The sequence below is a fragment of the Quercus lobata genome, chromosome 3 (genome assembly GCF_001633185.2).
Source record: "Quercus lobata isolate SW786 chromosome 3, ValleyOak3.0 Primary Assembly, whole genome shotgun sequence".
Taxonomy (NCBI): domain Eukaryota; kingdom Viridiplantae; phylum Streptophyta; class Magnoliopsida; order Fagales; family Fagaceae; genus Quercus; species Quercus lobata.
Window position 1 is genome coordinate 56,549,572 of NC_044906.1, and position 144,179 is coordinate 56,693,750.

The 144,179-nt window shown below is 35.2% G+C and overlaps 4 protein-coding genes and 1 pseudogene across 7 annotated transcripts; 2 read left to right on the forward strand and 3 right to left on the reverse strand.

Annotated features, from left to right (window-relative positions):
* The first annotated feature begins 19,932 nt into the window (after positions 1–19,932).
* Positions 19,933–28,223, forward strand: LOC115982392 (protein GLE1-like). 3 transcript variants are annotated; one of them, XM_031104976.1, is made up of 15 exons: positions 19,933–20,096; positions 20,277–20,444; positions 21,050–21,178; positions 21,400–21,514; positions 21,831–21,979; positions 22,395–22,566; positions 23,051–23,255; positions 23,369–23,478; positions 23,714–23,784; positions 24,465–24,546; positions 25,290–25,364; positions 26,273–26,356; positions 27,337–27,468; positions 27,643–27,765; positions 27,855–28,223. In XM_031104976.1, coding segments are annotated over exons 1-15 (1,884 nt in total). In that variant the 5' UTR covers positions 19,933–20,094; the 3' UTR covers positions 28,122–28,223. The 3 variants fall into 3 exon arrangements, with proteins under 3 accessions (XP_030960836.1, XP_030960837.1, XP_030960838.1); XM_031104977.1 differs by having other exon boundaries at positions 21,403–21,514; XM_031104978.1 differs by lacking the exon at positions 27,855–28,223 and having other exon boundaries at positions 27,647–27,759.
* A 2,201-nt stretch (positions 28,224–30,424) lies between these two features.
* Positions 30,425–37,259, reverse strand: LOC115982395 (E3 ubiquitin-protein ligase RGLG5-like). The gene is made up of 11 exons (XM_031104980.1): positions 36,402–37,259; positions 33,470–33,554; positions 33,256–33,396; positions 33,047–33,160; positions 32,830–32,927; positions 32,510–32,589; positions 32,304–32,409; positions 32,080–32,207; positions 31,739–31,982; positions 31,517–31,573; positions 30,425–31,391 (listed from the first exon to the last, which is right to left on the reverse strand). The coding sequence occupies exons 1-11, from the start codon at positions 36,687–36,689 to the stop codon at positions 31,311–31,313; spliced, it is 1,422 nt and encodes a 473-aa protein (XP_030960840.1). The 5' UTR covers positions 36,690–37,259; the 3' UTR covers positions 30,425–31,310.
* Positions 37,260–63,288: 26,029 nt separating this feature from the next.
* LOC115982396 (paramyosin) lies at positions 63,289–70,267 on the forward strand. 2 transcript variants are annotated; one of them, XM_031104982.1, is made up of 6 exons: positions 63,289–63,385; positions 63,519–64,980; positions 65,077–65,153; positions 65,328–65,439; positions 65,995–66,111; positions 69,759–70,267. In XM_031104982.1, the coding sequence occupies exons 2-6, from the start codon at positions 63,604–63,606 to the stop codon at positions 70,110–70,112; spliced, it is 2,037 nt and encodes a 678-aa protein (XP_030960842.1). In that variant the 5' UTR covers positions 63,289–63,385; positions 63,519–63,603; the 3' UTR covers positions 70,113–70,267. The 2 variants fall into 2 exon arrangements, with proteins under 2 accessions (XP_030960842.1, XP_030960841.1); XM_031104981.1 differs by lacking the exon at positions 63,289–63,385 and having other exon boundaries at positions 63,392–64,980.
* A 25,458-nt stretch (positions 70,268–95,725) lies between these two features.
* Positions 95,726–98,192, reverse strand: LOC115981118 (annotated as a pseudogene).
* Positions 98,193–122,441: 24,249 nt separating this feature from the next.
* On the reverse strand, positions 122,442–124,080 carry LOC115982720 (cytochrome P450 71B34-like). Its single transcript, XM_031105413.1, has 2 exons — positions 123,169–124,080; positions 122,442–123,056 (listed from the first exon to the last, which is right to left on the reverse strand). The coding sequence occupies exons 1-2, from the start codon at positions 124,078–124,080 to the stop codon at positions 122,442–122,444; spliced, it is 1,527 nt and encodes a 508-aa protein (XP_030961273.1).
* Between the last annotated feature and the right edge of the window lie 20,099 nt (positions 124,081–144,179).

A 144,179-nucleotide genomic window follows, 5' to 3' on the forward strand; every position in this document is an offset into this window, starting at 1 on the left:
TCAAATGTTTTTAATACAAACTACATCTTGAAATATTCAAGTACCTTTGCATGATCAAAATAAGCTTCAAGTTATACATGTTAGTGGTTACTCAATGTGGATAGAGGATGTTCCATCACACTTTCATAATGTATTGATGGGCGACTTTGGCTAATTTTTTTTAATAAAATTTCATAGTATTCATTCTCCAAAAAAAAAAAAAATGTTCTTGATACAAACTACACCTTAAAATATTCAAGTACCTTTGCATGATCAAAATAAACTTCTAGATCAAGGATCCAATTTATGAAGTATTCTTTATATGATACCCCCATCAATGAATAGAATATCACTAAAATTATGATTTTACAGGCTGATTGGTTGGGTACAAGAATAGTCTTTGGCACGTATATCCTAACATCATCACAGTCACTTTTGGCTTTAAAACCAAGAACAATGAGAATATCATGAATCTCATGAAGCCACAGGTCATCAACTCCTCATGAGCTTGATTGCTTGAATCTTTGTCATGAAGGCTTGCATCCCATGTTCACTATCAATAGGGTGGTTGCTTTTACTGTTACTTTTGTCACACATTCATAGTATTATTTAGAAACATAATAAATTTGAATTAAGTATTTTTTATATTTTCATAGTAGACATGCAAATTCATGTATCTAATTTAGGAAAAAAAATAATAAAAAGACTAAATTAGCTTCTGTAAGGACTCAAAAGAGAAGCCCAGGCCCACTTAGAGTAGTGGCTCCTAGTTGTTCAAGCCTAATACAATAAATTTATAAGAGAGTGGACTTCCGAATCAACTACAATGCTAAGGGAATTATAAGCTTAGGGACAATAGGACTAAAGAGATTAATATGAACGAAAGAAGACCAATTCAGTATAAATTCTTCCTCGGGCAAGTCTGAGAATGGATTTCTCTTTAACAGTCAAGGCTGATATTTTTACAATATGATCCTTAGTTCTCTTTTTGTCTTTTCTCTTGTAGAATGTTCATCCCCTTTTTCAGAGGGGTTCCTTTCCTTATATAGCCCTTTTCATTGCATCTCAGCCCTCTATCTGTACATCTCAGGGGAATAATTTAGATGCTTGTCCCATTAGGACCCTTTTGGAGGTGGTAGAGAGAGATATGAGTTGTGGAGTCACTGTTCGGGTGTCTTTTCCTCATAAATGCGGCAGGTTCAATTAGTGCAAAGTATTAAATGTGGAGGTGGTAGCCACCTTTCCAGATATTTGCCCCTTCCGTTGCTTACACGACTATGTTGTCTTCCCTAGAGCTTTACTTTCTAGTGCAAGGAGTTACATAAGGTACTCACAAGGTGCATTCGCTCCTCGGGATCCTCGGTCAACGAGCTAATTAGCCTTTTTTCCTTGGACCTTTTTATTATCAGTTTTAGTCCAGTTTCAAGTGATCTTAATGTCTTCCCTCCTCGATCTTGGTCTACATGTCAGACTTGAGTAAACACATATTGTAGGTCTTTAATCATCCTCGGATACGGCCCATGGCCTTATAATGTCCTCAGATCATTTGCTCCCACAATAGCCCTTCAAAACTCCATTCTTCCCATTTCAGGGAAGGTGGGGTTTTGATAACGCTCTACGGGTCTTGCACGTTTTGGGAGTGTTCCCACATGGTGGTGTCTCTTCGCTTGCTCTACACACGTCCTTGACACTTCGGCGTTTGCAACACTCCATTTAATGCCCAGTACGACACTGTGTCCCCCACGTTCTACAGCGTGATGAAGATCCAACGGCTGCGATCTCTTATGGTGTTTCGAGCGAGAAATTTCCTATTTATCTCCTCTCCCTATATAAGGGGTGTGAGGGGACCATCTTTCCCATTTTTCCCATCTTTCTAAACCTTCAAAGAAGCGGTCTAAGGTGCCCCACTCCCTATTTTTGTAAGTATCTTTTAGCTTACATATAGTTTTTAGGGTATTTCCCTTCCTCGTCTCATGGTTTTTACTTCCATTTTCATTTTCCATAAAGATGGGTAGGTTTGCTAGTTTAGTTGATACACCCAAGGGTAGGGAGTCTTTTAAGGCCAAGTATAATATTTCGACCAGGGTGACAATAGAACATTGTCTTTTAGGGGAATGGTATACCATGAGGCCAAAAGGGGCTTTGGTCATACTCATGATTGCTTTTATAGAATGTAGGATGCAAATTCCTATGGGTAGAGTGAAAAGGGATTTTTTTTTATTTCCCATAGGCTTTGCCCAACCCAATGTTCGCTCAACTTATTTAGGATTCTAGGTAATGTAAATGTGTTAAACCGTAATATAGGGGCTAATCTTACCCATCATGACGTCAATTGGGTATATAACTGTCAACATAGCAAAGATACGAGGTACTAATTTAAGACTAGGGTTCTCTCAATGAGGCTGATTTCCTACATTCTTGAATCCAACAACAACCTAGATCAAGATTTTCTGATCATCTCGGGTGAATGGCATGATGGTTTACATTGTCCAACACAAGACAGGAAGTTAGGTGGGGTGTTCATAGGCTTGAGTAAATTGTCTTTACCTCTAGATAGTAGAGCTCTATCTCGCTCACCTTTTTTTTAATCTTCTCTTCCTTTTTTTCTTTTTTTCTTTTTTGCATACATGTTTTTTCTTCCTCTTTTTTGTAAGAACATGTACTTCTCGTCTTCTGTTGACTCTAGATCTCTTACTATTTTTTTTTATTGCAGATAAGCAATTTATTGCTCCCAATTTTAACTTAGTGAATTGTAAGGACCTCAATAGGATACTGCAATCTGAGATCTTCCTTTACAAGGACAAACAATTGCGTGTTGCCCATGTTATCCTCAGGTACACCCCCATTTCCTCTAGTTTCCAGTCTCCTAAGCATGTAATCAAGGCTAAGGATCCTCGATTGCTTCAAATCAACGTTGCTATTCCCGGGTTTCTCGCTAGTCCCCCCCCCTCCTGGAAGGAACTCACAATGTTGCTCTAACTGATCAATAGATAGTTGAAATCCTTCAAGCCGAGAAGGAGGTTATTCCATTGAAAGAAGAGCAAGAAGAACCTGCCCAAGAGCCAGAACTTGTAGACTTAGAAGAGGACTTTAGCGTGTTTGATCGGCCCGAATTTGCTGAATCTTCAGGTGCTAGTTCAAGGTGCCAACCTGCTATTCAAGTAAGTAGTGATTAGGAAACTACCGACATCATTAACGCTATGGTACTGCAAAGGAAGAACACAAGCCTACTAGCTCTACTGGAGTCCCACGTAGGGGGGACTATGTTTGAGGTGAATGTTAATCCTCGTCCACCCACTCCTCTTCCATCACAGGCTTCCCTTGTTGAGCCTCTAGAAAAGAAAAGGAAGAGGGACAAGAAGGCTGGGAAGGAGATGTCCAAGGAGGGCAAGATTCAGCCTTCCAAGGATTAGGAACCTCTAAAGGGGGCAAAGATTGCTAAAGGGCAGCAGAAAAGGAGCTCTACCGAAGGTTCTGGTGCTAAGGTAGCACCAGACTGCCACCCTAAGGTTCCTACCTAGAACCCACCATTGGAGCTAAATGGAGCCCCTCTGCCTGTTGACTCCTCCATGAGGGATTTTTAATAAGGGAAAGCTAGCTATGTGGCCAATTCCTTGGAGAAGCCTCTGCTCCTTCCTCAGGACATGGCAGACTTGAGGAGATTGAAGAAGTATGAGGTCTTCTTGACCTTAAAAAGAGATCTTGCCATGGCAAGTGTTCAACATTACCTTCCCTTTTGTCCTTTCGTAAACATTTTTCTTCTTTTTTTTTTTTTAACTAATTTAACTTCTTATTTTGTTTTGCTTACTCAAGCAGTCCAGACTGCTCATGTGGCTGAAGAGTGGATTGATCATGCTCACTCTAAGCTGAAAGATAAAAAGGCTTGTTGGGTTTTAGCTATGAAGAACTTGGCAGTTGCTGAAAAGAAAAACAAGGATCTTACTCTCAAGCTAACTGAAGTTGAGAGGGAAAGGAAGAGTGCGGAGGCTGCTCTAGCAGAGGTTGAGAAATAGGCCAAGGAGTAGCACCAGTACCTTTGAAAGGCTGAGGAGCAATTGGCCATTGCTCGTGAACAAATTGAGGCCTAGTAGAAGGAATTGGAGGGCAAGGAAAAGGCTGTTGCCAAGGCCAAGCAGATCGGGTATGATGTGGGTGTTAAAGAGACAGAAGCGACTCAGAAGGCTTAAGTTACCGAGGTCTACCACGGTTACTACCTCCAGGTTTGGAATGAGGCCTTGAATCTTGCCAGGGTGGATGCTGCTTTCGAGTTGAGGGACCTCGAGAAGGTTTTTTATCCTCTAGCCTTGAAGGAAGTTACTCCTAACACCATTAAGGTAGCAAGTACTGCTCCTACGGCTCCCCAACCCATTGAGAAGACAGTTGCTATGGTTTCTCTGCCTGCTGACAAGTCAATTGTTTCGACATCCCAGACTGCAGCCAAACCAGCCACCTCAACTTCCCAACCTGCTAAAGAGAGTGAACAGGAACAAGATGACACCAACCCTAAGACTGTTTCCTAGAAAGGAAGCTTTCTTTCCCTCATCTTTCTTTTTTTCTTTTTGTTCTTCTCCTCTGAGCAAGAGTAGAGTAGGCTTTTTTTTTTTTTTTTGGTACTTAGTAATTTTCTAACATCAATTAATGAAAGTTCAATTTCGACCAGTTTATGTGCTCAATTGAGTTCCCCCCCCCCCTTTTTTTTGTCTTATCATTTCTTATTGGTCACAAATATAATTGTGCGTTTTTAACTTCTTCTTTTTTTATTTATTACAACATAGCCACTTTTGGATATTTAGCTTATTCCACCAAGGACAACCGTTTAACCGAGGAGCCTTCAAAAGCCGAGGCCACATCAGGCACTCAACCATATTACATAACGAGGGTAGCACTTACCTATTTCAAAAAGAATCATTTTATCCCAAGCACTTGACACGAGGAACCAAACATTGCTGAGGTTCTGGCTTGCATTAGCTAATTAAGAAGCATTAATTTACTTAAGGCATGTGTTCCGAAGAATCAAACATAGCGAAGGTACTGTTTAACACTTAATATAAAAAAAAAAAGTATTAATTTACCCAAGGCATGTGGTTCGAGGAACCGAACATGGTCGAGATTCTATTTAACATTTAACCAAATAAAAAAGTATTAATTTACCCAAGGCATGCGGTCCGAGGAATCGAACATGGCCAAGATTCTGTTTAACACTTAACCAAATTAAAAAGTATTAATTTACCCAAGACATGCGGTCTGAGGAGCTGAACATGGTCGAGGTTCTGTTTAACACTTAACCAAATAAAAAAGTATTAATTTACCCAAGGTATGCGGTCTGAGGATCTGAACATGGTCGAGGTTTTGTTTAACACTTAACCAAATAAAAAAGCAATAATTTACCCAAAGCAATAATTTACCCAAAGCATACAGTCCGAGGATCTGAACATGGCCGAGGTTTTGTTTAACACTTAACCAAATAAAAAAGTATTAATTTACCCAAAGCATGCGGTCCAAGGAACCGAACATGGCTAAGCTTCTGTTTAATACTTAACTAAATAAAAAAAGTATTAATTTACATGGGTACCAAGTAGGGAAAGAAATTAATAATCACAAAAAGAGCAAATGATGACTTTAAAGCCTTTCATTAATAGTAATATCTTCAAAGATTATCTACATTTCACAGGCATGGTACAACATTTTCATCTAAATCCTCCAAGTAGTAAGTCCTTATTCTAGCTACTGAAGTGACACGATAAGGTCCTTCCTAGTTAGGCCCCAATTTTCCCCATGATGGGTTTTTTACAATACCCACCTCTTTCCTCAAGACCAAATCACCAGGCGCCAGTGGTCTTGTTCTGGTTCCCTTGTCATATCCCTGCTTGAACTTTTGCTGATAATGGGCTAGTTGGACCATGGCCACCTCTTCTCTTTCCTCAGCTAGGTTTAGGCTTGCCAAGAGTATCCGATCATTTTCATCATTATCAAATTGACTCGTCCTCAACGTCAGGAATCCAGTCTCAAGAGGGATGACTGCCTTAAAGCCATTCGTCATTGAGAATGGAGTCTCCTCCATTGATCTTCTGGGTGTGGTGCGGACGTCCATAATATGTGTTGCAGCTTATCCACTCGTTTCCCCTTTGCTTCATCTAGCCTTTTCTTTAGTCCATTAATTATGACATTGTTGACAACCTCAGCCTGCCTGTTCCCTTGTGGATAGGTTGAGGTGGAGTATCTGTTCTTGATGTCCAACTCACTGTAATACCTCATGAACCTCTTACTGTCAAACTAAAGTTTGTTGTTTGAAATTGGCGTATAAGGAACTCCGGACCTAGTGACAATGTTCTTCTAGATGAAGCTCTTTACGTCTAAGTCCTTGATATTGGAGAGGGGTTCATCCTCAACTCACTTCGTCAAGTAGCTAGTTCCAACAAGGAGCCATCTTTAGTTTCCCATTATCCTTGGGAACAGCCTAACTATGTTTAAGCCTTACTATGCAAACGGCCAAGAACTGGAAAGGAGGTTCAAGGCTCCTCTTAGTTGATGGATGTTCGAAGCATACCTCTGATATTGGTCACACTTTCTGATATAATCTTGGGCCACTTTTTGCATACTAGGCCACCAGTACCCTTGGGTGAGAGATATATGCGACAGGGACCTTCCTCTTGTATGACAACCAAAAATTCCTTCATGGAGTTCTTCCAGTAGTGGCTCCATTGCCTTGGGTTGAACATAAAGTAGATATGGCGAAAATGAGCGTTTGTACAATTTCTACTCCTCGGAGAGCCAGTATCGTGGTGCCTTTCTTCAGATCTTCTTGACCTTACTCCTGTCCTCGGGCAATGTTCCATCTCTTAAGAATGAGACCAATGGGTCCATCCAACTCGGACCAACTTGTATGCTGTGTACCCCAACTATGGCTTGATCATGACAACTAGGAGTCACTAAATCCTCAACGATTATGACTCGAGGGAGGCCTTGCCCTAAAGAGGTGGCCAAAGTGGCCAACGAGTCAGCGTGAGAGTTCTTGCTTCTAGGAACTTGCTTTATGCAGAAAGCTTCAAAGCTGGATTGCAATTGCCTAATTTGGCTAAGATACCCCTGCATCCGTTGGTCTCTAGCCTTAAAATCGCCATTGATTTGCCCTACTACTAGTCTCGAATCTGAGAAGATCTCCACGACTTTACCTCTTAGTCTATTTACCATTTTCATTCCGGCCAGCAAGGCGTCATACTCCGTCTCATTATTCGTGACTAGAAAGTCTAATCTTAAAGATTTTTCCATGGTTATCTTCTCAGGTGATACTAGAACGATCCCAACACCAGATCCTTTCTAATTAGTTTCCCCATCAGCATATATCTCCCATGATGGGGGGCAAGGAGTGGAAATTACCAAAACTTCCGGGTCTGACATCTTTCTCTCCTCAGTTTATGTCTCCTTGATTCCCTCGGTGAACTCTGCAGCCAAATTCGCTAATACTTGCCCCTTTATAACTGTACGAGGTAAGTATTTAATATTAAATGCTTCCAACATTGTCCCTCATTTAGCTATTCTCCCCATATAGTCTGATCTATGCAATAGTGCTTGCAAGGGGTGCTAAGTGAGGACCACGACAGTGTGTGCCTAAAAGTAATAGAGAAACTTCCTTGTGGCATGTATGATAGCCAAAATTGCCTTCTCAAGGGGTAAATAACGGGTTACTGCCTCCTGGAGAGATTTACTAACATAATAAACTGGCTTTTGCATGCCAACATCCATTTTGACCAGGACTAGGCTTACTGCATGATTAGTAACCGTTATATAAGCATACAGGACCTCTTCCTTCTCAAGCCTGGAGAGAATAGGAGAGTGTGACAAATACTGCTTCAATTCTTCAAAAACAACGCTACATTCCTAGGTCCACTCAAAATTTATCCATTTATGAAAGAGCCGGAAGAAAGACCTACATCGATCAACCAACCGAGATATAAATATGCTCAAGACAGCAGTCATTCCTATCAACTTCTATACCTCTTTGGGGTTTTGAGGTGAGTGTAGGTCATTTATGGCTTTAATTTGATCGAGGTTAACTTCTATTCCCCGATAAGTAATCATATATCCTAAGAACTTGCCAAAACTAACACCAAAGGAACACTTTGAAGCGTTGAGGCATAGCTTGTGTTTTCTAAGTATTGAGAACACACTTCCCAAACCATTTAAGTACTCTAATACCTGCTTACTCTTCACAACCATGTCATCAATATACGCCTCGACATTCTACCCCAGTTGAGATTCAAACATCCTCGTCACCATTCTTTGATAGGTTGATCCTGCATTCTTTAGGCCGAAAGTCATTACTCGGTAATGGTAGTTCCCAGTAGGGGTCAAGAAAGCTGTCTTTTCTTGGTCAGACAAGGCTAATGGTATTTGATGATAGCCTTGAAAGGCATCTAAAAAACTCATCCAGGATGACCGACCGTCGCATCTACCAACTAGTCGATTCGAGGAACTGGGAAAGGGTCTTTGGGATAAGCTTTGTTCAAATCAATGAAATCCACATGAACCCTCCAATTTCCCAACTTCTTCTTCACCACTATTGTGTTAGCTAGCCATTCGAGACAAAATGCCTCCTTGATTACCCCAGCTCACTTGAGCTTGTTCACCTCTTCTTTTATTGCCTCAACATGCTTTTTAAAAGAGTGCTAAGGTGGTTGCCTCTTGGGTACGGCTACCGAATTCACATTTAGATGATGACATATGAAATTTGGATTTACTCCGGGCGCCCTATATGCACTCCATGCAAATACATCTATATTCTCCCTTAAGAACCTTAAAAGTTCTTTTTTAGCAAGGGGCAGTTAAGTCCCCACCTGAAAATATTTATCCTCGTCTGACTCAATGATTACTTTCTCCAACTCTTCACACGATAGACCCCTTTCTTCAGTCTCGTGTAGGTCTTCAAACTCTATTAATTGCTATGGGACCTCTTTTAGGCCAAGGGAAATCCTATCTACTAATTGGTGCCTAATAGTAGCCACCAAACATTGTCTGGCCATCGTCTGACTTCCCACCAGTTCCCCAACTCACCCTTCAATGGGATACTTAACCTTCATATGCAAAGTTAAAGATACTGTTCCTATAGCATGGAGCCAATGCCTTGCTAGAATGGCTGTGTAGGGAGAGTAAGCATCAACCATGATGAATTCCACATCAACCACTTCATCTCCCGTCTGCATGGGTAGCTTAATCAACCCCCTAAAAGTCATTGTTCTTCCGTCAAATCCCACCAAAAGGAAATTATACTTGCTTAGGTCCTCAGGCTTCAAGTTCAACCCCTTGTACAAATCCGGGTACATAATTTCAGCTTCACTTCCTTGATCCACCAATACCTTCTTCACATCATATCCTCCAATGCGGAGGGTCATTAATAAGGCATCATTATGGGACTGAAAAGTTCCAATCTTATCTTCATCTGAGAAGCCCAGGGTTGGCCATATTTTTGCTTTGACCCTCTTGGATTCTCAGACTTCTCGAGGTCTGGCCTCGATGCTATGGACATGATTAAAGAGGAGGGACCTACATCCCGAATCGGGGTGGCAAAGATGACATTGATAGTCCTTAATGATGGTTGAAAAACAGCTTCTCTTTGGTATCCTTGTTCGGCTTGACTTCCCTGCCTGGAAGGCTGATGCATGAACTACTTTAACTTCCCTGCCTTGACCAACTGCTCTAAATGGTAACGTAGGGTTCTGCCTTGGCAAAGATGACATTAATAGTCCTTAATGATGGTCGAGAAACAGCTTCTCTTTGGTATCCTTGTCCAGCTTGACTTTCCTACCCGAAAGGCTGGTGCATGAACTGCTTTAACTTCCCTGCATTAACCAACTGCTCCAAATGGTCACATAGGGTTCTGCAATCCTCGATGGTATGTCCCAAGTCTTAGTGGTATTGGCAATAGAGACTTTGATTGTGCTTGGATGGGTCCCCTCCCATTTTAATAGGTCATTTGAAATAAGGCTCATTCTTTATCTTTTCAAGGATCCAATATACCAGCTCCTTGAATACCAAGCTGACCACTTGGGCATTAGCTCGCAAGGGCTAATTGATGAAGTCTCTCTTAGGTTGATTATGGCCGCTCCCATCAAGTCAAGGATCTTTCCTTTCAGGAGGGAAGATTTTGGTCTTTCCCGTTCCTTGCACCTGATCCTCCTAGACCCGCTTATGCTCATTAATATGATCCATGAGTTAGCACATACTCTAATCGGGCTTCATGGTTAATGACTTTTCCAAGTCATGGTTCATGGGAAGCCCCACCTTGAAAGTTCTTATGGCCACATCCTCAAAATTTTCATCTATCTCATTAAAAGTTTCCCAATATATGTCAAATTAGGTTTTCAAGGTCTTTCATTCTCTCAATGCCATGGACAACAAGGAATCCAAAGGCCTGGGAACTTTGCTGCATGTCACAAATCTAGCACCAAAAGCTCTAGTCAACTCCTCGTAAGAGCTTATTGAACCCTCTTCCAACCCATCGAAGCATCTCATGGCAACAAGCCCGAGGCTGAAGGGAAATACTTTGCGTATAAGGGCCTCATTTCTAAAGTGAATGGTCATTCTCTAGGTGAAGTAACTCACATGCTCAACGAGATCAGTCCTTCCATTATAAATGGTAAAGGTCGATTGGGCAAAGCGGTGTGGGAGCTTGGCCCTATCAATTCTGCGCATTAAAGGTGACCTGGAAATTTGACGCAAAACTTACTCATCAAGTCATTCCCCATATTCCTAGGGGGTGAGCTTTTACTTCTTCTCCTACTCTGTCTTTCCTCCTTATCTAAATGTGAGGATACAGTGAAGGACTCACTAAGAGGAGTCCTTTACCTCTGTCTGTAGCTGCAGTCTTCTAAATCAAATCTCGAGCTTGATGGGGGCGTTCTGTGTCCCCTAACATGCACCCTGCGGCACAGCTTCTTACGCAAGTGGTCAATCTCTAACCTGAGATTTCGTGTCTTTTGGTCATGGGAAATATGACTTCCAAGCCTTGACTGACTTCTACTAGTATGGTCTGTGTAGTCCATTTCAACCCAGACACTAGGAGTTCAATTAGCCTCTAGATCTCTCCTTCACTCCAAGCTGACAAAATGGTCAACGCGCTGCGAACCAACAGACTCCTCCCTATTTTGCCTGGAATTTTTCGTTTATTTATTTTTACAAGGAAAGCCTGAATAATGAAGATTTCAAGTGATTCCCACAAACAGTGCCAATTGTAAGGACTCAAAAGAGAAGCTCATGCCCATTTAGAGTAGTGGCTTCTAGTTGTTCAAGCCCAAAACAATAAATTTGTAAAAGAATGGACTTCTGAATCAACTGCAATGCTAAGGGAATTATAAGCTTAGGGACAATAGGACTAAAGAGATTAATATGAACGAAAGAAGCACCAATTCAGTATAAATTCTTCCTAGGCCAAGTTCGAGGATGGATTTCTCATTAACAATCAAGGTTGATATTTTTACAATATGATCCTTAGTTCTCTCTCTATCTTTCTCTTGTAGAATGTTCATCCCCTTTTTCAGAGGGGTTCCTTTCCTTGTATAGCTCCTTTCATTGCATCTTAGTCCTCCATCTGTACGTCTTAGGGGAATAATTTGGATGCTTATCCCATCAGGACCCTTCTAGAGGTGATAGAGAGAGTTGTGAGCTGTGAAGTCATTGTTCAGGTGTCTTTTCCTCATAAATGTGATCAGTTCAGTTGGTGCAAAGCATTAAATGTGGAGGTGGCAACCACCTTCCCATATACTTCCCCCTTCCATTGCTTGCACGACTTTGTTGTCCTCCCTAGAGCTTTACTTTCTCGTGCAAGGAGTTATATAAGGTACTCCTGAGGTGCATTTACTCCTCGAGATCCTTGGTCGACGGGCCAGTTAGCCTTCTTTCCTAGGACCTTGTATTCTCAGTTTTAGTCTAGTTTCGAGTGATCTTGATGTCTTCCCTCCTTGGTCTTGGTCCATGTGTCAAACTTGAGTTAACACATATTGTGGACCTTTGATCATCCTCGGACAGGGCCCATGGCCTTAGAATGTCCTCGGATCATTTGCTCCCACAGCTTCTATGCAAATGTTTTTTTTTAAAAAGAAAAAAAGAAAATGATAGTCAGTGGTGAGAGGATTTAAACCTTGAACCTTGTAGGGAATTAACCCGAATTCCCAACCTGTGAGAAACAAAAAAAATAGAGAGAACACACACCAAAAAAAAACAATAACACGAACAAGACAGTATTTACGTGGTTTGTTAATTTGCCTTCATCCATGGAGTTGCAGGGATTTCACTATTATCAGGGAAGAAGAAAAAATACAAGATGCGGCTACAATTACTTTTTTTTTTTTTCTCTCACCCTCAAGAATGCGGCAACAACAACCTACAATCTTAAAAACCCTAATCAAGGCAAAGTCGGTTTATATATATGAAATGCGCCCAAAAAATTTTTCCCGGGGGCAACGCCAACTTGGGCCTGTCGGCCCAAGCCTCCGCTCCATGGACTAAGCCTCAGTAAATCTCCCATTAAAAACCACGCAATATTATTCGAGTTGGGTTGAGTCGTCAAACTGGATCAAACAAAACTAGGCTTCACAAAGCCCAACAGAATCTCTTCATAGAAATGCTTGAAGATATGCAATGTGAGGATGGTGTGGAAGACATCTTACAATTAAATAATGGGGTTTTCACACAAAGGTAATCGTAAAACTTCACTCAAAAGCGTGGATAACTTTAAAGGAGGGTGTGAGGCAAGTCATACTACACACAACACAACACGATCTCTTAAACAATGCGAAACAATTAACCATTTTATTAGATCCTTTAAATTAAAAAAGTAATGATACATATTCAATAATTTTCATACTATTTTTCGAGAAATTCTATATCCATAACATTCACAACAAATCCTCAATGATAGGTTATTATTGGCTTTTAGTGGTGGACAAAAAAATCAATTTAATTCAAAATAGAAACAATAATAACTTACCACCTATAATTTATTGTAAAAATATTGTGATGTAGCCACTATTTTAAAAACCGAACCAGACCGACCGATTCAATTGGTCGAACTGGACATGGAATCGATCCAATAAAAACCAAGAAAACTAGCAAAAAATTGGTCAAGAACTGGTCCATTTTTTGGTTCTTTGATGATTTTTAAAACTATGGATGTAACAATTTCAAAAATCACTAGGTGCACCCGGTTTTTAAAACAATGGATGTAGCAATTTTTAAAACCATTTTTTGGTTCTTTGACAATTCATAGCAATTTCAAAAAAAAAAAAGGCTAAGTGAGTTTATGATTATCTATACTATTATTTAATAGACTTCCCCTATTTGGACTGAACTTTTTTTTTTTTTTGTTTCAAAATACCCCTACAGGCTACCGCCTACGTTTAAGTCACTGTAAAAATATATCTCTAACTCTTACCAAAAATATTTTATACAAAATAAGATTACTCTCTCACTAACTACTTCATCAAAGCAACTATAGGTTTACTTTTTCTTTTTTCTTTTTTTAAATAGAAAACAAGTTAAACAAAAATAAATAAATAAATAACAACCCCACGTTGTTTTTTTTTTTGTTTTTTTTTTTTAATTCCTTTCCAAAAAAAAAAAAAAACCTTTACCAAAAAATAGGATATCCTAGTACTAAATTGTTTGAGTAAGGGTAAGTTTGGTTTAGTTTTTTGAAAAAAGTGTTTTTTCGAAAAAGTAGAGTATCCAAAAAGTGCATAATGAAAAAGTGTTTTTTCAAAAAGTTTAGTGTTTAGTAAAAACTGTTAAAAAATGCTTTTTGAAAAAGCTGAATGTTTGGCTAGCACTTATAAAAGTGGCAATTTAAGGGATAAATTACCAAAAATGACAATGTATATATAAGGGAATTTATTTCATACTTAAATCAACTACTTCATATGCTTACTAAATAATAATAATAATAATAATATTGGTATTATTTTAATAATGTTTAGGCAATTTTTCTTTTTTAGTATTATAATTATTTGTTATTACCATTAATGACTTCTTATCAATATTAATTAAATCTAAATAATTTTCATCATTATGAAGCACAAAATGAAAATGTAAAAAGATGATAAAATACACACCAATAATCCAAGTTTAAATTGTACTACATAAAAATATAAAAAGATATAAAATACGTACCAATAACCCAAGTTTAAATTGTACAACATAAAAATGTAAAAAGATGATAAAATACATACCAATAACCCAAGTTTAAATTATACTACATGATATTATAAAAAAAATTTAAAAATTTAAAAAAAAAAAAAAAAAGACAACTACTAATTATTATCCCCCCCCCCAAAATGGAATTAGCAATGGAATCACGAAGAACCACCATCGCAGGGTTTGTTAAAGATCCTAAGTTCTGCTCATAACTGCTACCTGCTTCACTATTATGTTCTCTTCTAGAAATTGAATCTCGATTGGCGTTTATGAAACCCCTATCACCTATCATTTAGTCTAACAAAATTATGAAGAGCCATAATAGCAGATACAATAAATATTTGGATATAGAATGAAAAAGATAGTATGTTTCTGATAATTCTCCATTTATTCTTCCACACATCAAAAGTGCGCTCAATCACACATCGAAGAGATGAGTGAACATGATTAAATTTTTCATGTCTAGTTCTAGGGCTTCCACCTCTCCTTCGAAATTCCTGAAGATGGTAAGATAGCCCCTTGTATGGTGCCAAATAGCCTTTCATCATTGGGTATCCAAAGTCAACTACATAATATTTCCCTAGAAAAAAAAAAATTCAATTGTATTAACACACACACACAATATGTCATTATAATGAACAATTGGTTAATTGTATTAACACACACAATATGTCATTATAATGAACAATTGATTAACCAATTACAAACTTGGTGGTGGGTGCGAAAAGTTGTTACTTTGTTTACAAATAGTATCAAGAAAAATAGAGGTGTCGTGTGCTACACCTTCCCATCCAGGCAAAACAAATGTGAATAACATATCAAAGTCACATGCAGCCATCACATTTTGGGTTGGATATCCCTTTCTTCCATAGTATGGAATGGACTTCTCAGTGGGTACAACCGCTATAACATGTGTGCCATCAATCACACCAATGCAATCCTAATAAAAACATTAATAGTTTTCAGTTCCACATGCATTGTATTATCTTATAGACAATAGCACTTATTCAAATATACAATAGTACACATACTTGGAAATATGGCCAATAAATTGGATGGTCTTGTAATTGGGTTGGAATTTCACTAAAAGTTGGATCCGAAAGCTTTACATATGCAGCTGCAAAGCGAGCGCCCAATAGAGTGATCATCTTCTCAAAATGTCTACTTATGGTTTCACCCAAATGTTGAAATATTTCTTGAACTATTCGGTTACATGTTCTATGACCAAGTATCAATAAACAAATTACCACCAACTCTTCTAACCTTATATTCCTTGAATGTTGAAGTCCATAGTTATGTTGTAAAACTTGACACAAATTATGAAACACCTCATTTTTCATTCTAAACATGTTGTAACACAATTTCTCATTATCTTCCATACAACATCTTACCCAAGCCCATCATATTTGTTCAGTATCATAACAAGGAGTCTTATTAATGTACTTATTAAAATATGTCACAACTGCTTCACATGTAACTGCCACAAGCTAGTAAAACTCTTCATCAGAATCATCGTTACTATCATCATCATCAGAATCACTTTCACTGTTATCATCACTATCACTACTCTCACCATCATCATCATCATTGCTATCATCATCATTATTATTGTCAGCATTGTTATAATTGCCATCATTCAAGTCACCACCATCATGATCATCACAGTAATTTCTGTAATCCCCATCCATTAATAGTTCCATATAATAGCCACTCTCATAAATACCATTATAATCATCCATATTGGTTTAGTCTATACAACAAGGAAACAAATAATCAACCATTGCTAATACTACTTTAATATAAATCAACATAATAATCAACAAAGTAACAAAAGGCAACAATGGGACCAAGTATAAGTTACTCTATAGATGCAGACTTCATGAGTCTTAAGCAATCAAAATAAATTTGTTTAGGCAGCCCAGTATAAGTTACTCTATATTCACATTCACATTGTAGATAGATGATATCTTAACTATATATTATTGTAATACCAATATGCCATATAGGCGTTTTCTGTACATCAAACAATTCAGAACATCAAGTATGTAACCAACCACTTGACTGGAAACACGTTGCATACCAAGACAATTCAAAACATCAAGTACATAACACTTAAATGAAAATTTCAAATGTGTTTACATTACACATATATTAGTCCAAAGCTAATACTAAATATTACATAACTTAGTTTAAAGTTAATACAACATAGCTAATACAACATAAAGCTAATATTAGTTCTAAGCTAATACAACATAAAGTTAATATTAGTCCTAAGCTAATATAGAGTACCACATAAGGTTGGTCACTTCTTTAACATCCAAATCATTCCTTGTAGCCACTCCAGCCGTGCCTCTAGCTCCTTGAAAGTTAGGAACATCTCCCTACGTGACTTCTTCAGTAAGACATAAGAAGCTTGAATCACAAACGTACTTTCCACTCCAGGAAGTGCTCTCACAATCTCCATGACATTATCAATTGAACTTGGTAACTCTCGAGAAGTACCTTCAGACTTATTCTGACATACATTTATTAATTGACTAATACGATTGTCCAACATTACAGCTCTTCCTCTCTTCTTCTTTTTCTTCTGTGAAGGTATTGATTCACTAGTTTACTTTTGTCCTAAACTACGTGATTGACTAGTATGTCCTTGTTGTAAACTATCAATGTCTAAACTCATGTCACATTGATTATCCTTAAATTCAAAGCTACTAGATGAATCACCAGCACCCTCCTGTGGCATTTTTGGAGGGAGTGTATTTGAAGAAGGGGTCCATGCAGCTACTCCAATTGTTGCAACATCCCTAAACATTCTATTAAGTTGTTGTAGATTCTGTGGACCTTTCTCTCAAAATTTTGTAGCTTTGGGTAATTCCTACAAAATGTAATTGTCATTTCACTCATATTACAATAATATTAAAAAAAAAAAAAAAAAAAAAAAAAAAAAAAAAACTATCTCCAACTAACTACATATTAATAAAATACTCAACTCACCTTCAACTTCCGTCCCACCAATCATCACTAGCATCAATCGTTCCCTTCATTGCATACCAATCTAAACCTGTGTCAAGATTCTTCAATTTTTCCCACACTTTCCAATCACCTTTTAATACATCCCACCTACTTTTTAATTGGTCCTCATCATAGTTTAGACTGGTCTCATCACAAAACTTGGTCACCAAATTGATCCAACCTTTGGTACTAAAGGAAGCACCTTTTGTTCTATTCCCAACTTCAATCTATTCCACACAAAGGTTACAAAAAGTCATTGTCCACTTTGGATTATCCCATAATGCTCTAGCCTTTTTTGCCTCGGGGTTGAAAGTGGTGTTTTTACCCATCTATAGAGTTAAGCAACCATAAGAAATACAAAAAATAAAATTCATAATATTCCAATCTAGTGAACTAGTTACAAACATGATCTAATGTTAGAAGTGTGTAGGTGTATATATGCGTGGGGTGCTGATGGGGAGTGCATGTGGTGCTGCATGGTGAGGTGCTGCAGGGTGTGCGTGGGCTGCTGATGTAGGGTGTGTTTGCTGTTGATGGGGCATGCGTGTGCACTCCCCATCAGCACCCCACGCACATATACACCTACACACTCCTAACATTAAGATGTGACACACTAACATGTATTTGCATCCTCAATATAAAAACATATAGGCTTCATGGCACATCTTTGACATATATTCGAATTGCAGAATTTCATAATGCCACTCACAATGCTCTGTTTGTTTCACTGAAAAACCTTCTGTAAAGATAGTTTTCCACATTTTCTAGTGTTTGGTAGCACACAAAAAATTGGTCAACAGAAAACTAGCTTTAGTCAACGAAAAATCTTAATAAAAATAAGACTTATTTTCTATAGGTTGCTTTCCAAATTTTTTTTTTGGAAAACAAGCTCTTTTTCACAGTAAGCTCTCTCACTTTTTCTCTCTTCCCTTTACTTTTTCTCTCCTCACATCTTCCCTATCATTAATTTTGGTCTCTCCTCTTCCATAGATCTCTCTCTCTCTTCCCCTTTATAACACAGTTCTCTGATTATTTTTTTTCCACTCAATGATTTGTCAATAGTTTCGACTTGCAAAGGAGAACAAATTTGCAATGGTAATTATTTCATTCCTCTCTACCAAAATCTCAATTCTTTGCTTTGAATTTCAAGCTTGATTTTATTTTTTCTTTAAGAAATTTTCAGTTTGATGGATTCCAAGTAGAAGTTACTTCTTTTTCGCACATAAAAGTGCAAAAGAAAAATAATAATAATAAAAATAAATAAATAAGAAGAAGAAAGAATGAATAAAGTAAAATACGAAAATTTTAAACATGGTGCTTATATGGCTCTAAATTGATTTTACATAGGATGATCTTTACTATAAATTAATAATATTTTTATGAATGATAATTGTTTAGGAAAATTGCATTTGTCAGCAGATACATTATGCAAATACTATGTAGTGATGATATATTATACAGATACATTATGTAAATACATAATTTAGAGTAATATTGAAAACTTGTGGTTGACTATAATAGACAATTAGTGTACTAGCAAAAAGAGTAAACAATTAAAAGTTATTGTTATTTGTACTTATTAAAGATATATTTCCCTATCAATTAATTAATTATATATATATATATATAGACAAATGGTTGGTATATATGTATATGTGTGTGTGTGTGTGTGTGTGTGTGTGTGTACGTATGTATGTATATACGTACGTACATTATTGTTCATATATATGAGCAAGATGAATGGTAGAGATCATGAAAATTTGACAACTAATTTTGATTGTATCTATTGTCAAAATTTTAGTATGAAAACCAAATTCATTCTTGGTTTTTTATTTATTTATATTGATTATATTAGTTGGTTTACATAATACACATGTTTTAAATTATATAATAAATATATAAAAAAAATTGTATACCAAACACTAGAAAACATTCTCAAGGTCATTTTCAAGGTCATTACCAAACATCAGAAAATGAGATAGTTTTTTAGAAAATGCTCTTTGGAAAATGAACTATTTTCCAGAAAACATTAATGCTGAAACAAACAGAACGAGAATGAATGAGAGTGAGTTTTTAAATTTTGTTTTCTAAGTCACACAGATTGATGACGTGGAGTTATTTTAGAACCGTTAGATTGAATGGAAGGTTAGGATTTGAGGTATTGCACCTCGTGCAATATCCTAGGTATTGCATGGGATATGAATCCCAAAGTAAGAGAGATTTTTCTTTCCACAAGAGCAACTAGCAAAGGTTCCAAACCTTAAGGCTTAAGTTACTTAGTCAGTAAGTCCATTCGCGGGTATGGCAAAGCAAGGAAAGCGGCTAGAAAGACAAAGAGCTAATCATTACTAGCCTCCATAATATTTTTATAATATTTTTACAACAAATTACAGGTGGTTAATTGTTATTAGTTCAAATTTGAACCTAACACTAAAATTACTTTTTTACCTCAATAATAACAACCAGTAACAATCTGCCACTTTAAATTTGTTGTGAAAATATTGAAAAAATGTTGTACACACCTCATTTCTCAATAATAATAACAAAAAGAGAAATGATATGAAATAAAGAGAGATACTATGTTTACCACATTTTTTCAACAAATTACAAATGGTTAGTTGTTATTGGTTCAAATTTGAAACTAATACTAAAATTTTTTTTTTTGCCCCAATAATAATAATCAATAACAACCTGCCACTTAAGATTTGTTATAAAAATATTGTAGGTGCATTATTTCTCTGAAATAAAACCCCAAAATCCCTAAATCAACGGCTCTATCTATCGTCCTCTTCCATTGAATACGAAATCCAGTGCACCCGATAATATATTCTTCACTACCATATCACTCTGCGAACTCTTCAATTTCGGATTCATTCACCGTGAATCCCTCCTGCTCCTTCAGGTTTTCAAATAACAATAATGTAAGTTTTAAGCTTTCTTCTCTTTCGCTCTGCTTAGCAGAACCCTCAAATTCAAATGTAAAATCTCTGAATTTCAAACAATTTTCATTGCGTAAAACTAAGATTACAATTCGATTTTAGGCTTCTCTCGTTGTTCTAATTAATGGGTTTTTTTTTTTTTTTTTTTGGGTATACAATTAGGGGTGTAATAAAGTTGGAACCTCGTTGTCCCCAAAGGATTGATGGAATGGCAATCGACCCTGAACCCCATTGGAAGTTTGATGCTTTATTATCAGAACTTAATTCATTGGAAACAAAGCTCAGTTCCACTACTAATGTTCCTGCGCCTTTCACAAAATCGACGCCAAGGTATCACAATTTTTCAATGCTTTCTGTATGTAACTGTACTTGGGTATTTGTGTAATGCCAAGAGATATTCAATTTCAAGGGTCTTTTCACTTTTTGGATTAGATGGTTTTTTGTATTTGGTGCTGTTCAAGTATAATTTGAAATTGAATTCTGTGTATAACTGTACTTGGGTAATTGTGTAATGCCAATAGATATTCAATTCAAGGGTGTTTCAATTTTTGGATTAGATGGTTTCTGTATTTCGAGCTGTTCAAGTATAATTTAAGAAGCACTAGTGTGTACTGTCTGAACTAATCTGCATTTTAGGAAAATGGGTTCTTTTTATTGATGCTTATAGATTTGTGACTAATGCAACTCATTTGTGATTGTTTTGCTTGTCTGAGTATGTTTTAATTCAAGGGTCTTTCACTTTTTGTATTTGACGGTTTCTGTATTTCGTGCCATTCAAGTATAATTTAAGAAGCACTAGTGTGTACTGTCTGAACTAATCTGCATTTTATGGGTTCTTTTTATTGATGCTTATATACTTGTGACTAATGCAACTCATTTGTGATTTTTTTTTCATCTTCAACTCTGTTTATATATTTCTCCAATGGGAAGAGCAGTGGTAAAAGTTGTAAGCCTTTTATAATGCGTGTGTTTGAGGATGAGATTGACGATACTGACAGCGAAGGTGAGGAGGATCATAGTTCGGTGGCTGCAACACGGTTCAATTGCGATGCAATTTATTTGAGGTGCTAACTTCTTCTTCTTGTTTTCCTTTTAACATGGGAAAATTTGTTTGACGATATAAGATGTTCTTTTATGGGATTTTATTTGGTTGGAAATCTTTTCTTCTTTTTTCTTTTTTTGATTAATTACACATGATGCATTCAGATGGGAGGAGTTGATATATTTTTTCTGCTAATAAAATATTCAATGATGGTGTTCATTTATTTTTACCTTCCAATGCCAGTAGTGATTCTGATGATGAGTCGACTTTTAAAGACCAATCCTACTTAATGGATGAAGTGCGAATAGTAGAAGGTGCTTTGTGTGAGCTAACCCATGAACATCACCTTGAAGATAAGGTATTTTTCTGTTTTTGATTGGTAAATGTTGCTCATGATGCTGATTGATATATTTTCCACAATATTATCTAGCAAATTGAAAATTATACATTACATTATGTATTATTTTAGAAACAACTTGAAAATTATGATCCTCTATTGAATGAGTTTGTATTAAACCTGGATGCAGAGAAATGAATGAATTTATCTTGTGTTTGGCCATTTTGAGTTGTCCTGGCTTGCAAAGAAACCCATCTTTTGATTTATGTCTGTTTTTAAATGTCTTGTTAATCTTTTCTGCTTGGTGCATAAACATAGTATTTCGATTGATGAGCAGGAGGAGATTAGGAACAAAATTTCTGCCTTAGAGACAGATTTAAGGAGTGGAAGTGAAAAGTCTACTTCTGCCCTTGCTCAAGTTGAGAAATACAGAGAAGCAAGAAATGAAATGGATAGGAAGCTTGATACTCAATACCAACGCAAGATGTAAGACAATTTTTTATTTCATGATATGGCATGCTTTATTTTAACAACATGGTTGAGCTTATTATCCTAGTTTCAGTAGTTTTCTTTCTGCTACCATTGTCTGTGACATTAAATTTCCTACCACTACTTTAGAATAGACCTATGAAGTAAAATGCATGCATGATATAATCTTTATAGTTGGTGATGTGTCAATCCCTTTATATGGATTTCATTCTCATAGATTTAATTTTGTTTGTTTCTATAAAAGATAGTAGAGACAAATGACGGAGGGAGGGATGGTTAGTTGAAATTGGAATTGTGTTGTGCATATCTCATTCCCTAGTGGATTGATGGATGCTTGTTTTCCCCTTTTCTATTCTTCCCTCTTTTGGGGGTTCCAGAAATGTTTTTTGATAATTTCTTACAATCTTTGTAGTGCAGAAGCACTTGATAATCACTTGACTGCTGTTCAGCGGGACCATGAATTGAGATCACAAATAGAAGAAAGAAAAATAAGAAGTGACGCAGCTTATGAAGAGACCAAAAGAAGGGAAAAGGCTCTCCAAGAAGAAAAAATACGCCTAGAAAAATCTAAAGCAGAATCTGAGGTTTGTTGGCTCCTTTAAGTCCTTTCACATTTTTCTGATAACATTTTCATATTTGTTTTTTTAGTCCTCCTCTATACATTTTACTCCTGTAGATATCCTTTGAAAAGCATAACAGAGTTATTGTGACAGCTCTTGGACTATGGGAAAACTGGAACTCCTTTAGCATTTTCTATGCCTTTTTTGCTTTCTGGGACTTCATTTCTGCACTTCATGCAAACATTTTCCATTAAACTACACAACACATGGTTATTTCCAACCCAAAATGCTTACTGTGCATGCCTTTCTACTTGTTTGTTTGATTGGAGCATTGTTTAGGGTCCGATATTTGTAATAAGTATCCATTTCTTCTTCAAATGCATTATGTTTGCCACTACTTCTAATTGGTTTTCTGGTCACTTGGTGACAAAGTAGTTCTAGTATAGCTTAGCATTTCAAGGCAGATACCATCATCCTTCATAAGTAATAAAAATATATTGGAATGCAGGCCAGACTTAGAGCCGAGGAAGCAAAAAGAGCTGCTTTGGAAGCTGAGAGAAGAGCAGCTCTGGAAGCTGAGAGAAGAGCTGTGAAAGAAACTGCAGAAAGGCAAGCAATTGAGACCTCAACGAGAGTTGCTGCTAGGGCAGCACAAGAAGAAGATGCAAGACGCCAAATGAATGCTAATTCAGCAAAAAAATCACAATCAGCAAGTAATTTTTTTTCAAGTACTTGATAGATTGATTATACCATGCTTTGCACGTGTTGTTTAGTGAATTGTCTCATTTAATACTTTTGCCCTCACCAATTGGCAACGTGATGGTAGGTAATGTACTCTGGGCAGCAGAAAGTGCTCTAAATTTAGAACAGGCAAGAATACAGAAACTTAAAGAGGTAGATGAAGGAAACCAGGCTTTGAGGTTGACTTATAACAAGGTATTGCTAACACTACAGGGATTAAGTTTTGAAATATTGGAATTAGAATATATGTTTTCTTAAATTTTATTTTGGATGTATATATTAAAAAGATAATGCTATTACTCACACCTGGATACTGTTATTGTAGATTAGACTCTGATTTTGTGTCAATTATATTACTGAAGTCTAAGTTATAGGCTAAGTGACTTGCTTCCTTTATTTCAGTAGGTGACATGGTCTTATTTTTTGTCAGGATTTGAGCAGCTACGAAAAGCTTATTGGTAGGTTGATAAGACAAATAAGTGGATCGACGGAGGTTGTCCGGTGAGATGGATTTGAGTTTCACTTCAATCTAGTGAAACATTGCATTATCAATGAAATTTTTTGGTTTTCCTGTATTATCTGTATTACTGTACCTAAATTATGTTATCATGACGAGTATGAAACTGCTATCAATGTTTGCCCTTCACCCCAGCCAATCATGACATGTCACTGATATGAAGGACTTAGTTTTTGCTTGCCTTTAGAGTGGACTTCTGCCCTGGACTGCGTTGGACCAGACTAGCTGGTCAGACTAGTAAATTAAGTGCCAGCCCTTTTGGCCATTTTCCTTCCCCCACCCCCCCCGCTCCTTTTTTTAATCATTGTATTATTCATGGCTTTGAACTAATAAAGTGATTGTTACTGATCACACTGGCTGATTTATGATCTCTCACTCATTAGTGAAGTTTGTAGTTGCTGCTTCAGCCTCTTTAGATAGAGTGAGGGTGTTTCCTATTTTTGAGACGATTTCTGTCTAGTTGCATGTTTTCTGTTCTAGTCAGCATGAACTAAGACACTTTATGGCTTTTGGCATGGTAGCATATTAAGAATTCTTCCTGAAGCTTCATTGTTAAAGAACTCAAATTCTGGTTTTATTCATGGCATTCAATTTGGTTGTAATTCTTCACCACAAAAGTAACTAATACTTTTGGATCTTGTTTGTATTGATTTACCACTTGCAGTGAAAAGTCACGTGAAATTATTAAGATTTTCAATGATCCTCATTGCCCTCAATCTGTCATGGTGGCAGCATTTGCAAAGCTGGTAATTTCATGAATCTGGCCAAAGACATGCTTTTGTGTTCTACCTAGATTCATTTTTGGATTGGATTGTTCAGAGAATGGAAGAACTAGACGGAAAGTTCTAGAACATGCGTTTTTTTTTATAAGTGGAACATGCATGTTAAACAAGCTTAAAGTTGGAAAATATGGGATTTTATTTGGTATCTGGAAAGAGTTTAAAAACAACTTTTAAAAAAAAGTTTAAAAAGAACATTTAGAATTAGATCATTATACTCTGTAACCATACACATCGAAACAATGAATAATGTAGAATTCAGAAATTAGGGTTAGCCAAGTCTAGAAGTTCAGTTCTAACAACTATGAGCCCATGCATGGAGTTAGAGAATAAGCATTTAACAGTTTTCTTACTTTGTTAATGAAAGCAAATGATAGAGTATATGGACACGTACCAAACAAGAGATGCAACTGCTCCTTAATATTTCCATATAGAATCTTAATAGTATGAGATATCTGATGATAGGATTTAAATATTTGTTTCCTCTTATTTTAATACAACATTGGAGTCACTATTGAGAAGCTCTTCAGCTCATAATTTTTTGTCATTACATTTGATGGTCTTGGGCATTCTGACTATCATGCTCTAGTGAAATTCAAACTGAAAGTTTTCTGTTACAGGATATTGACAGTAAATTCTTTTAATTATGTTTTTTATAAGTAGACAGTAAACTTAAAGAGATAATATTATTCCCAATTTTGACGTTACAGGTTGTCTCCCGTTGTACGAGCCCTAATACTGATGCTTTTGCGTGTGGGCATGTCATTGTTCTTGTTACCTCACAGGTAAAACACGTTTTATTCATTGTGTTTGGGGCTGGATGTTCATTAATGAGATCTTTGGTTAGTGGCTGTTGGATGCTCTTGTGTTTTGCATTCTTCTATGCATTAGGATGCTACTTTGAGATTGTAAAATTAAAGGACTTGTTTCAAAACTTCAAGATATTGCAACGTTGAGGACTACTGCTTTTTAGGTTATTATTTACACATGAGATTAAAAAAAAGTATGCTCATCTGCCAGGGGTCATATCAGTTTGGTACAAATAGGAATGGTGTAATTGGTTTTGGTTAGGGTTTGATTTTGATGCATTTTAGGGATATCTCAATGAAACAAATTCTAGAGGCCTTCATGGAAGGCTTTCTTTCTGTATTCAATTGGAAGAAAGGTTTTGAAGTTCATGAATTTGGTTCAAATGACGGAGGAGGATAGCCTTCACAATGTAGCTCTTTTGTCATTTATAGTTTTATACATCTTGAAATAGACAATCAGACACAGATCTTTTACAAGCTCTCACACCAATCATTGGAATCACTGTAAATCCTAATCACAAGGAAGGTGCATATTGTTTCTTCCTATCTGTGTTTACTTGTGCTGCATGCAGGTGTGTTTTTAGAAAGCAATTGAATGGCCCTTTCCTTGAAATTTGTATTTATGTAATAATCTGGTTTTGTCATACCAAAGTAACTCATCATTCTAGTCACATTGGTTTCTGAATTTACTGAAGGATATAGAATTTTCTCTACAATTTGCTCAATAGGTTGCGATGATGAACCAACCTACATTCTGATTTCTGAGTTGTTAGTCTGAAAGTCATATCAGGTCTTTAATTAGGTCAGAGGAGGAATTAAACCTAGCTGCGGCTCTTGTACATAATTACATTTATTTGCTTATGTTTTTGTTATATATGAATCAGGTTCCACATGCAATGGATCTTCTTCTAGCTGAGTTCCACAGAGCCTGCATTTACACTGTTCCAAAGCATATAACATACTCAGAGGTGATGTTTATCAACTCGGAGAAGCCATTTATTAATGTTTTGTAGTGTCATGCTATGGTTATTTTGTGTTTGACTTTGACTGTGTTTTAAGGAATTTGTCATGTCATGTCATGTCACATTAGTATTGCATCTAGCCGAAGCCATGGCTTCAAGACCTACCGATGCATGTGTAAATTACCAATAAAAAAATTGCATTTAGAGGAAAAAGAAAAAACGAGCACCCTTATTTATCCTTATTTTGCATGCTTGCTTGACCTATGAATGGTTGATATGGAGTAAATTACCAATAAATCATTTATCTGCTAGATATTAAGTATGAGTTTTGGAGATTTGTTCTTCCTAATTGTCAAAAATTGCAAAATTGATTGAAATTTTTGATAGAGGAGAATTTCTGAGTTCAATATTCAATGTGATTTTTACATATGATTTAACTACTTAAAAGTCTCATCTGATGTAAATGTTCCTGCTTTATAATAGACTAGAAAAGGCCTGAGTGAGAGTACTGATTAAAACTGGATATAGTAGAGAACCAAATAGTGATCTGTTATCACTGCTGATCCTTGATGGTCACTGTGGAATGTTGAATAGTTATGTGAACAAGTGAATAACTTGTTTTTCATTCCATATTTCCATTCTTTCTTTTCTTGTTATTTCCCTTGTAAACATTCTTTTCACTTAAATTTTTTTTATTGGAGTGGCAGATTTTATATTTTGAATTGAATGGTAAATTTTACACACACACGTAGTTATTTTCCCAAATCTAACATGTTGAAAATAGTCCAAGTACGGCTTGGGAGAGTTTGAATTTGGCCAAATTTATCCTAATTTTGTGAATTATTTTTTTCTAGTCTATGACCAATCCAATAAATTACCAATGTTGAAAGTTTCAATTTCTTGGCCTATTGTTTGTTGCTGCTGTTTTTGTTTATGATTCTGCAGCTAATGCATGGAGCTTTATTAATTATATTTTCTTACTACAGTTGGCATTTGAATGTGAAGAGGCTTATTATCAGGCTCTTGGATACCGGGTAATTGACAGAAAGCTTGAGAGCACTAAGGACTATTTGACACGGTTAGCATCCTACATGGAATTGTATGGAGCTCTAATTCAGGTTTGTAACTATGATCTTATGGTTTTGAATTTTGAGGTGTTGAAATTCTTTATTTTTCACAACGGGAAATTTATAAAACCCCAGCTTTATTGACATGGTACTATTGTCCACCTTTCCTTTGTCTCTTCATTCCTGAAAGAAAAAGCTTTTTACCAAGAATGATTGTTTTGGCAGACAGAAGTACAGGGTGTCCAGAACACACATGGCCTGAAAGAAGGCTGGGCATGGATTGCGAGGTTCTTAAATACTTTGCCTGCCAATAGATATACAGCGGTAGCACTGAGTGCCTTCCTGAAGGTAAGTTGATAGAGAAACATAATGCATACTTGCAAAACAATATTTGAAAGCCCTTTTAAGTCAAAAAATAAATATGTATGTTTTTACAGATGGCAGGGTTTGCTCTCTTCAGAAAATATAAATCTCAGTTCATGAAGGTACTGAGCAACATCTTGAACAACTTTCTGCAAGAATTGAAAGCATGTGAAGATCCAGGGTTAAATGCAACCATTCTGGAGATTCAATCCTACTTGGAGGATAAGAGGTTCCTTAAGGAGCCAGTGGGAAGGGCCCTGCAAAGTTCTTTGCTTTCAACTGTTAGTATTCCAGAAGGACCAGATCCAGATTACCACCGGTCATCAGGTAGATATTACTAGTATTTATTAGTAATCTAGATGTTATCACCTGGGTCTTAGGGGGTGAAAGTTCTTTTGAAGTCACTTATGTATGTTGTATCAGTTTCTCAAAACCCAAAAAAATGTATGTTGTATCTTTGCTCAGCTGTGTAACCATTGATAATGATCAGAAGGTTACAATTTTATCAGCTGCTGTTCAGTTTGAACTTCGTATAAGTAGCCTAATGAGTTTCATAACATCTCTTCTCCTTTTGTATATTTTATAGACAGTCTTTTTTTTTTGGGGCTAAGATATAGACTGTCATATTGTAACTCTATGAGGGATTCCTTCCAATGCTAATTAGGTTTCTCCTTTATTAATAAAATTTTCATGTTACTTATAAAAATATGAAAACAATATATATTGTTTAAATTGTTCATCAACAATTATAATTTTGGATAAAATATCATTTTCATCCCTAAACTATCACAAAAGTTCGTTTTTTGTCCCTAAATTTTTAAAAGTTTGTTTTTCACCCATAAACTTTACAAAACGTTCTACTTTTAATCCTTTCGTTAATGCCCTTTAATTTATGTCCTATGTGGCATAATGGAGATCTGATGAGGTAATTGACTTGGACTAAACTATTTTATTTTAAAACATATGGACAAGTGGCTTATAATGATTCGTGCATGTGGATTAAATATTTTAGTGAGACAAATTTATCTTTCACACTAGCTGTAGTTGTACATTATTCTTGATAGAAAATCCCCAATTGGAAACTCATCGCCCAAACGTTAAAACTGAATACCCAACGCCCAACACCTCCCAAAAGCTCACCTTATAGAAGAGAAGAAACGATTAAAAATTCCAAAGCTTAGAGAGAGAGCGCTTATAGCTTTATTTAATTTTAATCCACTCCAGGTCTACCACTTCAACTGCAAACCCATTTTACAAGAAGTATTGCTGCACACATATAGCTCCAAATCAGGCAAAAGTTTTGAGACCCAACTATAAAATACTTCAATTTTTAGCTCTGTTCAAGAAATTGTTGTTTATGCATATCCAAACTTATCAACTAATCAAGGTAGTGGGTTCCAAGTTATCTTTTCTTTTCAAATCTATAAGCAAATACAGAATGAAAGGATTTTTGTCAACCAAGGGCTTGAGATTTCATTGGGCTCGGGGGTACGGGTTAGTGCCACTGTATCTTGTTTTTGTTGCTGGCGACAAGATCTCTTCTGGGAGAAGCTAGGTGCAGTTGGTCGTGAGAACAGGGAAGAAAGAATCATTAAAAGGGGTAAATTTGTCTCACTAAAGTATTTAATCCATATGTACAAATCATTGTGAGCCACGTGTCCATATTTTTTAAATAAAATGGTTTAGTCCAAGTTAGTTACCACATCAATACTCCATTAGGCCACATAGGACATAAACTAACAGACATTAACGGAAGGATGAAAAGTAGCACACTTTGCAAAGTTCAAGAATGAAAAACAAACTTTTGAAAGTTTAGGGACGAAAAACAAACTTCTGTAAAAGTTTAGAGACGAAAATGATATTTTACCCTATAATTTTTCACGCTTCCTTCTATTGTAATTAAGTTGGCGAATTTTCTTACGTTCAAATTCACATGCGTAGGCCTTTTTAGAAAATTCTAATGGTCAAATCCTATCGCCTCACTTGTTCAGCCATATTGCAATTTCTCTTTCGAAATTAAATTCTAAATGGTCAAATCCTATCGCCTCACTTGTTCATCCATATTGCAATTTCTCTTTCAAATTGGCTGTTCCCAAGGATTTCAGGGTCCCAAAATGTAACCTATTTATGAGTGATGTTATAGCAAAGCATTTTTCACAATAAATTTCACAACAGTTAAATTGACCGATTTTTATTGACACCACCACTTTGTTATCCGCATTCACTTGTCACATTGATAGTTTGTGAAATCATTTGACTCTAGACTTTTGAAACCTTTATTTTAGGACATGCTGAGTTCCTCACAAAAGTGGGACTCTTTTCTAGATTATGTGATGGAATAGGTCCAAGTCTGGTGCAGGACCTGATGTTCATCGAGTTATAGATACAGAAACAGGAGCATATGCTTAAGTTTTAGAGATGATAGTAGTCACATTACCTTAATTTCCTCTAATTAGACGTTAATAAAGGGCCTCCTACGTTTTGCTAATCATGCATCAAAAGTTACAAGTCATCATTCTCTTGTTGTACAGGCTTATTCCCAACATTTCTGAATATGAGGGAGCTGTGTCATCAATGTTTTCACCATCATACAGCAACCACCTATTTTAAGTAACACGCATGGAATTATCACACACCAAAAAGCAGAGATGCCAAGTAGCAATATCCATAAACTCAAATATTGTCTATACAATCCTGAACTGAAATTCATGTACATCAAAATTAAATCAAATCACGAACGAATCCTGCTATCAAACTGGATCTTAGTTTTACATTCCTCGCTAGTATACATGCTTACGACCAAAATATAAAAACAAAGACGGAAACGAAATCATCTTACCAAAAAGGGTGAAAAAGAATAATAAATAAAAAAAATGAACCGTGCCTAACTCGTTCTATCAACAGGCCTGAACAGGCAAATCATATCCTAATTTGTTATAGTTCTTAATTAAGCAGCTTCTGTATAAAGCAATAAGCAGAAGATTCAATGGAAAAGAGACTCTGCTGGCCAGTTTTTCAAATGACCTTCGGAAAATTTCTCTTTTGTCATCAAGATAACCCCACTTGTCTTGATCTCACGCTAAGACTAATTCAATACTTTCACATCAGATTGTGTCTTAGCCCAATGAATACACCGGCCAAGATATAGAGCACAATGCACATCCCAAAATTTCTCCATCTCTGATAGAGGTCATCTAACATCATTCAAATTGGACATAATTTTCAAGCTGTTTGGAGGAGAGCCCTTCGGACCAAGTACATCGCATCTCAAAAGACAATCCACTAGTACTTTGGTCACATGATCTACTTTGTCATGTGACTTGTTTAAATGATTTAATGAATCACATGATTTAAAACACGTGGATGATCTTCTGAACTGCCATGTAATTCCTCCGTTTGGAGAAAACTTTGTCCTTTGATAAAGTTGCTCTTCAACAGCAAAGCTTTGCTGCGTCTAAAGCACAATTGTTGCCTTATCAAACTAAACACATGAGAGAAGAAATAGACTCAGAGATGTGCAGAAAAGCTGATTAGTAGAGCCTTATTCTAGTCTCGATTGCACGCCGGCAAATCGGGCACACTTCAAGGTCTTCCCCACAATCACAACAAGTCTGCCACATAAAAGTGAAAGGAATCTATTAAAAACGGAGAGAGAGAAAATCTATTATGTAAATATGGTTCTTCGATTTAACCTCAAGGTCCCTATAAAACAGCAAAGGAATGCAGTGTAGTTTACCTGATGTCCACAACCAAAGGCCATGTTCTTTGCATTAGTAAGACAAATGGGGCAAACCTGTATAAGTTCACCACAAATAGATTAGTAATCTTGGTGTTGGTGGTGATGACAAAAATACTAAAGAACAACAGCAACTATTATCTATTTCCTTAATAACTATGCAAGGAAGGAATATTTAATAAAAACAAAGCATTTTACTTTTTGGAGAACACTCAAAAATACCTGATTGTCATAATGAGAACTTGATGATGGAGCTGTTTCAACTGGTGCATCATATCCCGTATAAGGAGGATCATACCCGCTATAAGGATGTGCACGCTGCTGAAAACTATTTGAACGCTGCTGAAAACTGTTTGTGCGCTGCTGAAAGCTGCTTGAACGCTGAGTTTTCGAGTTGCTGCTAGAATTCACACCATAAAGAGGTGGAGGAAGAGGAACCCTCTCTGGAGCATTTCCCCTCTGTCTACTGCTTTAACAATGGGAAAAGGTGAATGTTAATTTCTACATAACTATGCATAAAAACTGGACCTGAAAAATCTTAAATATTAAAATCCAAACATTACCCTAATAAGCCAAGCTCAATAGTTGCTTTATATTGAGAAGGTATTTCCATTAAGGCTGCAAGAGCGAATTCAGTCTCTTTTCTAGAAGGATCGACATTCTTTGACATGATTTCTGTGAAATTGACGAACTAGATGCACAAACAAAAGCACGCCTTTCCAATTAAGTACACATTCAAGGACATGACATCAAAATCTTGGTAACTAAATCAGCAACCATTGCTTACCTGGAAATTATCAAAGGCTCGAGCAGGGATGTTATCATCAAATTCCCTCATCATGTCCCAAGGCCCATCTCCGACCCCCACCAAAATTATTGACAAAGGATACTCACTGCAATTAAATTATCATATGAGAAACGCAGGTTGGCAACCAGCAGTACTGAGTTGTCAAATTTTTTTTTTTTTTTGATAAGTAGTTGTCAAATATTTACCTTGCTTGTACAATTGCATTTATCGTCTTTTGTTCTTGTGGGCTGAGCTGGCCACGCTGAGTATCAACACTTCTTGTTACCTAACAAAGCAGGCAGTTCTGTGAGGCACAAGTCCTAATATTGATATTATTATAGAGGAATCCTTGCACTAAAATAAACTTGTTCAGCTTTAGCAAAGCAAGACACATGTTTTTGCTTGGGAAGACAGAAATAAGGATATAGTAGTCAGATAACCTCAAATTTGAAATCCACAGAAAGCTAAATTTCATTTTGGACCACCCAAAAAAAAAAAAAAAAAATCTGAATTTGAGGTGAATTACCTGCCCATCAGCAATTATCACCAAAACATGGTACTGGCCACTACTTTGCTCAACAGTTGTAATGGCCATCTCAATAATTGGAGCAAAAGATGTTGGCCCTGCATCAAGTGAAAAAATAGTAAGAAGGTGCACTAAAAACCTATTGGTTGAATTTCAAGAACACTGAATAGAATATATATATATATATATAGGTCACTGGGATGAACAGATGCAGCACCTGCAAGTCGAAGGTTAGGGACAATTTCTTTGTATTGCATCAGCACTTCCTCAAATCCATTGCAAGCACTCTCGTCTGGATAGAAACTGAAGACATCTGTATCATGTGTTGATGCTGCAAAAATATGTAAAGACAATTAACATCATTATAGTCCAAACATTATATCAAGATAAAAAGAATGTTCAAGACCATGCTTCATATGAAATTACCATCGCCAAATCCATAACAGGGAATTAAGTTATCCTCATCGAAAGCAGATAAAGTTTTTCCAATAATTGATATTGCTTGTTCATAGGGATTTTGACCATTTCCAATGTGATGTAAGCTTCGTCGGTTGAATGACCTAGCACCTAAATTATGAAGAAAGATAAGCACACTGCATGCCAAGATATACAACTTATAAGCATTGAGATGAGGTTGAACCTGTCCACTCGTTACTCTTTGTGAAATCAATACCAACAATTAGATTAGAAGACTCCAGGCCAGCATTTGCAAGAGCAGCAGTAACCTGCGGTCAATCATTCTCATTAATCACCAAGAGGATGAAAACTTTGCGAATCATTTGGCAATCAAGACGTTCTAAAGTAGGCACGGACATATATCAATGATGCAATCAGAGCTCGAGACTGAGGTAAACAAGCAAGACAAGGAAAGAATGAAAGGTACCAACAAATAAAAGAGCTACACAACCAAGTGCATAAAATGATACATTATTTGGTTATCATGCCATATTTTACTACTGGCAATTAAAGCTGGCTCTAATTGAAGAGACAAGCCTAATTTAAATTTTTTTCTCAGAACAAGGCCAGCTCCTAGTTAAAATAGTCATAGCTGATTATTTACCAGAATTTTTCAATATTGATTTGTTTATACAAGAGGCATGCAACTGCTCAAACAATTGATATATATTTTTTTTTGATAGGTAATAAGAATATTATTAAAACAAACTAAAAAACAGACGAAAGCCAATACAAGGTGTTCATGACAGTGAACACAAGGAAAAGCAATAAACAAAACAAACAACAAACAACAAACAGGAAAAAACTTAAAGAGCAATACTAAGAGAAGAAATAAACTCTAAGATAGTGGAGCATTCCGAGAAGCCCCAACACCTAGACCAATCAAATAAAGTCTTTTGGCAAAGAGCTTGTAATTGAACCAAGAATTTCTCGATGTCCTCAAAGAGCGCCGATTTCTTTCCGCCCAAACAATCCACATCAAACAGTCAGAAACCATATTCCAATCTCCGAATTAAATTTTCCCAGCCAAAAACTCCAACAATACACCAAGCTTTCCACAGAGCCTGGCATGACCCAATGAATCCCAAAGATCTTAAGCATATAAACCCACAGAGAGTGAGCGACCAGACAATGGAGGAGAAGAAGATCCACAGTTTCCTCATTCCGATGGCACATACAATACCTATTCACCAAAATGCGCCCCCTAAGCATAAGATTATCCAAAGTAAGGATCTACCCATGAACTGCTGTCCACACAAAAAAAGCCACCCTCCTAGGGATCTTAGCTTTCCAAACACCCTTCCACGGAAAATTGGAAGCAGCTGCACCCCTAATGATATTGTAATAGGTTCGGGTATCAAACATGTCATTCCTTTTGAGACACCAATGAGAAGTGTCATTCCCACCACCCCTAGGGATTCAAGATTGAATGAACTCAGGGAAAGATAAGGCAGCCCCTAATTCCCTTTCATGAAAATTCCTATGAAATCTCAAATTCCAGAATCTATCGATACCACCCTCTTGGTAGCATAAAACATCAGAAATGCAAGCTTCCTTGTCATTAGAACACACATACAACTGAGGATAGAGCCTATTAAACATGTTATCTCCAACCCACTTATCATGCCAAAAAAGAATACGAGAGCCATCCCCCACTACTAAGGACACATGGTTGGAAAAACTCTCCCAACCATCATGAATACCACGCCACGGACCACATCCGTGGGCCCTTCTACAAATTTCAGAACTCCACCCCCCCTTGACGCTCACCAATTGATATTATAGTCACATTTGTCCTAATTTTGAAGATCTGAACGAAGCAATTACGGGAGCTCTAGGGAAAAAAAAAAAAAAAAACTTAATCTTTCACCTCTCAACATCATAATCAATGCAAGTAGTGCCAAAAGCAAATGGTAATAATATTACAAGGAATAGAGCATGGAAACCTCCTCATACTGAAGAAACTACAGGTCACAATTTCCAGTTGTTGACTTCAGAAATAAATGACAGGTTTCAAAGCTATCGGCCAAAATATAACTTTCCAGCTTAATACGAGTACAAAACTCGAAAAGCCAAGGGTTATTTTTACAACTCCCTAACTTTAAGGTAGGGGCTGAGAAAATCAAGCAGCCAGAGGTTACCATTGTTAAAATGCTATGAGAGTACAATCACTTGTCATAGCTAGAGAGAGAGAGATGGAAAAATTAGCTTGTGAGACTGGCTTATACCGTGCACCCCTCATAATATATGAGTCCCGCAGATTTGTAGGGTAAGGAAGACGCCGTATAAACCGCCTTGCAAGATACTCTCTCAAAAGCCTCTTAGCCATGGAACTATAGTTGACACAGGGAAAGATACAATTGGGGAGAAACAAGTGGGAAAAGTACTTAATATTGAGCAAAGTACAAATTTTAAAAGAGCAAACACTCTTCTTCTTCCTCCATCCACCCCTCTCCCCCCCACTCCACCCAAAAAAAAAAAAAAAATCTTGGATCTATAAATTCATGTCAGAAATACAATAGAAGATTTGAACATCCAGAGATTTAATGAATCTCAGATGGGAATTGTTGAACACATATCAGAATCAAAGATTTTAATCATTTTTCCCAAAAGAGAAATAGTTTAACACAAAAACCTGAGGATATACATGTCTCCTATACTCTCCCAAGATTTCAATCCTTCAATTAACTGGAGAAAAAAATAAATAAATAACAGAAGCTTTTTTTTTTCCTTTCACATGAGAATTGAAAGCACTCTTATTATGGTCCGTTCACATACCTTCAAAAATATCTCGGAATATGCTTATGTTGACAAACTGAGAGGCCAACAAGGCTTTAATTGTCACCTCTAGTTCAAACACAATATATTCTACTTGTTTGACCATACTTAAAAATCTTTGGATTAAGCATGCACATACTAATATATAGATAACACATGTAAAATTTTCTGGAAACTTCTACTCCTTTTATGTTTCAAGATTGTAAAGTGCATAGGCAATTTGTATTAGTACCAAAACTCCATACAAGACACCACACAAAAAAAACAAAACACAAAAACAGATGGTCTTTAAAGTAGTAGAGAAAATCACAAACATAAATACTGCATATGGGTCTAACCTCGTCTAAGGACCTGTAGTTATCAGCAATCCTCGAGTATTTTCTATCCAATTTTCTGTGCGGTTGTGCCACTGGTATCTCTGACCCATAATTATAAGATGCTTGGGATCCATAACTAGAAGATGGTGGTGGCCCATGTTGATGCTGTGGCGTATAATTATATGAACTCTGCTGATGATATGGGGTTTGTGGAGGATACCCATATTGTTGATTATATGTTGAAGAACTCGCAGGCCCATATGATGGAAACTCTCTCCTACCTGAACCTTTCGAACTTTTACTACCCATCTTCAAAAAAATAGTACAAACAGAAACTTAGATTCAATCTATTTATTATTTATTGTTCATTTGCAAAAGCTTGAGCCAAAACTCCTTGACCTTCAAAGTTTTGGTCAACAACCTCGTTTACAAGCAAAATACAAATACTCGGCAACTTCTGAATCTTGGTGTATTCAAAAAGGACACAAACATTTAACACAACAAGTGTCTTGCAAATAGAATGACAACAAATGTGAAAAAAGATAATGAATTTTCAAACCACTAATATGGAACAAAGACCAAAAAAACAGCGGCGAAACACGACCGAGTCTAAACACGCCGACCATCGACGAAACCCATATCGTAGAACGTTACGCACTTCGTGAATTTTCAGGTAAATTACATGAACAGCGAAGAACAGCCACAACTGGGGTTCTCATTATTATAGATAACGTGCAAGAGACTAGTAATATTATGATTTCTACAATTTAATCAATATCTTAAACGAAAATTGAGGTTGTAACTTGTATCTAGAATGTACGAAAACTATATATTATGTCATTATTATAGGCCTAGACTCACGGGCAAGTAATTTTATTTTTTATATTATATAATCACGAGCAAGTTTAATTTGACAACTAGGCAAGCTATTATATAGTCTTTATAGTCAACTACAACTTTTTTCCATCCACCGTTCTAAATTTCCATTACAATTTGTTTGAACTTTTAGTAGAAATTTTAAAGATAACAGCCTTTATAATAATAAATTATTATCACCCATGCTAATCTTAATCTAGTGGATTTCTAGAATCTTGATCCTAGAGTGCATTATACATTTCGCAAAATTATTATTGACTTTAATTATTATGTTTAAAATTCAATACATTGACCCTAAATGCAAGGCCATTACCCTCATTTGCAATGAAAGTTAATTATTAAAAAATCATTGTATTTCTTTTTTTTTTTTTTTTTTTTTAATTGCGATAAACTCTTACTTATTTGTTTTGAGAGCTTTTAGTTTGTTGTAATGTGTTCTTGATATGATGCACATTAAGATGATGTGGCATTAAGATTTTTCATTTATTTTATTTTTTCTAACATTACCATAATCTAAAATTACAAAATATATTACATTATCTAAATCTCATCACTTTTCTAAACAATGTAATGTTGTATTCTTGTATTGAGATTACATTAAAATAATATTATAAAAAACAAATGTAATAGTAGTAATATTACAGCGTAATGTAACATTATAATAAACAAAACGTCCTCTATAGAAGTTTTAATGTAACTCAATTAACAATTTTTAATGTTTCCTATAGAAGTTTCTAGGATTCAAATTTTTCTCTTCCAACTATTGAATTATAAAATTTAAAAAAAGTAAATAAATAAATAAAAAAACCTCTTAAATCACAATTGTGCCTATTTGGTATTCCATTTTAATTAAAATCGTACATTTTCATAATATAGTTTTTCTATATTGCACTTCTTTTTTTTCTTTTTCTTTTTTTGTAAATATAGCCTTTTCAAATTATTAATTTTCAAAAAATAATAATAAATTGTACCAAATGAGCTGTCCATACACCTCTTATGATTGAGTTAAGAATTGCCATTTTAATGGTTCCACCACAATTTGTTTGTTTGCAGATTATAATGTCGTTTGTAATTGACAAGAATGAGTTTTTAAAGAATAAGAGCATCTTTTACCATAATTCAATCACATCACATTGCAAATTATGAGCGATGGAAGGTTAGTAATCGCATAATGGGTCGATATCGACCTCTCATACCTTTGTCACATCATATAAATAAGTGTGAACAAAATTACAAGAAAAATAAAATGTGTCCCTATAAAAGAAAAAATATCTTGTGAGATTTATACAATATGTCTATTTCATGCTAGATGGGTTCTCAACACTAGTGGAACGCATATATTGTGACTTGTGAGATCGCTATGTATATACTTTTCTCACCTATGAAAATTTTTCCTATGCAGTAGAATTTCTTAAAAGTGATGGTTTGGTAAGGTTTGGTAATTGGGGTTCTAGTCTCCTATAGTCTAATTTTCAAATAATTTTTTGGGAGAGATAGTGGAAACAACATGTCAATTTGGTTTTAATTGGATGATAAAAAGTCTTGAGTCTAAAACACTAAAGTATCATGGGTAACTTCTCAGCAAAAGCCAAAAGGAAAGAAAAAGAGATTGTGACTTGAGGATTAGAAATGGTCATAACTCACGAGGAGTGTGACAGTGGCATTTGCCCAAATAATTTGGAAGATATGTGGATTCTTTAGTTGCTGATGCCGACAATTTGATATTAGGGATCCACACCTTTTAAAAGTCTATAAACTACTTTTATTGATTTTTGATTGAGCAGATCACTGACATCAATATTTTATTTATCACTAACAATTTACCGTATTAAAAATTATGAAAAGTTTTTTTTTTTTTTTTTTTGTGTCTATAAACTTTTTCTAAAATTCATTCTAACCACTGAATTTTCTTTCAAACAGTGATTATAATCTATTTAAACCTATTTAATAGTTATGTAATTGACTTTTTTTTTTTTTATTAAATGTAATTGATTTATTTAGATGATTAATATTTAATACAAACAATTTTTTAGTTAAAACAATATAAAGTTTTATTTCTCACGGAAATTTCCAACAAGTCCTTAATAAATTAAGGTTATAAATACTTATTTTGATGCTTAAATTCAAAAAGTAATTCAATTAGCAGCCATGTCTTTTTAATTGTTATAATAACTAGTATTATGCTCGTGCAATGAATGACTTAATCATAATTATAAGTAAATTATTTCAATATTATAATTATATTGAAGTTTTAGAACTTGTAAGGGATATTTTAACATTCTAATATTATAATCAAGGGCATATTTAGTATAAAATAGAACTAATTATATATTTAAATACAAAATTGAGAAAGAAAATTCAGTATTCTAAGAAATACAAAACCTAAGAATGGAATAGCTATAATATATGGTAATTTTGGCAGAAAAAAAAAGTTTGGGATAATTATTTCTTCTTATCAAATGACATGACAATCATTATAGGATTCTTATTATCTAAAAACAACCTAAAAGATTTGTCATTATGGGATTCATAATCTCTAAAAACAACCCAAAAAAACAATTGAAGGCAAGCTTAGGTTAAAGCCAATTCAATCACTAAAACAATCCAACTCCTAAGTATTAAAAAAAATTGCAGATTTAAGTATATAGAGACGTACGTGGTAATTGGATTTGGTGAATCAACTGGTCACTTCTCTAGCTGAAGTATCATGCCCCTATAACTACTACCATTGAGAATGAAGAGAATTTTTAATCAATTTGAGAATTGAAAGCACATTTTTCTTAATATTCGCTACTATTTCTATAAAAATAAATAATGAAAATAGAGTGTGTATTAATTTTGACATTTTTTTTGAAATAAAAGGCCTAGATAAGTATCCTCCTTTATTTTTTATATCAAATCAATAAACATAGAAAGAAAAAACAAAAATGCAATCATTCATCTCATTAAGAGTTTTTTTTTTAATTCACATATTTGATCAACATATATGGACCCTAAACCATCAATGGATCCTACTAATAACATGATTTCCTGTTTGGATTTCATCATTTTGCGTATTCTCACAAAAATTCTTAAACTCTCTAAAATACTCCTATCTTTTAGTTAAATAATTTTAAACTTAAAAACATAAACTGGTTAAAATAGTAATTTGAATTACTAATTTTTATTTTAAATTCAAATTTTCAAACTTTTATCAACTTCCACATAGAGAAAGATTCTAAAAATTATAACACTATCTTTATCTCACTTTTAAACATTATTTCACATTACCTTATCTATTTCTTAAATAAATAAAAAATACTTACAGTTATTATTTTTTTTTTTTTTTGGGGACAAATGACTTCTCCTATTTGAATTTCAATGCCTCTACATGAGAGTGGGCCAAAATAAAAATATATATATATCAAGAGTTTCAATTTCAAATAGTTTCTTCCATTCATATCAGCCACTAACTCATGTACAAATAAATAATTAGAAAAAAAATCATCGTAAATATCCTAAGAATTAGGATACTATATTTATCTCACTTTTAAACATTATAACACTAAACACAAAATAAAAAATAAAAGCCTCATCGCATGCACGATACGCATATGATAAGGCCAGTATATATATTCTAGTCTCGAAACACATACTACATCCCTGTTTAGAGGCTTTTTATAAAATAATAATAATAATAATAATAAATAAGAAAACAATTTGTGTTTCTATAGTGTATATGAGGAAAAACTTTTCAGTATTATAAACTTGTTTAAAATAAACACACAAATACAAACATGTGAGCAAGAAAACATAAAAAAATTAATTTAAGAAAAAAGAATTAAGAAAATTACTGTAGGGACATGTTTTTTTCAAGCCAGGTCCAAGATGCATGGAACCTTAGCCTAGAGAGCCCTTTACAATGAATTTGTAGAGTGTGGGCCAAAGAGCTGGGCTTTGGTGTGTGAATGATGACCATCATGGTATTCCCTATGAGCCGAGTTTAACAGAGAGAATTGGTCCTCGGCAAGATCCGAGGAGCTTTTCTTGGTGCTTCTGGTGTGTTGGGGTTGCCCCCCTTGTTTCTCTTTACTCCCCCTTTTATAGTCGTTTTCCTCCTCCTAACTGGGGTCCCTAGGTAGGTACTTGTCCCATCCGCCCCTACCTCCAGTTGTTGGGAGTGATTGTAAGGACAGAGAAGTATGGCTGTGTCAGGCATAAGGTACTGAATGCAATAAAGGCAGTTTTCCCCTAGACGTTTTCGTTCTATCTGTTGTCTTTCTCTACTTTCGTGCTTTCCCTGCCCTATGGAACGATCTGGAGTCTCGCTACCGGTGGTCTGTTACCTCTTTTACCCTCGGCTATATCCATCCGAGGAGGATTTTCCTATGGCTGAGGAGGGGTTTTTCCATGGGCTGGGCCCCTGGCCCAGTATAGATATTGAAATGAGCCTATTAGTCTTTTACCCCCTACAATAGCCCCTCAAAATCCTGCTGTTCGGCTCCTCGAACGGACAGGAGGATTTTGATGACATCGGGCCTCTGTCACGATTCCCAAGTCTTGCCTTCCATTAATGCCAAAGTCTCTTCGTTTGCTGGAGACGCTTTCCTGGCTATAAGACATTCTTTTAACCTATCCCAGCCACATCCCTATCGTTTCGGTACACGAGGTGCGCTTTAATTAGGGCTCTTTCACGAGGTGACATAAATCCAACGGCTGAAGACTACTTTGGAATTCGAGCGAGATTAGTCTCGTTTGTAATTCCTTCCTGGGGTTTCGGAGCGAATTGATTGCCTCCGGATTCGTCCCCTATATAAGACGCGTAGTGGGAAATAGTCCATCCTTATTTGCAGAGCCTTGAGTTTTCAGATTTCTAACTCCTCAAACGTTCCCAAAGTCCCTACTATGAGAGTGACTGAGATTTTGGGAGCGAAATGATCATGGTTAGGATGAGGGTGAAGGAACAAAACCCCCTTTAGAAGCCTTGGGTATCCCCGAGATTCAGAATGGCCCGGTCAGGATAAGGGAAACAAAGGCTCAAGGCCCTCCTTCTCCTAGACAGGGCGAGAAAAGAGCCTCTTTTTCCTTCAGCCAAAATCCGAAGCAGGTGGATGTCGCATCAGATTTTTGGTACGACAACACTGAGATTTCCCATCGCCGGTACCATTCGCTCTCGCTCGATTGTTGCTAATATGATACTTGCTCGATTGCTGTCAGAGCTGGTACGGGGATTTGGCATCCCCGCTTCTTCCTCTCTTCTATCACTGGTGCCACCCGGGTGCCTTCGCTTCTTCTTCTCTTCTATCACTAGCGCCACTCAGGTGCCTCTGCTTCTTCTTCTCTTCCATCACTGATGCCACCCAGGCTTGCCTAGTCATTGTTGGAGCAGAATTGAAGGATCTATCGTCCCCGTGTATTTTTTATGTTATAATTTTTTATTTTCAGCTAGCTTATGATTTCAGGCTTATCTAAGCTCCTTTACGTATATTATACCATCTCTTTATCTAATAAAAGATAATTTTATCGCATTTTACGTATCCTTTCTCTTTTGCAATAATTATCTTTTGCAATAATTATCGTGTGAATGGATGTACTGGTGTTTTTTCTTTTGAACCGTATTTAGAATCGATGACTTCGTCGGTAGAGTTATTTATCAAAATCGACGAGCACAACAGTGCTGATTTTAAATAAGTTAACCATACAAGACTAACCAGGATAACAGCCGCACGTTCTGTATTGCGAACAGAGTAACCGTCTAAGGATGTGTAATCTAAAATAAACTGTCTGAAGGGGTCGCTGGGTATTAAGGTCCTTTCCCTAGTTTCCGATGATATTCGTAGCTTTAACTTGTTGTATATGGTTCGAGGACCATGCAATACATTGGTTCCATCTATACAATACCTTGGTTCTGTCTAGCACTTAGGTTTTGTTTTCTGTGTCTAGTCTCCCCATAGGCTTGGGTCCGAGGACCATGTACCCCATAGGCTTGGGTCCGAGGACCATGTAAGGCCTTGATTCTGTCTAGCACTTAGGCTTTGTTTTTTGTGTCTAGTCTCCCCATAAGCTTGGGTCCGAGGACCATGCAAGGCCTTAGTTCTGTCTAACACTTAGGCTTTGTTTTCTGTGTCTAATTTCCCCATAGGCTTGGGTCCGAGGACCATGCAAACCTCAGAGCATGCGCTCACACGCATGCTCAGAGGTTCTTCTATTTTTATTTTATTTTTTATTTTTTTGTAAAAGTTAATAATTAGCATCTATTATAATTTAGAATTTTTTTTTCAAACAAATATAAAGAATAAACTTTAGAGATAAGCTGCAACTGTAATTTCTTTTTTAAATGTGAAGGAAAAAAAAATCCTAAATTTTAGTTCTCTTTTTTAATTCAAAATGAAATTTGTTATTTAAAATTTATAACCCTATTTCTAAATGAAGTTACCTTTCATTAATGAGGGTATTTTTGAACCACATAAAAATCCAGTTGAAAGAGAGGAATCTTCTTATATATAGTATAGAAGAAAAATAAATATAAATATAAATATATATTTATATATATATATATATTTATATATATTGTAGTGCTTAAATTTAAGGATATGAATGAAAATGTGGGGTGAGTTTTCTAATAATTGGAGGAATCTGGGAGAGTTGAGTTTGAAAAACATAACAAAAGTTATCATATTCTGTAGGCTATGTTTTAGGTGTAAGTTCGATGTATATTTTTACATGGTTATTCTCAAATTAGTTTGGTCTCTATTTAAATGATGGATGTATGGATACTTTTGAGGCACAAAATGAGATTCCAAACAAAAAGCCTAGTACTGTTTCATTCAACTACCTTAAATAAATTACAATAATTTGATTTGACACAATCCTTACACTATATTTTGCTTTGAATTCTTCCAAAAACATATTAAGATATCTATGTGAATTAATATTTAAGCATCAAATTAGTATCAACTATCAACATATAACACGTTAATCTGCTATTTCAATCAACAACCAAAAAAAAAAAAAAACCAACTTATAACAATCACCATAGAATAATTATACAGAAAACCCTAAATTCACAAATTATAAGCTATCCAAATTCATAAGCATTAGAAAAAAAAAATTAAGCATAAATCTCCACAGTATTTTGGGGAAAAAATTATTTTAATCTTTAAATTTTCAAATTTATAATAATATGATGGATTTTTATAGAAAGAATATACCTTAAAATGTTGTATTTTGCGTGCTCTCTACTCAACTGATAGAGTGCATGAAACTTGGTTTAGTGGCCACAGATGTCAGTTTGTATGAAAGTGTGAATATTGGTGTGAAATAGCGTTTTTGGGCCAACTAATGAGAGCAAAAATATAAGCAAAACAAAGAAGAGAAATACTGAAGTACATTCCTGTGATCGCAATACCAAGCTAGATGATTTGGGGATTCATATATATAGAGGTGAGTTACACGAATAAAATATAAGATATATAATCTTGGAAATTGAGACTTCGGAGAGTTCTATTTAACATATAATTTCAAATTATATTGAAGTTAAATTATCTATCGATACTATTTATAAGATAATTCTCCTTTTTATATTAGATTTTTATGTGGTTCAAAAATACTTCCTAAATTTTAGGTTTAACAAAAAAAAATTTTGAAAATAATCCGGTAAAAATATATCTCTAACTCTATTTAAAATGTCTACAAAATAGGACACTTTCCTACTAATCTATGTTTTCAAAACAAACTTATCCAAAATTAAAAAAAAAAAAAAATATATATATATATATATATATAATGACACTAGATCACTCTTCAAAATAGGATATTCTTTAAAATGCCTACAAAATAAGACACTTTTCAAAACAAACTTATCCATTTTTTTTAATTATGACACAAAAAAAAAAAGACAAAAAAAAAAGCCACATAGACCTTTTTTTTCTTCTTCAGAAGTGTAAATAGACATCTGAACGGATCGTTTGGAATTAAAAAAAAAAAAAAAAAAAAAATCATATGTGAAATTCTAATCAATTAGCTATATATGTGTATAGAGATAGCGTTTATTTAAAAAAAAAAAAAAAAAAGCTTTTTGCACCTCTTAATTTTGTTAAAATACTACTGGTTACCTGATAGTCCTAATCCAACTAAATCAGCTATCTTATCCATATTTTGATATGCACATTGCTTGTTTTTTTTTTTTTTTTTTTTTTGCCAACTTTGGAAGTTTAACTCAAATCAATGAAAGAAGTGATAAAGTAGTTGTTGATAAGAACAAATAAATTTGTTTGTTCTTATCTAAAACATTGAAATTTGGTGAAGCTATTTGACGCAATCTCAACCTCTAAGCTCAACTTTTATTATATAGTATAGTATATGATTATTAAGTTCTTTTGATTACAAGCTTCAATTGTTTTAAAAAATAAATAAATTTAGATCTTTATGATATTTTATAGTTTTTACAAAAAGACATGTTTTGCTTGTTTTAAAGTAAAATTTTTTTCAAAATTTTTTTCCATTTTCAAGTGTTTGTTTGCATGTAAAATGTGACCAACTTGTAAAATATTTACCGTTGACTTTAAAATCCTTAATAAAAAGTTTTAAAACGTTTTACCTTTAGAATTTTGATAAAACATTTTACAAAAGCACACTGTGACTTCCCTTAACCCATTTGGTGGCTAACTCACCAGTCAAAGGCCTGACCTGCCGCTCCGGCAACTAATGTCGGGGATTTGGTAGCCTAAATGACAATAACCGATGTTGAAGTCTAGTGGCAAATGCTACCATTCCGATGAATGATGTCAGTCGTCCAGTCATCAGAGATGTCATTGTAGCAGCCAATGTTGGAGATTTGATAATTGGAGGCACTGTTCCTACCACTAATGCTGGAGGTTCGATGGTCGGAGACACCACTTAGGCAACAGTTGCCTATGTCTAGTTGTTGGACCTCCAGCACCAGCAACTTCAATGATTGAGCCACCGATTTTGGTGATTTGCTTGAAAACTTTTTACTTGTCATACCAAATACCTAAAAATATTTTACTTCAAGATAAACAAAGGGCAAATAATCTAAAAAGACTGCTCATGCAAAAAGTAAAAACTTCAACAACAATGTTTCAAAACTAGTCTCACATAGTTTAGTCGGTACTTTAGTTGGCTATTTGTTGCATCAGCGTAATTTTTGACACTATTTTGTTAGACTAAATTAATGTCAATGTGTGAAAGATAAACTATTCTTTTGGTCCCTAAAATTTGGTACCGGAATGATTTTGGTTCCACAAATCTAAAAAGTTCAAATTTCATCCTTGAAATTTCAAAAGGGGAACACTTTGGTCCCTCAATCTATTTTTCTATTCATGTGACTAATGGGATGCTAAGGCACCCCGTTTTATATATAGGGGCCAAACTCAAACCAACCACATATTCAAGGGACTAGAATTGAACCCACCACATATTTAAAGGATCATAATTAAATTGATACCATTGATGGAAGGAAATTTTTCCCTTTTTGAACCTTGAAAGACTGAAATTGAACTTACCCCAAATTAGAAGCATCAAAGTATAATTTACCCTAAATTAAGAAACCCTAAGCAATAGTGAAAATAAAAATCACACAAGTACCAAGAAAATCAATCACACAAGAACTAACCAAATTTACATGGAAAACCTCTTTAGTCTAGAAGGAAAAACCAAAGGCATATCCAACCAATCCTCTAATAAAATAGAGATTACAATCATGGTTTTAAAAATCAAACGGAACCGGCCAGTCTAACTGGCTCAACTGAGAACCAGGTACTAGTTCGGTCCAATAAAAATGCCCAAAACTAGTAAAAAACTAGCCAAAACCAAGAACCGCAAGCAAATCTAGTTTTGTCCCTGGTCCGGTTTTTAAAACCATGATTACAACACTCAAGTTTATGTCTAAAACTTGAGTTTGCAATAAATTAGGAAAATGCAAGAATAACTTTATGGGAATAAATACAATCTCATTGCAAAAAACTGGAATCTAGTGAAAACCAATTACACTACAAGATCCTATCAAAAATAAATAAATAAACAACATAAGAAGAGTTTTTGTGTTGAATTCTTCGACTTTACATAGTTACAACACTCATAATCCCCCTCTTGAGAAAAGCCCCCAATTTATTATCCTCGTGAATGAGGATATATTATTATATATAAAGCAGATAAAAAGCTATTATAATAATAATAAAAAATAAAAAAAATAAAAAAAATAAAAAAATAAAAAAATAAATAGAAAAAGAAAAAGAAAAAGATAAAAAGCTACAATGAGTTTTAAAATTGTGAATACACACCAAACAACACAAACTGTCCAAAACATTAAATACACCTAAAACAAAATTTGGGAAGTACGCAGATGACCAACCCCATCTTGTCCCAAATGTACATAGTTATTCAAAAAGGTTGGCCATTTGTCATTTAAAATCTCTCATTGCATTTGTTTCCTTCCAATATCAACTAGTTTATCTACTATTGGATTTGCCTATCGGTAGATATGATTAACTGATTAAGCGAGAGGTTCCATGTTGGCTGGCGCATTAGGTACCAACAACCAAAGATTAAGTTCGTAAAGAGTAAGAGGAAAAATTGTATTGGAATTCAGCCATTTTGTTACTAAATGCGAATCTGTTTCTAGTTGGATTTGACTCATTTGAGTATATTAATATATTATCCGTTGGCCTTAGCAAGAAGTAAAGCAAATTAGCAAAACAGATTGCTCAAAGTTCGGCTATAATACCATAGTAATATCAATAGTAAGAGTAAGAGAGAATGCAATAACCCAATTGCCCCGCCCAATTCATCCCTATCTCCCCAACATGGCATTTTTTGCCAAATATTCAGTTTTTATTAAAATTATTACTGATAAGCCTATGCTTGAAGTTATTTAGGCATATAGCACTTTTGACACTTGAGTTTAGCAAACTCCAATTTAAAATAGAAATCAAATTTAGCAAACCCAAGTTCCAAACTGATGTAATATTTTCAATTAAATGATTCATGTGAGTAACTATCTACTTCGAACTTAAGTTCCAAAAGACATTATATAACAAAATAGCTTCAGACAAAAACTTCTCACTAATATATTTTTTTTTGGGGTAAAAATTAAATATTTGAGGGGAAAAAAAATGCCCCCAACACCGAAGGGTCCTGGATGACCTTTTGCACTACCAGTAATATTTAATTTGAGGTATTTGGTGAAGGTGGGTTCCAACTTATTTTATGGCCTTATTTTTATTATATTCTTATTTTATTGCTTCTAATTAGATGGATAACTCTAGTTTTTGTTTCTTATGAGCCATATCTGTTTGGTTTCATTTTCATCACATGGGTCACGAAACAAAACACCTCCAAATTCGTAAAAATGTGAGTTATTTTGTTCTTCACAGATGAGAAGACGTTTGACGGTGTTTGTCTTTTTGCGGCTTTGCATTTTGTCTGTTTGCAGATTTTGTTGATGTTATCGCTGTGTTTTTTTTTAATTGTTGTTTGTTCGGGTTGGTACAGGAAAGATTATCTTAAGGGACATGGTGGAGTGGCGGCACACTACACGTTCCAATTGCCAGTGTGAACGCGTCATTCCTAAATACTTTCCGGAGAGAAATTGATGCTTTTCTTGCGTCAATTTGGCCTAAATTCAATGATATACACATCCTAGGTTTAAAGTTTGATGGTAGCTTGTGGTTAAAAGATTGTTAGGAGTAGTAGGGTAGTGGCACGTGTCCAAATGATCTAGAAAGACATGTGACACTTTAATGACAATTTTTTTTTTTTTTTTTTTTTTGTGTAATGACATTTTAAATATACATTAAATTGAAAGTTTAGAAATTTGAGACTTTGGACTAGAAGAGAAAGAAATTGAGGAAAAAGAAAAAGAAAAATAGAAAACAAGAAGCGTGATCCATTTGATCTTGGACTCTTTTTTTTTTTTTAATAGATAAATAGTATTTCAAATCTATAGCATTCGCTTTATAAAGATATATTTTTATCATCAAACCAATATATTAATTGATTTTAGTCTATGTGGGAAATTGAACTTTAGATATCATATTTAACAATAAGAGACTTTACCAATTAAACTTAATTAAACCTAAGCGTGATTGATTGAATCTTGAATTGATAAAATTTAAAAAAAAAAAAAAGAAAAAAAGAAGAAGAAGGAAATCATTAGATTATCTTGGTAACTTGTTTTAATTTTTGGTATCACAACTGATGTTGGTTTTGGACCACTTATAGCATTTACATCAACTTCAACAAGTGTTTAGTTAAATTAGCCCCCAAAAAATCTTCTTTTTCTATTTTAGCAAGTCAATTTTTCAATGCATGTACATTAGACTTAATACTCTGCCTCTAATTTATTTAAATAATTATTTTCTCTCTCTCCAAGTAACAATTTGTTTTGCTCCCCATGCTTTCCCCAATTTCAACCCAAAAGCCATATCAACCCGTGGGGGTCAAAAACGATGGAAGCCTTTAAGGAGGTTCCACGGATCTAATCGTATCAACTAATTTGTTGATGAAGGGGGTAATCCATAATAAGAACACTAGACAAGTAAGATCAATGGTTGAAATGAAAAAATCTTGTATATTTATATAACGCAACTGAACTTCTGCCAAGATTACAAACAAAATAAGCCTAAGCAAGAACACTTTTCTTTTTACTCTCTCTCTCTCTCTCTCTCTCTCTCTCTCTCTCTCTCTCTCTCTCTCTCTCTCTCTCTCTCTCTCTCTCTCTCTCTCTCTCCTTCCACCCTCAATAAGTGAGAATAGGTTTATTTATACCCTCAGCTCATCCTTCTCCTTAATGAATTACCAAGCTAAATGTCTGCAAATCCCCATCAGGTGTCTTCTCCCCTAATTTCATGATGAAAATGGACTTTTGGAACGTCCAACACTACTTAGGCCGATCATCCATAATTAAATGTAGCATGCATTAAATGGGAATACCTAATTAATGCAAAAGTAACTATTACTTGGATTGTGTGCCACTTTGCATGGCTCCCTAGTTGTATTATGGGTAATTCCTCTCTCAATGACTTTCTGGGTAATTCCTCCCTTGGTGGCTTTCCGGGTCAAGAATAATTGGGTGGGACCTTACCTCGGTTTAGCAAGTTTTCGCTATCTTTGCTCGGATGTAGTGGATCCAAACTAACCTGGTGTTTCCATTTATCCTTGTCACAAGAACCTTCTGCAGGCCTAATACCTCGAGTCGTGACCCAAGCTCGACATCTCAAGCATTACTTGGGTTGTTATATGGGCCCAACATCTCATGCCTATCTCGAGCTTCACAGGCCCAACATCCCTGGCTTACTTAACTCCTTGGTGGAGGGGATCATCCTCCCATACAACCCAAATCCAACACCAGCAACCCAAATCAGCCCAAATCAAACATCAATTGATCAACAATCTATGAATTAGATCATACCCTTTGCCATTGCCAATCTCACAAATCTATGGTACAATTATCACCATTCGTACCATGGTACTGCATATAGAGCTTATGATAATCACTGATTAAAAATCAACAAATCGACAATCAAACCTAAATCGCATGGCCAATCACATAGAGTTGCTAACCACAGTTGTTGCAGTTGCATTGATCTTCAACTCTTTCACTTCAAAATTACATTTCTCAAGATTAAAATCATGAGGCACTTCGTGAACTAAGTTTAATTCTTCAGTTAGATCGTCAATGAAATTTTCACCACTCAACTTTTCTTTTATAAATTGGCATCAATTTCACTGGAATGATCATGACCTTTGTTAACAATTTTTGTCCACTAAAGTCATACTCTTCAGGGATTAGAATCATAGGGCATTTCATGCCCCCAAACTCTAATTCTTGAGTGTTAGTGGATCTTTCCGCAGTCTTTTCTTCATACTTTGATGATTGACCACTTCTATTTTGGTCTTGACATCGAGTTACTTCATAGAATTATTTCCATAGCATCTCTCTTCGTTCACATAACTTTTGAATGATTAAATTTATTCTATAAACTTTGTATAACTCAAAGCCATCACTTGAATCTATAGGTTGGTTCAACATAGCCATATTTTCTTTAATTCTATTCTCTATAGCTGCATTTTTACTTAACATTAGCAAAGTAATTTACAAGCGCAGTTGATATGATTTTTGCCATAGATTACGCACATTTCTCCATCTAGACCCATGCTTTTTGTTGGATTTTCTCATTCAACGACTTGTTACCAGCATGTGTTCCCATTGAGGTCGCCAATTTGTTTGAGCACAAACCAACTTTTATTTGATGTTGCTCAAAGTGATACAAAGTTTCTCGAGGTTAATGACTTGACTTTGCGAAAGAAGACAAGGGTTCAGTTCGGTAACACCTAACTTGATAGGACTTTTTTGTGAACTGAATCATGAGAGACCTATATAGGTAATATTTGTACCCATAATTTTAACTCCACAAATTTTCTCTTAAACTTTATAGTTTAGTGGCATAATTTGCTTTCACTTTTTAGGAGAATTGAGTTCAGATCTTCCCTCCCCATTGCTGTCTTGATGTTCTGTGGAAATTTAAATTATGTTTTGAATTTTGCTAAATTTATAACATTCAATCCATAACATTTTTACAACAAATTTTAAGTGATGATTTGTGAAAATAACAATTTACTTATCGAAATTTGTTAGGAAAATGTTGTAAAAATAATATTTCTTTAAATTATATATGGAGAATAGAATTTAAAATAATAAATTTGCACCCCAAACTCCAACTAAAGTATTGCAGGCTCGCAGCCAATACACAGTCACTTCCAAGCTACAATTCACAATCCCTGGATGCAGCAGTATCTTAAGACCGAAACAAGAACTGCCAGCTCGTAGAAATTTGAGTTTTATTTTAGTTTTCTTAGAGGAAAAAATAATGTTTCCGCGACTGTTTGAAGGATTTTTTGGCTGCTGTCGGCATTTTTTTATGGATTTTGCCGAGAAACAAGGGGGTGTTTGGTACATGTGTTTGAAAATATGTGTTTTGTTATTTGAAAACATGTAAAAATATGTGTATGTTAAAAAATATATAAAAATACGTGTAATATTATTTAAAAACTTAAAATGTGAATTGACAAACCATTCCTAAGTTTTCAGAAGTCATGGTTAGGTAAGGAGAGTAATTGACACGATATAGCTTTAGCCCTTATCAAATAATTTTTGAATAGAAAGTTAATGCAAAGTGTCAATTCGAACTTTGCATTAAAGAAAAACAAACTACTCTGGCCTTCAGTTGATGATAAGTCTTAGTCTACACTCTTAAGTATGGTAGGTGGATTTCAACAAATAATAAATGAATGTTAAATTTTACTTTTTATGATTATTTGTTATTGAGAAGCATAAGTTTGTAAAGTTTATACAATACAATTTGTAATATCCCTACTAAAGTTATTCATGTTTGAATTATCTTCTATGATTCGTGATATATTAGTTTGTAAAATTTGTTTAATAAAATTTGTAATATATCTAACATTATTTTTTTTTATAACATTGTTAATGTTTTTTATTGCTTCTAATCAAATTTTGTTACATTATCAAAAAATATTTTTAGATTGATAACTCAGTTTTCTTGAGATCTACGTTTTTTAATTTCATGGTCATGATCAGATCTAGATCTTTTACTTACAAATCAAAATCCTAAAACCTAGCAATATCTTAAGATTGAAACATAAACTTCCACTCGTAAAACATGTTTTTTTTTTTTTTAATTATCAAAAAGCCTCGGATCGGAGGACGTAAAAATAACTAAATAAACACAAAAATTTTCACCCCAACACCTTTGGCTGTTTTTACTGTGTTGCGGATAGGCTAATCCAAACAGCAAAGCCATTTGATGATTTTTTTTACAATATTTAGCTGAAATTGAAATTTTTTTGTTGAAAATATTATAAATAAAACTAAAAGGTAGCTAAAATAGTATAATAGGACCCATGAATAGTATCAAAAAATACAATTAGACTTATAGTAGAAAAAATAAGCTAAATAGTAAAAAAAATTGACTTTTTAAACCATGCCAAACGTACACTAGGCCGTTTTTTCTACTTAATTCTTCTCCGGTTCTACGGTTATGCAGCTTGCCATAAAATATGTGTCAAGTTGTGATAAGATTACATTATTTATATATGGGTCTATCATTGATTTTTTGTGAAATAATAATCCAATTCTCATTTGACATGTGTAGGTTGTGATAAAGTACGTATCCCTAGAATTATCGTTCTTCCACGCTTCCTCTTTAGATAAAACGAATAATGTTTCATGCAACAATCCAAATAGTTAAATCCAGCTGTTGAACTTACATTAGGTGAGGCATATATTCCATCAAAATGCAAAACAGATTATTATATTGTTCACCAAAAAGCACAAAAACAAGCCTACATCGGAGTAGGCATTTTGCAAAATATTTTGCAACTTGCCACTCAACTCATAAAAGTTTATTTATTTATTTTTTATCTTATTCTTTCTCTCCTTCTCTTCTCTATAGTGTTATTTTTATAAAATGAATTGTAAAATTAAAAAAAAAAAAAAAAAAAAAAAAAAAAAAAAAAAAGAGATGTAAAGTGTGTTGATAATTAATGTGATTATATAAAATAAATAAAATGAGCTTTTAGTGATATAAATGCATTTTTTTTCAATGCTCTTAAGATTAAAACAAAAAGGCTCTCAGGCTGATAAAAATGAGTTCTACTTTTCTTTTTTTAACTAATATTTTCTGCAACAACTTCTGTGTCTGTTGTTGTGTTTGCCTTCTTTTTTTTTTCTTTTTTCTTTTTTTTTCTTTTTTTTAATTTAAAAAAAAAATGTTTGTCCTGGTTGGTACAGAGATAAATCTTTAAAGGCCAAGATTTGGTTAATGTGAACGCATCATTAGAGTGCAAGTGAAATTGTGAATGCATGATTTTCACTTTTTTAGAGCGTAGTACAAAGTGCTAGTGTGTGTGAAAGCGTCATTTTTAAAAGCTTTCTTGGTAGAGAAAACTTTTTTTTTTTTTTTTTTTAATTTAAAATACTGGTAGAGAAATCTGATATCTTCATAATTCATGAAGTCAATTTGGCCTAAATTCAATAATACCAATTCTGCGTCATAATGCTCCATGACTCTAATTACCGCTAGTAGTTTTGGAATTAGCGTGTTGTTGTATGTTTGTGTGTTATATAAAAAAATTATGCATCATAATCAAAAATAAGTTTGGTATATGTTTCAATGTTTCATACTTCGTCTGAATTTTGGTCTAAAGTAATGGTAGATTGTGGTTATAAGATTGTCGGTAGGAGAATAGCATGTGTATAATATGTTCAAATAATTTGAAAAGACATTTTTTCTTTTACTTTAATCACGTATAGATATTACTCTACGACTCTAACTGCCGCTAACAATTTTAAAATTGGCATGTTGTTGTATGTTTGTGTGTAATAAAAAAAAATTCTGCGTCATAATCAAAATAAGTTTGGTATATGTTGCGAAGTTTCATACTCTCTCTGAATTCTGGTCTAAAGTGATGGTAGATTGTGTTTATAAGATTGTCAGTAGGAGAATGGCACGTGTATAATATGTTCAAATAATTTGAAAAGACATTTGTTCTTTTACTTCAGTCATGTGTACATATGTCAGACTCTGACAATAGCAAACATACCTGTTTACTTTTTTTTTAATCTCAATTTTATTTATAAAAAAATAAAATAAAAACCTCCAAATTTAGATTTTTTTTTAATAAATAAGCTATTTTTTTTTTCTTACCTTTAACAAATAAGCTACCAAAAATTAAAGGATTTCAAAAATAGACTTAAAAATTTTGGAGGTAAGAAAAGGCAAAAAAAAAAAAAAAAAAAAAAAAAAGTCGTCAACGTAATAATCACTTTACAAGAAGTTATCAGACCCATAGGTTTAGAACCTAGGCAAGGTTAGAGTTGAAGTTAGAGCCTAACCACTCAGCTACGCTTACAAGTTGATGCTCCAAAAAAAAAAAAAAAAAAAAAAAAAAAAAGCTTGAAGTAAACTTAACGCAATTTTTTTTTTATTTAAATAAAAACAACTTAACACAATTCTATTCTACTTAATTAAATTATCAATCTCTTACAAGGATTATAAAAAAAAAATCATAATTAAAATCTTTCAAAGATATTCAACTTTACTTCAAAAATTAATCATAAATTTTAATATTTTCATGGTTATTATTTTATTTTAGTAACTTTCTTATTTAATTATTAAATATATACTTGAAAATCATTAAATTTCCCTCACATATATAGATATATTAGTCAATTTTGCTAGTTTTATAAATTTAATATCTATATTTAGGCTTTAATTAATTATTAAAGTAATTATGACGTTATCGCGGTTCGATTTCAATTGAACCTTGGTCCAACCTTAAAAATCTTGAACATTTCCTTTTACCGGTTTTTTGAATGGTTCAGGTTTGAAAAACATGGGCAAAAGCATAGAGTAGGATTTCTATTTCTAATTTAAAATAATAATAATGAGATGGGATTGATTATATAAATATGTTACTTAAGCTAAAAACTAACATTTGAATCACTTTTCTAGTGATTCCATGGGTATAAAAATGGGGTGCAAGGCCAATTCGAGGCAATGTGGTATTGATCTAACCACAGTTTTTTGAGATAAAAATGTCCTTATGAACCTCCATCAACCTTAGCCTACTTGCACGGGCTCAATAACTTGCGCATGTAGGAATCAAAGCCTACACACCCAAAGCTAAGGGTTTTCAGAGTGTTTTGTATGTTTAGAAAAATTGGGCTCATATTCATCTTGCTTGGCAAATATCCTTTACTATTGGGCTCCCAAAGTCTCATCCCCAGTAGTTTCCAATTCTGTTGGACTAGGCACCACCCTGCAACTATGATATAACTTCACCTGCTTCTTTCCCAAGTGCTCCTTGGTGAATACAACGAAGCCACTCCCCGCAGCTCCAAGCCAAAATATGCATGTTTTTTCCACCACAATGGCTCACGCACAAAACAATGTTGGCATTTTGCACTACCCGCACAAAATGAAATAATGCTTGTCGAGGAACAGGGGCTTAAGTCGAAAAAGGATGCAAAATGGGGTGTCTATACACTATTTCCTTTTATTTTCTTAATTTTGCCATATCCCAAGCCCGTGTAATATTTTATGGGAAATTTGAAGAAGTGTGATATGGAAGGAAAAAAGTGTGGCCTATTGAACTCACCCATGGGCCCAAGAAGTGGATTTTGCCAAGTAGGCTAAAAATGTTTGCATAACTTATGTGCAAATTAGCAAGCCCATTTATAAGCCATGAACACAAAAATAACACTTGAATAATTTGTTTTATATCCCATTTTGGCCTAATCACCTTAAGTCATGAAAAGCTCCCTAACCGTATTTAACGATAATTGATGAAGTTTGTCAAATTTAGCAGGCTCTTAGGGGATCGATTCCTCTATAAAGGCTTGACAAAGCTGATTTAGCTAATTTGATAATCCAAATTTGGTAGCAAACTAATGTTGCAATGTTAAAAAAGCCCACTTTTTAAGGTTGCTAATTTTTCAAATATCTAGCTACCAAGAGCTTTGATCATTACCTAAAGATGGATACTAGACATACCTCTTATCTACTTTAATGCCCTGTCCCAAACCAAGTATTAATTGAACTTCATCTACCTCATCAACCACATTTATACTTCTGACTTACGCCACAACCTCTTATTATAAGAAGTTGCAAACTTAAAGCATGTTTGTGTGTGTGGTAGCACAAGTAGTGCCCTCTCTCTCCATTTGTTTTACGATGATATTTTGTTGTCATTATTATCGATTGATTGATTTTTTTTTCCGAGTGATTAAAGAACCTTTGAGTGATCCTTAATATATACTGCTAGCCTCCTTAATTTAAAGAAAAAAAAATGTTATGTCTACACCATTTTTACAACAAATCCTATGTTACAGGTTATTACGAATTGTTATTGATGGAGTAGAAAAGTAATTTCAGTGGTAAATTCAAATTAGAACCAATAACAATTAACCATCTATGATTTGTTGTGAAAATGTTGTGAACGTAACTCCTCTCTAATTTAAAAGATCAAATTGAGTAGTCCCATCTCTTTTGAACTTGGGTCATGGGTCCAAAACCTCATTTGCTTGCCATCTCAAATCGACCCCATTAAAGGAAATAATGTGATTTCTGGAAGTCTAAGACAAGGGGGTTTAAATGTGATTGGATAAACTAAGGATGGGGGCTTAAATACTTCCTAACTCAAATCACTGAACTGATTGTGGACTTCCTAACTCAAATCACAGTTAAACAAATGCATTTTTAACATTCATTTGTAAGAAAGTCCAATGCTAAGAAGCTGCTATGAATGTACTCACAGAAAAGAGACAAGAAATTGGGGCAAAGTGTCTTTGTAGTCAATGCTATAAGTCTTCGTTTGGATAAAATTATTGGAAAAGTTGGAGCATAAAAACTGTAGGAAGGATAGGAAAGTTATCTATTTTTCACCATGTGTGTTTGGTATAAAGAATCGAAATGTGGTAAGATAGAAAATAAATATACATTGAAATGGAAATTGTATGTATCTACTATTATACCCCTATTGCATAAGAAGTAATTTTTCTATTAGTATATAATAAATGATAAAGTTTAGTTATAAAATTAGTTATAGCTCAATATCTTTTGATTGAAGGTGAATTTTGACAAATCTACCATTTGATTACATTTTATTCTCATATCCTCCATGTTTGCAAAATTTCTAGAAAATGAAAGATCAATAATTTGTTTAAATTGCAAGTTTTTATAGTTTAAAATTATATATAAAATATAATCTTAAAGATCATATAGTAAATAATATCTAATTGACACAAAATTTGACATGTGTATTAAGAACATAAAAAATAAGTAATTTAACGATTAGATTTTTGAAATATATAGTAATATTAATGATATTGAGTAAAGTTATAATCTTATGTTATAACTAATTTTGTAACTAAACTTTATCTTATAATAAATATCTTTTTTTCATTCTTATAAATTAAAAAAATTAAAAAAGAAAAAGAAAAAAAGAAGAAGAAGATAATGTCATTAGTTCAATTAGTGGAGATGAACACATACGAAGACAGAATTATTCTTTTTTGGGCTGATGTTTCTTATTTCGTCCCACATGGTAATTGATTTTGACACCTTCACTAGCTCCTTCACTCTAACGACAAGTTATATTTGTAAGCGACCGGTGTATTAAACAAAGTCCATACGATAAGACAATTTTCCATAGGAAAACCAAGACCAGGACTTGTGTCTTGTCCTGTAGTCCCCAGAGAAGAAACCTCAATGCTTTCGAAACCAGGCTCAGCATCTCTGTCTCATATAGTCATGCTCCGAAAGCTAAGCTAACCCAAACCAAGCTCTAACAGCCATTACTGGGCTTATTTGGACTGGACCATGCTCCTAGAAACTGTACCTATGTAGAAGCCCATATTCATACTGGAAATGCAAACGATTTAGTTTATTATGAACTATTGCTGTAAACGAGCAGGCCCAATTAAAAAAAAGGATTTAGAATTGTTTTATATAATTTTTTTTGAACATAAGTTGAACTTAACCTCATCATCAAGTTGATTAAAAACAAAAACCTCTTCAACAAGATAGATTTTATATTTAAATTTGATTAATTTATTGTTGAATAAGTTTAGGTTTTATTCACAAATTACTTGTGATTAACTATTTTTTTCCCTGCATATAGTAAACATGCCTAATACTTTTTGCCCCTTAAAAAATCATACCACGTAACTGAATTATAGTTTGAAATTATATTATTTAAGTTAATTAGATAGAATGATTATTAAAAAAAGTTCATGACTTTATATACTCCTAAAGCCAGTGGTATAGACTCTAGTAAGCATTCAGTCTTTAAAAGTATATATAAACAAAAGAAGGGTACAAATATGTTTCAATATATTTTACATCAATCATTATGTTTCAATATATTGTACATCAATCATTTATCAAAATGAAATTCAACATATATATTTTTTATTCTTGAAAATAATATATGATTGATTCTATGCTAAATTATGTAGGTAATTTCTTTTTCAATGTACAAAATTCTTTTTTTGTTGTGAAACTTTTTTTTTTGAGAAGAAAAATGTTAGCTTGGTAGTTGCAATAAAAACTAAAAACAAGAAGAATAAGCAGGAGTACAATTACTTTTTATAGAAGTTGATGGGTTGTTAATCTTTTAATCACCTACCAACAATTTCGTACAATTCAAAACAAAATGGTGATGAATAGAAAATAAAATCCACACGAGTCCTCAGATCTACAATCCATCCATCTATTTCAAAATTTTGAAGGAAAAAGAATTTAACATGAAATACATTGTAAAAAATGAAGAAGTGCCACACATAAATATATAAATAAGAGCAAGTGACAACCTTTGGATAGAATAAAAATGTAATACCCCTTGAAAGCAACCTCTTCGTTTGAATTTAAATTTTGGTAGATTAATAAATTTTTTTATTTATTTTATAAATATATAAATAAGAGCAAGTAAGAACTTTGGATAGAAATAAAAATGGAATATCCCTTTAATTAAGGAAACCTCTTTGTTTGACCTTAAATTTTTGTTGATTAATAAAATCTTGCTTGTGGGGCCAGAGAATTTGCGAGGACGTGCAACGAAAGTCCAAATGGCCTAGAGGTGTAGCCGAGGACGATCTTGTCCTCGGCATCCCAAAACTTAGAAGGAAAGAATGGCACGCCATCAAAGGCAGCCCCCAGAGCGCTCCCAGAAGAAAGGGCGAGTACAGTGTAGGAGCAGTTCAAGGGAAAGACTGCTAATACTGCAATTAAGTACTATGTGTCTGATAGGGCTATACTCTACAGCTTTTACAACCACCCCCAACCACTTTGGGTATGGGCTGACAAACAAGTATCAGCCCTAAAAAGCCGAACCTACACGTGGACGTTTGAGAAAGGGGAAAAGCTAGTATAAAAAGAGGAGGAAGCAGCCAGAAAAGGAGGAGGGCATAAGGCAGATCGTCTCCAAGGGCCATTGAATCCTAACGTAAAAAGAATAATAAGAACATTAAGCTTCTCAGACGAGGTCCAAGGACCGGAGCCACTTAGGCCGTGCCGAGGAGAAAGTCTTCTTAGATATGCTAAGTTCACCTCTATGTAGTCACCATGAACACTATGACTAACTGCTGTCCGATGATCAAGGCCTAGTCTTTTAGTCCACTCTCTACAAATTTATTGTTTGGGCCTTTAACGTTCGAACCCAATATACCAATTTGGGGTCGTTACAAATTGAGTCCTTACATTGTTTATTAAAGAATTTTATCTGCATAAAACACCTCTAATGTAGAAAACAATGTCTTAAAAAAAATTTCTTAGAAGAGTACCACAAGTTATATGCTAAATCATCTGTTTTAAACTTCATTGAATAAATTGAATTATTGTATGCAAATTCTCCCACACACCCCCCCCCCCCCAAAAAAAAAAAAAAAAAACCAAAAAAAAATCTTTAGTCATCCATCTTTACTTCCTTTCATTTCAATCATCTAAGTTTAAAATTTATTCAATTAAGTTTCTCCATCAACTTCCATTGAAATTAATTAATTTTTTTTTTTAAATTTTCAATCATTAATTAGATTTTTTAATGTAAAAAACTTGAAGAAAATGATTGAAAATTTGGACAAGTAACCTCAACATTTAATTGATGGAGATGCCTTAATTAAATAAACTTGAAATTTAAATTACTGAAATAAATGAATGCAAAGTTGGACTAAAATAAAATTCTAGTGAAATATAAAAAGTGAATTTTACATTTTAGCCTAAAAGTTTTAATTATGTGTGTATGTGTGTGTGTGTGTGTGTGGGGGGGGGGGGGGTACAGGAATTTAAATAAGATAATTGCGCCATGTGTCGTACCTATGACTGAGGGGGCCATTATCGTGTCGAGAAGGTCACTCCCTCAGACAATAAGACCACATTAGTGGCACGTTACCAGAGGAGGTCATATTGTAGAGAAAGAGTTTCGGGGAAGGGGTTGGCTCTGACATGACTGAAGGGATGGTGGCTACTATCACATTTAATGCATCCCACCAAACCTCATGATTGCATTTATGTGGAGAAGACTCTTGAATAATGCTGTCTTGCCTGTTGTAACTCACAAGGGGTTTGAGAAGATGTCTGATGGGTTAAACACTCAAGTAGTGGTCTGGACGATTAACAAATGGAGGGTCAAGATCATCTAAATGGAGCTATATAATGTAAGAGGCCCTCTAGGCAGAGGGGATCGGAAAATCTGTAGAAAAAAAACTATAACAACAAGAACTGAAATTGCACCCCAATTTAAAAGAAATATACATGAGAACCACTCTCTTCAGATTTTGCCGAGAAAGGGTTTCTTTGCACAGAGCTTGTTTTTCTTTACTTTTTTACTATCTTCGATTCACTGTGCGTGTTGTTGGATCCATTGAAGCCTAGCTTTTAAGCCCATTCTCTACAAATTCATTGTATTGGGCTCCTTGAGCCTTAATCCATTCATCTTTTGGGCTTAGGAACTAAAGCCTGCTCTTACAATATATATATATATATATATCTATCTTTTTAGAATAAATATTTAAAAATATGGTAAATTGTACTATCATACCCTAAGGTTTAGGTTAATGTCAACCAAGTCCAAGACATTCCAAAATTAACCAATTTGGTCCTAAAGACTATTTAGTCTCTAAAAACTGTTAACATTTCGTTAGTTTCTCCCTCTTCTCTCTGTCTCTCTCTATTACTCCTTTCTTCACTCATCTCTATCTAACCTTAGACTAGTCACAACCATTAAGATTAGCCACAACAACAGTCGCAACCTAATTTTACCCATATCAAAACCCAGTCAAATCCATAGCAACAAAACCCAAATCCAATAAACCCATAGCAAACCCACTACCACATCAGAACCCAAAACCATCCCCACTGCAAAATCCACCCACATTGGAATCCAACACCATCATCGACCACAAAACCTAGCCAAACCCACATCAATAAAACTCAAATTCAAAAAATCCATAGTAAACCCATCACCATATCAAAACCCACAACCACCTCCACTACAAAACCATCCTAGATCGCAACCCACCACCACAACCGAAAACAACTACCAGCCACAAAACCCAAATAAGAAACCTCAAAAACCCACTACAAACCCACCGCACATTAAAACCCGCCACCACCACTAAAAACCCACAACAAAACCAGGACTCATCATCGACAACTCATAACCATCACAAATGACTATCCACAACCACGACCACTATTGTTGCTTGAGAGAAGAAAAAGACAATGAAAAGGGTAAGTCAGAGAGAGGAGAATGGATCAGGTTGGAGAGAGAGAGAGAGAGAGAGAAAAGAGGTTTGAGAGAAAAACAAAGGCGTAGAGAGAGACGAGAGGTCTAAGGGAGAAAGAGAGGAACGAGAGAGTTTTTTTTATATAAAATAGAAATTTTCTTTAATCTAATCTAAGTATATAAGTGTGTGTGTGAAACTTCCTCTTGTAGACTTGAACCTTAATCTTTACCTTCCATAAGCACTCATACTTGTAGAGTGACTATCGCACCAAATATATGTGATAGGAGGAACAAGAGAGTTAGAGAAAGAGGAGACACATTTGAGAAAAATAAATGTAAGGGATTAAAATTTTTTAAGAATCAAATTGATCACTTTAGAAATATCTTGAATTTGGTTAATATTTGTAAAGATGTTGGAGAATATTATTAGAATTTACCTAGGAGTTGGCTTGGGCCCCCTTGGGCGTTGTCTCAACGTAAAACGTGGACCCCGTCTTTGATCTTCACAAAGTGAAGCTTCCTTCCTCCAACTCTCCCCGACCCCGACATACAACTATCACAAGGATTTGCGAAAAAACCAAAGCCTTCACCACCAGATCAGACGTGGCACATTCTCAAGGACTCCTTATTTTAGACATCTGCGATTTACCCAAACCCAACCCCAATCATTTTCAATTCTAATTTATATATATATATATATATATATAAAATTTTATTTAAAAAAAGAAAAAAATAAAATAAAATCGCAGACCGAGACTGGTTGGTAGATGTAGTTGTATTCTGATAGGCACTGTCTCGGTCTTCTTTTTCTTCTTCATCTTTCTCAGGTACGATCTTCTCTTATGTCTCAATCTCTCTTAAAAAATTAACAACGTTTCACCTTATCCAATCTCGCCTTTTTTATTTTAAGCAATCTCTCTCTCATTGAAATTATTTCATTCTCTTCTCTCTAAATTTTAGGGCTTGGTAAATGGAGGTTTGCGTGATCGATCGGCAAGAGTGATTATTATTATTATTATTATTTTATTTTTTGTGTATTTATGAAATGGCGAGTGGCGGAGGAGACGAAGAAGCCGATGCGGTGCTCAGCGACGTGGAGGAGGGAGACGAGCCGGTGCCGATTTCGATAAAGAGTCCGAGCGCGGAGGATGTATCGGTGGAGAGGTTTCGGGAGCTTCTCGCCGAGCTCGATCGGGAGAGGCAAGCGCGCGAGGCGGCGGAGAGTACCAAATCGGAGTTGCAGGTTTCGTTCAACAGGCTGAAGGCTTTGGCTCACGAGGCGATCAAGAAGCGCGACGAGTGGGGGAGGCAGAGGGACGACGCTCTGCGCGAGAAGGAGGAGGCGGCTAGGTTGAACGAGAAGGTTACGGCGGAGTTGGCGGAGGCGAACAAGGCGAGGGACGATGTTTCGAAGCAAATCGACGAGTTGGTGAAGGAGAGAGACGGTTTGAGATCGGAGATTGGGAATTCTAACCATATGCTCGCGACTGGGATTGAGAAGATATCCGGGAAAGTCAGTAGCTTCAAGAATTTCGCGGCCGCCGGGTTGCCGCGGTCGCAGAAGTACTCGGGGTTGCCGGCGGTGGCGTATGGAGTGATCAAGCGGACGAATGAGATTGTGGAAGAGCTCGTTAAGCAGATTGACGCCACGACGAAGTCGAGGAATGAAACGAGGGAGGAGATGGAGCATAGGAATTATGAGATTGCCATTGAGGTTTCTCAGCTCGAAGCCACGATAAGCGGGTTAAGGGAGGAAGTTGCGAATAAAACTTGTGCTGTTGAGGATTTGGAAAAGAAGTTATCTGAGATTGAAGGAGAGATGAAGGAGAAATTGAGTAAGATGGAGAATGAAGGTTTGGAGTTGAGGGAGTTAGTTAATGAGTATGATGATAAGTTGAGGAGCTTAGAATCGAAGATGGAATCGCAGAGGCCTTTACTGATTGATCAGTTGAGTCTTGTGTCGAGAATTCATGAGCGTATATATGATGTGATTAAGATGGTTGATGTTAACAATTTGGACCAGTTCTCGGACTCATTGTTTGTCCCACAAGAAACGGACACGGAGGAGAACATACGTGCTGCTTTAGCTGGGATGGAATCCATATATGAATTAACCAAAATTGTTGTTGAAAAGACGAGGGATTTTGTAGAGGAAAAGGGTCGTGAAATCAAGAGTTTAGATGAAACGGTGGGTCGATTGGTTAAGGAAAAAGAGCATATTGGATCCTTACTTAGGAGTGCTCTGTCTAATAGGGTGACATTGGACCCATCTTCCAAAACGAATGAGTTGTTTCAAGTTGCAGAAAATGGTTTGAGAGAGGCCGGGATAGATTTCAAATTCAGCAAGCTTCTCGGGGATGGAAAGTCTCATAATGACAATGTGGATGCGATGGGGACAGAGGAGGATGAAATATACACTTTGGTAAAGTTTTTCTAAGTGCTAGTTTGTGTTTAAGGTTTTGGTATGTTTTTCAAACCCTATTTTTCCCTTGCTTAGATATTTATTTGCTTTACACAGGCTGGTGCATTGGAGAAGATTGTCAAGGCATCTCAGCTTGAGATCATTGAGCTGCAGCATTCTGTGGGTGAACTAAGGTACTTACTAGCATTCTCAATATTATATAGCTGCACATAGACTGTAAAATTTGCATGTTCTCCTATTGTAAAGCTGGGTCTAAGGGTCCCTTCAATGATAGTCAGAATTATAAGCACTTGCTTTTTTCCTGACCTGGTATCATTCTGTTTTTCATACTGCTTCACTGTATGAAGGGCAGAGTCGAGTTTACTTAAAGAGCATGTAGAGGCTCAAGCCAAGGAGCTCAACCATAGAATACGTCAAATAGAGGAGCTCGAGGAAAAGGAGAGAGTGGCAAATGAAAGTGTAAGTTATTTATGTTTTGTTTACAGCTCACTAATGTACTGTTACTCTCCATTCAATTTGGCAGCATTTGATATCTGGTGATGATATGGACCCAATTTCTATGTTGGTTGCTTCTAGTTCTAGGGAAACAAGACCTCCTAATTTCATAAATGGATTACTTTGAGGGAGTCCAGACTTCCATGTTAGACTAGCTAACAATTTATTCAGAAATTTATGATTGCCCTTTATTCATTTTCAACATCTGAACTCAAAGTAGACTTCCAAATCGATAAAGATAAATAATAACTTCCTAAAATCTATCGATAAATCTAATCATAATCCAAACCAATCCAGCTAATCATAATCCGAAATAATTTATTTGAATAAATAAAACATATCTCTACCATTATTGATCCAATAATAATTCAAAAAAATTAGGCATATAACAGCTGAAATATGAAAATTTCAAACTAATTTGCACCACTCTTTAATTCTGTGCTGGTTGAAACTTAGAACTTGCATGTGCCTTTTATATTTGGGGGTATTTGATATCAACTTGGTTTTTATATATTGTAGATTGAAGGGCTCATGATGGACATTGCTGCTGCTGAAGAAGAAATTACAAGATGGAAAGTAGCAGCAGAGCAAGAAGCTGCTGCAGGCAGAGCTGTTGAACAAGAGTTTGTGGTGCAGGTATTCTTGCTTATTTGGCCAGAAAAATTTCTTTTTGTGTTAACATTGATATGTAGTTTGTCATTTCTAGTACTAATTTCTTGTTGGTCAAACTATAGTCAGTCCTCCAACAATGAGTGTAATTACAATTCCATCCCTTTATATATAATTTTTTTGATTTTGTCCCTCAACTTCCAAAATCAAGTCAATTTTATTCTTTTTGGTAGAAAGGAAACTTCATTAAAGAAAACTAAAGGTTAACAATTATCTCAGGACAACACTTGTTATGATACAAACCAGAATGATCAAAGTCTGCAAAACTCCCTAAGTCCATAAGAGGACTCTCATACAAAATAAAATCTAAAGATTGCTGCATTCCCATTCTAGCTAAAATCCATCAGCACACCTGTTTGCTTCCTTGAAGAAGTGACAAAAACGAACCTGGGGAATTTGGGAAGCCAACTGCTTGCAATCATCCATAATGGTAGAAATAACAGAATTAGTTTGATTGGGGTTAACACGTCAATAATAGCTTTTGCATCCAGCTCAATATCAACAGCTAGAGAGTTTCGATTAATGCATAGAGATAAATCATCCCGCACGGCCCATAACTCAGCTATAAAACTAGATGTGATTCTGATGTGTCTAGAATACCCAAGCACCCAGTTACTATTTTCATCTCGAAAAACTCCTCCACTCCCAGCTGTTCCCAGATTCTCCAAGGAGGATCCATCAGTATTTAGCTTCATCCACCCCCTACTTAGTTTCTCATGGAGGGGCCTAGGAGGGCACTTGGTAGATGCCAAGTCCTGCTTGTAGAAGGTTTGTCAAGCCTTCAACAACAGGTGTGGTAGTCACTATCATATCATCCAAATGGACAACCGATAGTGGCCAGAATCCCCAATCATAGTAAAACCATGAGTGGCAATCCAGGCTTACAGATGAGGAACTAACTCGGCTGTCGCCACGTTCGGTTACCCGAACGCGATGCCCCTAACTTCGTGACTTGAAAGATTCATAGCAAGGCAAATTTTCTAGAAAAATAAACTCACCCTGTATTCCATGTGAGTTAGTTGACTTTTATGACCAGACTGACCCAAAGAGAGGAACGTGCCCACGAGGGCACCACCAGATGTTGTAGATGAACTTACTGAAGAAGACGTTGAGTAAATCATGGCTGACCACACCATGGGCTAGCCCATACACCCACTGCACGAGTGGAATACTACTTAGTCAAGTAGAAGGGCCAACCGGTTCCCATTTAATTGGCTTCAAAACATAGCAGACTGCTTCTCTAGCATCGTGAGCATAGTGGACAAAATCCAAAGCTTTTCGAGAAATTTCAGACTTAAGGTAACAAGGAAAAGGTTTGTTCTGGAAAACAACAAATTTTTTTTTTGCCAGATGACCCAAATGGCAAAGAGAAAAATGAACTTCCACAGGGGGGGGGGGGGGGTTTGGTTTGAACCAAGGTAACAGTTGGATTTGGCATTTTTAGCTTACCAATTCGAGACGTCGCGAGAGAATAAATTATTATCATTCCCAGCAATGCCCAACTTAATCCATATTGGCTTTACTACTTCACAATCTCAGGGAGCATGAATGATTGTCTTGGCCCCTTTCAGACATAAAGGAGAGGACATAAAGTATCAGTGGTCACACCTCTTGCAACAAGACAGGAATTAACCCTTATTCTGTTATGGAGACACTTCCAAATGAAGAATTGTATTCAGGGGATAATTTTTATTCTCCACTCTCCCTCAAAAGAAACACTATCATTCTCGGTTGCCAATTTGTATGCCCTTTTTAAATCAAAATTTCCATGCGGATTGTCAGACCAGACCAGTCTATCGTTGCTAGTGGCAGCTTGAATATTCATTTTGACATTAATAGGTAAGTCCAACGACACCTTAGACTAGTCCTAACCGCCCACTTTAACATCTTCTTTCACCTTCAGATTTATCTCTTCCAAAAGGAGGGGACTTTGGACAGAATTCCTCAATGGTTCAAGAATAGACCATTTGTCATGCCAAAAACTAAGATTGCTATCTCTCCCAAGAGTGCATCTAACTCCTCACTGGAAAGTGTTCATTCCCTTCTTAATGCCTTTCCACACTGGCAAGCAAGGTAGCTTGTTATATCTGGAGTTGAGCCTCTGGTGAGTGCGGTACTTCCTCCTCAACACTTGGGACCAAGGAGCATCCTGTTCCGAGTGATATCTCCAATTCAATTTATCAAGGAGAGCATCCTGTTCTGGAATTGACTTGATTTTAAATATTGAGGGACTAAGTGTGTGTTTGGATAGAACTTATTTTACTGAAACTGAAAACTGAAAACTGAAAACACTGTAACAAAATAATTTTTAAATGTGTGAATAGTATCGTGGGACCCATTTTTAATGAAAAAATTGATAAAAAATGAAATTTGTGGGTCCATGAACAGTGCATGAATGCACTGTTCACGTAAAACTGGTCAAATAATCATGTACAGTACATGAACAGTAGCCGCTCGTGAGAGAGAAAACGCGTAAACGTAGAAAGTAAAACGCAATGCAGCAAACGCGAATGCAAACACACCCTAAATTGGCACAGTTAATAGTTGAGGGACCATGAAAATTGGAGGACAAAATTGACACAATTAAATGTTTGGGGATGAAATTGAAACTGTGGCAAATATGTAGGGACCAAAGTTGTAGTTTGGCCATTCTTCTTCGTACACATATTCTTATGCTATTTATTGAATCTGTTAATCAAATATTCAAACTGTTACTTAATAAAAAAAAAAAAAAACATATATTCAAACGGTTACAGAATGAGGTTTCTTGAAGCAACTTTGAGGGGGATAATGGCTTCAAATGGTTGCTAGAATTATTTCTTGAACAAGCAATGAAATTTTTGTTTGTTGTTTCTCTCTCTCTCTCTCTCGTTTATTGAATAATTTGGAGAAAGTCAAAGAATAAACTGAGATCTAGAAAAGCAATATATGTTGAGGGACGAGAGAATTATTTCTAAAGACCTTGGGGGTTTTGTAATATGTAAGCATAGACATTAAGCTGGAAATTCAGATGTACTATCATTCATTGTTACATACTAATACATACATCTGAGGCAGCCTCATCATTTGTCATTATAAAATTGAGCTCATGAATAATATGCTTATTTTGTAGTTGCAGTTGCTCTATATTTTAAAGCAAAGTATATAAATTTCAACTTGTTTACTACATTCCATCTTTTTTCTTACATGATTTATCTCAATTTTATTTATTTTTTATTGGTAAGTTACACATGCATGTAGTGGGTCTTAAACCCATGACCTTATCCTTCATCCCATTATTATGGGAAAAGGAAGTGCCAGTTGAGCTCATTGGCGATATTCCATCTTCCACCACACACCCCCCACCGCCCCCCCCCCCCCTTTTTTATATGGCATAAAAATAAAAAATAAAAAAATCTCAGATGCAAAATACCCCTTAATTACTGTAAGGTTCATCACCTGCCATATGTATCATCGTATAGGTACTTTATCATGCCCTTATATACCCCCCCCCACCCCCACAAAAAAAAAGAGAAAATGAAAAGAAACAAAATGTTATGAATATTTCTCTTACAGTTGGATTAAATCTTATGCTCTAAGTGGTAATGGCTTTGGTTGAATTATGGATGGTGCAGTTGTCAGCACTTAAGCAGGAGCTTGAAGAGGCTAAGCAGTCCATGTTGGAGTCAGAGAAGAAGCTCACATTCAAAGAAGAAACAGCCACTGCTGCCATGGCAGCAAGAGATGCAGCTGAGAAATCATTGAAGTTGGCAGATTTGAGGGCATCTAGGCTGAGGGATAGATTAGAGGAGCTTACCCACCAGCTTGAAGAATTTGAAAACCGGGAAGACTCAAGGAGGGGCCAAAACAGGCCTAGATATGTATGCTGGCCATGGCAGTGGCTTGGACTTGACTATGTAGGTATCCGGCGACCAGAGACAGAACAACAGGTTTCAAATGAAATGGAGCTTTCTGAACCTCTTCTATGATTATACTTTTTCCCCCTTCTGTGTAGTTGTGATATTTCAAACTAAAATAGTAAAGAAATTGTAGCTTATAGCAACTTCATTCTTTAAGATTGTCCTGTTTGTTGTAATTTGGTGCTGACTGTTGATTGATAATTTTTGCAAGGAAGCAGCTTCCACCAGCTTGTTGACCAACTTAATACCAGAAGCCAAAAACTCTAAATCATGATCTTGTAAAAAATAGGGACAACAAGTTGGACTCGAATAAAATTATACAGTATATAAAACATGCATTGGTAACCCTAATTTGTATTTTGATGTTGAAAAAGGTGTGCGCAATATATACCATCACTTTTTGAACAATTCAAATGCCCTTTCAACTACATTCCTAGTAACAGATGACAAAGATTACACCGAATGAGATAGGATTTGAAGTTAGAATTTGTGACGTGCAAATTTTGGCTACAAATCTCACCCACAAAATTTTGAGTAGCCTATTTTATAATACCAAACAAATGAATTGCCGAATTCCCCCTTTCAAATTACAGCTCCCCCTAAATTCGGCCTCAAAATGCTTCATTCAGACACATTATAGGAGAACAAAGTGAATGTTTCATTCAAACACAGTGAATGTTTCATTGAATTTTGAGAGGGTTTTCTGTCCTGCTAATGGAAGAGTTCAATTCAAGAGGCGTAAGGTTAGCAAGTTTTAGAAGCTATCATAAATCAAGGTACTTAGTATTATTACCCATTTAATGATAACAGACAAGGGAGTTACTAAATTCTCCCTCATAAATTTGGGCTCCCCTAGATTTCACATGAAAATACTTCATTTAAAGACACGATAAAGGAACAACATAAGTGTTTTCATTGAATGTTGAGAGGGTTTTCTTCCTATAAATTGAAAAGTCCAACTCAAGAGACGTAAGGTTGGCAAGTTTTAGAAGCTATCATAAATCAATGTATTCATTATTATCGCCTATTTTATGACAATAGATAGACATAGGAGTCTTCACCAAATCGCATAAACCGCACCAAAACCGCCCGCAAAATGGCATAACCACATCGCACCGCAAGTAACAATGCATTACACTGCACCGCACCGCATGGTGTAGTGCAGTTTGCGGTTTTATAATGAGAAAACCGCACTGCACTGCACTCTCTCTATATACTAATATATTTATTATTTAATATTAAATATATTATTAATAGATTAATAACCTTAGTTTTCAAAAAAAAAAAAAAAAAAAAAAATTTAACAGCCCTAACAAGTGTTGATTAGGAAATCAAGCCAAAATAAAGAAAAATTAGCTCAATAACTTAAAACTTGGCACAAAACAAAAGGAAAAGTAGTTTTGGGTTGGGCATAAAAAATGCAAAATTCAAAAAATATACTAGCTTTAAACTGTTTAAACTGCATCTTAAATATCGCACCGCACATGTGGCGGTAAAAATAAGGTGCGGTGCGGTTATGGTTTTAGCTAAACTCAAAACTGCACCGCACCACACTGCACCACACGTGTGACTGCAAAAATGAGGTACAGTGCGGTTATGGTTTTGGCTAAACCGCATTACAAAGTGCGGTGTTAAAAATGGCCCAAAATCGCACCGCGAACACCCCTTATAGACAAATTGCTAAATTCTCCCTTTCAAATTTTGGCTCCCCCCAAATTCAACATGAAAATACTTCATTCAAAGACACGGTAAGGGAACAATGTGAGTGTTTCATTGAATGTTTAGAGGGTTTTTCATTTTATAAATGGAAAGGTTCAACTCAAGAGATATAAGGTTGACAAGTTTTAGAAGCTATCATAAATCAATGTATTCATTATTATTGCTTGTTTAATTTTAACCAACAATGGAATTAGTAAGTTCTCCCTCTCAAATTTGGGCTCTTCCAGGTTCAGTCTAAAAATACTTCATTCAAAGACACGGTAAGAGAGAACAATGTGAGTGTCTTATTGAATGTTGAGAGGGATTTTCATTCTATATATGGAAAAGTTGAACTCAAGAGACATAAGGTTCGGCAAGCTTTAGAAGCTATCATAAATCAAGGTATTCATTATTTTAGCCCATTTTATGATAACATACAAAGGAATTGCTAAATTCTCCCTTTCAAATTTTGCCTAAAATACTTTATTTAAAGATATGGGATAATGGGAGGGGCTCAACGTGAGTGTTTCATTGAATATGGAGAGGATTTTTTGTCTTATAAATGGTCCATTCTTAAAAAAAAAAAAAAATTGTCCCATGACCATGTAACGTGGCCATCTAGGACCCATTGAATATCCAAAATATCTTGACACCCATTTTTACACTAAATTTCACAACCTGACAACTTATGCTATTTGAGTGGTCAACGAAAAAATGATGAGTACATGTAATTAGCAGTAGAAAATATTCACCACTTACCGTCCATAAATTAACAAATTGTGAAATTAAATGTGTTCCTAAATTTATTCATTACCGGCAGAAAGTTTCCACTACTCACCGTCTACAAATTATCAATGAAATTAGATTTGTCCCTAGATTTATTTATTGAACGGTGAGAGAGAAAAAAAAAAAAAAAACCACTAAATAGATACTCTCATTAAATACTCCCACTTAACCCACTTCTCTCTTTTCTTTTTTATTTTATTTTATTAAAGTTTCAGGCTTCAACTTCTTCTTTCGTAACTTTTGGATTTTCTTCTTCCCTTCTTTCTTTTATAAATCTCTCTCTTTGTGCCGCAAAATTCATGATTATCTTGAAACATTGGATAGCTAAATTCTTCGTCATCTCTTATTTCATGATAACAGACAAATGAATTGCTGTATTCTCCCTCTAAAATTTTTGCTCCTCCTAAATTCTGCCTGAATATACTTCATTCAAAGACACAGGCGGAGAACAACATGACCGTTTTATTGAATGTTGAGAAGGTTTCTTGTCCTTTAAATGGAAAAGTTCAACACAAAAGACGTAAGACAATGAATAATGTTGAAACTACTACAACTTTTATGGTTTGATAATGTTGTCCTTATCCCTTCAAAAAAAGATAATGTTGTCCTTATAAATCAAGGCATTCATTATTACTACCTTTGATAATGTTGAAACTACTACAACTTTTACTACAAAAACTTACAAATTATAAGACAATGAATAAATAAATATTGAATTATTGATGCTGAGAGTTTATTTTATTTTTATTTTTATTTAATAAAAAGGTCCAATTCTACCGCGCACCATTGGCACAATGGTCACTCCATAAGTATAAGTTCTTATGAGATGGAGGATAAGTGTCGAGGTTTAAGTTTCTAGGAAAAAACTTCATACACAAATATACTTAAATTAGATTACAGTAGAATTTTTATTTTACATAAAAAATATATATATAGAAAGAAAAAGTCCAACTCAAGAGACGTAAGGTTGACCAACTTTGAAAGCAAGCTTAAGTCAAAGTATTTTTTATCAAGGTTGTTAAACCCGGACCGGACCGTACGGTCCAACCGGAAAACCCGGGAACCGTTCAGATTCACGGTCCATTTAAGGTAAGGAACATTCCATGCGAAAAAAGCATGGAACCGTCTGGACCGCGGTCCGACCGTCCGGGTCTGTGAACCGTGATCGGTTCACACGGTTCGGACGGTTCCCTTGTTTCAGCCTTTTTTTTTTTTTTTTTTTCCCCCTATACGGCGTCGTTCCACCTTTTTTTTTTAACCCTCTCTAAAAAATCACTCTTAGCCTCACTCGGAAACCCTCTCTCAATCACTCTCAATCCTCACTCGTCTCTGCCTCTCTCAAAAATCACTCTCAATCCTCACTCTCTCAAGTCTCAATCACTCTCTCGTCTCTGCCTCTCCCTCGTCGCCGTCGTACTGTCGCAGCTCAGCCCAGATTTCTTCCTCAATCCTCACTCTCTCAATCACTCTCTCCCTCGTCGCCGTCGCACTGTTGCAGCTCAGCCCAGATCTCTTCCTCACTCTCTCAAAGTCTTAATCACTCTCTCGTCTCTACCTCTCTCCCTCGTTGCCGTCGCAGCTCAACCCAGATCGCAGCTCACTCTCTCACGCTCATCTCTGCCTCTCTCCCTTGTCCCCGTCGCAGCTCACTCTGTGCCTCGTCGCCGTCACCGTCGTTGGTACTTTAATCTGTTTTTTCTTTGTTAATATTTGCAAGTTGATTGTGGATGATGATATAGATTTGAAGTGTTGGTGTGTAAATTGATTTGGGTCAATTGAAAATTGATTGTGGATGATGATATAGATCTGAAGTGTTGGTGTATGTGAAGACAAGGCTTGTGATATTATTGTAATTGTGAAAATTGATTTGGGTCAATTGGTGTTTCTGTCTGCCAAAATTACTTTGTTGTGTCTGCAACTTCTTGCTGCATGTTTTTTTTTTTTTGTATTTTTTATTACTGTTGGTTTCAATAATATTTACATTATTCTTAAATCATTTGCCCCATTACTAAAAGCAATCTCAACATAATTGAAATCTCAGAATTAACATAGCATCTGAATATGCTAGATTTCAAATTTACTTAACTACAGCTATCAGACCACATATTAATAAAAAATAAAAAGAGAAGAAGAAAAATGACCCTCAAGAATAGAACAGGTGGACCATGGACCTGTTTCAAAATGAGTTCAGTGATAGAACAGGCAGACGCCTTATAGTATCTTAACTAGCTTTTTCTTATGATGGTGTCCTGAAAACAATTGGCCCTAATGTCTCACATACTTGACAAGCACAATGAAGAAGAAATGACTAATCAAAATGTGAATCAAAAGTAAGCTAATAGCTAGTCAAAGTGAGAAGAAGCAAAAACAGTGTGAAACAAAAGTAAGCTAATAGCTAGTCAAAGTGAGAGGAAGCAAAAACAGTAATACAAGTACCAATGACTTGCAGAAACCCTGTGCTTTCCCAGATAAGAAGACATTATTCTCAGAAACCCTATGCTTTCCCAGCAATACAAGTTAATTATTTAGTTTTTTTTTTTTGGATCTGTTGCATAATGAGTAGGTTCTGTGGAAAGTTGAAAAGGAAAAGTGAATGTGGGATTAGGATGTTTTAGGGATCAGTTTTTGTATTATGGTTCAATTAACTTGTGGAAAGGATGTTACATTTGAAAAGTTTTTTTGTCTAGTGACTTGTTTCTTTCATGCATTTTTTATGGGAAGGAGTTTTTTTTGTCTAGTGTGTAACAATGTGTAATTGTGTACTGTATTTTTGTAAGTTTTATGTATTTTTTAGAAATAAGCTTTTCTAAATGAATTAGGCTATTTTAGTTAATTTTTCTATTTTTTTTATTAATTTAATGCTTTTATATATATTTAAAATAATTATTAAATTAATTATGACGTCATCACGGTTCGACCTCGGTCCAACCTCAAAACCCTTGAACCTCTCCCTTTTACGGTTCAATGAACGGTCCGGGTCTGAAAACCTTGTTTTTTATTACTACAAATATAGGAGAGTCATCCTTTTGAACAATTTAAAGTGATGGTAGTTTCAAGGGTTGCAACTTGTAAGATTGAATCAGGCATTTAAAGAATACTATTTTCTTCACAATTCACGCATTGTGGGCATGTTCAGAGACTTTTCTTAAATAAACAATGTGATTTTCTTATGATGCCAAACAAATGAATTTAGAATCAATCTACAAATCCTATCGATAAAATTTAGAATCACCTATTTTATCCATAGTTCTCAGAATCGGACCGGACCGAGAGGTCGGATCGTGAAAATCGGGAACCGGGATGAAAATCGGTTTTTTAAGCATAAAGAACCGCGCATATGTGGCAATTCTGTGAACCATTAAAATCGGGGTTGGATCGCACGAACTGGTGGCAAGAATCATGCGGTCCAACCCCTTACCATTTTTTTTTTTATAAATTTTTTATAAAAACAACTTAACACAATTTTATTCTACTTAATTAAATTATCCATCTCTTACAAGGAATAAAAAAAATTATAATTAAAATCTTTCAAAGATATTCAACTTTACTTCAAAAATATATCATAAATTTTAATGTTTTCATGGTTATTATTTTATTTTATTAACTTTCTTATTTAATTATTAAATATATGCTTGAAAAACATTAAATTTCCCTCACATATATAGATATATTAGTCAATTTTGCTAGTTTTATAAATTTAATATCTATATTTAGGCTTTAATTAATTATTAAATTAATTATGACGTCATCACGGTTCAACCTCGGTTCGACCTCAAAAACCTTGAACCTTTCCCTTTTATGGTTCAATAAACGGTCCGGGTTTGAAAACCTTGATTTTATCATTTATGATAACAAACAAATGAATCGATAAATTCCCTCTCAAATTTTGGCTCCCCCTAGATTTCACCTCGAAATACTTCATTCATTAACAAGGTAAGGGAACATCATGATGTGAGTGTTGCATTGAGAAGTTGAGAGACTGTTTTTTTCCTATAAATGGAAAAATTCAACTCAAGAGACGTAAAATTGGCAAGCTTTTGAGGCAAGCATAAATCAAGGTATTAATTATTACTACCATGGATAATGTTAAAACTACTACAACTTTTACTACAAAAAAAGTTACAAACTATGTGACTGTGAATATAATTGATGTCATTTCAGCAATATAATAGATAAATATTGAAACATTAATGTTGAAAGGTTTTTCCTTCCTTTAAATGGAAAAATCCAACTCATGAGACATAAAGTTGACAAACTTTGAAAGCAAGCAGAAATTAAAGTATTTATTATTACTATCACTATACGAGAGTCATCCTTCTAAACAATTCAAAGTGATGGTAGTTTGAAGTGTTGTACAAGGTTTTGAAACCCAGATTGGACCGGGCGGTCCGACCGGGAAACCGGACTAAAATCTGGTTTTTTAAACCTAGAGAGCCGGGTATCAGTGAGTTGTGAGAGAATCGAACGAACCGGGGTTCAACCGAACGAACTGTAGGCCGGTTCAACTGGTCATGGAATAGGGAAAAATTAAAGAAAAATGCGGCTGCCAAGATCCGAATCTAAGCTCTCACACCTTGTAAGCAAGACTGAAGCCATGACCAACGGACGAAGTGCTCTTCTTGGGAGCTAATATGCAATATTATTAAATTTATATTAAATTTACATGATTTATAGTTTCTAAACTTCTATGTCATCTTTCTCAACATATTAAATATTACTAAATTAACTTTTTATTTAAGAATAATACCTATGCAATTTATGAATTTATTTTAAAAGTCGTTTTTAGTTAATTGAAATGATTTCTCTTAAAGGATTATTATAAAAATTTCAACATATAAATATTACTAAATTAACTTTTTATTTAAGAATAATACCTATGCAATTTATGAATTTATTTTAAAAGTCGTTTTTAGTTAATTGAAATGATTTCTCTTAAAGGATTATTATAAAAATTTCAACATATAAATATTACTAAATTAACTTTTTATTTAAGAATAATACCTATGCAATTTATGAATTTATTTTAAAAGTCGTTTTTAGTTAATTGAAATGATTTCTCTTAAAGGATTATTATAAAAATTTCAACATATAAATATTACTAAATTAACTTTTTATTTAAGAATAATACCTATGCAATTTATGAATTTATTTTAGAAGTCGTTTTTAGTTAATTGAAATGATTTCACTTAAAGGATTATTATAAAAATTTCTTTTTATGCTTATTTATGTTGTACTATTTTTTTATTAACCTTATAATGTACTATTTTATGTATTTTGTTTCAATTTTAAAGATATTTTTAGTAAATTTTGCTAATATTTACAAATTTAATATATTTATTTATATTTAAATAATTATTAAATTAATTATGATGTCATCACAGTTCGACCTTGATTCGACCTCGGTTCGACCTCAAAAACCTAAAACCTTAAACCTCTCGCTTTTACGGTTCAATGAACGGTCCAGATCTGAAAATCTTGGTGTTGTAAGATTGAATCAAACATTTAAATAAATAACACTAGTTTCTTCATAGTTCACACTTTGTCTTTATGAATGCATTCGGAGGCTTTTATTTTTAAATAAAAAATTTAATATTTTTATGATATAAAAAAAAATGAATTTCCAATTTGGCTACAGCTCCTACCATAAAATCAAGGTATTAATTATTACTACTACGAATAATGTTAAAACTACTACAATTTTTACTACAAAAAAGTTATAAACTACATGACTGTGAATATAATTGTATTTATTTCAACAATATAATAGATAAATAATTAAAAAAATTGATGTTCAGAGGTTTTTCTTAATTTAAATGGAAAAGTCCAACTCTAGAAACGTAATGTTGATAAACTTTAGAAGCAAGCATAAATCAAAGTATTCACATTTTATGAATGCGTTCAGAGGCTTTTCTTTCTAAATAAACAATTTAATATTTTTATGATAACTGACAAATGAATTTCCGATTCGGTTACAACTCCTATCATAAAATTTAAAGGGAAAGGTTTTGCTGCATGTTTGTATGCAGCAAAACCCTTTCCAAATTTAGAATTGCCCATTTTATGATACCAAACAAAAATTTCTAAATCCATCTCCAATTAAGAGTCCCCCAGATTTTGCCTTAAAAGGCTTCATTCAAACACAAAGTAGGGGAACAAAGTAAATGTTTATTCTTGAATGATTTTTCGTCTTATAAATGGAAGATTTAATTCTTTTTATTTTTATTTTAGAGAAACAATAGATTTCAACTCAAGAGCCATAAGGTTTGCAAGCTTTAGAAGCAAGCACAGATCAAGTATGAGTAATTTTAGGACCACACCTTTTACCACTCTACTTTCCACAACTATCCTATGTGACAAACTGTGATTGGTTGCCCGTCATTTTCACATGGATCCAACACTTTGTTTTCACCATTCATAGCCTGCTACATTAGAGTTGTGGCAAAATTATGGCATGAAAGGGTGTGGTCCTCAATTTTTTTTCATCAAAAATTCATTACTAGCTTGTAACCTCATGCATATGCATAGATATACTTAAAGATATACAATAAGATGTACAATATAATTCTTATATTTATAATTTAAATATTATTGATAGTCATTTTTATATTTTGTTAACTTTTTAAAAAAATTTGTAAGGATATTATTAGGTATAAAATGTAAATTGTCCATGTTTAAAAAAAAAAAAAAGAATTATTGTGAAGCACTTTTTATTTTTATTTTTTACGATTCATTTATTTTAGACTCTTTGGTCTTTGTTCTTAATAACTCACTTGGATAATCAAATATATATGATGTGATCCCACATTTTATTCTAAAATTAAGAAATTAAACTCTTAATGAATAAATAATTCAAGACAACGCAAAATTAGAACTCTAATTTGAGTTTTGATGGACGACCATAATCCCCTCAGGCAACCTCCTCGTCCAAACAAGGGACTAATGGAAGTAGAAACCTCCACTTCGTCCTCAATTGAACCCACTAGACGAGGAGGAGGGCTTGCCAGTTCATACATGACAGGCATACGTTATAGGATCACTATAAATCTCTTTACCATTGGAGCGCCGATGACTCTCTCATTAACATCTTAGGAAAGTGTTACAAATAGCCCATTCAAGCCTCCATTAACAACACTCCCCAATGGCTAGGAAAATGAAGCACGTATATATACAGACATCTCACACCTACAAAGGTAGGAAAAAAAGACTCTAGTTCACAGTGATTGATATTCTAATATTGCTATTCTTATTCTAGCCATTCTAACTTTAGCATCAGAGGTTCTATGGCAAGCACCACACCGGTGACCCACACTTCTTCCTTTCACCCTCTATTTCTTCAGGGTCAGGTTGGCATAGAATGACTCCATTCTGGACGAGCATTCTGACTGACGATCTCGAGCATCATCAAGTTTCTCTCAGCTTCACCTATTATTATATATATAAATTGCTATCACAGTGTTAAAGCTACTATAAATTTTATTACAAAAGCTTGCAAACTAACATGACCATGAACATAATTGTGTCACTTCAACAACATATAAATACATGATGCTGAGAGGATTTTTCTTTTTTTAAATTGAAAAGTTCAACTCAAGAGACATAAGGTTGACAAACTTTTGAAGTAGAAATCAAGGTCCTTAGGAAAGCCATTCTTGTGAATAATTTAAATTGATAATAGTTTTAAGTATTGTAAGATCAAATAAAGCAATTAAATAACAGGCTAAATTTTCTTAAAAAAGAAAAAAGAAAGAAAGTAATAGGCTAAATTGCAAATTATAACTTTAAAATTTAGGATAATTTTGATTTAATTCCCTAACATTATTTATCGTTTTGATTAGTCCTTCCATGCCTATGCTAATGTGTGTCCCTTAAGTAACACCTAAAACTTGCCATGTGCATTAATTGATTCAATTAAATCATGTAATGTGGATTTAATTATGCCATGTCAAATAAGTAGCCTAAAAACTTTAAATAATTAAAATCAATTCTCTAAAATTCAAAATAAAATATTTTTTTCCCTATCCAACATTTTCTTGGTATCTAGGCAGAAAATTTTTCCCATCCAACCAAGCCCAATCACAATCACAGAATTACTCCCAACAGGCAACAAATATTTTCTATTGACTGGAGATGAACAGATCCAGTCAATCAACACTAAACCCAGCCAAGAGTTAGAAAAACAAACTGTAAAGCTTGTTTGATCTTTGGTTTTGAGATAACCAATTCAAAGGCCTCATCGATCCCAGCTTCATTGATGTCAATTCCCACATTGAAAAGCATATCCTTGGATAGCAATGACCTCCAGGGGCTCTGTTGCACTTGCACAAGTGTTTCCTTTCCTCCCTTTGCGTTGCTTAATTTCCCTCTTTTCACACCATGTTTGTGAATTTCTAAGAGATTTGAGGGAGAGAATATAAGCTCTAGCACAGAACTTGGCCCAACTATTCTTATAGAGCCCCAAGCATCAAAATCGACTATAACAGAGAGATTATGTATTCGTTTGGATTGGGCGTATGCATTTACAAGTTTGCGTTTTTTTTTTTTTTTTTTTTTTTTTTTTTTTTTTTTTTTTTTTTTTTTGCGTTTCAGGGAGTAATGCGGCTATTGTTCATAAACAGTAGCCGCAAAGGTTGACTTTTCCACGGTGAACAGTGCATCCGTGCACTGTTCATGGACCTACAAATTCCACTTTTCAGCAACTTTTTCATTAAAAATGGGTCTCACGGCACCATTCACACATTTAAAAATTATTTTGCTATAGTATTTTCAGTTTCAGTTTTCAATTTTAGTAAAAATAAGTTCAATCTAAACAGACCCTATATGTACATGATATTACTAAATTCACGTGACATGATTTAATTGGACCAATTAGTTCATGTAGTAGGCTTATATGTCACTTAATGGACACATCAGCATGGTCATGGGCTCCAATCAAAAAAATATTAGATAGCATTAGGATACTAAATCAAAATTTTGAAACTTTATGGGCAAAATCAAAATTATACCAAATTTTAAAGGCTCAATTTACAATTTAGTATTAATTCTTCTCCCTTGACAGTTCACACTCTGTGCATGTTGAGAGACTTTTATTTTTTAAATATAAAAGTTCAATATTTTTATGATACCAAACAAATGAATTGGAAATTCAGCTATACAAATCCTACCAATAAAATTTAGAACTGTCGATTTTATGATAACAGACAAATAAATTGCTAAATTCTTCCTCTCAAATTCTAGCTCCCCTCATAATCCGCCTCAAAATACTTTATTCAAAAAAATGGTAGGGAAATAACCTAAATGTTTCATTGAGTGTTGAAAGAGTTTTTGGTCCTATAAATGGAAAAATTCAACGCAAGAGATGTAAGGTTAACAAGCTTTAAAAGCAAACATAAATCAAGTATTCATTATTACTACAAACTAATTAATGTGATAGTGAATATGATTGGTGTAATTTCAACAACATGACAAATAAACGTTGAATTATTGATGTTGAGATGGTTTTTTATTTTATTTTATTTATTTTATTTAAAATGAAAAAGTCCGTCTCAAGAGATATATGGTTGACAACCTGTGAAAGCAAGCATAAATCAAGGTATATCAATTTACAATTTAGTATAAATAGTACTTCTCCCTTCACAGTTTACACTTTGTGCATGTTGAGAGACTTTTCTTTTTTAAATAAAAAAGTTCAATATTTTAATGATACCAAACAAATGAATTTAGAATTCGGCTACAAATCCTACTGATAAAATTCAGAATTGTCTATTTTATGATAACGAACAAATTAATGAATTGCCAAATTCTCCCTCTCAAATTCCAGCTCCCCCATAATCCACCTCAAAATACTTCATTTAAAGACATGGTAGGGGAACAACGTAACATGAATGTTTCATTAAATGTTGAGAGACTTTTTTGGTTCTATAAATGGAAAAATTCAACTCAAGAGACTCGTAAGGTTAACTAGCTTTAAAATCAAGCATAGATCAAGTATTCATTATTGCCATCATGGATAATGTTAAAACTATTACAAAAACTTACAAACTAACGTAATAGTGAATATGATTGGTGCAATTTCAACAACATGATAAATAAATGTTGCATTATTGATGTTGAGATGGTTTTTCTTTTTTTAAATGAAAAAATCCATCTCAAAAGACATGGTTGACAACCGGTGGAAGCAAGCAGAATTCAAGGTATATATCTTATTACTATCACAGTACAGTATCACTATAGGAGAACCATTCTTCTAAACAAATTCAAATTTTCAACTGATGATAGTTTCAAGTGTTGTAAGATCAAATCAAACAATTAAAAATACTAGTCTTCACAGTTCACACATTATCTGTGTGTTCAAAAAAACAAAAGTTAATTCTTATGATACCAAACAATTGAATTTAGTATTTAACTACAAATTTTACTCTAGCCTAATCTAAGTGTATATGTATGTGAAGCTCCCTCCTGGAGACTTGAATCCAGACCCTTACCCCCCACACCTCACGAGCACTTATACTTGTGGAGTGATCATCGCACCAAGGGTGTGCGGTGGTCCCACTCATAAAATTTAGAATTGCCTAGTTTATGTTACCAAACAAATGAATTGCTAACTTCTCACTTTCAAATTCCTAGCTCCCCCAAATTCTGCCTCAAAATGCTTCATTTACACACATGGTAGAGAAACAAAGTAAATGTTTCATTGAATGTTGAGAGAGTTTTCCGTCCTATGCAAAATTCCAACTTAAGAGAGGCAAGGTTGGCAAGCTTTGGAAGCAAGTATAAATCAAAGTATGTTGGAATATGTGTGTTTCAAACTCTTAAACTATGCTTGTGTCCCACATTGGTTAGAGATGAATTCTCATGTATGTTTATAAACCATAACACCACTTAAGCGATAGCTTGAAAGATAATGGGCTAAGGGTTAGAGTTGGGCTTGGGTTGGACTTAAGCTTGTCTCTATCTCTCTTGGGCCTCATTCCTTTTCCCTTTCTTTTCTTTTAGCCCATTTTGGTTTTGCCTGTTGGGCATTAAACAAGTAGCTTGTTGGGGCATTTCATGTGCTGCCTGTTGGCTTGCATAGTAACCGTTGGTTGCAGCCCATGTCCTTTGCTTTGTTGGTTTATAAAACCCTCATTTTTCCCTCACAAATCAACCTTTAAAGACAACGCATTTTGCGTGATTCTATAGTTTGTGAGATCTTTCTAACTCTATCTATTTATTTTTGTCATTGCTAATTTTTTAGGGTTTGTATTGTTGAATCAAACTTGTTCATTTAGCCTTATTTTCCTACAATTTTAAAGGTTGATTAGTGTGTTTTAAAAATGGAGAAACAAGTTGTTGATTCTCTTAAGGTCATTTCGGAAATTACAAAGCTTGAGACTTTTGATGGAAATAATTTTAAACGTTGGAAAGAAAGGGTTTTGCCCATCTTGGAATTTACCGAAATTGACTGGGTTCTTTATGAGCCTAAACCCGAAGATGATCCTAAAAATATAGCAAATTGGGGAAAAACAAATAAATTATGTGTTCATACTATTAAGTGTGGTTTATCTAACAAGTTGTTTGATAATTATTGTCATTTTACTTGTGCTAAAGATTTATGGGATGAACTTAATGGTCGTTATGAGTTTGAGGATGAGGGTGCTAAAAGGTTTGCTACGGCTAAATATATGTCTTTTCAAATGGTTGAGGAAAAAAGTGTTTCTAGCCAAATTTAAGATTTTAAAAAATTAGTATCTGACCTAGCTAAAGAGGGTGATGTTTTACCCAAGAGGTTTGTGGCTCATGGCATTGTGTTTAAGTTGCCGGACTCTTGGAAAGAGTATAAACACTGGTATAGCCACCATAGAACCTATTTGAATCTTCAACAAACTATCGTTGATATTCAAATTGAAGAAACAAATAGGATGTTGGAAAAAGTTTCTAGAGCTAAGGAATTTACTTCCAAGGCTAATGTTGTAGAGGGAGGACTCTCTAGACCTCCACAACATAATAAGAAACATGATTTCAAGAGAAAAAGAAAATTTCATAATAAAAATGGCCCAAATTCTCAAATCCAAAAGAAAAAGGGTAATTATTTTATTTGTGGCAAAGTAGGTCATTATGTGGCAACATGTAGGGCAAGAGGAAACTTCAACAAAAATAAGAACAACAACAAAGTCTCTACATCAAATAAGGTAAATGTGGTACAAACCAAAGAGATCATTGCGGCAGTGGTGTGTGAGGCACACTTGGTGACAAAAGTGAAGGGATGGGTAGTTGACTTGGCTTGCACAAGACACATTGGTGCATTGAAAGAGGAGTTTAGTTCCTACACTCCAATGGCGGAAGGCACCGAATGTGTCTATGTTAGGGACAATAGGTCCGTGCCGGTGAGTGGTAAAGGGAAGGTACTCTTGAAGCTAACGTCCGGTAAAACTCTTTCACTCAATAATGTCCTTCATGTATCTCACTTTCGACACAATCTCATTTCGGTACATTTGCTTGGTAAGACCGGTATTAAAGTTTTATTTGATGGTGCTATAGTTACTTTAACTAAGAATGAAGTCTTTGTTGGTAAGGGCTATGATGATTAAGGTCTCTTTGCACTTAATGTTGATCAAGTTATTAATGAAAAAGGTTCATCTTCTTGTGCTTACTTAGTTGATTCCATTGATGTTTGGCATGGTAGACTTGGACATGTTAATCTTGGCTATATAAAGAAAATGAAAGAATGTGGAATTATTAACTCACTAAGTGAAGCTAATATGGACAAATGTGAAATTTGTGCCGAAACTAAAATCACCAAGAAACCTTGTAAATCTATAACAAGAGAAACTGAGCTTCTTGGATTGGTACATAGTGACTTGGGTGATTTAAAACACACCATGACTAGAGGTGGTAAAAGATTTTATGTGATCTTTGTTGATGACCACTCTAGATTCACTAAACTTTATTTACTAAGAACCAAGGATGAAGCTTTGGAGAGTTTATAAAGTATAAAAGTGAAGTTGAGAACCAAAAGAATAAAAGGATTAAAAGACTTAAAACCGATAAAGGTGGTGAATATGAGTCTAATCCTTTTAAGGAATTTTGTGAACAAAATGGCATAATACATGAGATAACTCCACCTTATTCACTGGAATCTAATGGAATAGCTGAAAGGAAAAATAGAACTCTTAAAGAGATGATGAATGCTATGCTTGTTAGTTCTGGGCTATCTTCTAACATGTGGGGGGAGGCCATTCTTTCGGCTTGTCATATTCAAAATAAGGTACCTCATAAGAAAACTGGTAAAATTCCTTATGAACTTTGGGAAAGGTGTAAGCCTAACTTGGAATACCTCAAAGTGTGGGGTGCTTGGCTAAGGTCATGCTACCCGAGCCTAAAAGGAGAAAGCTTGGTTCTAGAACATATGATTGTGTGTTTATTGGTTATGCTTGCAATAGTTCATGCTATAGATTTCTTGTCATCAAAAGTGATATATTAGAATCTTACACTATTATTGAATTGTCATATTCTTTGAGCATGTGTTTCCTTTGAAAAATAAGGAAAAAGTATTGCATGATTCTATTGAAATTTCTAATGACTTTGTTAATGATGTGCAAGAAATAAAAAGGAGCAAGCGAGCTAGGAAGGAAAAGGATTACGGTAACGATTTCCTTGCCTATTCCGTTGAAAATGAATTTGTAAGTTCCTATGATGCAATTAAATCCGTAGATGCACTTTTTGGTTGGAAGCAATTAATAATGAATTAGAATCTATTATGTCTAATCATACTTGGGAATTAGTTGAGCTTCCACCCAAGGTTAAACCTATTGATTGCAAATGGGTGTTTAAAAGGAAATTAAAACTGGATGGTACAATTGATAAGTTTAAAGCTCATTTAGTAGCTAAGGGCTATAAGCAAAAACATAATGTGGATTATTTTGATACTTATTCTCCGGTTACTAGAATTGCATCTATTAGAATTTTGTTTGTCATTACTTCTATTTATAAACTTGTAGTACATCAAATGAATGTTAAAACTGCCTTTCTAAATAGTGATTTAGAAGAAAAGATTTATATGGAGTAACCCGAGGGTTATGTAGTTCTTGGACAAGAACATAAAGTTTGTAAGTTGGTTAAATCTTTATATGGTTTAAAACAAACACCTAAACAAGGCATGAAAAATTTGATAATGTTATGCTTACACATGGGTATGTGATCAATGGTGCCGATAAATGCATATATAACAAGTTTATTAATAATGAAGGTGTTATTTTATGTTTATATGTTGATGACTTGCTTATATTTGGAACTAGTCTTGATGTTGTGCATGATGCTAAACACTTTCTTGCCTCTAATTTTGATATGAAAGATTTGGGCGAGGCAAATATAATCTTGGGCATCAAGATCCTTAGGGATAATGATTGCATTATACTATCATAATCTCACTATGTAGAGAAAATTCTTAAAAAGTTTGAACACTTTGATATGTCACCTATGTCTACTCCTTTTGACTCAAAGGTGCACTTATTTAAAAATCGTGGTGATAATGTTTCACAAGATAAATACGCACAAATCATTGGTAGTTTGATGTTTTTGACAAACTGTACTCGCCCTGATATTACATATGCTGTTGGTAAATTGAGTAGATATACTCATAATCCTAGTATTGAACATTGGGATGCAATATCAAGATTGTTAAGATATTTAAAGGGTATTTCTGATTATGGTTTGTCATATTGTGGTTATCCTGCTATATTAGAAGGATATTGTGATTCTAATTGGATCTCTATTATAGATGAGGTAAAGCCCACTAATGGATATGTGTTCACACTAGCTGGAGGGGCTATCTCTTGGAAATCATCTAAGCAGACTTGCATAGCGAGATCCATCATGGAATTAGAGTTAATAGCCTTAGAGAAGGCTGGGTCCGAAGCCGAGTGGCTTAGGAGTTTGTAAATTGATATACCATTGTATACTAACTCTATTGCCTCTATTTGCATACGTTGTGATTGCCAGGCTGCCATAGCACATGCTAAAAGCAAAATCTATAATGGGAAAAGTCGACATATCCGATTGAGGCACAATATTGTGAGGCAGCTCATTGATAATGGTGTAATGTCCTTGGACTTTGTGAGATCAGAAAGGAATTTGGCTGATCCTTTGACCAAGCCACTAGCAAGAAGGCTGGTGAGTGAGGCATCGAGGGGGATAGGACTGATACCCAAATTGTGACACTATGGCCAATGCCTAACCTCTATGATGGGTGATTCCCCACAAGGGGTTAAATGGGTAGAGGTCATTTGTGGTCCATATGGGGACTGTCAGTTTTTATGTGTTATGCTATCTCATTGAGGAGATTAGTGATGAGTCCATCCCTATGGTGTGAGACAGTACTAAGTTGCAGATTGTTGGAGGTTGAGCTCTAACTCTTAATGGATCCATAGTCCCTACCTGTTGGGATGGGGTGTATTGCACACACTCTTGATGGATGCCACCTATGTGGGAGTGGAAGTTGTGCTACTTCCTATGAGACTTGGGTAGGTCTTTAGAGCTCTCATGAAACCCAGTGGCGCTTGGCCTGTATAAGGCGCCAACCCGCTTATGGAACAACCTTGGTATAGAAAGGTATGTGGGTGGTAAGTTTGGTTATCTAATAGCTTGGTTAAAAGAGTCTAACTCTACCATCGTTTGGTAGTTCCTACTTATTTATCCCAAGTATGGTTAAAACCTTATAGTACGGTATTGATGCATGCCTTCTTGAGTTTATTGCTTTTCCTAGTTTAGTGTTTGTAACATGTGGGGGATTGTTGGAGTATGTGTGTTTCAAACTCTTAAACTATGCTTGTATCCCACATTGGTTAGAGATGAGTTCTCATGTATGTTTATAAACCATAGCACCACTTAAGTGATAGCTTGAAAGATAATGGGTTAAGGGTTAGAGTTGGGCTTGAGTTGGACTTAAGCTTGTCTTTATCTCTCTTGAGCCTCATTCCTTTTCCCTTTCTTTTCTTTTATCCCATTTTGGTTCTGCCCGTTGGGCATTAAACAAGCAGCCTGTTGGGGCATTTAATGTGCTGCCCATTTGCTTGCACAGTAACCATTGGTTGCAGCCCATGTCCTTTGCTTTGTTGGTTTATAAAACCTTCATTTTCCCCTCATTATTCAGTTCAGTTTTTTCAGCTACACAGCCGCCTCTTCCCCTCTGTTTTGCTTTGTTTTTTCCGCTCATCTCCACTGAAAATTTCAGCATCATTTTTAGTTTTAAGGAAAGACAAATTAAGGTTGTTCTTAGTTCTTCTTGCTTGAGTGTGTGATCAACTTCAAGAAATCACTATAGTCTAATCTTGGGGGGTTGTTCGGTCAAGAGAACCATTCACACCGAGTTCTACTCCGGGTGGCACAAATCAACCTTTAAAGACAACACATTTTGCGTGATTCTATAGTTTGTGAGATCTTTCTAACTCTATCTATTTATTTTTGTCATTGCTAATTTTTTAGGGTTTGTATTGTTGAATCAAACTTGTTCATTTAGCCTTATTTTCCTACAAAGTATTCATTATTAAAACCATAAATAATGTTGAAACCATAAACCAATGATAGTTTCATATATGTAAGATCGAATTATCTAGGCATTTAAATATATAATACTAGTCTTTTCAGACGTTGTGTGCATGTTCAGAAAAAAAAAAAAAAAAGGTTTTTCTTTTATCATGCTAGCCATAGAAACAAACATGCGTACATTTAATTCCATAGTAAGAACAAAATGAAGAAAAGAATGGCTTACAGAAAATTTGCAGTAGGGATTCCAAAGCTCTTATTATCACATAGCAAGCTGATGATGGCTTCAACTCCACACAAGACTAAAGAAGAAGCTATACAAAGAAGCATACAAGAGTGATATTGGTTCGGCTCATCTCAGGAGCTTTGGGTGTGAAGGTAGAAGATGAGCCGTACCAATATCGCACCTTGTCTACTTTCTCAGGAATGAGTTTTTAGAACTTTCTCCTCCATACTAGGAAAGTTGGAGCTTCCTTCGTATATATAGAGCTGAAAATTGAAAAAGGGTTTGTGTGGATGGATCCATAGTATATGGTTTATGACATGCATATACTATATATATATATATATATATATATATGTATGTATGTATATAGATTGCGGAGCATTTACCATGATCTAGATTTAGGAATCCCACTAGCAATCCTTTTTATTATTATTATAAGCAGCATAATGGAGGATTAATTCTTTTCTTAGGACATGAATTCTAATATGAAGATATAGCCTGCCACATCACTAATTTAACAAAAAATGCATGCAATGTTTTTTTTTTTTAAAAAAAGAAGATAATTACAATATGCTGCTAATTTTGTAGGTCGAATCATTTTCCTCTTAGACTTTCAAGCACTTTATTCATGCAATGACTATTGAATCTTAAGCTCAACATTAAGATGCTCCTACTATGGTTGATGAATCATTGGGTAGAAATCCTTGAACTAAGGGTTTGTTTGAGATTCGCTTATTTTACTGAAACTGAAAACTTTTTGTTGAAAGTACTGTAAATAAATGTAAAAGTTAGCTGAAATAGTATAGTGTGACCCATGAATAGTACCAAAAAGTGTAGTGGAGCCCATGAATAATAGCAAAAATAAGCTGAATAGTAAAATAAACTGGCAAAAAATATGCTATCTAAACAAACACTAATTATATCATGGTCTGTATGTAAAAATGCTAATTGCAACTTTTTCTAGCAATTTTTGACCTAATTGTCAAGTAGAAGGGTGTGGATTTCGATTCATTATGAATGTAGATTTATGGGGTTAAGGTTCAATTATTTTACCAAAAGAAAAATAATTTCTTTCCAAAGTATTTCATTTATTATATCTCTCTCTCTCTCTCTGAATTGTTATTAGCGTTACAATATCTTATCCTGATGGCAATTTCTAAACATAATGGGAATATTTAAATCCTATCATTTGAAACATAATAATTTTTTAATTGCTCGTGAGATCTTGAAAAAAGAATCATGTATATATCTTGGAATCTAACTGGCTGACCAATTCTAAATGAGATTGCAAGGATAAATAGAGTTCAATGTATGGGACATATTCTTTTTACTTGAAAACGTAATTGGTAGATGTGGTTTGATACAAAAGCTAGCGACGTGAAATAATTTAAAATTATGTCAAATCAAATTTCATGCGCGGATAAATTATAAAAAAAAAAACCTTTCAAAATTCACATAAGAATTTTAGATAGAATTTAAGGGCAGTTAATCGCCCTTACTCTCTCTAATGATTCAAGGAAATAGAACTAGTCATATTTGTGCTATATTTTAAAATGATTATTCTAGTCATAAGAGCATTCTTAGAAAATGATAGGCCAAAAAGGTAATGACCCATTGTGATGAATTAGTTGATTAATTAGCCAAGTTTATTAATTAATCAAATTAACATGCAAAGCGCGTGGTAGTACAAACAAATCACCAACAACTAAAGTATGTAGCGGAAAATAAATTAACACGGTGATTTGTTTTCGAATGGGGAAAACCTACATGGCAAAAACCCCACAAGGTGATTTTAAGGTCACCACTTCTGAAAATCCACTATTATCACAACAAGCGGTAATAAGTAAAGGAATCCCCGTACCTTATATCAACTTACAGTTGAACCCTTATCTCAATACCCAATTGGACTTGTTCTGTAGTGACAATCTCTCTTTTCAATGCACGGCTCTCAGTACATGACTAACCAATTGCACGGATCCCAGTACGCGACTTTAATCATTAACTAGAGAAGGTTGTTGACTGCAAAATTCTTCAGTTCATCACACATGACGATTAAGAATCTCATTGGTCACAAAACCCTACGGTGTACAAACACAGCAACTTCTTTACAAGAAAGATGAACTAGGGCAAATTCTGTCTCCGATCACAATTTGCTTGAACAAAAATTTGCTCAATACTCGTGCAACTTGTGTCACCTTCGACAGCCCTTAAAATAATCCTTATATATGTCTAGGGTTGTGAGAAAAGAAAGCCCAAACATATATTCACAGATTGGATGAAAAACAATCCTGAAAAACTGAACTTGATAAACCTCGATAGATACCTTATCTGTCAAGCTGCTGTTGAGCCACGGACTGGAATAGCTCTTCAAGGCTCGATAGATGCTAGCTGTCAAGTTTTAATGAACAACACTTTTCACACTTGAATCTTGGATAGACTTGCATGACTTTAACACTTGAACTTGAAACCTTATTTCTTGAAGTATTAAACACATTCTAGATCTACCCAATTACAAGTAAAGTGCGTTTTGTCAAAGGATTAGCCAATTACATAAAATAGTGACATATGTTCTTAACAAGTGAAACACAAATGTCCTAACAGTAAAGATGTCAAAAAATATATGGAGTAGTTTTTAGCAACTCAAAAAGCCACTTTATCTATTTTAACAACTCACTTTTAAATACACCTGATATCAAAGATCATATTTTAACATACAATACATTAAAATAATATAAATAACACGATAAAATAACATATCACCACAATAAACAACAATCATAGCCAATAGTCACAACCAGCAAACAACACCCATCAGCCATAATAACAACCACCACCAACACCACCATAGCCACCAAATACACCAAACCCACACCCAAAATCAATCACCACCACCACTACAACCACCAATCCACAAGACCCACACCCAAAATCAACTACCACCACCACTAGAACCACCAATCCACAAAACCCACACTCAAAATCAACCACCACCAAAGTTTAATCTCAAAGAGAGAAAATCAAAGGAAGACAAAAGATGAGGAAGCTTGAACAATGTGGTCAAATCTGCCGATTTCTTCAATTGTAGTCGAAGCTTGAACAGTCTTGCCAAAAGATAAAAAAAAAAGATTGTAGAGAAGGGAGGAGCAGGGTGGTTTAGCCAAAGCAGAGAAAGAGAGAGAGATAAAATATAAAATAATAGAAGAAGAAAAGAGAACTGAATAAAAAAAATATTTTATTTATAACTTTGTTGCTACAGTAAGCTACTGTAGATGGCAGTTTATTGTAGCTAGATGCTAATAATTTTTAGATTTAGCAACTTTGATGTAGTGAGTTTTTGAGTGTTTTTGGTGTTAAAATAGCAATTTAGCTCTTTTAAGAGCTTTGATGTGAATGCGCTGATTGAGACTCTTTGTAATTGTTTATAAGCCTAGATTAATCCAGTGTATACTAATTGTGGGATGCAGTATACTCACATAACCCACATTCAACTAATTCAATATCACTTGGTGTATCACAATACCTCCCCCCCTTAAATCCTCAATTCCATTCGTTAGGGTCATTGTTGAGGACAAAGTGTTCAATCCCACACGGGGTTATTATATTGACTTTAATACTATTAGGAATGAGCTAAGGAAAGTATCAGGCACATCTATACTATACCCAAAAAGATTATTCAAATTACAGTTGGAGTTCCTTGTAATTACTTATAAACTTAAGATCTTTCTAGTAAATGCCACGATTTAATTATAAGACTCTAAACATGCCCACCTAACACCACTCAAATAATCCAATTCAATCAAATCTGTACAAATTTTGGTACCCAAAATTGTGCAAATTTGATTGTATTGGTTTATTTGAGCATATGTTATGTGGGCATGTATTGAGTTCCATATTAAACATACATACACTAAATTGATTAAACGTTTATAAACAATTAAAAGAAGCCTCAATTGCGATTAAATTAATTTAAAATCCTAATTTGAAGTCACAATTTCCACCACTCAGGTAAGTACAAACCCAACCTAATAACCCAAATCGTTCAAATCCCTAGGCAAAAATATACAATTATTCCCCAATATTTGTGTCAGGTTCTATTTTAATCAATTTAATTTGAATTTTTTTTTCTTTTTAAGAAAATATAAACATATTAAGTAGTCATTTTCGTAACCTTGTCGTTATGATAGAAAACCATGTGATTTTGTAAAATTTAACAATGTAAGCAAGAATATAATAATAAGATTACATAAGGACTCACTTGGTATATTTATAATTTTTTAAAGATTATAATAGAACCTAACCCAAATTTTATGAACTGAAATAAAAACCTTATTCAAATTCTTTTGGATAAGATATATTTTTACCTTTTTAATATAATGTTAATATGAAGGATAGTTGCACCTGATATTTTTTTATTGTCTATACCTCAAAATATTATATGTAATAATAATTATATAAAAAAAAATGCTCCAAACCAATGGACAGCAAAGGTGGAGAGTAAATATAAGAAACTCGTCAGAGTTATTTACCAAAATAGAGTAAACCAAAGTAGGGTTTTTGTGACGTTAAAATAGATAAGTTGCTTCTATAAACATTTTTTACACCGTACAACATGATTTCACAGTTTTAAATAAAATCATGTATGAAAATACGATTTTTGCTGACATGATATTATGTATCTCGTACAAACAATAAGTAACTGTGGGGACACAATCTATTTGTCCGCTTTGGGGATTTTCACCTCACCTTAGGCCAAGGGCTTGCCTTATAGCCGATATTGGATTTTGGCTTGACACCCGCACGGCTTTGTCCTCTTAGCGAGTGTGGGCATGCTCATTGTGTAAGAGTCCCACATCGCTTAGAGAAGCGCTCCCCCTATGCCTTATAAGCTTGTGCTGAAGGCAATAGGGTACCACTACTACACATGTGTAGTAGTGGTGCCCTATTGCCTTCAGCACAAGCTTATAAGGCATAGGGGGAGCGCTTCTCTAAGCGATGTGGGACTCTTGCACAATGAGCATGCCCACACTTGCTAAGAGGACAAAGCCGTGCCCCAAAGCGGACAAATAGATTGTGTCCCCACAGTAACTATCACCCCTTTATTTATTTATGTATGAAGATGCTTGATAATTAAGTATCAAAGATAAAGTAAGACACCTTTCAAAAAAGAAAAAAAGAAAAGAAAAGATAAAGTAAGACATGTAAACTAAATACGTAAGTCTTATTTATGGGAAGTTCAAAGATGAGAAGTTGATTTTTTATTAGTTCTGTTTAATTATACTAAACAATCTGTTAGGTTCTAAAATTTAGGATTTTATGTATTTAGAACTCTAATTACTCTAATTTGTATTGTTGGCAAACCATGATCAAAACAATGTGTTTAGAAGTGTTTAAATCTAGCTCAAAGTTGTGCGTCTATGTAAAGTTGGAATCGAGTTAAAGCAGGAAAGGATTGTGCCTTTCGGCTTGGCTCGATCGATCGAAAGACAAGCTCGATCGATCAAAGCTCGGGCAGAATGTTTTTCTGCAGATTCGTCCAACTCAGCCCTAAGTGTTTTAAAACATTTTTAGGGTTTCTTATTTATCCTAAGTATAAAAGGCAAACCCTAACCACGTTTTAGTGTTGCTCATATTTGCGGTTTGTGTAAATCTCTTGTGAGATCTAGAGGAGCTTTCCTTTACACAAACTTAGGGTTTTCAAGGAGAAGATTTATCTACGCCTTGATGATCAATTCAGTTGCTGCCATTGAAGCTTAAAGAAAACACAAGCGGGTGTGCTTGTAGCTGGTGGTGAATCCAAGAAAGAAGGAGTCCATGGATTCGGAGCTTGCACGTGGTCGTGTCAGTAAGTTCTACTAGTTGGTAGCAATAAGAAGTCGAGCGTGGGGGCTTGTAAGTCTTATTGTATGAACTTCGATTCTTTCAAGATAGTGGATTCAAGTTTACCTTGAGGATAGCTAGGTCAAATCCTCCCCAGGTTTTTACCGGTTTGGTTTCCTGGGTGATCATATCTTGTGTTATTTATTTTCCGCTGCTTTGCATGATTTGATCTTTTATATTGTGATAACCTAGACTTGTTTAATTAGACTAAGTAACAACTTGACTAATTACCTAGGTTTAATCAATTGTTTAAGGGGTCTAAAAACTATCACAATCTATTGAATGAAATAAGTATATGCCAAGCCTTCGTAATAGTAAGATGGTAATACAAGTCTTACGATTTGGGTTCAAATTTCTGCCGTTTATAGGAAGGATAAATGTGAAGAAAAAAAAAAAAAGATCAATGATCCCCACAAAGAAGACACGGATGCTATTAACTGGCCACACACCATTTATTTCAATATACATGTTTTGCAGCATACATATTACATGGAAGGAGATAGAGATATAAGAGGAGAGTATCTATTCTAATATTCCAAACATACCATAAAAGTTAAAACACTTTGGGGGACACTGTTTAAAACACTTTGATTGGCACAAGATTAAGAGATGTTTTTTTTTTATTGGTAGTGAGGCAATAAAGACCAACTGACTCTTCCATGTTGATATCTTCCTCTTTCATCCTATCAGGTAATTTCCAATCGAAGAAGTATAAAAGATTTGCTAGTGCAAGCTCAATTGTTGTTGTTGTTGCCATATACATTCCAGGACAACCTCTTCGACCAGCTCCAAATGGCAATAACTCAAAATTCTGTCCTTTATAATCAGTGGAGCTCTTGATGAACCTTTCTAGGATAAATTCTTCTGGGTTGTTCCAATATTTAGGGTCTCGTCCTATACCCCAAGCATTAACTTGGAGTAGCATTTTCGGGTAAATGTCATAACCATTGATCTTAAAGTGTGACATGGTTTCTCTGGGAATAAGCAGTGGAACTAGAGGGTGCAATCTAAGAGTTTCTTTGATGATCATCTTGAGGTAAAGAAGGTGGTTAGTGTCACTTTCAATGACTTCCCTTTGTTTCCAACGAAATTTCTAATTTCATCTTGTACTTTCTTCATCAATCTTGGGTTCTTTGCAAGCTCTGCCATTGCCCATATCATTGTAATTGCTCCAGTGTCGACTCCATCTAAAAATATATTCTGAAAAATAAATATAACAAGTAGAAGAGACTTAAAACTAGAAGAGAAACTTAAAAGGTATGTGTAATATTGAGTGAGATGGAGAGAAAATTATTGTGTACTTCGGGAGTATACTCCCTTCTTCTTACATAGGGGTAGGCCCCTTGATGGGTATGACCCATCGCTATGTGAGAGAGATGAAGCACTCCCAGCAAGGTTGTCAAAATCGGGATCCTACGTAGGATCGTGGGAGGTAGGTAGGATCGTAAATCGTAGGATCGGATCGTGGATCGTAAGATCCTACCTATTTTCAGATTTTAAGTAAAAAACCTATTGACAGTGACTTTGTATGTTATATAATCACTTAAAATATAAATCCATCCATTAAAAAAAAATTGCATCATAAAATGTAATTTGCACGCTCTACATCGTTCCTATGTCATTCTAACGAAACAAAATATATTTAACTTTTGACATAATGTATCTAAAAAGTTCAGTACATGTTTAATTAGCAACTAAGTACCAAAATATTATCTACACATATGGAAAATGTTTTCCAAATTCTAAGTTCCAAATCCAAAATAAGTTAGGCTAGTTAACATATAAAAACTAGTTAACTACAAATTTACAATATGTAATCCAAAAGAGAATTCTCAATCTAAGGTAAACTAGCTAATTACAAATATGAAATCCAAAAAAGAATTCTCATTCTAAGGTTCTTCTAATCTAATCACTATCATTGTCATATCCCATTTCATCATCTAAATATTTTAGGTTTTGTTTTTGAAAACGTTAAACTTAAGTACTATAGGTTTTTTTGAGATTTTATGTTGACATAGGGGTAAATTTGAGACTTCAATTCATTCTTGGGCTTGTGAGTTTAGGTGGATTATCTTACCCAAATGAATCCCACTTAAAAAATAAAAATAAAAATAAAAAATCAAGCCAAATGGTAGGATCGGTAAGATCGGTAGGATCCCATACGATCCTACGATCCTATGCGATCCTACACGATCCTACATACGATCCTATCATTTTTGCGATCCTGCTACGATTTTAAACTTTTTAGTGAGGTGGGATCGTAAAATCGTGCGATTTTACGATCCGGATCGCGATTTTGACAACCATGACTCCTAGTGTACAATAACACCTAGAGATGGAGAGAGAGGTTAGGGAAAATGCAGTTAGAATTTAGAATCCATATATATTATGTGAAAAATGCTAAAGCCACAATTTTTTTATTTATTTTATAAACTGTTGATGTGATAGGTAATTATTGGTAAGTAAAAAGATGACGTTAGTAAGTGCAAATGACAAAAAATAATAATTTGCTATATCAGCAGTTTGTAAAAATATTATAAAATAATTTCTTTCATTTTTTTCCCCTCTCCACTAAATAGAAAAAAAATGGAATCAATAACTATAGGGGCAAAAGATTGGCAGCTTACCATGAGGACCGCCATGATGTCATCTTTTGTGAACTGAGCAGCCCCGAACTCACTTTGCTCCCTTTCTACTCTCAGTAGCACATCGATAATGTCTTCATGCTTTTGTTTTGTCCTTTCAGGATTAAGATGAAGATGAATGACATGTTGGAAAAAATTATCCAACTCATGGAAAATCCTTTCAAGCCTTTGAAATCTACCAGAGAACCTGTCTACAATCCATCCCAGGAAGGGAAAGTATTCAGATGCATTGAAGCTTCCCAACATGGCCTCAACCTCATGGAATAGTTCTTGAAAGCTTTCATTGTCTAAATCACTTTCGCGGAAACTCCTACCTAAACCAATCCTAAAAGTTACACTTGCAGTGAGGCTAAACAGCTTCTCAAAAAGATCAACAGGGGTTGAAGAAGATGAAGAGTGAGACAAATAGCTAAAATTATGGCTCCACCAAAAGTTATTTTATCTATGAGCCAAATAGCTAAAATTATGATTCCACCAAAAGTTACTTTATCTATTTTAACTTCTCACTTTACAAAACACCCAATATCAATGGTTTTATTTTAGCTTTCAATACAATAAAATAACAAAAACAATACATTAAAATAATATGTCCACTATAATAAAATAATATATCTAGTACAATAAACAACAATCACAACCACCACCGGTCAACCACCACTTCACACAGTCCACCACCACAACCACCAAAATCAACCCAAAAATACCCAAGAAAATCAACCCACAACCATAAAAATAAAACCCACGGCAAACCACACTCACAGCATGACCCAAAACCAATGACCCACCACATCCACGGCATGACCATGACACCGATGACCCACCACACAAACCCCATGGCATGACCCACGAAACCACGAAACCGATGACCTACCATGGCAAGACCCACGAACACCACGGCACAAACTCACACCCACGGCACAAACTCACACCCTCGGCATGACCCGAAACCGATGACTCACCATACCCATGGCATGACCACGACATTGATGACCCACCACACCCACACCCACACGGCAAAAGAAGAGACCCTCACACAGCAGAGAAAAAATTGAGAAGAAAGTGACAGTTTTTAGACCCCTTAAACAATTGATTAAACTTAGGTAATTAGCCAAGTTGTTACTTAGTCCAATTAAACAAGTCTAGGTTATCACAATAATAAAGATCAAATCATGCAAAGCAGCGGAAAATAAATAACACACGATATGATCACCCAGGAAATCAAACCGGTAAAAACCTGGGGAGGATTTGACCTAGCTATCCTCAAGGTAAACTTGAATCCACTATCAGAAAGAATCAAAGTTCATACAAAAGGACTTACAAGCACCCCCGCTTGACTTCCTAATGCTACCAACCAGTAGAACTTACTGACACGACCACGTGCAAACTCCGAATCCACGGATTCCTTCTTTCTTGGATTCCCACCAGCTACAAGCACCCCCGCTTGTGTATTCTTTAAACTTTAATGGCAACAACTATTTTGATCATCAAGGTGTAGAGAATATCTCCTCCTTGAAAACCCTAAGTTTGTGTAAAGGAAAGCTCCTCTAGATCTCATAAGAGATTTACACAAACCCGCAATATGAGCAACACTAAAAAGTGGCTAGGGTTTGCCTTTTATACTTAGGACAAATAAGAAACCCTAAAAACGTTTTAAAACAACTAGGGCTGAGTTGGAAAATTCTGCAGAAAAGTAATCTGCCCGAGCTTCGATCGGTCGAGCCTAAGCTTCGATCGATCGAGCCAGGCCGAAAGCCATATTGCTTTCTGCTTTACACTCGATTCCAACTTTACATTGACATACAACTTTGAGCTAGCTTTAAACACTTCTAAACACATTGTTTTGATCATGGTTTGCCAACAATACAAATTAGAGTTCTAAATACATAAAGTCCTACACTTTAGAACCTAACAGAAAGAGAGAAAAAAATTGAGAAGAAAAAGAAAAGAATTTAAGTGAAAAATTTGAGAAGAAAGAGAGAAAATTTTGAGAAAAGAAAATAGCAAGAAAATGAGAGAGTATGAGAGAGACAGACCAACATAAATGAAAGAAAAGGAAGAGAAAAAACAAGGATAAAAGAAAGAAAAGAAATTAGTAAAATAATCAAAAGTAGTGTGAACGCTGGAATAAAAAAGTGTTTTTCTTTTTACCTTTGAGCTATAGTGCACAACCATCTTTAGCTGTGCACTGTAGCAGAGAAGCTAAAATTTTTGGTTATAATTTCACCAATGGAGCCTCACTTTTACATTTGGTGGTGCTAAAAATAACAATATAGCTTTTTTGCACCACCAATACTAATGCTCTAAGAGGCTTATTGCTATCGGGACCAGGGACCTCAAGTATGAGTGATAACAAAGTGGGGTTGTCTATAGAAACTCCAAAAAAAAAAAAAAAAAAAAAAAATCATTCTACTTTGTTTTAGACTTTACTCATATCTAATTTTAAAGACATTCCTACTCTACCCTTTCCTTTGTTTTTCATATGGTGCATGTTCTCAAAAGCCAACATAAGCCACTAAAATATTGTTAGTAATTAGCCATATTGGAACAAAAGCACTTTAGAATTCATAAATAATGTGGGGTAGAATGTATTTGAGTCGGTTTGCAAGCTCCTTCGACAATATTGCGTAAATAACATTACATAGATTGATGGGGCGGTATTCAGTTATACACTCAGGCTTCTTTGTTTTAGGGAAGAAACCAATGTGAATGTAGTCGATAAATGGTAAACATGGCCTTTGTTTAGTGCGTGAAGTACAACATTTATTATGTCTTGTCCTACAAATATGCCATTAATTTTTATAGGGAAAAGCAGGCATACCGTCAGGCCTGGTAATTTGGTAAGATGTATTTGTTGTAAGGCTTGGTGTACCTCCTCAGCTCAGAAATCATGTAGGAGTCTTTCATTCATATCTTTAGTAACACACTTTTTGACAAACACCGATAATGTTTGTTAGGTTCTAAGTACTTAGAAATTAATGTATTAGAATTCTAATTTGTATTGTTGGCAAACCATGATCAAAACAGGTTTTTAGTCTTGTTTAGACTTGCTCAAAGTGTATGCGTTTTATGTAAAGTTGGAATCGAGTTGCTACAGAAGTTATAGTATGATTTTGCCTGGCTTGATCGATCGAGAATTAGACTCGACTAATTGAAATTCAGGCAGAATGTTTTTCTGCAGATTTTTCCAACTCAGCCCTAAGCCCATATGACGTGTAGGGTTTTATGTTTTGCCCTAAGTATAAAAGGGAAAATCCTAGCCACGTTTTAGGTTTCTCTTGTGAGATCGGAGAGGTGGTTGCCTTCACACATGCTTAGGATTATCAAGAAGGAGATTTCTTTGAGAGCTTGATGATCATTCAGTTGTTGCAATAAAAACTAAAAGATACACAAGCAGAAGTGCTTATACTTGCTGGAGAATCCAAGAAAGAAGGAGTCTGTGGTCTCGGAGCTGTCACGTGGTCGTGTCAGTAAGTTTTCTACTAGTGGATAGCAATAGGATGCTAGTAGTCTAAGTCGCTATTGTAAAACTTCAATTCTTTCATAGTGGATTCAAGTTTACTTTGAAGATAGCTAGGTTAAATCCTCCCAAGGTTTTTACTGGTGTGGTTTCTTGGGTCATCATATCTTTGTGTTCTTTATATTCCGCACTTTACACTGATATGATTATATGATTGTGTGTTAACCTAGATCTGAAATTTGGACTAAGTAATCACTTGGCTAATTAACTAGGTTAATCCAATTGTGTTTTAAGGGGTCTAAAAACAAACAATGTTGTCCATATTGATAGGTTTCGAACTAGTGTAGATGTTTGAAAAATACCCTTCAATTATATTTTTGACAACCTCGATCATCATCCTCTTGCCATTGCCCTATCTCTATCCATTAGCCCCCAAATGGTATTTTTCTTCTTCCATTGGCTAGCCTTATGATGAAAAAATTTCGTGTTCCTATCTTTTTCTTTGAGCCATTGTATCCTTGACCTTTGTTTCCAATGAATTTCTTCTCACTTTAAAGCACATTAATTTCCTGCAAATACACAGATTTGCTTAAGTAACTTAGGACTAGAATGTCCCCACCATTGTACCATTGATTTTTCTTTCAAACTGTAAAGTTGTGATTTACAACTATTTTGTGTTGGCTTTTATTCCGTGCCAAATTTGATTGTAATTTTGTTCAATCTTATTTACCCTGTATTTTATGTGGGGTTTCTTTGTAAGGGTTGTGTGTGAGAAAGTGTGTGAAGACTCAAGGCAAAGTGCAGAGTAAAGAAGTTTTCGCGGGTAGCTCGTGAGAAGCCTTCTCGCGAAGTAAAGCATCTGCTCAACACATTACTGGAATGCGAAGAGTCATGATAAATGGTGACAGCTGGTTTTCGCGAGTGTCTCGCAGGTAAGGCCTTCTCGCTAGATACCTGTGAAACATTCTGTTTTGTCAATTTGTCATATCTGATACACCAGGTTCCTACTCACACTATATATACCCACATACTAAGAGGAGTGCTTTTTCAGAGAGAAGACCCTAGCCACTATTCTTGAGAGTTAGAGATTGTTATACCCACAATTCTCTACACAATCCATTGTGGTTTTCCTCAACTCCTACCTCTCAATTTCTAAATCCTTGAGAGGTCACTTACCACACCCATTCTGAGTGTCAAGTGAGGTTTTGGTGCTGTTGGGAAGCATTGGAAGAAGCCAATCTTTGGTGGATGCAATCGGGCGTATTGCGGGATCCGGAAAGCTAAACAAGATATGGTTCCGAGAAGTCTTGTTGGAGTAGGAGCTTGGAGGGCTAAGGTGCATTGGATAGATTAGGCTTGGAGGGTCTTTTGCTATTCGTGTATCCCAACTGATTGTCTAGTGGATCAATTTACCGCTTAAAGGGCGGTAGAGAGGTTTTACGCCGAGTGCTTCGGTTTCCTCTTCGATAACACATCAACATGTTATCTTGTATTTGCATTCTTCTTCCCTACTCTTTTAGCTTTCATATTACTGTTGTGTTTTGATGAATATGGCTTAGAGTAGTTTTATTGTCTGTTTGCTCACATTTACTCTATTCCACCCTTAGTTTAAGTTTGAGTAAAATCAACCAAGCCGTATCTTTTTATTTGGGGGTCTAAAAAGCTCTTGTGTTTTAACACATAATTGAGATTTCACAAATGTTTCTTTTCATCACCATATATTGCACTATTTCTTTCCACAAGTGAACACACTCATGATTGTAGCTTTTTAGTAATCCGTTGTGAATGTTCAAATAGTGTGTAAAACACCTTGAATGTTTAGAACCCCAAATTACAAATTACCAATTCAAGCTTATTATCAAACAATGTATGTGCGGAATATGAACATAAGCTTAAAACAAAATTGATAAAACAATCTAAACCAAATAAAATCACAACCACAGCAGAAATTAAATGGCAAAGATTAAGGGAAGAGAGATGTAAGGTTGAATTTAATCAACCATGTGTTGGCTTTATTCCATGACAAATTTGCTTGTAATACAGCACTTAGAAACCTTGTATTTAGGTGGGAATCATGTAAGGGTAGTGTGTGAGAGAGTGTGAAGAAATGCTCAAGACAGTGCAGTGAAGCAGAGACTCGCGGCTAGGACTCGCGGGTGGCTCGCGGCTTGCAAGCCGCCAAAAGTTGCTCACGTGCAGAGCATGCAGGGGAGCTGAACAGTCATGCCACCTGGAGCATTACACGACAAAAATCCAGACTGGCCATTAAGTTAGCTCGTGGCTTGAACTCGCGACTCAGTCAAGTCGCGAGGTCAAGTCGCCAGCCAGCCCTGTTTTTGGAAAAATTGACTCTTCGCATTCCATTCTCATACCAATATAAATACCCCTCATTCCCACAAGATATGTGTGGCTATTCAGAAAGAAAAACCCTAAGAGAGGTTTCTTCAAAACACCCACCCAATTAGAGAGAGCTACTCATTTTTAGAGAGAAACCTTTGTAGTCTCTTCTCATTCCCTCTCTCATTATCATACCTATTGAGAGGAGAATTCTATCCAAACACTACCCACACCAAATTAGAGTATTGAGTGTTTTTGGAGTTTTGGGAAGCATTGGAATATGCCAAGGATGGCGGATGCTACGGTCTAGTAGCGGAATTCGGTAAGCTAGAAAAGAAAAAAGGTTCGGCGCAATCTCATTGGAGCAAGAAGCTTGGAGGGCTTAGGTACATCGGGTAGATTAGGCTTGGAGGGTCTATTGCTGTTCATGTATCCCAACTACATTTTCTAGTGGATTATTGACCGCTTGGAGGGCGGCGGAGAGGTTTTACGCCGAGGGCTTCGGTTTCCTCTTCGATAACACATCGTGTGTTGTCCTTGTGTTTGCATCTCTCTTCCCTTTATCTTTGCCTTTTATTTTCTGCTGTGGATGTGATTTATAATTGGCTTAGATTGATTTCCAATTCTGTTTATAGCTTATGTTCATTTTCCGCACTCTAGTTGTTTGTCATAAAGCTTGAATTGGTTATTTTGTATTTGGAGGTCTAAACGTTCAAGGGTGTTTATACACATTTTTGAACTTTCAATTGGTATCAGAGCGGGTACACTTGTTGTGGTTTAAATACCTAAGTGTGATCCTTGACCCCTTGTGTTTATTTGCCATGGATTGTGCTTTGTATGACTCTTTGCATGATTTGGTTGGTGATGAATGTAACATGCCACGTGTTTGTGAAAATACCTCTATGAGTGTTAATCCTCATAAGTGTGATGACATGTTATTTGAATCTATGGGTGTTGTTGACAAACTCTTGAAGAAAAATGCTAAGAAGTTTCAAAAGAATTTGAGTAAGTTATTTTGTGAAAAGGATGATTTGATTGCTAAGCTCAATGAATCCAACAAATTGATTGAGAAATATAAAAAACTTGCTGAAATTTCTCTTGAAAAACTGAAAGAGTTTGAATGTTTGAATATGGACTTGGATGCTAAACTTGTTTTGTCTAACAAACTTGTTGATGAGTTAAAATGTGAAAATGAATCTCTTAAGATGCATGCCAAGTGTTTGATTGCTGAACCTATTGCTAAAAAGGATGATAATATTTGTTGCAATCATGTTGTGGTACCCGATTTTGTGCCTAGTGTGTGTTCTACCTTAAAGGACAAATCGGTGTACATTCCTCCACATAAAAGAAATCAAAAGGTGGAGAGAAAGGCTGTTAAGTCAAAGCCTTCGTTTAGGTCTCAACCTAAAGTTTTGATTGGATCTAAGTTTGTTCCAACTTGCCACCACTGCGGTGTGATTGGTCATATAAGATCTCAATGTCATAAGTTGAAGAGGGAACAAAACCATGTTACTAGATCCCTTCCCAAAAAGCCTAGTGGACCTAAACACATTGTTTGTCACCATTGTGGTGCCTTTGGTCATCTAAGACCTCAATGCTCTAAGTTTCATGCTTTTAAAAGAATTAAAAGAAAAGAAAAACTTGAGCTTTTTGGAAGTTGTGCTAAAAAGAATAAACCGGTTTTGAGTGAAAATAGCATGTTGTTAAAGAAAATGTTTAATGCTCTTAACTCCTTGACTATGTGCATCTCCGGTTCTCATTCTTCCAATCCTCGTCTCGCTTCTCTTGAGACACTCATTCCAAACAATCGTTCCGTTTGGATGAGGAAGGGTTCATATGGTTGAGCTTGTACTCTTGTTGGTCCTTGATCTAATTCTTTCGATCTTTGTAGGACCCTTCTTGCATTAAATATCATATCATCATGCATTTTGTGCATCTTACATTTATTTGTATGCATTGTTTTGTTCTTGATCTTACTTTTATGTTTCTGTTTTGTGTGAGTAAAAAATCCAAAACCACATAAAAAGTGAAAAATTCAAAAAGTTTGATCGTATATGTTTGAGCACATATCACATGTGAGTTTGGCCTTGTACCTTTGTACAAATGGCTTTGTGCATTTACGAGCTTAGCTTGTTATTTTTGCACTTATATTTTTGTGGGAAAAATCTTGACATCTTTGTGTGATTGTTGTAAATCGATCTTCAAGCTTGTCATGAATGATTAGTCAATAGTCATGTTGGTTTTGATACATGCGTAGACTTGTGCTTATATCTCTTCCCACTCTTTTATTTTTATTGCTTAAAGAGCTCAATAAATGTAAATTTCAAAATGAAAAGAGATAATGAGCTGCAAAAGCCGTCGCATATACTAGTATTCGACTAGGAAAAAGGGAAAGCGACTTATATGAAAATGTATGATGCCTAAAAAGCCAAAGGCTTGTTCATCAAATTGAAATATCACAAATTTCAGGCATCAATTTCAAAATGAGATGTTTTGATTCAAAATGATCAAATGTTATGAATTGTAAAGAAGCCAAATGAAAAACTTCAATCTTATGTAATCATTTTCTTGTGGGAGGTCATATATGTTCATTTCTATAATTGAGATAGACCACTTGACTTAGTACTAGTTGTGTATGACTTGATTGAATTGATCATTGAAGCTTCACTCTAGACTAAGGACTATTCCACATTTGATACACACACACAACACACATGCCTAATGTTCAATGAATGTCTTATTCATTTGTTAGATTGTACTTGTCTAAATGTGATGTGTGTGTGCTCAATCTTATATGGATTAATCCAAAAAGATTTTTGATCATTTTATATGTTTTTGGAAGTGATTTTTATCACTTTTTGTGTTTATGTTTAGTGCTTACTTTGTTTTTCAATGTTTAAACATGTTTTGAATTGAAAAACAGGTGTCAGAGTTTCTCGCGGCTCAGCTGGCGACTCTCCAGTCGCGAAACCCCAGTCGCGAGTTCATCCAGAAGCTTTTGGTGGCTCACTTGCGGCTTGCTCGTGACTCGCGAAAATTTTCGCTACTGAAACTCGCGGCTGAAACTCGCGGCTCGCGGCTTGCTCGCGACTGAACCTCGCGACTCGCCCAGTCGCGAATCGCCTAGAAACGGCTTTTTAATGGGCTTTTTGTGGGAAACTTGTTTTAAACCTCTCCCATCCTCTCTAAAACCCCTCTTTCAATATTTTTACATCAAAACCCAACCAATTTGAATGGTTTTTCATTCCATTAACATTTCTAAGGTAATTATAAATTCTTTTCATTATTTTTGATCCTTGGATTATGTTTTGGAGAGTTTTGTGCTCTTGGTTGGGATTTTTATCATTGGGGTTGGGAAAACTTAATTTTTGTCAAATTTCTTTATGGGATTGGTTTCTTTTGTTGATATGCATTGGATGTTGGCCCCTTGTGGCAGAAAGAACATGTATTAAGGGTGGATTTCATGATGTTCATGCATTGTTTCACATTATTGTTCATAGTGTGCATGCTAAGTGTTTGATAAAATGCCTCTTAGACATTTTCTCGCTTGTTTGGACTCCGATGAGTACCAAACTTTGGGGTTTTTCATGTTTCCTCATTAGGAACATGTTTGGTTCATTAGTTGTGTATTTTGCACACTTTGCCCCACATGTGCATTTTTCATGCATTGGTCATGCATTGCACTTAGCCACCTCTTGCACACACCTTTGCTACCCTTGTCATGCATTGGTCTTTACTTTATTTCTTCATCCTAGCATGTCATGGTTACCTTATGCTTTGTAGCATGTTACTTTGTCTTAGGTTTGAGTTTCATTTTCTCATTCATCTTACACCCCTCATGCATCATTATCATTGTTTGTTCATTCATCTCTTGCCCTCTTTTCTCCTTGACCCTTTTGTCTATTCCTGACAAAAAGGGGGAGAGTATACTCTAGAGAGTATACCGGAGTGTTTTGTCATTTCTATATGACTCTTGTTATGACTCTTGTGCACATCCTTAGGGGGAGAAATTCTATTTCTCGTGCACATTTGTAGGGGGAGAGATTTTCCATTGTGGAGATGCATATACCAAGGGGGAGAAGACATTGTGTTTTGTAATCATTTCTATATGACTGTTTTGGTGTATGATCAAGTTGCTCACATGTTTCACATCATGTTTACTTGATCGCAATTTACTTGTTACATTATACTTGTCCTTTTATTACTTGCTTTACCTTGAGGGTCTAATGTGTTTTGTGCAAGTGTTTCAGGTTACAAGTATATATGTTCTAAGTGCATCACAACTTCTCATCATTTTGAAGGGAAGAAACTTTAAGCACTTTTAGTTTATATTGTTTAAGTTTTTATTCAATATAATGTGCTTTGTACCCATGTTGCTTTTGTAAGCATTTAGGGTTTGATATCATTTATCTGTAGGCTTTATGGTCTGTACCATGCTTGTATGCAGCCTTTCATACTTTGTTAAATCAGTACGTTTAACTAAATGTCATGCATTTTCTTGTTAAGTACTGTCACTCTTGTGCCCTTGTAGGATTGTTCCTAGATGCATATACCTTGTGTGTTATGCATTGGTTGAGTGTTGAACATACAAGTGTCTTGCCTTGTGCTTGTTAACTTGTATGTCCTTGTGTTCATTCCAAGTGTGAATGAGCACTGTGATCACTACCTTGTGGTGTTCACTTGGTTGATCAAACCATGGTTTGTTTCTTAAACCCCATCTTTGCCTGATCACATATTGCCTGTTTCATATGCATTTTATGATTTTCTGCTTACAATGATCATGGTGTATTGTTGTGTTTCAGGAGTATTATGTTCATATGATTCAAGTGCTTCACAACTTCTAGATTTAGGTGTGAGTGAGTTTTGCCATTGTTCCCAAACTCATGTTTAAGTCTAGAGTCTGTTTTAGGGTGTTTTGTCACGGAATAGCCAAAGGGGGAGATTGTAAGGTTGAATTTAATCAACCATGTGTTGGCTTTATTCCATGACAAATTTGCTTGTAATACAGCACTTAGAAACCTTGTATTTAGGTGGGAATCATGTAAGGGTAGTGTGTGAGAGAGTGTGAAGAAATGCTTAAGACAGTGCAGTGAAGTAGAGACTCGCGGCTAGGACTCGCGGGTGGCTCGCGGCTTGCAAGCCGCCAAAAGTTGCTCATGTGCAGAGCATGCAGGGGAGCTGAACAGTCATGCCACCTGGAGCACTACACGACAAAAATCCAGACTGGCCATTAAGTTAGCTCGCGGCTTAAACTCGCGACTCAGTCAAGTCGCGAGGTCAAGTCACCAGCCAGCCCTGTTTTTGGAAAAATTGACTCTTCGCATTCCATTTTCATACCAATATAAATACCCCTCATTCCCACAAGATATGTGTGGCTATTCAGAAAGAAAAACCCTAAGAGAGGTTTCTTCAAAACACCCACCCAATTAGAGAGAGCTACTCATTCTTAGAGAGAAACCTTTGTAGTCTCTTCTCATTCCCTCTCTCATTGTCATACCTATTGAGAGGAGAATTCTATCCAAACACTACCCACACCAATTTAGAGTGTTGAGTGTTTTTGGAGTTTTGGGAAGCATTGGAAGATGCCAAGGATGGCGGATGCTACGGTCTAGTAGCGGAATCCGGTAAGCTAGAAAAGAAAAAGGTTCGGCGCAACCTCGTTGGAGCAAGAAGCTTGGAGGGCTTAGGTACATCGGGTAGATTAGGCTTGGAGGGTCTATTGCTGTTCATGTATCCCAACTACATTTTCTAGTGGATTATTGACCGCTTGGAGGGCGGCGGAGAGGTTTTACGCCGAGGGCTTCGGTTTCCTCTTCGATAACACATCGTGTGTTGTCCTTGTGTTTGCATCTCTCTTCCCTTTATCTGTGCCTTTTATTTTCTGCTGTGGATGTGATTTATAATTGGTTTAGATTGATTTCCAATTCTGTTTATAGCTTATGTTCATTTTCCGCACTCTAGTTGTTTGTCATAAAGCTTGAATTGGTTATTTTGTATTTGGAGGTCTAAACGTTCAAGGGTGTTTATACACATTTTTGAACTTTCAAGAGATGCAAACACAAAGACAACACAACGATGTGTTATCGAAGAGGAAACCGAAGTCCTCGACGCAAAACCTCTCCGCCGCCCTCCAAGCCTAATCTACCCAGTGTACCTAAGCCCTTTAAGCTTCTTGCTCCAACGAGGTTACGCCGAACCTTTGTCTTCTCTAGCTTACCAGATCCTGCTATAGCCCATAGCAATAACCAATATCAATTGGTCCCTTCCTAACTACTTCCCAAGCACCAAATAGCCTCACAGATATGGGTATGGTCAGAAAAGGTTTTGGCTAGTATACTTCTCAAGGATGTAACAATAGAAAGGGTGAGAGTAGAGGAATTTGGAGAATCAAAGGATGAAAATTGTGGATGAGTCAATCTTGTTTTTCTCTAGGGTTTCTCTCTCAAAATTCTCTCTGGAAGCTCTTTACAATACGTGGGCATAAGGGGTATTTATATTGGTGTGTGTTTGGAATGCGAAAGGTCAGTTTTTCCCAAACAGAGTGGTTTGGCGACTTGACTAAGTCGCGTGCTAACTGCCTGGCCCGAATGGAAGTTTTGTCCTATAGTGTTCCAGCTTGCGTGACTCTCCAGCTCCTCTACATGCTTCACATGTGTGCCAGCTTTGGTGACTTGCAAGCCGCGAGCCAGTCGTGAGATCCAGTCGCGAGGCCCTGCTGAGTGCACACTCTTGAGCTTTTTCTTCACACTCTCTCACACACGACCCTTACATGATTCCCACCTAAATACAGGGTTTCTAAATGCTGAATTACAAACAAATTTGGCACGGAATAAAGCCAACAAGATAGTTGATTAAATTCAACCTTAGACGTTGCATACCTGTTTCTCCAGCTAACTGCGATGCCTCTTCAATTGTGGTTACACAATTTTCATCCCTTTCCCAAGCCCCTTTTGAACCGAAGTGGACACCTACCTCTTGTATTTTGAGAAGGTATATCTTATATCTGCTACATGTAATGAGTCTCTCATAATATGTGAACTCTACTAATGTGTGGGGCTTGTGTGTTGTGAGAAAGCTTATTGTATATGGGGGGTACAGGAAATCCCTAATCCCTAGCTAATCTCCTTCTTGGCTTTGTACTTGTCTGCCAAGTTGCATACATGTCTCAACGCTTGCAAAGTTTAAAAAAAAATTATGTAGAATTCAGTCTCTTTTTAGTTAAAATTTGAGTTTATAAACTTTATAACAAAACTCAGGTTTGAGATTGAAAAAATTATTGTTATAAGAAGCACAATAGTGCAAATACATAAAGTAGGATTTTTTTTTCCCCTCTCTGAGTTGTATTCGGCAAAGAACCTTTAAAGGTTAATATTATACTTGTAATGTAAAGTAAGAAATGTTCATAAGTGGTGGCCGCGAAGTAGGCACTACAATACAAGTAAATACTAGTAATAGTGATTTGAGTATTCGCATGAGTATTCGCATCCCCATTATGTATGGTAGTTATTAATTCCAAGTAACTTTAGGACCAAGATCCCACAAAAATATAAGGTTTTAAGGCATTTCGAAAAGCATCCAATTGACCTTGGGTTCATTCATGGCATTCTAACTTCACATGGACCATGCATGGTTGCCTGACTTTGATGCCCTAACCAAATGAGCAACTCCCAATTGTCAAATCATTAGCCTCCACCATGCATGTAGGTTGCTTTAACACGTCTTTGTTACTATACTTGTCGCCTTCGTCTTTAGTCAAAATCAATAAACTCTTCATCCTTTCTGTTTCACCATCGTAGAAAGTCGTTTGATTTCCACTTTAATGGCTTCCTTGACTTATTATAAGAACACAACCAATTTAACACTCATTTTCACAACTATTCAATGTGGTAGATAATGATTAATTACTTGTCATTTTTGTCTAGATTCACCACTTGTGGGTTCCTCTATTTTTTTTTAAACAGTATACAGGCCCAAGTAGAATCAAGGATTCTGGGCCTAGTGCTTAAGTTAAAGGGACTGGGCTTGGTTCACTGCAGCTAAGTTGGGCTAATTTCGAACCAAGCTGTGCATAAAACATGGGTCCTACAATACATACATACTAACACATAGAAGATACATACGTATTGCATAGTAAGGAACAGTAAAGAATGACATAAGTAAAGGAAAAAATAGAGTAAAACGTTAAGGATCCTTAAGATAATAAGAAATGCTTTATTATTTTCTTAAGTTTTTGATACATTATGTTCTCATTGCACTAGGATATGTTACAAGGTCCAAATAAGTTCAAAAATCACAAACTTGGATAGCTCTTTAGGCTTCCAAGACTAGTGAAGTTTAAATCCCATTGAATCTCAACTATCTTGTTGGCTTTATTCCATGCCAAATTTGCTTGTATTTTAGCAATTAGTAACCCTGTATTTAGGTGGAAGTTATGTAAGGATAGTGTGTGAGAGAGTGTGAAGAAATGCTCAAGATTGTGCAAAGAAGCAGGGACTTGCGACTGGATCTTGCGGGTGGCTCGCGGCTTGCAAGCCGCCAGAAGTTGCACACGTGCCAAGCATGCCAGAAGTTGAAGCGTCATGCCAGCTGTTGCACTACAAGACAAAAGTCCCAGGTTGGCCAGGCCGTTAGCTCGCGACTTGAACTCACGACTCAATCCAGTCGCGAGGCCAAGTCGCCAGACCACCTTGTTTGGGAAAAACTAATTCTTCGCATTCCTTTCTCACCCCACTATATATAGACCCTTATACCCACGAAATATAGAGAGTTTCTAGAGAGAATTTTGAGAGAGAAACCCTAGAGAAAAACAAGATTGACTCATCCACAATCTTCACATAGAGACTCTTCAAATTCCTCTACTCTCTTCCTCTCCATTGTTACATCCTTGAAAGGTACATTACCAAAACCTTTTCTCACCATACCCAAATCTGTGAGAAGTTTGTTTGGTACTTTGAGAAGCAGTTAAAAAGGGACCAATTTCATATTGGTTGATGCTATAATCAAGTAGCGGAATCCGGTAAGCTAAAGAAGAAATAAGTTTGGCGTAACCTCGTTGGAGTAGGAGCTTGGGGGGCTTAGGTACACTGGGTAGATTAGGCTTGGAGGGTCTTCTGCTATTCATGTATCCCAACTACATTCTTTAGTGGATTATTTACCGCTTGGAGGGTGGCGGAGAGGTTTTACGCCGAGGGCTTCGGTTTCCTCTTCGATAACACATCGTTGTGTTGTCCTTGTGTTTGCATCTCTCTTCCCTTAATCTTTGCCATTTAATTTCTATTGTGAATGTGATTTTATTTGGTTTAGATTATTTATCAATTCTGTATTATGCTTATGTTCATATTTTGTACTTTAATTGTTTGATATTAAGCTTGAATTGGTAATTTGTAAATTGGGGGTCTAAGCGTTCATAGTGTTTTATACGCTAATTGAACTTTCAATTGGTATCAGAGCGGGTTCACTTATATTGGTTTCATTACCTGAGTGTGATCCTTGACCCCATTTTGAGATGGACCGGTCTCAATCCTTAAATGCACCTCCATATTTTGATGGTAGCAACTATGCATTTTGGAAGGTGTGGATGAGAGTTTTTTTGTGTTCTATAGATGAGGCTATTTGGGATGCTATTGAAATAGGTTGGACAAAGCCAGAGGCAGCCAAATCCACATGGGATAAGGCAACCCTCGCGGCGTCAAATGCTAATAGCAAAGCACTTAACGCAATTTTTTGTGGTGTGTCCCCAGATGAGTTCCATCGGATTTCTCATATCACCGTTGCCAAGGAAGCATGGCAGATTTTGGAGACCACTTATGAGGGTACAAAGAAAGTTAAGGACACAAAGTTACAAATGCTGACTACCCGGTTTGAGGAGCTCAGGATGAGCGAGGATGAGTCCTTTGACTCTTTCTATGGTAAGCTAAATGAAGTGGTCATCGGCAAGTTTAACTTGGGAGAGAAAACGGAGGACTCGAAAGTTGTACGAAAAATTCTTCATTCATTGCCGGAGAGCTTCAGTGCAAAGGTGATTGCAATTAAGGAGAGCAAGGACCTTGATGAAATCAAAGTCCAAGAGCTGAATGGTTCTCTCGAAACGTATGAGCTTTCATTACCAAATCAAAGAAAGAGCAAATCACTTGCTCTTAAGACAATAAATGTAAGGGTAGAAGCTCACGGTTCATCCGATGAGGATGTAGTCGAAAAGGATGTTGCCTACCTTACAAAGAATTTTCGCAAATTTCTAAAGTTCAAGAACAGTGAGAAATTTGGTAATAAAGGGAAATTCATGAGTTCTGGAAAGGAGAAGAAGGACTTCAAAAGGAGAGAAGGGAAGGAGTCCCAATCTACTCAAGGAGTCACTTGTTTTGAGCGTAATGGACATGGTCATTTCAAAAAGGAATGTCCTAATTACTTGAGATCGAAGGGCAAGGCGTATGCCATTACTCTCAGTGACTCAGATTCCTCCACCTTTGATTCGAAGGAAAGCTGTGATGAAGAAGGGAATTTCTCAGCATTCATGACTGTTGCTTATGTTGAGTCTTCGGAGGAGTTGAATTTGCTCGTGGAAGAGCTTGGGGAGCATAGTGATGAGGAATCCATGGGAATTGTAGAAGAATCAGATGCTGAAGAAGATGAAGATACAGCTGGTCTTTAAGAGAACTACAATTCACTTCTTGAGAAGTCAGGAGAATATGCAAGGGTGGCTAAGGTAGCTGTGAAAAAGATGAAGAAAGCTGAGGAGGACTATAAAGGTCTCCTAGTGAGATATAAGGAGGCTAAGTGTGAGATAGAGACACTAAATGGCGAGCTAACCGAGGCTTACACCAAGGTGAAATTCCTTGAGCTTAATGTGGTTCAAGCAAATGCCAAGGTAGAGCGAGTATCCACAAAGAAACTTGATGACGTCTTTTCCTCTCAAAAGACCTTCTTCGACAAAACCAGATTAGAATACACCGGAGAAAGTAGTTCAGCTGTGAACATCTCCAAAGAAGTGAAGTTTGTGAAGGCCAAAGAGCCGATTATAGTTGCCCCTACTATCGAGAAGGCAAATGTTGAGAAGAAGAAGAACGCGGTTGACCAGCAAGTGCTGAACAAGCCCCATAATCAATCTGTGGTTAAGTCTGAAGCCAGAGCAAAATCTCTTCCACGATCGCAAAGAGGTCTTAGAACGAACCATGTGTGTCATCACTGTGGACTTCAAGGGCACACGCGACCCAATTGTCATAAGCTAAGAGCATTGAGGAATGCAAGTGATCAAAGATCAAGAAGACAAAGAAATGACAAGAGGACTTGGGCTGTTGAGCCATCAAGAGATCGAAATGGTGATCCCAGAATGATGGATGTGATGAAGATGATTGGTGCATTCACCAACTGCTTGGAAAGTTTCACTAAAAGGTCTGAAAGTCCTAACTCTCGTACCCAATCCTATAAGGATATCACCCCAAACGCACGTGACGTGTGGGTGATAAGGGTACTCATGCATAAGCATTACAACATGTCAATGCACTAATACTTCCTATGTTGTGTGACTATGTTTGGTTGTGTGGCTGTTGGTTTGTTTATTGATTATGTGAATTGAAAATTGTTTGTTTGTTTTTGCTTTCTTTCATTTAAAATGTTTTTAAATTGTTGCCTTTGATCAATCTTTTCCTTCTTGTGTGTCAAAAATCCAAAAACCACATAAAAAGTAGAAAATCCAAAAAGTTTGATCGACATTGTTGAGTTTTGTCTCAAAATATATTTTATCTTGTACCTTTGTGCAGATGGCTTTGTGTATCTACGAGCATAGCTTGTTCCCTATGCACTCATATCATTGTGGGAGAAATCTTGAAATCTATGTGACTGTTGTAAATAGATCTTCAACCTTGTCATGAATGATTAGTGAATGGTTTTGTTGATCTTGAGACATGCATAGACTTGTGCCTATATATCTTCCCACTCTTTATTTTATTGTTTTGCTAAAAGAGCTCACCAAATGTAAATCTCCAAATGAAAAGAGGTAATGAGCTGCAGAAGCCTGTCGCACATACTAGTATTTGACTAGGAAAAAGGGAAAGCGACTAAAAATAAAATTGTATGATGCCCAAAAAGCCAAAGGTTAACTTATCAAAGTGAAATATCAAAAATTTCAGGCATCGATCTCACAATGAGATGTGTTGATTCAAAAAGATCAAATGATATGTTGAACATGGAGCCAAATGAAAAGCTTCAAAGATATTGTACTTAAGTTTATGTGGGAGGTCATATATGCATATTTCTATAATTGAGATGGGTCATATTATCTAGTGCTAGTTGTGTATGCCTTGATTGAATTGATCATTGAAGCTTCACAATAGACTAAGGACAATCTTATTTTTGATATCCACACACAACACACATGTCTATGTTCAATGAATGCCATATTCTTTTGTGTGATTGTACTTGATTAAATGTGTTTTTATATGCGCAATCTTTGTTGATCAATCACAAAAATATTTTTGAGTTTTTTAGGTGTTTTTGGAAAGTATTTTGTTTTTACAAAAATTTGTCAAAATTTCAAAAACATGTCGCCCTGTTCTGGCATCTCAATCGCGGGTAGTACCAGTCGCATGCCCCAATCGCGAGCCCATACAGAGATTTTTTGCGACTCACTGGCAACTCATTGGCGGGTAAATGCTTTAGTCGCGAAAAAGACTTAGAATTTTTTTCAAAAATCTGGGTTTTCATGCTTTTCGCGGCTCAAGTTGGTGACTTGTTCGCGGGTGGATGGTCCTATCACGAGGGGTACACAAAGATTTTCGCGGCTCAGATCGCGACTCTCTCACAAGTGGAACTTCCAGTCACGAAAAACACTTAGAAAATTTTTCAAAAGTTTTCTTTCAAGTGTTCTGGCGGCTGGACCTACTGACTTTCTGGTGACTTGACTCAGTCGCGAAAATCGCGTGTTTTGCCTAAATAGTTCAGTTTTTTTTAAACTTTTCAGTTTTCTCTCGAACATTTCTGACTGTTCATTGTCTTCCTTACCTGAAACACTCTCAAACTCACAATGTCACTTTCGAACAAACTTCCATTTTTACATCATTTCAACTCAAAATCCTCAAGAAAAAGGTATGGGTTTTCTCTTTCTCTCTACATACTTCATGTTCTGAGTCTTGTTTACTTGAATCTGTGAGTTGTTGATTTGATTTGGGATATTTGTTGTTTTGGTGATGGGTTGGATGAATGTTTGTTGTGCTTGGATTTTTGGGTAGTGTTGATTAGGCTTTTAGGACTCTACTTTTGCTTTCATGGTTGATTTTGACTGAGTGTGTCTATTGATCTGTTTGGTGTTTGAATCTCATACCCATTTTGTTATGATTTTTGGTTTTCTGTAATGCACTTTGTGTGTGTTCTTGGTTGATTCAAGATGGTTGGGCTATTTGTTTAAACTGTTTACGGTTATCATGTGTGTTGCTTCTGTCTTATGGATATTGTTTGCTCTATGTTGGTTTGAACGCTTCATACTCTTTTTGCCATATCTCATAGTCATTTGCCCCCTTTTGGTTAAGTGTGTTTTACACTGCGTGTGGGGTACTTTGGCTCTTTACAATTGATTACTGCATGTTGTAGTATATGTTTGGTATTGTCCCCTAGAGCTTTCATGTTTAAGGTGTTGTGCTCTTTGATCATTGATATCACTATGTGTTATGCATTAGTATAAGATATCTCTTTCAATGACTGTTTTTAAGCTGAATATGGTCTTAGTGTTGGCTTGATCTTCTGTTCTTCTCTATACCACTAACTTGTTACTAATGGTTGTGTTCATATATTATGCTTTGTTGTTGTGGCCTTTTCTGCTTGTTTACAGATGGCCCCATCTCCTACAAAGAAGAAGACTCCTGCTAAAAAAGCAGACAAAAGGTTGAAAATGGACCATAACCTATTTAGGTCTGTTCAACACTTTGAGAGATATAGAGATTCTTTCTTGAGGGGAACCATTATTCAGGAAAGGTTTGTAGACTTAGGAGACTTAAAGGACACCTTCATTCCAGGTTGTTTTGAGGGCAGAGGATGGGATAAATTGTTGAGTGACCTACCTGCAGTTTGTGAGCCTTTAATAAGGGAATTCTATGCAAATGCTGTGATAAGGGAGGATGAGTTGAGCTGTTGGGTTAGAAGAAAGGAATTCACTATAGATGCCCATGACATAGATGAGGTGCTAAGGCTTGAAGGTTTAGAGGACTATGACTTCACCAACTACAAGGACAGGATGCTATCTATAGGAACTGTCCAAACTCGCATTGGTGGACAAAGAGAGGGGAGATGCCTCAATACTACAGCATTTCCAGCTAACATGAGGTGCCTAACCACCATCATGATGTTCAACTTGTACCCAGTGAGGAAGCTGACTACAATCAACAATGCCAGAGGTATCTTCCTCATGGAACTCAAGGAGAAAACCTTCATTGACATCAGCTCTCATATCTTTGACACTATTGTGGATGAGACTAGAATCACCTCTAGGCCCAAGCTGATCTTTCCTAGCCTTCTTATGAGGCTTTTTAGAGCAAAAGGTGTTGAAATCCTTCAAGATATCAGCCCCATGCCTACACCTTCAGCCATCAACAAGCTAACCATCATCAGGATACAAGTCTGTCTTCCAGGTGATGAAGAGGAAGGTGACCAAGGTGAAGGTGACCCAATAGAGACTAAGACAGTGACTGCAGGACAAACTTCAACACCTAGAAGCTGAGGCAAAAGGAGCAAAGCTTCAACCTCATCAGAGGTAACTCCAGATGCATTCCAGATCATCCTGGAGAGGATTGATGGACTCAGAGAGGTCCAGAATGAGCATATTGACAGGATGACAACAATTCAGGATCAGCTCAACATACTTTCAGCCAAGTTTGACAGCATCAACACCTAGCAGTGACCCTTAGGCCATTCCGGTCAAAAAGGGGGAGAATTTTTTATTTTGAGGGGCAGCTTGCCATAAACAGTGTTTTCAGTTTATGTTTTAGTTTTACTTTATGTTTCTTATGGTATTATGTTTTATGGGTTTAATACACTATGGTTAAAGTTTTTGGTATAAAGGTTTAAAACTCATGGTTTTGTTTGGCTGTGATACTTTGGTTTATCAATATTTAAAGATGTTATTCAGTATATTTTATTTGTACCCATGTTGCTTTTGTAAGCTTTTAGGGTTTGTTTCCATGTGTTTTGTAGGCTTTTATGGTTTGTACCATGCTTATGCAGTCTGTTTGCTTTGTTGCCTAGTACTTCTAGCTAAATGTTATGCATTTCCTTTGAGTACTCTCACTCTTGTGCCCTAGTAGGATCTTGTTCTTAGATGCATATACTTTTTGTATTATGCATTAGTTGAGTGTTGGACATGCAAGTAATTTGCATTGAGCTTGTTAGCTTGTATGTCCGGATGTTCATTCCAAATGTGAATGAGTATTGTGGTCACTATTTTATAGTGATTGCTTGTATGGTCAAGCCATGATTTATTACTTTATTTCATTTTGCTTGATCGCATTGTGCTTGCCTCATATGCATTACAAGTTTTTCTACATACAATGATCATATTATGTTATTGTGTTTCAGGAGATTCTTGTTCACATGATTCAAGAGCTACATAGATTCTAAAGTTAGGTGTGAGTGAGTTTTGTTCAACTGTTTTCAACTTACATGTTAAGTCTAGAGTTTGTTTTAGGGTTTTGTCACGGAATAGCCAAAGGGGGAGATTGTAAGGTTGAAATTTTATTAACCATCTTGTTGGCTTTATTCTGTGCCAAATTTGCTTGTATTTTAGCAATTAGTAACCCTGTATTTAGGTGGGAGTCATGTAAGGGTAGTGTGTGAGAGAGTGTGAAGAAATGCTCAAGATTGTGCAAAGAAGTAGGGATTCGCGACTGGATCTCGTGGGTGGCTCGCAGCTTGCAAGCTGCCAGAAGTTGCACATGTGCCAAGCATGCCAGAAGTTGAAGTGTCATGTCAACTGTTGCACTACAGGAAAAAAGTCCCAAGTTGGCTAGGTTGTTAGCTCGCGACTTGAACTCGCGACTCAATCCAATCGCGAGGCCAAGTCGCCAGACCACCCTGTTTGGGAAAAACTGACTCTTCGCATTCCTTTCTCACCCTACTATATATAAACCCTTATACCCACGAAATATAGAGAGGTTCCAGAGAGAATTTTGAGAGAGAAACCCTAGAGAAAAACAAGATTGACTCATCTACAATCTTCACATAGAGACTCTTCAAATTCCTCTGCTCTCTTCCTCTCTATTGTTACATCCTTGAGAGGTACATTACCAAAACCTTTTCTCACCATACCCATATCTGTGAGAAGGCTGTTTGATGCTTTGGGAAGCAGTTAAGAAGGGACTAATTTCATATTGGTTGATGCTATGGTTAAGTAGCGGAATCCGGTAAGCTAAAGAAGAAATAGGTTCGGCGTAACCTCGTTGGAGTAGGAGCTTGGAGGACTTAGGTACACTAGGTAGATTAGGCTTAGAGGGTCTTTTTCTATTCATGTATCCCAACTACATTCTTTAGTGAATTATTTACCGTTTGGAGGGCGGTGGAGAGGTTTTACGCTGAGGGCTTCAGTTTCCTCTTCGATAACACATCGTTGTGTTGTTCTTGTGTTTGTATCTCTCTTCCCTTAATCTTTGCTATTTAATTTCTGTTGCGAATATAATTTTATTTGGTTTAGATTGTTTATCAATTCTGTATTAAGCTAATGTTCATATTCCGCACATTAATTGTTTGATATTAAGCTTGAATTGGTAATTTGTAAATTGGGGGTCTAAACATTCATAGTGTTTTATACATTAATTGAACTTTCAGAATCCAAGTGTATTCTGTAGTGACTATTTTAGGATCCCGGATGGTGTTTTCCCTCCTTTCTTTTTGAATTCTAAAGGAGTTTTCTAAAGGAGCTTTTTTCTCTGATTCACTATTGCTGAATGATTTTCACTGTTGGCTCCCCCTCCATTTGTTGCCCTGGGTACCAAAACCAATGTTGTGTTAGCAACATTGGTGGCTGGTCTCTTCCTTATTTTCTCACTATTTTCTAATCCTTCTTTTCCCAAAGCTTCTAGATACCACTTTTTAGACCCACTTTTTTGGCTGCTTTACCTTTTTTTATTTTCTCTAAATGGGTAGATTCTCTTCTATCAGGCTGAAAGATCCCTAACCGCCTTCCTTCATGGTCCACCTCCCTGGGTTCCTCGAGGTACTAGACCCTTTTTCATGAGTTGTTGGTTCCCAAGTCTTCTGCCCATTTTCTGCATCATTGGGTGGCTGATGGGACACATCTGCTCTTGTTCTTTGTGTTCCTGGGCATGCTCCCTTAAGCTGTCTCAATTCCAACCTAGCCCTGCCGCATATCCCGAGGATCCCAGGCTTCTGGGAATCCCTAGGTATCCTGGTTCAGTTTCTCTCTAGTTCCCCAGCGATTTTCTCCCTTAAGGACTGGGCTGAGCTTTTTTTTTTTTTTTTTTCTTCTTTATTTCATAAGGCCCAAAGCTTTCCCATTCATGGGCTTGGGCCCCTTCCTATTGACTTTTAATGAATTTGGGCCTTGCCCTTTCCTTGAAAGCCCAAATGGCTCTTAGATTTCAATCTTTTTGTATTGTTTTGGGTTTTGATACAATATTGTGATATTTTGGACCTCAACATTACTTAAATAAAATAGTTGTAAAAACAAGTGTTGAATTAGTTGTATTCCTAAATTTTTTTTACTTGCTTACTCATACTTTTTTCTCACTTTTGTTGCTTACCAGGCTAACCTTTATTCTCTTTTGCTGTCATGCTCGTCAATAAAGGTTAATGATCCTCTCATGTCCATTTTCTTATATCTTTTTTTTTTTTTTTTTTTTTTTTTTTTTTTTTTTTTTTTTTGTCCTTTCATACTCTCACGTCCATTTTTTTACATCTATTTTTTATATCCATTCTCATATTTTAAATGCGAACATTTTTTTTTTCATTTTTTAAAATGTAATTTTTTTCATTAATTGTAGATATTGATATAAATAGTGGATGTAAAATAAATGATTAGACATGACTTATTTCGTTTCTTTTCTCTTTTTCTTTTTAGGTAATTCAATAGTTGGAGATGGGAAAATTCAAACTCTAGATGTATGTATTAGAAATACCAAAAAGTGTCAATTAGTTAAGACACTTTATATTCTAACAATTTTAATAGGTCATGTGTTTGATTTTTTTTTTTTCTATTTTAAAAACTTAGTTATTTTAATTATAAGGGAAAAAAATACATAACAAATTATGATGAGTGTAGTATAAAATGGAACTCAAAAAGTGGTTTTGTATTCATAACACTAGCGTTATAAAGCCAAAGACAATTTTTATTCAAATCCTGCCACTTATTTATTGTGTAATGCTACAGTCACAAATTATTTTACAATATTTTTACAAAATGTTAATATGATCAACCTTTTATTTATTTTCATTTAGCCTCACCATTAATTTCACTTTTTTATTTATCAATAATCACTCACTACATTAGCAGTTTGTAAAATTTTTTATAAAATAGTTTGTATCTCTAGAATTATTTTTATTTATAAGAAGAATAAATTATTAATAATTGCAAAAGGCAAAACATTCATGCTAAATCGCCACCATTCATTTCAAAGCTCTTACCAACTTACATATTATATAAAAGCAACTATTCCTAGAAAGATATCCAGTAACATTCTTAGGCTCACATGGTCAGACGACTGAGATTGTCACTGACCGTTATTATCAAATGGAAAAACATCTATCAGTTTCAATTAGAAACAAAATAAACATAATGACCATTACGTCATTCTGTGTGGAAATGGAAGAAAAAAAGGTAGGGAAAAAGTGGTGACATATACTAACATTCCAAAAACACCTTAAAACAATTTGATCGGCACAAGGTTCAGAGCTGTTTTTTTGCCGGTAGTAAGTCTAAGACCAGCTCCCTCTTCCATCTTGATATCTTCCTCTTTCATCCCATCAGGTAATTTCCAATTGAAGCAATATAAAAGATTTGCAAGTGCAAGCTCAATTGTTGTTGTTGCCGTATATATCCCAGGACAACCTCTTCGACCAGATCCAAATGGCAATAACTCAAAATTTTGACCTTTAAAATCAATGGAGTTATCCATGAACCTTTCTGGGATGAATTCTTCTGGGTTCTTCCAGTGTTTAGGATCTCGTCCTATTGCCCAAGCATTAACTTGGATTAACATTTTTGGGTAAATATCATAACCATTGATCTTAAAGTGTGACATGGTTTCTCTTGGAAGAAGTAGGGGTGCTGGAGGATGCAATCTAAAAGTTTCTTTAACTATCATCTTTAGGTAAAGAAGGTTGTCAATGTCGCTTTCAGTGACTTTTCCTTTATTTCCAATGAAATTTCTAACTTCATCTTGTGCTTTTTTCATCACTCTGGGGTTCTTAGCAAGCTCTGCCATCGCCCATATCATGATAATTGAACCAGTGTCAACTCCACCTAAAATTATATTCTGATAAACAAATATAAAAACACGTAAGTAGATGAACATGGGCAAATTTGATAAGGTAAGCAGAGTAAAAAAAAAAAAAAAACATGGGATTAGTAAAAGATTGGCAGTTTACCAAGAGGACTGCCTTAATGTTATGTTTTGTGAACCGAGCAGCATCGATAGACTTAGCTTGCTCCCTTTCAATTCTCAGTAGCACATCGATAAAGTCTTCATGCTCTGGTTTTGTCCTCTCAGGATCAAGATGGAGATCAATGACCTGTTGGAATAAAGTATCCAACTCATGAAAAACCCTTTCAAGCCTTTTAGATCTACCAGATAAAGTGTCTATAATCCATCCGACGAAGGGCAAGAATTCAGATGCATTGAAGCTTCCCAACAGGGACGCTACCTCATGAACCACTGCTTGAAACCTTTCACTGTCTAAACCACTCCTGCGGAAACTGTTACCAGAACCAATCCGGAAAGTTATACTTGCAGTGAGTGCAAGCAGCTTCTCAGAAAGATTAATAGGGGTTGCAGAAGATGCATAGTGAGATATAGAATCGACAAGCAAAGCGACTTCTTCTTCCCTAATGAACTGATAGGACTGCACCCTCTTCACGCTAAAAAGCTCAAGAACACATATTTTCCTTATCTCTCTCCAGTAATCACCATAAGGTGCAAAAGCTATGTCTCTATAATTGTAGGAAAGTACTTTAGAGCAAGCTGAGGGAGGTCTACTGCAACATGCAAGATCATGAACTTTTAAGACTTCCCTTGCAGCCTCAGCAGAAGATATTATGACAGTTGGTATGGTACCACTGAGTTGAAGGAGCATCACAGAGCCATATTTCTTGGAGAGTTGCCACATAGATTGGTGAGGCAACTCACCAAGTTGGTGCAAGTTACCTATAAAAGGAAGCTTAGGAGGGCTTGGTGGAAGGCCCTTCTTTGAACTACGCTCATCCATCTTTTTTTTCAAGAGCAATAGAAGATAGAGAACAAAGAGAAGAGAAAGCCATAAAGATATGGTATCAAGAGCCATAAAAGATATAAAGCTATATCTTTTATGTCAGGTTAGTGAGTATCTTCTGAAATTGTTCATCTATAAATAGTCTAAGATACCAGAATCTGGGCCAAAATGGCCCATTAGCATTAATTTTTTAAATATTTAGCAACAGAGCACTGTTTCGGAAATAATTAGGGAAATACCACTTTTTCGGGCCCTATAGCGGCGTTTTCCTGCAAAATTTTTTTATAAGTCCCATAACAGGTTCAAGGGGCCCTATCGTGGTGTTTTTAAGCCCTATAGTGACGTTTTTGGGCCCTATTGCGGCGTTTTCTTGCAAAATTTTTTTATAAGTCCCATAACAGGTTCAAAGGGTCCTATAGTGGCGTTTTTAAGCCTTATAGTGACGTTTTTGGGCCCTATAGCGGCGTTTTCCTGCAAAATTTTTTTATAAGTCCCCATAACAGGTTCAAGGGGCCCTATAGTGGCGTTTTTTAAGCCCTATAGTGACGTTTTCGGGCCCTATAGCGACGTTTTCGGAAAAAGTGGTATTTCCCTAATTATTTCCGAAACAGTGCTCTGTTGCTAAATATTTCAAAAATTAATATTAATGGGCCATTTTGGCCCCAGAATCTGCAAAAAATTATATCTTTATTTAAGATTTTTTGTCCCCACGCGGTAAGATATTTATCTACTTTTTTTGTCCCCTCTATGTGGTAAGATATTTATTAATATCTCTGTCTCTATATATAAACAGTGTTTTTACTGGTCTTGTTTGGTGGGTAGTCTTTTTTCGTTTTCGTTTTACTTTTCTTTTTCTTTTTATTTCTATCTATTAGCTATATAAAAAGAGGCAATGCACCTATAACACACATTTGGTTTATTGAGTATTTTTTTTTTTTCAACTTTTGAAAGGTTGTTACAATGCCACTTTGGTTTGTTCAAGTGGCATTGTAGCTACAGTAGCTATAGTGTTTTTTTTTTATTAGTCTTCCATTTGTACTTTTTTTCTTTTAAATATTTATAAGAATCCTCATATATATTGTTATACTGATACAACAAATTTCATAATATTTTCACAATTATTAAGGTGTCAATTTCTTATAAGTCAAATTAAAATAATAAAATATGAAACTATAACTAATCACAACTAAAAATAAATGTTTTGTGAAAATTTCATGACACTTGTTGGATGAATGTATAAAAACTATAGTACTTTTGATTTGTTCAATATGTACTGTTCATCTTTTTTTTTTTTTTAGTTATCGATTTGTGCTCTTTTTTCTATATATAAAAAGAGCGAATAGGCTCATGAATAGTGTTTAATAGTGTTATAAACAGTATTTTTGGTTTAGTGACTTACCTTCCCTCCTCCCCCCTTTTGTTTTTCTTCAACTTGGTTTGAGCATTTTTTTTTTAAGGATATTTATATATTTACTTTGTACTTGTAATGTAAACTTACATTATATACACACAAAAAGTAACAAATGTTATATACATTTAATAAGCTCATAAACGGTGTTATAAACAGTATTTTTGGTTTAGTGAGTTGTCACTTTCCTTTTTTATTTTTTTATTTTTTGAGTTCACCAACTTGGTTTGAGCTTGTTTTTTTCTTTTAAAGGATCTTTATTTGTTTACTTTCTACTTTTAATGTAAACTTACATTGTATACACACAAAAATAGCAAATATTATATACATTTGCCAAAAAACAAAAACAAAATGTACAAATTTTGCAAATGTGTACAACATTTGCCAATTTTTCTGTATTTACAATATAAATTTACATTGTAAGTGCAATGTATATTTCTATATATAAAAAGAGTGAATGAGAAAAGGTATAGTAATTTCGCTACAGTAGTTTTGGTTTGTTCAACTTTCACTGTTTTGCTGGCCGGCTTTTTTTTTTTTTTTTTTTTTTTTTTTGTGTGTGAATGCATAAAGTTGTAGTATATTTGCTATATTATTTTTGGTTTGTCCAATTCATACTGTTTCACATTATAATAAAATATTAACATCACAAATTGGCACAATATTTGTCATAATTGTTGAGGTGTTAATTCATTATAGGTCAAAATAAAATAATAAAATATCATACTAGAACCAGTTACAACTACAAATAAAAGTATTGTGAAAAAGAAGTGCGTGCTATATCCACAATAATTTTCACAATACTTTCATAACAAATCAAATATGAAAAATTGTTATTGGTTCTAATTTAAATTTACTAATGAAACTACTTTTTTACCCACCAATAACAACTTGTAGTAATCTATTACTTATAATTTGTTGCGAAAATGTCATGGACATAACATTTTTTTGTGTAAAAAATGTTAAGATATCTTGATGTTGTCACAATATTTTCAAAACTGCTGAGTTGACAGTTCTTTACAAGTTAAAATTAAATATAACAAAATTATAAAGGTATTATGAAAATGTTGCGTTATTCTTTTGTGTTTATAGAAATTTTTTGTTGGTTTAATCAACTTTGTTGAGCCAAAATTCACTATTCCACATACAATTTTCTTAAGTTGACTTTTTGTATATTTTTTTCTTTACACACTATTTAAGTAAAAACACATAGTTTTACACACAAAAACAAAAACAAAAGCTTAGGAAAAAAACATTTTTCATCCTTTATGTTTGGGGTAGTTTACAATTCTTCCTTAAAGTTTAAAATCAAGCAATTTTCCCTTAATGTTTTGGAAAAGAGCAAATATATCGTATTGTTATTATCTCAGTTAAACCCTAATTAAAGCTTATGATTCTTAAAATATTTTATTGTGTAATGTCTAAATTACTCCCGCTAAATTTTAACATCCTAAAAATTTTCTTTACATATTTTGAGTTTTAAATGATAGAAATTATTAGAAAGTTAGAATGATGATATTAGGTGTTTTGTTTGTTATCTAAAGACTGTTGATTTTCTAGGTTTAAATTTTCAAAACTTATAATTTATCTAATGAAAAATTCGATGACACATGCCTTTTGTTATCTTTTTTATTTTATTTTTTATTTTAAATTTCTTAACAAAACTCAGTTGTTTATTGTTGGAAGATGATGATATTCGTTATCATTCTTAGAAGTTTTTAGAGAGTAGATATATTATCTTTAGCAAGTAGGTACTAAAAAACTATTATAGTTAAATAAATATTTATATGTTAAATAGCTTTGTAGTTGATCAAAATTCTTATGTGAATGAGATTAACTTTTTATGACATAATTATCAAAATTCTTAAAATTAATGTCTCTTTTGATTACTGTACATCTCTATATACTTTAAAAATCAAATGATTCATATATATTTTTTGTGATATAAATAAAATCTAGAATTAACCTTGTGGGGGTGATAAAAGCCCATACCAATGTATATGTTGGGCCAAGGGCCCAGCCCAAGGAAGAACTCCTCCTCGGACAGGCCAGGCCAAGGAGAAAGGGGACGGTCAGCCATCTGAAGGGAACACATCAGACCATTCCACAAAAGAGAGTAAGTATTAAGAAATAAAAGGATAAAGAGAGGCATGGAAATATCTAAGAAAAAGCTACTGTCAATGCATTAAGTATTTTGTAACTAACCGAACCCTGCTTTCCAGCCTTTACAACCACTTCCAATGACTTTGGGGAGGGGCTGAGGGGGCAAGTATCAGCACCATAAATCTAAATCTACACGTGGATAGTAGAGATGAGAGAAAGATAGTATAAAATAGAGGATTGGGGGGGGGGGGGTAACAAAAGGGGACGGGTAACATATTAAGAATCAACCTCCTCCTCGGATTATCCGAGGATGACTCTCCCTAGTAAACTGATATTATCTTTCTTTCTTTATCATTTAGACATGTTGGTCACTCGTCTGATTCGCTAAGGCCCGAGTTTCCAACCCATTCTCTACAAATTAATTATATTGGGCTCATTGGACCAAGTCTCCATACCTTTTGGACTTGGATCCCAAATTATGACCCTACAAACCTTATTTACTACTTTTTTTCTACGACAAGGACGTGCTTTGCACATGCTGCCCTAACTAGTATATATAAAAAGCGCGAATGTGCTAATGAACCGTAACTACAGTGCTTTTGGTTTATTCAATTGGCATTGTAGCTAGTAGCTACAGTGCCTTTTTTTTTTTTTTTTTCTTCTTCTTCTTCTTTTTTGTTACTTTTAGTAATCGGTTTGTGCTTTTTTTTTTTTTTTTTTTTTTTCCTTTTAAATATTTGTGTAAGTTGACATATATATTGTTATACTGACACAATAAATGTCACAATATTTTCACAATTATTGAGGTGCCAATTTTTTTTTATATGTTGAAATAAAAATAATAAAATATGAAATTGTGACCAACCACAATTGAAAGTAAATGTTTTGTGAAAATGGTTGTAACACTTGTTGTGTAAGTGTGTAAAAGCTACAGTGCTTTTTAGTTTGTTCAATATGTACTGTTCATCACTTCATTGGATTTTTTTTTTTTTTTCAATCATTGGTTTGTGCTCTTTTTTTTAAAAAAAAATATTTATATGAGCTGACATATATATTGTTATACTGACACAACAAATTATTATTTTTTTTTTCCAGTCATTGATTTGTGCTTTTTTTTTTCTTTTAAATATTTATATGAGCTGTCATATATATTGTTATACATACATAACAAATTTCATAATATTTTCACAATTATTGAGATGTCAATTTCTTATAGGTCAAAATAAAATAATAAAATATGAGACTGTGACCAACCACAACTGAAAATAAATGTTTTGTGAAAATATTGTAACACTTGTTGTGTGAATGTTTAAAATCTACAGTACTTTTTGGTTTGTTAAATATTTACTATTCATCACTTCATTTTATTTTATTTAGTCATTGGTTTGTGCTCTTTTTTTTTTTTTAATAAATATTTATATGAGCTGGCATATACATATTGTTATACACACACAACAATATATATATATATATATATATTTTCAGTCACTGGTTTGTTATTTTGTTTTTAAAATATTTATATCAGTGGGCATATATATTGTTATATTGACACAACAAATTTCACCATATTTTCACAATTATAGGTTTCAATTTTTTATAAGTCGTAATAAAATAACAAAATATGAGATTGTGACTAACCACGACTGAAAATAAATGTTTTGTGAAAATGTTATAATACTTGTTGTGTGAATGTGTAAAAACTACGATACTTTCTGGTTTCTTCAATATGTACTGTTCATCACTTCATTATTTTTATTATTATTATTTTTTAGTCATTTGTTTGTGCTCTTTTTTTTTATTATTATTATTTATATGAGCTGACATATATATTGTTATACTGACACAACAAATTTCATAATATTTTCACAATTATTGAGGTGTCAATTTCTTATAGTTCGAAATAAAATAATAAAATATGAGACTGTGACCAACTATAATTGAAAATAAATGTTTTGTGAAAATGTTGTAACACTTGTTGTTATCACAATATTTTCACAATTGTTGAGATCTCAGTTTCTTATAAATCAAATAAAAAAAATGTTAAGTCCACAACATTTTCACACTAATTTCACAATAAATCATAGATAAGCTACTATTGATGGATAAAAAAAGTTATATCAGTCGTGGGTCCATTTTAAATTCAGTAACAACTTGTCATCTATAATTTGTTATGAAAGTATTATGGAAATAGTATTTCTATAAAATAAATAATAATATATCAGACCGAAACTTACCACAGCTAAAAATAAAGGTACTGTGAAAATACTGTGACATTTTGTTGTGTTCCTAGACTTCTTTTTTGGTTAGTCAAATTTGGTGAGCAAAAGTTCACTATTTCACGCACAATTTTCTTCTGTTGATTTTTTGTTTGTTTGTTTGTTTTTTTTTTTTTAATGCATAGTTTAAAGTGGTTGTCCCAATTAAAACCCAATAACAATTTACCACCAAGGATTTGTTGTGAAAATGTTGTAGATATAACATTTCTCTAAAATAAAATTATAAAATATCATACCAAGGCCCACCATAGCTAAAATAAAGGTATTGAGAAAAAATCGTGACATTTATTGTGTTCCTATTTTTTTTTAGCCAATTTGTTGAGCCAAAATTCATAGTTTTACAAACAGTTTTCTTGGGCTAACCTTTTTTTTTTTTTTTTTTTATAATTTTTTTTAACACTTTTTTTGTATAATTTTTTTTAACACACTATTTAAAGTGAAAAAAAAAAAAACACGGAGTTTTACCAACAAAAAAGAATTATGGAAAAAAGTATTTTCCCCTTTTATGTTTGGGGTAGTTTCATCCCCCCAACTTTAAAGTTGAATAATTTCCACATTTATATTTTGTGGACAAGTACATAGTCCTTGTTATTACTCTCTTAGTTAAACCCTAACAAAATCTTATGGCTCCTAGAAAATTTCATTGTGCAATATTTAAAATGCCTCGCTATATTTTAATGTTCCAAAAATTTTCTTTGTGTATTCTGAGTTTTATGTGTTAGTCATACTTAGAAAGTAAAAATGGTGATGTATGGTATTCTATTTGTTACCTAGAGAACACTAATTTATTAGTGGTTTAAATCTTCTAAATTTATAATTTTATCTAATAGAAACTTCAATGACATATGTCTTTTGTTATTTTGTTCTTTTTTTTTTATTTGTTTTCTTTCTTAAAAATGTGTTCATTAAAAATTAAGTTAAGCATTGTAGTTATGCTAATAAAATAAAATGATAAAGAATGAAGTATGAATAACAAAATATTCATTGCAAATGATTGTAGGTATTTAATTTGATAAAGAGTTTCAATTGTAGCATATGTCATCATTTATTGCAAAAATTTAAATATTGTGACAATTTTTTATCAAAATTTAGTTGTTTATTGTTGGAAGATGATGACATTTGTTATCATTCTTAGTATAATTTTTTTGTGAGTAAATACTATCTTTAGTAAATAGGTTCTAAGAAATGAAAAAGTATTTTGTATCAAATGATACCACATCATCCAAATCAAAGTCCAATAAATAAGAGATATGTGTGCAAAAATAATTACCCACTAACATATGTCTTTCAATTATTAGTGGGTTAGTTATTTTTTGTTGACATGTCTTACACTTACTGGATTTTGATACCACCAACATGATACCATTTTATACCAAATACATTCTCCTAAGAAATTATCATACTAAATAGATAGCCATATGTTAAATAATTATTCTAATTTTAAATACATGGTTTGATACTACTTCAAAAAATAATTTTATCTTAAATATTCTTACTCAAGGGGCAACATGTGCCTTGCACGTGCGACCCTTACTAGTCTATATATAAAAAGCACGAATGCACTAAAGCTACAATAAACAAACAGTTTTTTGGTTTGTTCAATACATTGTACTGTTTCCCTGCCTTTTTCTTTTTTTCTTTTTTTCTTCAGGTATTTTTGTCTGGTCCACTTTATTTATTTATATTTATATATAGAGCTGTTAGAGCATTCACAGCAAGGGAGTTAAAACTTATAGCTTTTAGCAACTTAAAAAGTAACTTTATTCATTTTAACAACTCACTTTACAAAACACCCAACATCAAAGCATCTATATTTTTAGTAACTCATTGAAAATAATATAAATAACTTATTAAAATAATGATAAACATCCACCACAAAATCCAAACCAACAGCAACAACCACCTCCACTGCCACCACCGGCATTCCACCAACCACAACCATAAACAAGAACCCACAATTTGCCACTGCCAGCCACCACCATCACTACCACAGGAAAAAAAAAAAAAAAAAAAAACACCATAAAACCCATCACAACAACACCCACAACCGGCACAAAACCCAGCACTACCACAAAAGAGAGAAAAAAAAAACCACCACCATAACCTGCAACCCACTGCCAGCCACCACCATCACCTCCACCAAAAAAAAAAAAGAAAAAAAGAAAAAAACCACAAAACCCATCACAACCACACTGACAACTGGCCACAAAACCCACCACAACCAAAGCCAATAAAACCCATCACCATCATACAAGTGGCCACAAAACCCATCACAACGTAGACACTCAATTTTGCACCCATAATTTAATCAAGGAGAATGACTTGAATGACCAATCCATGTAACCCAAAAACCATAATTGCATTACATGCATCAATTTGTTCTTGCATTACATGCATCATTTTGTCTTTGCATTACATGCATTAATTCATTCATTGCATATCATAAAAATAATCTTGAGATTCTAATTGTCGTAGCAGTGTTTCCAGTTATCAAATTGGACTATCGGATTGAAAGATATCGCATGATCAAGTTTGCACGGTCAACATGCATTGTGTCTAGGTAGAATCGACCACACATGATCAATTTAAATTAATTTTGATTGGTTAAACAATTAAAATTAATTACAAAATTCTATGATTGGTTGATAATTAGTGTTTAAAATAGAGATGCATGCATGGGAATAAAAGGGATGATTGGATAATAATAAAACTGTGGATAATCTGAACTTTATCAAGTTTTAGCAACTTATAGCAACTTTGTTGTAGCTTGCATCTTGGTTTTTTTGTTGCTAAAATAGCATTATTGCAATTATCCCTCCTTTACTGTGAGTGCTCTTAGTTAACACAATGTAGACACTCGATTTTGCACCCATGATTTAATCAAGGAAGATGACTAGAATGACTATTCATGTACCCAAGATTCATGATTACATTACATGCATTAATTTGTTCATTTCATATTAAAAAAAAAAAAAATATGATCTTGAGGTTCTAACGGTGGGGGCGGTATGCCCGGTTTTCAAATTGAACCATCGGATCGAAAGATATTGCATGATCAAGTTTGCACCGTTAGCATGAATTGTGCCTAGGTAGAGTCAACCACACATTATTAATTTAAATTAATTCCAATTGGTTAAACAATTAAAATTAATTAAATAATTTTGTGATTGGTTGATAGTTATTGTCAAAAATAGGATTGTTTGCATGGGAATAAAAGGGATAATTGGATGACAATAAAATTGTGGATAATCAAGACTTTTAGAGTATTTATCTATAAGATAATTGTTGCTGAAAAGACTTGAATTATCTAGAAAATAGTTTAATTTTTAGAATACGGATTAAAAATACATCTAAGTGCAAGTCCCGGCTCAAAAAATCTCAAAAAAGGAGTCCAAAACAAACTAAAACTCAAAAGCAGGATTGGCGGCACTTTTGGACTGCTGATCAGCACTTTCAAAGTGCTGAATGGCACTTTTTAAGTGCCAGATGGCACACATTTGGGCCTCGGCCTGAGGGCATTAGGATTACGTCAAAACACATCATTTTCAATTTATTAGCGATAAGGACGCATTCCAGTTCTTAATCTAATCATCGAAGCTATTTTTCAAGCCTTCCAGCCTCTATAAATAAAGACTGGATCTCAAAATTCAAGATACTTTTTCACGCTCTCAGATTTCTCCTCTTTCTGACTCCCGTTTCTGGTATTTTCTCTCCTACGTTAAAGAGGTTTTGGAGGCTTTAGTCTTAAGAATTTATTTTTTGTGAGCAAGGATTTTTAGGTTTCAAAGATAATTTATTCTTTGAACCCTAAAATATTCTCTCAAGAAAAAGAGTACATCCATGCAAGAGGTAGTTTCTCTTTACTTTTTCTTCTTCTATCTCTTTTAATTTGGTGATGCATGAATAAATGTTTGTTTAGTTTTGATTTTTAAATGCTCATATCATGTGTTGTCGATATTTTCTTTATTGAAATATGTTTTTGATGTTTTTGTTGTCGAGATCCATTTTTTTGTTTCAAAAATCTACTTGTTATCATATCTTTTTCAATCAAAAAACTGATTTGCATCTTCATTAGATGCAGATCTGAATTTTTCTCAATCAAAAATTGATTTGCATCTTCATTAGATGCAGATCTGAATCTTTTTCAATCAAAAAACTGATTTGCATCTTCATTAGAGGCAAATCTGAATTTTTCACAATAAAAGAACTGATTTGCATCTTCGTTAGATGCAGACTTGAATTTTTCAATCAAGAAACTGATTTGTATCTTCCTTTAGATACAAATATAAAATTTTCAAATCCAAAAAGCTGATCTACATCTTCTTTAGATATAGATCTGAATTTTTGTTAACATAGCAGATTTTGAAATAAAAAAAGTCATGAGTAGTTTTGTTTGTTTTGTTTGATGCAAGTATCGTAGGTTTATTTCATGAATGTATTCTCTTCTTAAAAAAGAAAAAAGATTTCTATTTCACATAAAAAAAATAGATTTGGTTTTTTAAAGCTCTCTGCAAATCTAAATTTTTTATTACAAAACAGATTTGATTTTTTTTTTTTTTTTTTACATGCAAACCAAAAACGAATTTTTTACTTTACTTTAAAACAGATTTGATATTTTTTTTAAGCAAAAGACTTTGTTTTACTTAATAAAACTGATCTGATTTTCTTTTTTTCACCAAAAACTATTTTTTTTACATATACAAAAATAGGCTTGATTTTTTTTAAACCAAATCAATTTTTTTTATTATAAGACAGATCTGAAATTTTTTCAAAAGAAGAGGTACACTCATAAATAGACTTATGTGACTTAGTTTGGTTAAAGTATTTCATGTGTACAACATATCATTCATAGCATGCATAAAGGGGTACATTGGTCATGAGAGTCTAGAAGACCAGACTTTGTCTAGGCGAAATGGGTGCCTAACACCTTCTCATTCCGTAACCTAGCCTCCGAATTTAGTGTCTTTGGATTGGTAGACCTAGGCTTTATCTTTTTTTTTTTTCTTTTTTTTGGGTAGATTGTAACTAGGACCCCAAAGCCATGTAATATTTGATTTATCAAATTTGTACTTTTTTTACTCAATCAATGAGAATGGAACAATTCAGTCATGTAAAGTTGTATTTAGTTTTTTCTTATTTTTTTGTATAAAAAATAAGTGGTGACTCCAAACCACTTACCCAAAAAGAGAGGTGTCTTGAAAAAAGCACTCAAAAATCTCTTTTTTGAGAGCACCCCTAATTTTGGTAGTCTCTCACAGTGGCAACTCCACTGGGGATGTCGAGGGCTAATCTTTGTATTAGACTTAAGTGACCAAATGTGTACCCTTGTTTTGCATGGTCTTGCATGATATTGTTGTTTGTTTGTTTATTTATGTTTGTTGAGATATTGTATGATATTTTGTTGTGTGTATTGTTTGTTAAGAGCTTTCCCTAACTGTCATAGTGTGTGCCATCAAAACAAAAAATATGTATGCACTCCTTTCAACAACAATGTGGTGGTAGTAACCATGGATCACCGGTCTTCATTAGATTCAGGTACCCAATGGCGAACTCTCCAACTCATAGCCTAAAGTCACGAGATCATTTCTCGTTGACTGTAAAGGATAGACCATGCCGTTCGAACTAATGCAATGTTCATTACATTACAAGTTGGGAGGTGTAATGTCCCAGCTATGGGAAATAATGAAACAACAAACCCACCTTATAACGTAATGACTTAAAACTACCTTTAGGCTGGTCCATGTTAAAATTGCATTGCATGTTGTGTGTGTTTGTTTGGTTGATTGATTGATGTGGATGGGGACCTAGCTTTGATTAACCCAACCAAGCCTGTCATTAGGGCAGAATTTGGTCAAGATCCGAAGGAAAGCTACAAAGAGAACCTAAGGCCGACACTCAACCCAATAACTCCAGTTCCAAGCCCATCACTCCCTTTATGGTACTGAAGCCCGTTAGCATAGAAGATACTTCGATGCTGCAACATTTCAATCTTATATTCGACCTACAAGACACTTCAAACCCCAATCAAATTACCAAGCACCAACATATGGGGGGAGACACTTCGAACTCCAATCAAATGGCCCAACATCCACAAATGGGGGGAGACACTTCAAACCCCAAGACACCGATCTAAATGACCCAACAAAAATTTCCCACATCACAAGGGGGCACACTTCAAACCCCCACATTTGGAGACTGACAAGCCCACGAATATGGAAATTGATAGTGAAGGCATGGATTATATGTATGAAGACCCCTTGGTACTGAAGCTGAGGGAAGAAGGAACTCGTTGGGAGCCGCCTGTCATCATTAAAGCAACAACTGAGTTGAAAAACTGGGTATGGGAGGGAGCCGCCTACCCTATGGAGGACTCTACGAGGAAGATCAAGACCATTGAGCCAATCACTCCTGTCAAGAAGATCAAGACCATCGAGCTAGTCACCCCTGCCAAAAACATAGTTTCTATTCCTATTGAGTCTTTTTTCGCTAGTATTACTATTCTTGTTGAGTCTGTTTGTGATAGTATTCCTATAGAGTCGGTTTTTGTTGAGTCTATTGAGTTTGTTAAGAACTCTTGTCCTTATAATATGATTTTTGATTCTGCTTATTTGTTGGCTTTGAATGTTTTTATTTCTGAAATTGGTAAAGAAACTCTTAATAATAAGGAATTAAAACAAGGACACCTAGAACCCATAAAAGAAGAAACCCAACCCATTCACCTGGGGACTGATGATGAACCTAAAATGATACAAGTGGGTAATACTTTAACCACTTCTGAGAAAGATGCATTAGTGGCACTATTGACAGAGTTCAAAGAGGTATTTGCGTGGTCATACGAAGACATGCCTAGGATAGATATAGATATAGTGTAGCTTTGCATTCCAATAGATCCAACCATGAAGTAAGTCAAGAAGAAATTGAGAAGAATGAAGCCAGAGTGGACTCTCAAGATCAAAGAAGAAGTTGAGAAACAATACAATGCAGGATTCCTAAGGGTGGTCAATTACCTAGAATGGTTAGCTAATGTGGTTCCGGTATCAAAGAAGGATGGGAAGGTTAGAATGTGTGTAGACTTTCAAGATTTGAATAAGGCCAACACAAAAGATGAGTTTCCTTTGCTTTACATTGATATCCTGGTTGAAAATACAACAGGTCATGCTCTGCTATCGCTTATGGATGAATTTTTAGGATATAATCAGATTAAGATGGCTCCAGAAGATATGGAGAAAACCTCCTTTATTACACCATGGGGGAGATATTGCTACAAGGTCATGCCATTTGGCCTTAAAAATGCTAGTGCTACTTACCAACGTGCAACTACCACTTTGTTGCATGATTTGATCCATAAAGAAGTGGAAGTGTATGTTGATGATATGATAGTGAAGTCCAAAAACCATGAAGGACATATGCCAACTTTACGAAAGTTCTTTGAAAGGATTCGATTCTACAAGTTGCGGTTGAATCCAAAGAAGTGCACTTTTGGTGTAACATCTGGAAAGCTATTGGGGTTTATGGTAAGCCAAAGAGGAATTGAAGTCAATCCAGAAAAAATCAAGGCGTAGAGATGAAATCTCCAAGAACTGAAAAGGAGATTCGAGGATTTCTAGGGAAGATACAGTACATCAGCAGATTCATAGCCCAACTCACCATGACATGTGAACCAATCTTTTGACTACTCAAGAAGGAAGTTCCTACAGTGTGGAATGAACAATGCCAAGAAGCCTTTGAAAAGATCAAGAATTATCTAATGAAGCCACCAATACTCATCCCATCGATACCTGAAAAGCCATTGTTGTTGTATCTCACCACTACATATACAACAACGGGGGCCTTACTTGCTCAATACCTAGAGGAGACTAGAAAAGAGAATGCAATCTACTACATCAGCAAGAAGATGTTGCCTTATAAAGAAAAGTATTCACCTCTAGAGAGGACATGTGTAGCATTTGTATAGGTAACCCGCAAACTTAGACATTATATGCTTGCTTACAAGGTCTTGTTGATTGCAAGAATGGACCCTTTGAAATACTTAATGGAAAAGCCTGTGAAAGATGGGAAGACTGCTAAATGGGTTTTGCTTTTGTCAAAAATTGAAATTCAATATGTGACTTAGAAATCTATGAAGGGGAGAGCGATTGCTAATCACTTAGTCCATTGTTCACTAGAAGACACTGAAGAGATCCAAGGAGACTATTCGAATGAAGATAACATGGAGATTGAGATAGAATCATGGAAATGTACTTTGATGGGGTGAAGTGGTATTAGAGTTCTCTTAATTTCTCCGGAAGGGACATACATCCCATTTTCTAGCAGACTCAACTTTCCTACCACCAACAATGCCATTGAATATGAAGCTTGTATTATGGGGTTATGAGTAGCCCTAGGCTTAGGGGTGAAAGAGTTGGAGGTGTATGGTGACTTAGCTTTGATAATCTCCTAGATGCAGAATAAATGGAAGATTAAAAAAGAAAGGCTGATGCCTTGTCATGAATGTCTTCAGAAGTGGGCCTCAAAATTCAACAAGATCCAATACCAATATGTACTAAGGATGCAAAATCAAATTGCCGATGCTTTAGCAATAATGGCATCCATGATGGATGGACCTAAGGAAGATGAAGCTAGACCAATAGTGGTGGAACAAAAAAAAAAAAAAAAAACAACTAGCCTATTGCATGACAATAGAAGAAGATGAGGGAAAGAATGGGGAAGGTGAATGGTATTCAGACATACTACAATACATCAAGGATGGGATATTCCCAAAGTCTATAAACAAGAATGACCAATTAACCATCCGGGGCTTGTCTACTAATTACATTATTTATGGTGAAAGGTTTTACAGAAGATCGTATGATGGAATTCATATCCTTTATGTAACTGCCAAGGAAGCACAGCAAATAATTGAAGCGGTTCATGAGTCAAGCTATGGGCCACATATGAATGTACATATGTTGTTAATGAAGATAATGAGACAAGGGTATTACTAGACTACTATGGAAGCTGACTGTGTGGCTCATGTTTGAAAATGCCATCAATTCAATCTTCCATAGGAGCCACTCCTTATTCATTGGTGTATGGGATGGAAGCAGTTCCTCCCATTGAAATGGATGTCTGTTCACTAAGGACAATATTGGAAAGTGAAATCCCTGAAGCAAATTGGTTGCAAGGTAGGTATGACCAATTACGCATGTTGGATGAAAAGAGACTCAAAGCCTTGTATCATATTCAAGGTTACCAAAAGAGGCTTAGGAAAGCTTTTGACAAGAAAGTAAGAACCAAAGATTTGAAATTGGGGGATTTAGTGTTAAAAGAGATCTGAGCCCCGGTTCAAGATGCAAACGGGAAGTTCAAGCAAAATTGGGCAGGTCCATACATTATCAAGCAGATATACTCTGAGGGAGTAGTAAGGTTGATAGATTTAGATGCAAAGCCCTTCACTGAGCCAACCAACATGGATCAATTAAAGAAATACCACGTCTGAGGTGGTAGTCTGAAAACACCATGTCTAAGTGGTTGTAAATTATGTTATTTCCCTTTCTAGGCTTGATTAAAAAAAAAGTAGGTAGAAAACCCGAAAGGGCGATCTATGCAAAAGGAGAGTAAAAAAAAAGAGAGAGAGTGAGAGAGCCTGTTAAGTTGAAAACCCGAAAGGGCAGCTTAGGCAAAAGTTAAGGCAAAAAGAAAAAAAAAGAACTACGTGATGATTGATCATTCTACAAAGGGGGTATGTAGGCAACCATGCATTGGTCAAGTCACAATTCCCCAAGCCTTCTATTGGCCCATTAAAAAAAAAAAAAAAAAAAAAAAAAAAAAAAAAAAAACCCACCCTAAGCCAAACCATAAAAAACCAAACTCTATGAACTTGAACCTTAAACAGAATCCTTAACCTGCAAGTCCTAAATAATTCCAAAATATAAGTGTGGGGTCAAAGAATTTGGCAACCCTGGCCTGCCTTATACTAAGCCCAAGGCCTACACCGAGGAGGAAAAAATGCCCGAGGACGAATGAAGAAAGCCCAAATTGCCAAGAAATATCACCGAGGACAACCCTGTTCTCGGCCAACCGAGATCCTAGAAGGGAAGAACGGCATGCCATCGAAGGCAGCCTCCCAGAGCATCCCAAGAAAAAGGACAAGTATAGTAGGACAGCCATAGGAGCATGGTGGAGGAGCAATTCGAGGAGAAACTGTCATCTCCGCATTAAATGCCCACAACTAATGTTCTGGCCGCATTAATGAGGAAATGACCCTAGAACAATGCTATCTTGGTTGTTGCAACGCACAGAAGGTTTGGGAAGGTGGCTGATGGGACAAGCACTCGAGTAATGACCTGCATGATCAACAGATGGAGGGCCAAGATCAACCGAAAAGGGGTATATAATGTGAGAAATCCTCTTGTAAAGCAGGATCGGGAATTAGAGGGAGAGAATACGGTAGCAATTTGCATGATCTTGGAAGCCTTTGTAACCAAGCACTAAAGAAATAATAAGAACAACAAGTTCCTCGGAAGAAATGCCCGAGGACAGAATTTCATACTTTAGTCCACGTCCTTGTTATTCAACCCGCTCATAACCATGTCTAATTGTTGTAACCCTCACTAAGGCCTAGTTCTTAAACTCATTCTCTATAAATTTATTGTATTGGACTAGTTGGGCCTGAGTCCACTCATCTAATAGAAGAAGTGCTCAAACCCAGTCCCTACGATAAGAGTTTCACATCAACTTTTAAAATAAACATGTTCAAAGCCAAGAATAAGAAGGTCATTTTGTTTTCAATCTTTTCTCTTTTGGTTGATCATTGATTTCTTCTGTGCTAGGTACTTTGTCATCTTTGTCCCTTCTTTTAAATTCATAGTTGTCATCATCGTGTCTGTCTCGATTGTCTCTGAGAAACTACTTTCTCATAGCAACCATGTCAGCTTCCTTGTCAAAAATCTTGTCCACCAACTAGTTACAGTATTCTGTAGTCATCCTATGAAAGTGAACCTTGATAAAAGATTGATCCACTTGGTCAGCCATCTCCAAGCCCAACAACATGTTCCTTATAGAAGTAGGATTTGTGTCCATAGGAGTGAAATGTCTTCTTCTTTTTCCACCGGGCATTCCTTGCTCATATTGGAATTACCTCAAGAGTCTGTCAGCTTTGTAGAAAGTTGCTTTCCTTAACCCAACTAGGAAAATATGATCTGATCCTGCAGACCGCAACAAAGGGGGTGGGCACTTCCACAAACAGCAATTCCATCGAATTGAGGCACTAGACTTCTTGTTCAAGAATTTCACCTAGTTGCTCTCAGTTTGGCACTTAGTTTTGATGACAGTCCTACAAAGAAAACTGCTAGGACCATAATTACCAGCTGTAGGCTTGGTGATCATATCCAATCATTCCATCAACCATATCTACAAAGTCAAGGGACTCCTAAAAAAGTTTTAAGACTCTCCACCATGAAATACAACATCTAGTCCTATAAGAGTCTCTACCAAGATCAGAGAAATAGGACTATCACCATCCTTAATTTGACTCACAACACTTATGGCTCGAGCATCCGCAAAACCGTGCCTTTTAGAGCAAAGCAAAAATTTTCCCACAAAACATAGGGCCAAGCCAAAATTTTTCTGCATATTGTTAGTCACTCCATAAGTGCGTTTGTTAACCAGTCTTGAAAGAATTGCACGAAGATTCACCATATGTCTGTTAGAACATATGTGAATCATGTTAGGAACATATGTCAATACTTTATGTAATTGGGTAATCCTTTGACAAAACACACTTTACTTGTAATTGGGTAGATTTAGGATGTGTTTAATGCTTCAAGGAACAAGATTTCAAGTTCAAGTGTTAAAACCATGCAAATCTGTCCAAGAAACAAGTAAAGAAGTATTGGATTTTAAAACTCGACAGCTAACTCGATAGCTAGTATCTATCGAGGTATAAAAAAATGATGAAGTCTAAAGCTCAACAACTAGCTCGATAGATACCCTTTTTGTCGAGATTTATGAAAAACAGATTTTTAGTTCTGTTTTGCATCCAATCCGTGAGTACATGTTTAGGCTTTCTTTTCTCAAAACCCTAAAGATATATAAGGATTATTTTAAGGGCTATCAAAGGTTGTGCAAGTGTGAAGCAAAGTTTTGTTCATGCAAATTGTGACCGGAGACAGAATTTGCCCTAGTTCATCTTTCTATTAAAGAAGTTGCTGTGTTTGTACACCAAAGGGTTTTATGACCAAGGAGCTTCTTGATCTTCATCATGTGATGAACTAAAAAATATTGCAGCCAACATCTTTCTCAAGTTGATGATTAAGTCGCATACTGGGATCTACGTAAATATTGGTTAGTCACGTACTGAAAGCCGTGCATTGAAAAGGAGAGATTATCACTACAGAACAAGTCCAATTGGGTATTGGGGTAAGGGTTCAACTGCAAGTTGGTATAAGGTACTGGGATTCCTTTACTTGTAACCGCTTGTTTTGATAATAGTGGATTCTTGGGAATGGTGACCTTAAAATCACCCGGTGGGGTTTTTGCCGTGTATGTTTTATCCATTCGTAAACAAATCATCGTGTCAATTTAATTTCCATTGTACTTTAGTTAATTGGTGATTTGTTTGTGCTACCACACATTATGCATGTTAATTGAATTAATTAATTAAGTTGGCTAAATCAATTGGTTAATTTATCATAAGGGGTCAATACATTATTGGCCTATTAAGTGGTATCAAAGCAGGCACACTCTAATTAGGTTTTAATCTTTACTGTGTGATCCATTGACCCCTGTTTGTCATGGATAGAGAACAGTCTCTTATTATACCTCCTTTATTTGATGGCACTTACTATGATGGCACTGAAAAGTATGCATACTGAAAAGTATGCATGAGAGCTTTCTTGCAGTCATTAGATGAAAAGGTATGGCAAGCTATGGAGATAGGCTGGACTAAGTCTATGGAAGTGTCGACTGACTGGGATGATGCTAAAATCAAGGCGGCAAACTTTAGCAACAAGGCATTGAATGCTCTATTCAGTGCAGTCACGAATGAGGAGTTCAAGAAGATATCCTCTACTGAAACTACTAAGGAAGCATGGACCATTCTCTAGACAACCTATGAAGGAACCAAGGCTGTCAAGGATTCAAAGCTTCAGAGGCTTACTACGAGATTCAAAGAGATTAAGATGAAGGAAGATGAGTCATTCGATGAGTTCTATGCCAAGCTCAAGGACATAGTGAACCTGGCCTTTAATCTTGGGGAAACCATTCCCGAACCCAAGATTGTTAGAGAGGTACTCAGATCTCTACCTGAGAGATTTTATGCCAAGATCACCACGATTGAGGAATCAAAGGATATTGATAAAATTCCTTTGACAGAGTTGGTTCGCAATCTGCAGACCTATGAACTGAGTTTGACGAGGATAAGGAAATCAAGCAAGAGCAAGAGCATGGCATTGAAGGCCAAGAGCAGTGACACGGATGAGTCTTCAAATGATGAAGATTCCGAAATGAAGTCCTACATTACAAGGAAATTCAAGAAGTTTATGAAGAATGCTAATGGGAAGGGCTTTGACAAGGACCGTAGGCAATCTAGTTCTTCACAGTTCAAAAGCCAAGACAAAGGGAAGAAGGATGCTAGGGATGGCGGTCAGTACACTGTTCCCCCAGGACCAAAATGCTTTGGGTGTCAAGGCTTCAATCACATGAAACAAGAATGCCCTACGTATCTTGAGACTATTGGGAAGAGCAAGGTACTTGCTGCTACGTTGAGCGACACTGAGCCTAAAGATGATTCTGATAATGAGGATGATGGAATCCTAAATGCCTTCACTACCACCATAGATCCTACTGAGGGGATTGTTGAAGATGTGGATGAGGAAGAGGAATTGGTGGAGTCTAAGTTTGAAAAGATGGATGAACAAGATGACATCCACACAGCCTATGCAAAGTTATACAAGGTCTCGGAAAAGCATGAGAAGTTGTATAGGTTGGACACCAAGAAGCTTAGTGAAGTGGAGCTTGAATGAGAAGAAATCTCCACAAAGTTTGATGAAGCAAATCAAACCATTGGAGCACTGAGATTTGAGAATAAGTTCTTGACTAAGAAGACCAAGAAACTTGAAGCAGAACTATTCCAAGTCAAAGCTCAGTTGGAAAGGACTTCCAGTGCAAAGCTTGATGAGATGCTTAATCTTTAGAAATCTACTTTCAATCAAACCGGTTTAGGGTATGATTTCTCTTCTCCTAGTATTGCTACTTCTATTACTACTGTTTTTGTTCAATCTTTCTTAGGAGCAGCCCCTAAGCTTGATAAGAAAGAGATTAAGAACTCAAGGGCTAAGAAGGGAAATACTCAACAAGCCAAACATAAAAAGCAGCATTTCTATCATCACTGTGGAGCAACTGGA

Excerpts from the sequence above, each read along its gene's own strand:
- LOC115982392 (XM_031104976.1), top strand. Across the intron at positions 23,785-24,464 it reads GGATCGACGGAGGTTGTCCG|TGAAAAGTCACGTGAAATTA; the intron begins GTGAGATGGATT and ends TACCACTTGCAG. Across the intron at positions 26,357-27,336 it reads AGCATATAACATACTCAGAG|TTGGCATTTGAATGTGAAGA; the intron begins GTGATGTTTATC and ends TTCTTACTACAG.
- LOC115982395 (XM_031104980.1), bottom strand. The coding sequence starts at position 36,689 with ATGGGTAGTAAAAGTTCGAAAGGTTCAGGTAGGAGAGAGTTTCCATCA. Across the intron at positions 33,161-33,255 it reads CTGTTATGGATTTGGCGATG|CATCAACACATGATACAGAT; the intron begins GTAATTTCATAT and ends ATATTTTTGCAG. Across the intron at positions 31,392-31,516 it reads CCTTTGGTTGTGGACATCAG|ACTTGTTGTGATTGTGGGGA; the intron begins GTAAACTACACT and ends TTTATGTGGCAG.
- LOC115982396 (XM_031104982.1), top strand. The coding sequence starts at position 63,604 with ATGGCGAGTGGCGGAGGAGACGAAGAAGCCGATGCGGTGCTCAGCGAC. Across the intron at positions 65,440-65,994 it reads AGAGAGTGGCAAATGAAAGT|ATTGAAGGGCTCATGATGGA; the intron begins GTAAGTTATTTA and ends TATATATTGTAG. Across the intron at positions 66,112-69,758 it reads AACAAGAGTTTGTGGTGCAG|TTGTCAGCACTTAAGCAGGA; the intron begins GTATTCTTGCTT and ends TGGATGGTGCAG.
- LOC115982720 (XM_031105413.1), bottom strand. The coding sequence starts at position 124,080 with ATGGCTCTTGATACCATATCTTTATGGCTTTCTCTTCTCTTTGTTCTC. Across the intron at positions 123,057-123,168 it reads ACATTAAGGCAGTCCTCTTG|AATATAATTTTAGGTGGAGT; the intron begins GTAAACTGCCAA and ends TTTGTTTATCAG.